Source organism: Drosophila hydei, unplaced genomic scaffold (genome assembly GCF_003285905.1).
Source record: "Drosophila hydei strain 15085-1641.00,03,60 unplaced genomic scaffold, DhydRS2 tig00000063-arrow-pilon, whole genome shotgun sequence".
Classification (NCBI taxonomy): domain Eukaryota; kingdom Metazoa; phylum Arthropoda; class Insecta; order Diptera; family Drosophilidae; genus Drosophila; species Drosophila hydei.
This window is the reverse complement of record NW_022045657.1, coordinates 3957688-4096675: the sequence shown is the minus strand read 5'-3', so window position 1 is coordinate 4096675 and position 138988 is coordinate 3957688. Positions and strand designations below refer to the sequence as shown.

The 138988-nt window shown below is 40.4% G+C and overlaps 22 protein-coding genes across 28 annotated transcripts; 10 read left to right on the top strand and 12 right to left on the bottom strand.

The window, feature by feature from the left end:
• Positions 1-2078: 2078 nt before the first annotated feature.
• Positions 2079-3811, top strand: LOC111600264 (UDP-glucuronosyltransferase 1-8-like). Its single transcript, XM_023316312.2, has 2 exons — positions 2079-2349; positions 2469-3811. The coding sequence occupies exons 1-2, from the start codon at positions 2112-2114 to the stop codon at positions 3785-3787; spliced, it is 1557 nt and encodes a 518-aa protein (XP_023172080.2). The 5' UTR covers positions 2079-2111; the 3' UTR covers positions 3788-3811.
• A 924-nt stretch (positions 3812-4735) lies between these two features.
• On the top strand, positions 4736-7107 carry LOC111600254 (UDP-glucuronosyltransferase 2B15-like). Its single transcript, XM_023316299.2, has 4 exons — positions 4736-5158; positions 5512-5583; positions 5651-5838; positions 5901-7107. The coding sequence occupies exons 1-4, from the start codon at positions 4906-4908 to the stop codon at positions 6966-6968; spliced, it is 1581 nt and encodes a 526-aa protein (XP_023172067.2). The 5' UTR covers positions 4736-4905; the 3' UTR covers positions 6969-7107.
• Positions 7108-9792: 2685 nt separating this feature from the next.
• Positions 9793-11630, top strand: LOC111600275 (venom carboxylesterase-6). Its single transcript, XM_023316323.2, has 4 exons — positions 9793-10844; positions 10896-11219; positions 11271-11403; positions 11459-11630. The coding sequence occupies exons 1-4, from the start codon at positions 9830-9832 to the stop codon at positions 11628-11630; spliced, it is 1644 nt and encodes a 547-aa protein (XP_023172091.2). The 5' UTR covers positions 9793-9829.
• A 1489-nt stretch (positions 11631-13119) lies between these two features.
• LOC111600253 (UDP-glucuronosyltransferase 2B4-like) lies at positions 13120-14815 on the bottom strand. Its single transcript, XM_023316298.2, has 2 exons — positions 14517-14815; positions 13120-14453 (listed from the first exon to the last, which is right to left on the bottom strand). Exons 1-2 carry the CDS (start codon positions 14761-14763, stop codon positions 13135-13137), a joined length of 1566 nt encoding a protein of 521 aa, XP_023172066.2. The 5' UTR covers positions 14764-14815; the 3' UTR covers positions 13120-13134.
• A 1036-nt stretch (positions 14816-15851) lies between these two features.
• LOC111600250 (UDP-glucuronosyltransferase 1-8) lies at positions 15852-17500 on the bottom strand. Its single transcript, XM_023316291.2, has 2 exons — positions 17239-17500; positions 15852-17185 (listed from the first exon to the last, which is right to left on the bottom strand). Exons 1-2 carry the CDS (start codon positions 17483-17485, stop codon positions 15852-15854), a joined length of 1581 nt encoding a protein of 526 aa, XP_023172059.2. The 5' UTR covers positions 17486-17500.
• A 559-nt stretch (positions 17501-18059) lies between these two features.
• On the bottom strand, positions 18060-20815 carry LOC111600251 (UDP-glucuronosyltransferase 2B13). Its single transcript, XM_030222883.1, has 3 exons — positions 19749-20815; positions 18371-19654; positions 18060-18138 (listed from the first exon to the last, which is right to left on the bottom strand). Exons 1-2 carry the CDS (start codon positions 20002-20004, stop codon positions 18381-18383), a joined length of 1530 nt encoding a protein of 509 aa, XP_030078743.1. The 5' UTR covers positions 20005-20815; the 3' UTR covers positions 18060-18138; positions 18371-18380.
• A 1-nt stretch (position 20816) lies between these two features.
• On the top strand, positions 20817-22925 carry LOC111600248 (UDP-glucuronosyltransferase 2B33). Of its 2 annotated transcripts, XM_023316290.2 has the most exons (3): positions 20817-21043; positions 21122-21236; positions 21435-22925. In XM_023316290.2, the coding sequence occupies exons 1-3, from the start codon at positions 20834-20836 to the stop codon at positions 22754-22756; spliced, it is 1647 nt and encodes a 548-aa protein (XP_023172058.2). In that variant the 5' UTR covers positions 20817-20833; the 3' UTR covers positions 22757-22925. The 2 variants fall into 2 exon arrangements, with proteins under 2 accessions (XP_023172058.2, XP_023172057.2); XM_023316289.2 differs by having other exon boundaries at positions 20817-21236; positions 21435-22924.
• A 21578-nt stretch (positions 22926-44503) lies between these two features.
• Positions 44504-45046, top strand: LOC111600291. Its single transcript, XM_023316343.2, has 2 exons — positions 44504-44776; positions 44883-45046. The coding sequence occupies exons 1-2, from the start codon at positions 44523-44525 to the stop codon at positions 44965-44967; spliced, it is 339 nt and encodes a 112-aa protein (XP_023172111.1). The 5' UTR covers positions 44504-44522; the 3' UTR covers positions 44968-45046.
• A 799-nt stretch (positions 45047-45845) lies between these two features.
• Positions 45846-58935, top strand: LOC111600242 (nocturnin). 6 transcript variants are annotated; one of them, XM_030222838.1, is made up of 8 exons: positions 49232-49449; positions 54498-54772; positions 56564-56674; positions 57002-57234; positions 57299-57364; positions 57624-57745; positions 57816-58481; positions 58549-58935. In XM_030222838.1, exons 2-8 carry the CDS (start codon positions 54693-54695, stop codon positions 58708-58710), a joined length of 1440 nt encoding a protein of 479 aa, XP_030078698.1. In that variant the 5' UTR covers positions 49232-49449; positions 54498-54692; the 3' UTR covers positions 58711-58935. The 6 variants fall into 6 exon arrangements, with proteins under 6 accessions (XP_023172047.2, XP_030078698.1, XP_023172048.2 ...); XM_023316280.2 differs by lacking the exon at positions 56564-56674 and having other exon boundaries at positions 49233-49449; XM_023316277.2 differs by lacking the exons at positions 49232-49449; positions 54498-54772 and adding an exon at positions 55295-55804.
• Positions 58936-59870: 935 nt separating this feature from the next.
• LOC111600244 (succinate dehydrogenase cytochrome b560 subunit, mitochondrial) lies at positions 59871-60580 on the bottom strand. Its single transcript, XM_023316283.2, has 2 exons — positions 60525-60580; positions 59871-60466 (listed from the first exon to the last, which is right to left on the bottom strand). Coding segments are annotated over exons 1-2 (516 nt in total). The 5' UTR covers positions 60527-60580; the 3' UTR covers positions 59871-59952.
• A 105-nt stretch (positions 60581-60685) lies between these two features.
• Positions 60686-62338, bottom strand: LOC111600255 (hexokinase type 2-like). Its single transcript, XM_023316300.2, has one exon. The coding sequence runs from the start codon at positions 62210-62212 to the stop codon at positions 60857-60859; it is 1356 nt and encodes a 451-aa protein (XP_023172068.1). The 5' UTR covers positions 62213-62338; the 3' UTR covers positions 60686-60856.
• A 768-nt stretch (positions 62339-63106) lies between these two features.
• Positions 63107-64872, bottom strand: LOC111600284 (hexokinase type 2-like). The gene has a single exon (XM_023316334.2). It carries the CDS (start codon positions 64741-64743, stop codon positions 63253-63255), a length of 1491 nt encoding a protein of 496 aa, XP_023172102.2. The 5' UTR covers positions 64744-64872; the 3' UTR covers positions 63107-63252.
• A 664-nt stretch (positions 64873-65536) lies between these two features.
• Positions 65537-67082, bottom strand: LOC115482804 (hexokinase type 1-like). The gene is made up of 2 exons (XM_030222913.1): positions 67013-67082; positions 65537-66954 (listed from the first exon to the last, which is right to left on the bottom strand). Exon 2 carries the CDS (start codon positions 66952-66954, stop codon positions 65587-65589), a length of 1368 nt encoding a protein of 455 aa, XP_030078773.1. The 5' UTR covers positions 67013-67082; the 3' UTR covers positions 65537-65586.
• A 2005-nt stretch (positions 67083-69087) lies between these two features.
• On the bottom strand, positions 69088-70690 carry LOC111600287 (hexokinase type 1-like). The gene has a single exon (XM_023316339.1). It carries the CDS (start codon positions 70533-70535, stop codon positions 69192-69194), a length of 1344 nt encoding a protein of 447 aa, XP_023172107.1. The 5' UTR covers positions 70536-70690; the 3' UTR covers positions 69088-69191.
• Positions 70691-71459: 769 nt separating this feature from the next.
• LOC111600286 (hexokinase type 1-like) lies at positions 71460-72792 on the bottom strand. The gene is made up of 2 exons (XM_030222777.1): positions 71592-72792; positions 71460-71512 (listed from the first exon to the last, which is right to left on the bottom strand). The coding sequence occupies exons 1-2, from the start codon at positions 72790-72792 to the stop codon at positions 71460-71462; spliced, it is 1254 nt and encodes a 417-aa protein (XP_030078637.1).
• A 256-nt stretch (positions 72793-73048) lies between these two features.
• Positions 73049-82356, bottom strand: LOC111600288 (helix-loop-helix protein delilah). Its single transcript, XM_023316340.2, has 2 exons — positions 82327-82356; positions 73049-74482 (listed from the first exon to the last, which is right to left on the bottom strand). Exon 2 carries the CDS (start codon positions 74480-74482, stop codon positions 73244-73246), a length of 1239 nt encoding a protein of 412 aa, XP_023172108.2. The 5' UTR covers positions 82327-82356; the 3' UTR covers positions 73049-73243.
• LOC111600285 (hexokinase type 2-like) lies at positions 78392-79759 on the bottom strand. The gene has a single exon (XM_023316335.2). The coding sequence runs from the start codon at positions 79757-79759 to the stop codon at positions 78392-78394; it is 1368 nt and encodes a 455-aa protein (XP_023172103.2).
• A 17304-nt stretch (positions 82357-99660) lies between the features above and the next one.
• LOC111600290 lies at positions 99661-100459 on the top strand. The gene is made up of 2 exons (XM_023316342.2): positions 99661-99679; positions 100236-100459. The coding sequence occupies exon 2, from the start codon at positions 100245-100247 to the stop codon at positions 100425-100427; it is 183 nt and encodes a 60-aa protein (XP_023172110.2). The 5' UTR covers positions 99661-99679; positions 100236-100244; the 3' UTR covers positions 100428-100459.
• A 202-nt stretch (positions 100460-100661) lies between these two features.
• On the top strand, positions 100662-101047 carry LOC111600289. The gene has a single exon (XM_023316341.2). It carries the CDS (start codon positions 100759-100761, stop codon positions 100942-100944), a length of 186 nt encoding a protein of 61 aa, XP_023172109.1. The 5' UTR covers positions 100662-100758; the 3' UTR covers positions 100945-101047.
• A 12564-nt stretch (positions 101048-113611) lies between these two features.
• Positions 113612-115119, bottom strand: LOC111600241 (fructose-bisphosphate aldolase). The gene is made up of 3 exons (XM_023316276.2): positions 114223-115119; positions 113960-114159; positions 113612-113825 (listed from the first exon to the last, which is right to left on the bottom strand). Exons 1-3 carry the CDS (start codon positions 115019-115021, stop codon positions 113730-113732), a joined length of 1095 nt encoding a protein of 364 aa, XP_023172044.1. The 5' UTR covers positions 115022-115119; the 3' UTR covers positions 113612-113729.
• A 3700-nt stretch (positions 115120-118819) lies between these two features.
• LOC111600271 (general transcription factor IIH subunit 3-like) lies at positions 118820-120611 on the top strand. The gene is made up of 5 exons (XM_023316319.2): positions 118820-118998; positions 119055-119235; positions 119290-119897; positions 119960-119996; positions 120212-120611. Exons 1-5 carry the CDS (start codon positions 118878-118880, stop codon positions 120312-120314), a joined length of 1050 nt encoding a protein of 349 aa, XP_023172087.2. The 5' UTR covers positions 118820-118877; the 3' UTR covers positions 120315-120611.
• Positions 120612-128135: 7524 nt separating this feature from the next.
• On the top strand, positions 128136-129886 carry LOC111600279 (sodium channel protein Nach). The gene is made up of 5 exons (XM_023316328.2): positions 128136-128281; positions 128333-128557; positions 128611-128782; positions 128839-129518; positions 129577-129886. Exons 1-5 carry the CDS (start codon positions 128157-128159, stop codon positions 129812-129814), a joined length of 1440 nt encoding a protein of 479 aa, XP_023172096.2. The 5' UTR covers positions 128136-128156; the 3' UTR covers positions 129815-129886.
• The last annotated feature ends 9102 nt before the right edge of the window (positions 129887-138988 follow it).

Genomic DNA, 138988 nt, shown 5'->3' with positions numbered 1-138988 from the left:
TGTGTGTTTTAATTGCAACTTATTTGTGCAACTCGCTTTATATATCACGTTATTAATTAAAAATAATTTTTGATATATATGAATTTGCTTATCACGTATTCAATAATTCGATCGAGTTTCATTCAACAGTCACGCAATAATGGCAAATTCCTAAAGCTTATTATTACTGATAAAGGAGTTAATTCTACTTTGCACCTCACATTCTTTTATTATCTTGTAATTGGCGAGAGCTGAAAAATGAATAGGGTATAAATTCAACAAGTACTAAAAAAAAATAAATGAAGAAAACGAACTTAATTTCAACAACAAGCAAAAATAAATGGCTTAAAAAATTTAACAACGGGAAGCAGCAGACGGCTGGGAAAAAACAGATAACAATGAAAACCACAAAGCGCCGGTTTTGTTTGTGAGCGTCGCATACAGGGATGCTATGTATGTATGTCGCACACAGGGATGCTATATATGTCTGCGTGTGTGTGAGTGTGTGTGTGCATATTTCGCCTGCCAATCAACTCAGCAATCGCAATCAATTCGCACGCCACTGCTGCAGTCACAGGGCAGTGTGGCTGAGGTTCCACCCAGTTCGAGGGTATTGTCATAGTGCAGCTGCCACTGTCATTTCAAAGTGAGTGTCTGTGTGCGTGTGTGTGTGAGTGTGTGTATGCGTGTGTTTGTGTATGTGTGATATATCAGCAAAAACCAAAATAAAAAGTGTTGTCGCCGCAATGCCTTTTTTAATTACGTTACTGCGCCATTAAGGACCGCAGTGTCTGGCCATGAATCAACACAATGAATATGAAATGCGCTTAAGATTTGCGGCAAACGTTTCAAATGCGTTGAGGGAAATCAACTCATACTGTTCACTGAGTACAATACCTAAAAGTTGCCCAAATTTATGGCCATTATATTGAAATCATAAGCGGAATACGCATACGCCGCGTTGACGCATGCTTATGTACAAATTGCCAAGTATTGTTATGCTAAATTTATTTGTGCTCACTCATAAGCTCACAGTGAGACATATGTGTGTGGCCGTAAATTTTGCTGGCACTGGTAACTTCATCAGGAGCACGATTGAAACGCAGCTTCCGTTTCCGCCTCAAAATGGCTACCGCTGCCGCTGGTGACTTTGCTTGCAAACAAATCAGCTTGAACTTCCGTTTCATTTCGCATTTTTTGTCATTTCATATTCTTTTTCAAGTTAACCCCTATGCCAGTCCCCCTCAGGAATATCTCAGCATTTTTCACTGTGCATTTTAGAGACTTTTGCGTAAATTTACTTTTCACTTTCAGCGCCTGGCATCAGAAAAGTTTTGTGCATAGCTAACTTTTGGTTCGCTTAATGTATATTTTCATATATTTTTTCTTCACCCAGCTGCTTTTCAATGTCAGTGCACACACACACGACGTGCACTCCTAGGTATGAGGAAACGGAAACTTTGTCTGTTTGGCATTTCATTTCCTTCATTTTGGTTTTTGCACCTCGAAGCATTGAACATGTGTGTAGATTTCAGTGGGACCGTGATTCTGTTTAATTTGATGCTTGGCTGCTTATTTAAATTCTTTCCTTCGCCCATATTTAAATTTTGTTTGTTTTCTCTTGACATTCTATTTCGAAATCAATCAGCGCGGCACGTGTTGTGGTCGAGGCTGATACCTTTCAGCCATAACAATGCCAATACCAATATTTTAGGGCATCAACAGTCGACGTTAGCAAATAGGGCTCCATTACAGCAACTCAAATTTAAATTAGCATCTATTTTTGAGCTGCCAAGTGATGCGTAGCGAAAAAAGAATTACAAATGAATCTCTCAATGAGCCCAAAATACAATTTAAATTACAATTTTTAAGGTCAAAGAGTTTTGCGATTAAGCCATGCAAATAAAAGACAAAATTACAAAAAAAGAGAAACTTTTTAAACTGCCAAAGAGAACCTTTCCAGTCTGACGGCTCTCTCAGTTTGTCTAATTCTATTTTCACTCAAAAGTTTATGATAACAAATTATCAAAAATAAAAAGTGCAATCAGAACTATAAAGTATAGCCGCACATGTCGTAACCGGCTTAGTAATCAATTGGAACTCAATAGCTAACACACAAATCAAATAACAGAATGCAACTGCTTCGCATATTCTTGCTGCTTTTGGCCAGCTTGAGTCAGGTGTGGGCCTACTCCTATTTATTGATATCACATACGGCGGCCAAGTCGCATTTCTATGTGGGTCAGGCGTTGGCTAAGGGTCTGGTTGCCGCAGGACATGAGGTCACGGTGATCTCTCCGTTTCCACAAAAGAAACCCCTCAGGAATTACGTTGATGTATCAACACCGAGCATTATACCAATCATGGAAGGTAAGTGTTAATGCACCACGTTCCCGTTATCAATTGTTACCCGCGCGATAATTGTGGACGTGTAAAGCGTCGGGCAATTTCGTTATTTGTAGAAAATTAATTTTTTTTTACTCTTTCAGTGAACAAAGCCAGAATATTTGACATTGCCAAAATACCTATTGCGTTCCGCCTCCCTTTAATGCATGCCATGGGCCTCAATCTGACACGAGCCTTGATGTCTGAGCCTGCAGTTCAGACACTAATCGCACAGAATCGCACCTTCGACGCGGTCATTTGCGAAGTCTTCATGAACGAAGCGCACTACGGCTTTGCGGAGCACTTCAAGGCGCCACTGATAGCATTTAGCTCCTTCGGCGCCTCCACTTGGAGTACTTCGCTGGTTGGCACGCCATCGCCACCATCCTATGTGCCACATTTTCTACTTCAGTTTAGTGATCACATGAACTTTCTTGAGCGTGCACACAACCTCATCTTCACGGCCTATGATCACATTTTCCACAAGTTTTATTATTTGCCCCAGCAGGAGCAGATCTATAACAAATACTTTCCCAACAACAAGCAGGGCTTCGATGAAATGCGCAAGAACACAGCGCTAGTGCTGCTCAACAATCACATTTCCCTTGGATTTCCACGACCCTATGCACCCAACATGATCGAAGTGGGGGGTATGCATATCAATCGGAAGCGGCAGCCCCTGCCCCAGGACATTGAGGATTTCATCAAGGGTGCTAAGAATGGTGTCATCTACTTCTCAATGGGTTCAAACTTGAAGAGCAAAGATTTGCCCCAGGAGAAACGTCAGGCTATAACCGAAACCTTTGGCAAGCTTAAACAGCGGGTGCTATGGAAATTCGAGGAACCCAATTTGGCCGGAAAGCCAGAAAACGTATTTATCTCCGACTGGTTCCCGCAGGACGATATATTGGCGCATGAGAATGTCGTACTGTTCATCACGCATGGCGGTCTGCTGAGCACCACGGAATCCATTTACCACGGCAAGCCTTTTGTGGGAATTCCTATCTTCGGCGATCAGTTTGTTAACATGGCCCGAGCTGAACAGCTGGGCTATGGAGTCACAGTTACTTATAGCAAGCTGACTGCTGAGACGTTCGAGAATGCAATTAAGAAGATACTCACTGATCCGCAATACGCCCAGCAGGTGCGTGAGATATCTGCCAGGTTTCGGGATCAGCATGAAACGCCCTTGGAACGGGCTGTCTACTGGGTGGAGCATGTGACGAGGCAGAAGGGCGCAAAGTATCTAAGAAGCGCTGCCCAGGATTTGACCTTTATAGAATACCATAATTTAGATGTTTTAGTTATGATCGTCGGCGGATTGGGATTCATTTCGTTTGCTGTTGTTTATATACTGGTAGCTTTCGTAAGACTGATTCATAGAATATTGCGAGGTAAATCTGGAAAATTGAAACTAAATTAATTTTAAAAAATAATAATATTCTTACGGAAAAAAAAACATAAAAAATGTAAATGAGAAAAAAACAAACAGAGCTAAATATTCTTAAAACCAGTTTTTTTTTTATAAACTGGAAGTATATAAATATAGAAGTATATAGAAGTATATATATAAAATATTGTGCTCAAAAGAAAACTTTATTTATTACGAAATATTTTTATCTAGTGAGGAAGTAATAGCTTGGTATAGAATATTCATATATCAATTTACTACATATGTATAAGCACGCTTACATTGATAATGATATACTGTTGGCATATATGTAGTAATGTATATATACACTTGTGTATTCAAAATTCGTATGCATTTGAATACTAACATTACGCTCTTTCTAAAGAGCGAGCTAGCGAGCGAGAGCGAAGAGAAACAGCAATAAACGGATCAACTCTTTAGAGTCCAATATTTGTGTGTATACTTAGAGAGCAATTGGGAAATAGAATTATTTCATAACATAAGCAGGAATTTCGTTTAACTGAATGCATTAGGCACAGACATGTATGTTTATTGATATCGATTAAAATGATAAAAAGCATACAAGTGGTTTGTATTTCGAGTGTTTTTGTTTGGTCTCTCTTACGTTTGTGTTTCTAAAAGCTCAAAATACCGGCGTCGCTCAGAGGTAAAAAGCACAGGGCAAGAAAACTGGCAAAAACTCCCATGCGGGCATGCGAATACGCTACAGTTATTCTTGAGCGTAGACCATAGCCATACCATAACCATACCATATCGACAGTTGCCCCATCATCGTGATTAGACTTTAAAGTGTTTTGATACTATTTGTACTCTGTTCGATGCACGCTGACGAAACAACTTGTTCGCTTCATGTAATTCACAAAACGGAGCGTACTCTGCCTGTCTCCATGGCTTGATGTTGGAACTCGACAGCAAGCCACACGCTTTATTTTCCGAAATTGTGTGAGAGTTTCGTTAGTTTGAATCGAGTTAGCAACGCGTGTGGATCGCGTGTGGAATCGATCGTATAGTCAGCCGGTGCTCAATGCGAATTTCGCAATTACAACTAATCATTATTTGCTACTATTATTAATTTTGTAATATTGTGATTAAGAACATTAGCAATCAGAATGCCCCCCTCGAGCCGAAAAACTAGTTTTATAGGCCTCGCTTTACTCTGCCTGCTGAGCAGTGTCACGGCCTATAATTATCTCCTGGTGCTACCCACTATTGCGCGTTCCCACTACAATGTGGGTTCTGCGCTGGCCAAGGGCTTGGCGGCAGCTGGACATCAGGTGACCCTCGTCTCGCCCTTTCCCCTAAAGAAGCCCATCGAGAATATTAACGATTTGCCAGTTCCGAACGTTTTAAAAGCGATGAGCGGTAAGTAATCTCCCATGGATCGATTAACACTCGTAACGTTGTCTACAGATTGGAAAAGTGTATTTTAACGTTTTGTTAATTAAATAATGAGTGTCATATGCAGTTTCATAAGCAAGGCTATGTCTGACCAATAGAATCAACATTTACTATATATATTTACATATCACTCAAATTCATCATGTACTCTGCATCTAGATTTTAGAAATTTTGTTATATTACTATAAAGATAGCTTGAGCTATTAAAGCTATTATATAGCAGACATAAAAAGGTATTGCATATGGCATATGGCAACCGCAGATATAATATATGTACGTTTATAACAATAACTAATTTCACCTTTGTTACTTTTTAGGCGATTTAGGCAGCCTTCTGAAAAATTCCGAAAAGCCGATAATACAACAAATTATGGGATTCTATTCCATGGGTAAGATGACATGATATAGTTACTGATCGTTTTACAGTTATATTTATTCTCGTTGGCTTGTTCTAAGGCTTGCGCATAACTGAAGCATTGTTAAAGGAACCAAAAATCAATCAGCTACGTCAGTCTAATCAGACCTTCGATGCTGTCATCAACGAGGTGTTTCTGAATGAGGCTCACTTCGGTCTGGCAGAGCATTTTAATGCGCCGCTCATTGGACTTGGCACCTTTGGAGCCATTAGCTGGAACACAGATCTGGTAGGTAGTAAAGTAAAAGTGTGTATGTGAAAAGCGAGCTCACAGTTAATCTGCTTTATCAGGTAGGCTCGCCATCGCCGCCCTCCTATGTGCCGCACGCGCTGCTTAAGTTTTCGGATCATATGTCGCTGGTCGAGCGTGTCATCAATTTGGCCTTCCTTAGCTACGAGTATCTGTTCATGAAACTGTATTATTTGCCGCAGCAGGAGCTGCTCTATATGAAGTACTTTCCCGATAATAATCAGAGTTTCTACGACATGCGCAAGAACACAGCGCTGGTGCTGCTCAATCAACACGTCTCACTAAGTTTTCCCCGTCCCTACTCACCCAACATGATCGAAGTGGGCGGCATGCACATCAATCGGAAGCGCCAGCCTCTGCCCCAGGATATTCAGGATTTCATCAAGGATGCTAAGAATGGTGTCATCTACTTCTCAATGGGCTCAAACTTGAGAAGTAAGGATTTGCCGCTCGAGAAACGTCAGGCTCTAATTGAAACCTTTAGTAAGCTCAAGCAGCGGGTGCTATGGAAATTCGAGGAGCCCAATTTGGTCGGAAAGCCAGAAAACGTATTTATCTCCGACTGGTTTCCGCAAGACGATATATTGGCGCATGAGAATGTCGTACTGTTCATCACGCATGGCGGTCTGCTGAGCACCACGGAATCCATTTACCACGGCAAGCCTTTTGTGGGAATTCCCATCTTCGGCGACCAGTTCTTAAATATGGCGCGTGCTGAGCAGAATGGCTATGGCAGGACTGTGAACTATGAGGAGCTGACTGCTGAGCGACTGTTAACAGCCATTCAACAGCTTTTGCAAGATCCGCAAGCCAAGAATCTGGTCAATGACATGTCAGCACGCTACAAGGATCAGCCGCAACTGCCACTGGAGCGTGCCGTCTATTGGATTGAGCATGTGAGCCGGCATAAGGGTGCTAGATACCTGCGCAGTGCCTCGCAAGATCTTGACTTTGTGCAGTATCACAATCTGGATGCCATACTGATACTCTACGGCGGTATTTTATTTGTGCTTTACTGCCTGATGCTGTTCATACGTCGTATGTGGCGTGCTCTGCAGCAGTTCTTCATGGGTCGTCAGGCGGCACAGCCAAAACAGAAGCGTCAATAAGCTGAAATTAAACTTAAGTCTGAATTGATTCCACTGTAAATTAGAATCAGATCTGCATCGATTTGGGATACGATTTTACGATCCTGTCAGTCCGAAGTGCTGTTTAGTTTGGTTGTAAGTGTCGAAATTGTAAAATAAAATAAAAAACATTTTGTATATAGTCATCAAAGAGTTTTTTACCGACTCTAATACTTGTTATACCCTGAAATCATTGAAAATAGGAATATGGGGTAAAATGGTTTTGTAAAAATGTTTGTAAAATACAGACGAAGGTGTGGCAGATCCGATTAAGTAACGACTTTAGACAAAAGTCTTCATCAAGTATGAATGGAAATATTTCCTAAACTACTAAGTCTCGAAATTTAAAAAATATTAATATATAAAATATGTATTATTATTCCATACTTTTATAGGCAGTGGGTGGGTGCAGTTCAATCAAGCAGACCAGGTGCAGGTTTCAGGGTATCTCCTAGTCGGGCACTCCCACTTAGAGCTCTCTTTTTTTTGTTGTGTTTTTGCTTCCATTTTTCTTTGTTTCTTTCTTTGGCTAGTTGCACATAGTTAACGCTTCAGTTGTAAAAATGCCCATCAGCGCGTTCAAATTTTTAACAGTGAACCCTGAAAATGTAGTGCCAGGGATACGCCCACGCCCCCTTTGCTGAAATGTCCCGTTCCGCGCTGAGCGCTCAACGCTTTTATTTTCTTTGCTGCGCGCTTTTTTCGACAGTTGTTTGCCGGCCGGGCATGGGCGCCGCTGACTGCTTACCCAAAGGGGGTGCTGTGGTGTTTGTGTTTGTGGGAGCGGGGTGCAAAAAGCGTGTAAAAGTTTTGGCGCAACTTATTGAAACTGTTTTGGGCCATGGCCGTGCTGGAAAATCAACGTCCGCGCCGGAAATGTTGGCGGCTGTAATGGCGACGGCTGCATTAAAACTACAAGAAATATATAAAAACAAGTAAGAAAGCTCTAGTCGGGGAGCCCGACTAGGAGATACCCTGATCCCAGTTCTATCTGCGTTTATTAATATTTTCCGTAGTTTGCATTAAGTATTCAAAAAAAAAAAAAGAAACAAATAAAAAACGATATAATGAGACCAGTATTCGAACCCGGATTGTTTGCGCAACGTGCACCAACTCTGCCAATAATTTAAGAAAATAAAAATAATAAAAAAAATGTTCCACCGCCGCGAGGCTCGAACCCGAGACCAGAGACTGCACTGCTTAAGAAAAACGCTGCAAATTTGAGTTGAGTAGCAGTTGATAATTCAAGCAGTATTCAATCGCAATTTTGATTCTTGGAATAGCAAAGAATACACGCATTTGAATGTATGTGTGCACACGCATAGGAAAAATGCGTGCGAGTGGCGCTGCTGACATGTGCTTTTGCAAATTGGCCAAGCGATTTGTTTAATAACTTCTGTTTTACTTAATGGATTTTAATGAAATTTTCAGCATATGATCTACATATCCCATTGGCTTGGTTGAGATGCAAACGCCTTCACATAATGGCCCTAGTTCCAACTAAACTTTATTTTAAGAATTAGGGGAAATTTGGAGCCGGGATCCAAAATCCAACAAAAATCAAAGTTGCATAAAATATACATAAAACTAAATACAAAATTTGGAGGCTCTAGCTCTTAAGACGTGCGAGATTTAATTTATTAACTGCATTTCAATCATGTTTTTATTCGATAACAATTAAATGCGAATAGTTATCGAATATTTGAAACAAACTCGATATGCGCGTGCTGTCAATGTATAGCAAAAAAAATTCAAGTCTCTAGCTCTTATAGATGCTGAGATCCACGCGGACAGACGGACAGGGCTCAATCGACTCAGCCTGTCGTCCTGATCAAGAATATATATTATGGGGTCTGCCACGCCTCCTTCTGCCTGTTACATACATTTGCACAAAACCATTATACCCTGATTTCCCATTTTCAATGGGATTAGGGTATAAAAATTTAGCCAAAAGAAAAAGGAAGAGTAAAACTAAAACTAAAGAAAAAGTGCCAGCCAAAAAGAGGCAACCGTTTTTGTTGTTCTTCTTCATTTTATTATATTTTGTGGTAGATGTTGTTACTGGGCTTCCTGTTGATAAGCTTAAGCGTTGAGAACTCAAAATAAGAATACTTGAAATATTCATCAACTGTTCACGCGAGCGTCTGAATTGTATACTCTATATATTGTGCGCTTAAGCCAACTAGTCTGGAAGATTGATTTAATTTATTTCATTAAATTCAAGAACCAGATTAATTATGATATTTAATATATATTCACGTTCGCTTGATTTTATCATTATCATTAATGTTTGGCTGTGTTTCAATTCTGGGTATTTCCAGTGCGGCATTACCAAGAACAGCTCATCTACTAGTTTTTGTTGATGTAAATCTGAAATGCATTTAAAGCGAAATGCTGTATTTCTGTCATGACCTCATTTGTATTCATTTACTCCAATTGATTACGGATACTGGATTCAATACCTTTTTTCACGAAATATAACTTTTGTTCAGCATTGTTATAAATCCAATTTTTTTAATTAAACCTTTTCATTCAACACTTAAAATTGTTTCGTAAAACAGAGATATGTTTTTATAATCTGTATCAAGCGAAGGAACAATCGAGGTACACTAAAAAAAATTAAATTGATTTTATAGCCACATTGCACAATATAATAACTTAAAATCTGTAAAAATGGTTGTCATGCGTATACAACTGAGACACAGTGTTGGATTTTCGCTTATATTGGATCGCTCATTGAGTAACTGCTGGAAAAAACCCAGACCGGCAAGTTCTATATATGCTTATATATATAAAGCCATGCAGTTTATTCCAAGCTGTATCAGTAGACACTAAGCCTCAAGATGTTTAGTTTCGCGGCGTTCGCTTGGCTGGTTTCCTGTGCTGCTGTTCTGGGCGTTGAGGTTGAGTTGGATCTGGGCCGCATACGTGGAGTCAATCTGACATCAAGACTGGGTGTGCCGTTTCATGCTTTTCGCGGCATACGTTACGCTCAGCCTCCGCTGGCTGAGTTACGGTTCAAAAATCCGCAACCAGTGAAACCTTGGGCACCAGCTACCTTTGATGCCACCCAAGACGGCCCCATGTGCCCACAGCCGTGGGACAACATGACCGACGTGTCCGAGGACTGTTTGCGCTTGAATGTCTATTCGAAAAATCTAAATGCAACTGCTCGTCTGCCAGTGGTTGTGTTTCTGCATCCAGGCGGCTTCTATGTCTTCTCCGGGCAGAGCAAGTACTTGGCCGGTCCGGCGCATTTGATGGATCGTGATTGTGTGCTGGTGACACTGAACTACCGTCTGGGTAGCTTGGGCTTTCTGGCCACTGGCAGCGCAGAAGCCCCCGGCAATGCCGGACTTAAGGATCAGGTGCTGGCACTACGCTGGATTCAGAAGTATATCCATTTGTTTGGCGGCGACCCGCATTCAGTGACGCTCTTGGGTTACAGTGCGGGTAGTCTGAGCATAGGCTTGCACATGTTGTCCCCGATGTCACGGGGTCTGTTTCATCGTGGAATCTGCATGAGTGCCTCGCCGTACGGGCAATGGGAATATCATACATCAGATCTGCAGCTGGCGCAGCGCCAGGCCCGTTTGCTGAAATGCCCGGAGCTTCCGGTCAGAGACTTGGTCGCCTGCTTGCGTGCGAAGCCCATGTTGGACTATGTGAGCTCTTACAATGGCATGTTCGAAATTGGATGGAACCCAGTGCTAAACTGGCTGCCAGTTATCGAGCAGGACTTCGGTCAGGAGCGTTTTCTGCTCGAGCATCCGTACAAAACAGCGCTGAGTGGCAACTTCTACAAAGTGCCTCTCATCGCAGGCATCACTGAGTTTGAGTTTCTCTCGGGCGCATTCTGTGAGTAGACATACAAGAGAACTTATCAATTCTAACGGCTATCGCTTACAGTTGATTTGCGTAATGACAGCATACGTCAGAAGCTAAACGATAACTGGGAACATTATGCGCCTATTGCGTTGCTCTACGAGCGGGGCACGCCCCATTCACGAGAGGCCAGCACTGTCTTACGGAGCAAATTTTTGGGGAACAGCAGCATAGAGAATCCTCAATCCCTCCAAGGCTTGGGCAAGCTCTATAGTGATGCTCTCATTGGCGTCGAGTACCATCGTTTTATGCGTCTGATGGCGCCTCATACACCAATCTTTACGTACTTTTTCCGCTATAAAGGACGCTACAGCTTTCTGAAGCATCCGGATACCAATCAAACCTATGGTAAATGTTGACTGAAACTAAAATATTCGGTTAACACGATGTGTTTTTCAGGCGCCGTGCATCACGATGAGCTCTTGTATCTGTTCCAAGTGCCAATTGTAGCTCCTGCATTTAAAAAGAGCGACCCAGAAAATTTACTAATTGAGCGGCTAACGCGCATGTGGACAGAGTTTGCCAGAAAGGGGTAAGTCTATAGGATATCAAATCAGTGACAATATACTAATGTTTAATTTGTTTAGCGATCCCAACAGTGCGACTGATGAGTATTTAAGCCACCTTCAGTGGCCTCAGTACAATTGCCATGATCAGGCGTATTTGGAAATTGATACGAATCTTACGCCAAAAACTGGCAATATTTATGAAGAGCGTTACAAAATTTGGGATCAGCTCTTTCCCTATCCGAGCTTCTAAGCAAGTTCTTCTATATGTATATATATATATAAATATATATTTTTTTATATATGTAAATAAAGAATAAGCTTCAAGTGCTGAACATAAAAACGCCTGTTTATCTATAAATATTCTGTGTTCATTACGAAACTTCCAGTCCCCATTTGGGTGGTTTGCATATTTGGTGTAAAGGATATATATTGTTAGCATCGTATATATTCAGACATTACAGAACTCTTGATGGTTGAGTTAACTTGATAGACATAGTTCATTGCCCTGGGCCACAATAAATTAAAGAAAAGCATATAAGAGGCAATTGGATTAGAGATTAATTGGAATCAATTTGATTTACCGTCATATTGATTTTCTACCTTCTATAATACGTTTTATACTATTTGTTTAACTCGATGACTGGCAGGTTAACATAGAAATTGCTCTGGTTAGAACTCAGAGTCGGATAAAAGCATCAAGGCTGACAAAGCTATCCAGCGTTGGCAGCATATTTTCCAAATCTCTTATGAAAATTTCTTTCAATTTGCTATGCCAGCAAATAAGGCAGCTTTTCCTCTCAGCTTTACTGTAACATTTGGAAAATTGTTGTAAAAAAACAAACCTGCCACGTCGTGCAAATGGATATGCAAATGGGGCTCTCCATCGACAGGCAAATAACGAGTTGACTGCGAGAAAAATCATGGAATCGACTGAGTTGTTTCTGGCATATATTTTATAGATTTAAAATATGGACACATTTTTGTGACACTTTTGCCAATTGGAAAATGAGAGAATGACGAAAGTTTGTTGCTGTCCGACGGTCAGTTTTTGAGTCTTTGATGCTTAAGATTCGATTACTTTTGCTCTAAAGCAATCATGGGTATTTTTTCTTATTATACTTTGATGATTCTGTGTTTGAGTTGTGATATTTCATTCATTATGAAAAAACGATTTCAGCACACGTCTAGCAATGGCACAATTGATCATAATCAAGGGCTTTGAACTGAGAGGGTCTCACGGGAACTTTAAAGGTATTCAACGGCAGCTTTAATTCGATGAAAACATTTACATTTGCATGCAACAATGGCAGCTGCAGCTTTTTATGCAAAATGCGAGCGCTAATAACAACTACAACTACAACTACGGCCACAACAACAACAGAGACCATAGAGCTCATGAATTTTTGATTACACATTTGGCGCTGCGTTCAAAAATAAGCATCGCACATACAGCGGAAGTTGCGCTGCAATTTAATATTACGCATACGCCGTGTACGCAACTGATTGGACAGCGGTTAATGCATATTTCTGGATTACCCACACCATAATGAACTGCATGGTAATGAACGATATTTATATGCAACCGCGAACAGCAGTTTACAAATTTCACATATATTATATATCCGTATAATCAAATTATTTTTTGGTAACTCCATAATTAAGATACGAAAGAGCAAGAGGAAATGATCTAAATATCTATAAAGTCTATGGCGCATTCTCATAATTACAATTGATTTTAAAAATGTACAGAACTTCTACTGATGCTTCAATTTCTGTTTTTCTGAACTCCGTTGACTGCACAGCAGCTTCCACATGAGGTAGGATATCGACGCCAATATTAACACGCCCACACCAAAGAAGAGACCAAACACATCCAGACTATGATAAGCCACAAAACTCAGGTCCTGAGCTGCTACCCGCATGTGAGGTGCGCCTTTGTGGCGCAGCACGTACTCTGTCCACCAGATAGCTGTCTCCTGTGGAGTCATGGGCTGATCGCGGTACCGAGCTGACATAAGCTTTGCTGTTGTTCCAAATCGTGGTTCATGGATCAAACGCTTAATAGTCTGTACAAACTCTGTGCCTGTCATCGTCTTATGATCAAGACCCAGTCCAAAGCCTGACTGCTTAGCTCGCTCTACATTCAGAAACTGATCGTAGAAGAAGGGCAGCCCAAGTACAGGTTTGCCGTGATGAATGCTCTCTATGGTGCTCAGCAGGCCGCCGTGTGTGATGAATAGTTTTACATTGGGATGCGCTAAGATGTCGGGCTGGGGAAACCATTTGCTGATAAATACATTATGTGGTTTATTTGGCAGCACGTCATCCTCAAATTTCCAGAGAACACGCTGCGGCAGACTTGCAAAAGCCTGCAGCAGCATCTGCTTGCGCTCCTCTGGTAGATCCTTGCTCTTTACATTCGAACCCAATGAGAAATATATAACACCAGTCGAGCCGGCGCCTTGGATGAACTCCTCCACCTCCTTGGGCAAAGGCGCTGGCTTATGAGCGATATGTAGTCCCCCAACTTCGATCATATTGGGTACATACGGCCGGGGAAAGCTCAACGAGAAGTGTTGATTGACCAGCACCAACGAGAAGTTCTTGCCCAACTCCAACAGAGGCTTTTTATGAGCGACATGTGGAAAGTATTGCTCATAGAGTTTCACCTGCAACGGCATGTAGACCAGCTTCCAGTTAAGCCAGGCTATGGCAGTCTCAACAAAGTTATGCACACGTTCCCAGTAGGTCATTCGATCCGTGAGTCCTGCCGTCACGAGTGGAATATAGGAAATTGGGGCAGTGTTGCCCACCAGCTCATCGATATTCCAGTCTGTACCGAATGTGGAGATGCCAATGATCGGCGCATTAAAGTGAGCCGCGAAGCCATAAAGCGCGTCGGTACGCAAAGCCTCTACAATGATTAAGTCATACTGAGCCTTGCCGGGCTGTAGCAGCTCTTGTTGCACCTTCGCATTCTGCAAAACTGTTTTGGTGACGCTGATAAAAAAGTCGTTAATGAAATTGTTCTCTTGCCATGAATTTTTGGGGATGTCAAGATCAGCAATGATATCTATAATATTGAGAAGAACGACTGATTTAAATTTAGTTCGACACGCGTGGAATTTAGACGCACCTTCGTAGGACTGAAAAACTTCAGGCACTGCAATGTCACGAAAGTTTTCAATTGGTTTCTTTTGGGGAAAGGCATTAACTGAGGTCACTTGATGACCGCGTGCCGCGAGGCCCTTCAAATAAGGCTGCACATTGATGTATTGCGAGGGTCCCGGAAAGGGAAATATTGCAAGTATCCGCGCACCATCAAGGAGATCGGGCAGTGCTGAGACTAACAGCGAAAGGAAGCACAGCCTCAAACATAACATTCTGTAGACCGTGTGACTGGGCGCAATTCTAATATTCAACTGAACTACTGAAATAGGCTTGGTTTAATGGAAACATTGTTCGCCTCAGATTAGACTGTTGGATGTGCATGCGATAACAACTTTTACAGAGGCGATTACAGTCATTTGAATGAGCACCACAGCACGCCACCACACCCAACCTCACCTATATCGCAGCGAATGTCAGCATTTTTGTATTAGATTACGAAATTAGGCTCTGTCTCTGTTGCTGCATACGTCTGTTGCTTCTCAGCTCGTTTGAAATCTCATATGCGTGTGAGAAATACCAAATTTGCCAGTCATGATCATCAGCAAAAATGTTTAGAGCTTGTTACAACATGATTTTAAATATTGCGTAATTCAAAGCTAGACGTAATAGTACCCTGTAGACGTTGAATGTTCCTGATTGTATAGGCAATCGCTGGCAACTAGCTTCAGCGTGATAAGCAACTGGAGGAAAACTTTAAGGAAATGTATGAACATCTTTAATTCATGACGAATAAAAGCAGTATTTTATAATTAAAATACAAATTGTACTTTTACCTTTTTATACTTGTTAAGGTTACGTTTCTAACTCTAATAATTTCTGTATAATTCTGAACAACTTTAGAGGGTCACTTAGTTATTTTTAGTCTTTAACTGGGCTATGTGCATTTATAGAATATCTTTAGGTATATCAGAGTGTTAACAAACATAGACTAGCGTCGAGCCCTGAGCTAATAAATTGGTTTCATGATATACAAACGTAAATGTATATCAGAAATACATTTTAAAAATATTCATTAAGTCTTCGATTGGCCACAGTTAAATATATCTTAACAAAAAATTGATCTATTTCGCGAAATTGACGACAATCAAAATCATTATCTTAACAGCAAAACAAACGATGAAATCTTGTGAAATTTTTTCTTTTTAAGTGTTTTAATAACTTTGATGTTCGTGCTATAAAAAATTTTATCATATATGAATAATATATTATTAATCACATGTTAGTATTAAATTATAAAAGCATCGTAAAACGTGCAAAAAATTAGATCATAAGGTGAACTGCATTTAGTTTATTGCAGATACTACTGAGTCTTCTTTTCAGACCCTGTCTTGATGCAACGTTTACCAAAAATATTGCGAACAACTCGCAAGAGTGTCGCGAGGACTAGCAACAACAGCAAACCAATTAGTGAAGCAACAGCGCATAGCAAGCCCCAAGTATCCAAGCCATGAAGCTGAGCCAAGTTTAGGTCTCGCGATGCTGAACGCAGATGCGGTGCGCCGTTATGACGCAGTACATACTCCGTCCACCAGATGGCGCGGTCCAGCGGCGTGTCCTTCTGATCGCCATATAGCTTCGATTTAAGCTGTGCTGCCTGCGTGTAGCTCTCATTGCTGAGCAGCTCCACAATCACATCGTGCAGTTCTGCTGCCGTCATGGTCCACAAATTCAGGGTCAATCCAAAGCCCGCCTGCTTGGCGCGCTGCACATTCAAGTGTTGGTCGTAGAACACAGGCAGACCCAGCACAGGCTTGCCAAAATAGATGCTCTCAATGGTGCTCAGCAGCCCGCCGTGTGTGATGAAGAGTTTCACATTGGGATGCGCTAGTATATCTGGCTGTGGAAACCATTTGCTAATAAGTACATTGGCGGGCTGATCCGTTAACTGTTGCTGCTCAAACTTCCATAGAACGCGCTGCTTGAGCCTGCCAAAAACCTGCATCAGCACCTGGAGCCGTGCCGTGGGCAAATCGGCGCTCTTGATATTTGAACCCATTGAGAAATAAATAACACCATGCTGAGCTTCTGCCACAAACTTGGCCACGTCTACGGGCAGCGGCTGGGGTTCTCTCGAGTGCTGCAGATGTAGGCCGCCCACCTCAATCATATTTGGTAGATACGGACGCGGATAGCTGAGCGTAAAGTGCTGACCAAGCAGCATTAGCGAAAAGCTGTCTAGCACCTGCTCCAGCGTCTGGCTGGCCTTGGGAAAGTATTGCTTATACAGCCGCTCTTGGCTGGGTAAATGAACCACACGCCTGTGCAGCCAGCTAAGGCTGGCCTCCCACACGTTCCACAGCCGTTGCTCGTAGCTCATATGCTCAGTGCGTGAGGATAGCAGCATGGGATTAAAGGACAAAGGCGATATATTGCCCATAAGCTCGTCAATGTGCCGATCTGTGCCGTATGAGGAGATGCCCATAGTCAGTGCTTTGAAGTGCTGCGCCAGCCCAAACAATGCCTCGTTCTGCACAGTTTCAAGCAATACCAAATCGAAAGTCTCGTCGCTTTGGAGCAACTGCTTCACTTTCTCATCCTCCAGCACGCAGGTCGTAAGCATATTCAGGAACTCCGTGGTCATCGTCAGCATTGTCCACTGGCTGGCCTGCTGATTGTAGTCCGCACTGCCGAAAGCTAGTTAAAATAATCTAATCTTGTGCGCTTTGATAAAAATCATAAGATCTTACCAGCCATTAGTTCATGTATTTTAGTCGCACCAATTATTCTGACAGCGGACGACTCTTCGCTGCTGCCGAAGGTGTTGATAACCGTAACATTGTGATCCCTTCTAGCCAGCTCCCTGAGGTACTGCTCGGCGAATATGTACTGCGATTTGCCGGGAAATGGAAACACAGCCAAAATCTTGGCGCCCAGCACGCCAACTGCCAGCTGGTGGAGCAGCCCCACCAGAACTCCCAAGCCAAGCAGCTGCATTTTGGTACGAAAGTCAACCGAATGGATTTGCGATTCGTTCGCCACTGAAAAATCAAGCAACGAAAGTGTTTTAATTATCGCTTTTTTTTGGTGATTACGATTCGTCGATATTGAAGGTCGTTGGTTGGAAAACGTCAAAACTATTGAAGCGTAGCAACGGAGCTTTGTTACCCGATATAAATGTATAGGTATGTCTATTATATGTATCTATTTTTTGTATTTTTTCTTTTTTATAGCACAGCTTAAATCTATGTGGAAGCTCCGCGGCCATTGGCACGCGTCTGACAACAAATTGGTTTGTTTACTAATTCTCTGCTGTTATGCAATAGACGAGTCGTTGTTCTCTCTCTCTCTCTCTTTGTCTCTCTCATACACACTCTCTCTCTGTATACCTCTCTGTCATTTTTTTATTTGTATTTATTGCTCATGCTCTTCCACTATCTCGCTCAGCTAAATAAACATTTTCGCTTGTGTGTTGAATAGTATACAACGCAGTCTAGACCGGTCTGCCCAAGTATTGAGCGTAAGCGCGACTCTTTTCAGTTATTAAAACATTTTTACTCTCTGAGAATTTGAATTTGGTGATGACAATACGTATTATGTTGACTAGGGGCCACTTGATTTATGGGCTTCATTACCCAATTGTGACAAGTCTAAAAATACGAAAAAGAGAATTACTTTTATATTTATGTATTCTTAAACATTAAAAGTTTTGCTTAGTTTATCTATTACTAATTTTATTCTCTTATTAAATTATGTTATCAAGCTGATTAGAATATACCATATAATTTACACAAGTAAACACTATGAAGTGCAAGTTCATATAAACATCGTAGATAAGATAATGGAATATGTGACCGATACCGGGCCGTTAGCAAAACTTACATAGCTGCAATTACCGCGACTTTACAATCACCTTGTATACCACATATAGCAAGAGGCAAACGGGCAACCCAATACGTCCAACAATCACAAGCAGATTGTCCAGGCAATAGTAGTCCATCACCTTGATATTGGAACTGGGGATGCGCATATAGGGCGCACCATTATGTCGCAACACATACTCCGTCCAGTAGACCGCCAGGTCGAGTGGATGCACGGGCTGATCCCGAATGCGTTCCGAGAGTTTCAACGCATTGTATTTATATTGGGGCTGTTCCAGCAGTTGCTTGATGGTATTTTTAAAATCTTGCCTGGTCATTGTGTTAACGTCCAGCAGCTCTGCCACGCCTTTCTCGCGCATGATCTCTACGTTTCGGAACTGATCGAAGAAAAGAGGTAAGCCCAGCACGGGCTTGGCATAGTGCGCTGCCTCTAATATGCTCAGCATGCCACCATGGCTGATGAGCAAGCGCACATTGGGATGCGCGAGGAGGGCTTGAAGTGGCAGCCATTTGCTGAAGTAAATACTGCTGTTTGCCATAGGATGTACATTGTCTTCGTATTTCCAGATGACGCGCTGTGGCAGGGACTGGAAGGCTTCAGTTATCAAGGCCTGGGTCGCCGCCGACAGATGCCTGCTCTGTAAATCTAAGCCCAGGCACATGACAATTACACCATGTGGTGCCTCTTCAATAAACTGCATCAGCTCCGGAGGCAGCTTTGCCAGCTCTTTTGGCACATGCATGCCGCCCACCTCCACCAAGCTGGGCACATTGGAGCGTGCCGGGAACAAGCTGAAGTGCTGGTTTAGTAATATGATCGAGAAGCTGTGGCGTATCTCCATGAAGCTCTGCTCCAGGTGGCCGAAGAAATGTTCGTGTATTGCTCGCAATGATGGTAAAAAGATTAACTTATGGATCAGCCACTCCTCGGAGATTAGTACCCAGTTATTGATACGATCCAGCAGTGTTACGGCGCGCTTAAAGCCACTGGGCATGAGAGGCTCCAGTGTGGAAGAAGGAATGTAGCCCACTAAGGTGTCCAAATTCCAGTCCGAGCCACACGTGGCCAGACCAATTAGAGTGGCATTGAAGTGTGGCGCCAGTCCAAAGAGGGCATCTGTGTGAGTGGTTTCTATGATCACCAGATCGTAAGTCACATTGGAGCGCATTAGCAGCTGCACCTCTGGCGTGTAGACCACATTCAAATTGATCTTGATGAAATATTTTCGCATAAAATCGACTTCGAACCATCTGGACATTAACGGAAGTGATTCGGGATTGAAATCTATTTTGGGACAATAAGTTAGTTGAGCATCAAGTACTGACTTAATGAAGCCAAAGACCCAACAAATTTCATCCAACAATCTGTTTTAACTCACCGTAAGCAGTGTCATATTGATCGTTGATGCGTATGGAATGCAAATGCTTTACAATTTCGCAATTGCGAAAAGCGTGTATCAAGGTCAGCTGATGACCCCGCGCCAATAGCGCCTGCAAGTATGGCGTTAATAGCATGCACTGTGAATGCATCTCGTAGGGGAACACGGCCAGTATCCTGGCAGCCCACGTAGGGCATTCCTGCAGCATGAATGTTAGGAGGGCGAGACTCCCAATCAGCAGCTTCTGCAGCTGCATTGTAACAGACTCGCGTTCACAGTTCTAGCGAAAGGCAAACGCGGAATCCGACTGATGCAGACAGACGCTCGCCATGCTCTCTGCAACCAACTACCTATGGCATACCAGTGATAAGATTAGCTGTACGTTCCGCAACCCATGAACATTACGTAATTCCAGTAATGCATAGAACGAAAAAGAACACTGAAATAAATGGAAGTGGTAGCCCACCTGAACGGCGGTTTGTTGGTAACTGGTTTGTGCTTTGAATTTCCACCTGCCGCCAGCATATTAGCAGTGTTCTTGTACAGTTTTCATCGCTCTTTCTGCCTATATTGAAATGCCGTTCGGTAAAGCCTATTAAAGACATTCTACAACTCATTCAGTTTAAGCTGGCACAGCTTCACCTCTCTAGTAGGCCTTTCTGGCTAAGGTCCATCTGTAATATCGACTATCTTGCACTTTGGCTCTCAGCGCTCACGAGCCCATCTCGTCTGGTGAGTATTCCAGCGATTTTGCCTTGTTGAGGAACTACAACCCCAACAATAGCAATTGAACATTAGTTTCGAGTTGTGCAGTCTCTGGTTTTAAGCGCTGACACATTCGGCTCTCTGTTCTTTCAATTTTGTTTTGAACTGTTATCAATTGATAACGACACTTTAACACGGCGATTAAAATAATTACTTTTTTTGTTTGATACTACATTGATAAGCAAATAATATTGTGAATATATATATTTTGAGTCAAATGTTAAGGAAGTTGCAAATATAAACACATACAATTTTGCTGCTTTCCAAGCAGCCAGTGTCTGACCTGTTCCTGCCAATATCGGAATCCGACTGGCAGGGAAATGGCATTCGCCCTTCGGGCTGTGAATTCCAATATCAGTGATAAGATTAGCAGTCCTCGCAAAAACTGTGCCCAAAGTCAATTCAAGTTTATCGACAATTTCAATAATGTCCAGTACGAAAGAGAGCATTGCAATGCACGGACGCGGCGCCGCAGTATGGTAGGGTACGTGAGTGGCGCTTCACTGGTATTTGCTTTGTGCTTGCAGCAGGTATTTGCCGCCAACATATTAGCCGTAATTTCATTTACTTCTCCGTCGTCTTTTATACTCTTGACGCCATACGTAAAGGCGCTTGTCCTCAAAGGCCATGAGGTAACTATCATTTCAGCTGGAAGTCAACATGTGGCGGACTTTGATGGCGTTCATCATATACGGGTCAATGCCTTAAATCACTTAATAGAAGGTGAGCAATAGATTAACCACCCACAGGGCATTACGATTCGTTCTTATTTTAACGTAGCTTGAGAATGATCATAAGGGCAAACATTCTCGATAAGTGATTAGGCAAATAAAAATTTAGTACTATTATTTTTATTTTATAATTATTAATTTCATTATTTTTTACTTTTAGTAACTTTTTCAAATTTTAAAAAAATTGTAGATTTCAGAGAATCTTGCATGGACTTAAAATTTCCCATGCAGAAGTGGGAAGAGGCCTCGTTCGTCGCAAACTTTTTCTACAATTCGTCCTTCCATGTTCTAAATGACCCCGGAGTCCAGTCATTGCTTCAGGACAAGAGTGCACAATTCGACATGGTCATTGTAGAAACAACCTTTACAGATGCTTTATATGGCTTTGCCCAGCACTTTAACGCCCCACTGGTGGGACTATCGATCTGTGGGGCCTCTTGGAACATTAACTATCTGGCGGGAAATAAGGCCATTAGCGTATACGAGCCAATTGTATCAAGTGGCTATTCCACTGGTTTCAGTGTGCTTAATAAGATTAAAAACTGGATATACATTACAGAGGAGTGGCTACTGGAGCAAATGATATACCTGCCTAAGCAATTGGCGCTGTACAAGCGGTTTTTCAATGAATCTGCCGAAAGTCTGCATAATATTCGGCAAAATTTTGCTTTGATACTGATCAACCAGCACTTCAGTCTGGGGCGAGCCAGATCAAATGTTCCAAATGTCATTGAGGTGGCGGGAATGCACTTGGAACAGCCGATCACAGAGCTCGATCAGGAGCTGCAACAATTTATGGACGAGGCCGAACATGGAGTCATCGTCTTCTCGATGGGAACGGCAATAACTGGCAAGTGGTTCCCTGATAAGCTCATCGAAATGATGCTGCAAAGCTTTGATCAGCTACCACAGCGCATTGTCTTAAAATTTGATCAGCCGTTGCCCATCAAATCGCATAAAATTTACCTAAGATCGACACTGCCACAGCGTGCGTTGTTGGCCCATCCGAAGGTCAAATTGTTTATCACCCACGGTGGTATTTTGAGTATAATTGAGGCTGCCTATTCTAGTGTGCCGATGCTGTGTATGCCGCTGTATTACGATCAGCTCGGCAACTCAAAGCTTATGGAGCAATCAGGATTGGCTCAAATTCTCGACTTTTCCACCATGACAGTTGAGTCCATTACGAATTCAATCAAGGAGATTATCGAAAATCCTCTTTATAAGCAAAATGCGCAGCAAATATCAACAAGGCTTCGGGACTTGCCTATGAGTCCGCTGGAGAACGCCGTCTGGTGGACTGAATATGTTCTCCGTCACAAAGGCGCACCACATATGCGCATTTCGATGGAAGATATGTCCCTCATACAATACTATAATCTGGACTTTATATCCGTATTAATTCTCCGGTCTGGAGTTGCATTATTAATTATTTTCTGTGTGAGCCTTAAGTTGGTAATTTTTCTGTTGCAACGCTCACAATTTCGGTTGACTGTTCCGATTCTCTATTGAGGAGTGCTTATCGAATGAATGAGCTGAAAAAAGAATGATACAGAGAAAGAAAGAGAAAGAGAGAGGGAGAGAGAAGTTGGCTTAGTTGTAGGTATAAAGCATTAAGAGAGAGGGGAGCTTACGTTTTAATGATTTGTAATAACTAAATAATTTATAAATGGAGCATAAAATTATAAAATATTTTCCATATACAAATTAGTTAATAAAACTGAATATTTAATCACTAAGTGCATACATCTAAAGAAGTTAAGAAATTAAAATTTAAACAGCTCCACTTAACGTTCGCTTACAATATAAAACGTGTAAGCTTGTGATAAGACAATTTGTGGAATTATTTATATTTCCTAATTTGAATTAATTAAATATAGATGTCTAGAAAATATAAAACAAAAGCTATTTTTATTTTTCAAATATAAGCTTTTCATAAGAAATTTAAATACGATGTTTACATGGGAGTATAATGAATGGAATTTCTTTTCATTGGCTCATTGAAGAGAAGCCGAAAAAAGGGTCAAATATTCAAAGTACTCTCGGCAACTGCTACGTATATTCTAATTAGAAAACTTTTTATCATAGCGCGGTCATTATCTATCTATACCTTTCACCCCAACTCTCATCAAGACCCTGTCACAAGTGTAACCGCGCTCATTACGCATTTTACATCAATCAGCACGTGCCCAGCATGTCTTAAACTCTTTCTTAACGATTCTTTTTTGTATTTTTTGGCCAAGGGAAAAAATTACATGAAAAAAAGAAAAGTGGAGAAAACATTAAAATGCGCAGTCAAAGCCGGGGAAAGAAGTGCGCACAATTGCGCTCATAATTGCGGGCTAAAATACTCGGAAACGTGCCTGGCAACGGGGAGGGACTCGACAAAGGTACACATTTGGTTATTGAAGCGTTAGGCGACTGTCCCTGGCTGCAAACTACAACCGCAGACGCTCAAAACAACGCGGCGAGCATGAAAACCAAATACAGTAAAAGCTGCTTAACAGGGACAGCAGCACAACAAATATCCGAATCGGGGAAGTGCAAGAAAAAGTGATTGACAAATATTTCAAATTTATTCTTGAAGTGAATTTATTTGCTTATTATTTATATATTATTTCCCATTGGTCTTAAGCATGTTGCACTGTAGTTGCATGAGCATGAATAATAAATGGTCTCACTTTGAAGTTGTGCTGTAATTGATAAGTAAATTGTACAAATTTCGAGTACGAATTAAAGAGAAAAACAATTTTCTTTAAGCCAAAAGTAGGCAAGTGGACGTGAGTCCAACGTTAAACATGCAAATAAGTTAGCTTCGGGATCAGCCCACACCAAAGGCCAGAATTGTCCTCAACGTGTTGTCAATTTGATGTTTATTGCAGATTTTTATTTGATTTTATGTTGGAGCATTTGAATTTATGGGCTGGCCATAAACTCGCGAGTGTCTAATCCAAAAAATTCCTGTGAAATTGCCAACTCCCTGTTGGCATCAGTATCGAGCTAAGCCATTTTTATTGGCCATTTGGTAGGCCAGCGAAAAGTTTTTGGTCAATGCTCAAGTGGGCGGCTTTCATTGGCGCTTAACTAACTGAAATTAAGTAAACTTTCTTTTGACTTTCATAAGCCTTTTAATAAGCCATAATCCCACAGGCCTGATCCGGATTGTGCGCGCACTCACACAAAGACACTCGCACACACAAGCACACACACATGCACATCATAAAAACTAATTAACATTCTAAGGGGAAGGCCATGAAAAACGCATGCAATAAATATCATCAATGGTAGCAAAGGAACTTTATTAAAAGTACTTTTAATCAAATTCCAATGTGACTGCTGCTCCAGATGCGTCTGCTGTTGGCGCAGCTTTAGCTTTTCACTGGGGATACCATTTGAGGCCTGATTAACTTTATAACTCGCATGAAAACTGTGTTGGCTGTTCCTTTGTAACTATTATAGCAGCTGATATTTGCAACCTTTCGACTCAATCAGTGGGCATGCTGACTATGTTAACAAGTCAGTGCATGCATCGTCAGAGATACCCATGGAGAAAGAGATAAGCATGGAGACGTTGAGTTGTTTGCAATGGAATAACGTGAGCTAATTTATAAAGTGTTCATATATTGACTCCATTACGTCTTTATGTATATACATAAAATTGTGAAACGCTAGAGTATTTCAGCTTCGGTCTCATCGCTGATTATTTTCATATCTTGTTTGTTAGAAAAGTTGTGCTGCAGGCTTTTAATTAGCGTCTGCCGCCAAAGTCCCAGCGTGTATTACGCATACGAACCGTTGGCTGACGCACCCACAGCGGCTGCTGCTGCTGTTGCCATTGGGGGCGTTCGTCGCATTGTCGGTGATGCCTCTGGGCGGCTCGGGCACGATTTTAATTAATTAGACTTTTATGAGGCGTGCATGCAGCTAGGCGACGGGTTAAAGCCCAGTTATTGTTTTCGGCTCTATAAGCGACTTTGTCGTGGCCGCGTTTTCAGGATTAGCACCAGTCATATATGCAGCACACACACATACACAAGCTTTAATATAAAAATGGAGCATTATTTGTTGTTGCTGTTGGAGTGATATTTGGCTGGACATATCCAAAAGGCCCCTGTTCACTGTGGTAATGAAAATTGTGGTCACATTATGCTCAGCATTCGGCATAATTGCAGCCAGGCTATGCGATTATGCTCAGAGATTACTTTTTGTGGCCGGCCGTTGACCAAAGGCAACACCAATCAGAACAACAAGAACAACAACAACACCAACAGCAACAACAATGGCGAGGCACTAAATGTAATGCCAGCGAGCGGAGTACCCATAATAAAAGCCAGACAGTGTCGCATTTGTATGAAGAAATAAAAATAATACCCTGCATCTTTATACAAGTGTGCGTGTGTGTATTGTTGATTTTACGCTCTGTTCTTTTTGTTGTCAGGCAAATTAATTTCCACTCCTTTTTTGCTTTACTTCTCTCTGCGAACAGCAAATTTGGAGTTGCTCAGTTTTTAAGAAGTTGGGAGCCAGAGGCCGTGGGGGAGGAGGGGCGTTGGTGGCTTTGCAAGCCACATTTACTGTGGTTGCGCCAGCAATTTGCCAGCTCTGTTCACTTAACTGAGGAATTGCGGTGAAATAGTTGGAGCACAGGTTTCTACACAATGAACTACGATTCACACACAAAAGAGATAAAGAAACGAAGAGTAATGAATCAAAGAAAGCATTTCAAGATTGATTTAAGCTCTTCAACGTATTAAATGCTAATGCTAAAAGAGTTCAAGTATTATACATATACATATTTGGCTTTAAATGGTTTACCTTTGTATTTGTGTAGAAAAAATGTAGATAAAGATTAGCTCTTGAGCGCCTTAATATCAAGAGGATATGTGCTTATTTCAAAGCTCCTTCGCTGCATTGGCAAGCTATTCAAAGAGGAAATATAGAATTAAATGCAAATGCATAAAAATGCTTTTCAAATAATAATTAAAATGCACACAAGAATTATGCGTTGGAGAAATAAAAAAGTTTTGGTCAACATATAAAAGAAAGAAAAGGAATAAAAATAAAAGAAATTATTGTTATGATTATTATGCATTATGCTGGCAGCAACAAAAGAAATGAAAACCCGACCCAAGCTCCGGCTCAGAGCTATTGCATAGAGACAGAATTATACAGGCAGCAACAACAACAGCAATAACGTGGCAAAAACGTAATCCGCTTGTTAAAAATGAACGAAAATAAAACGTAGCTCAACAAGGAGACGACAGGCGAGCCAGAGAATTGGGCAGAGCTGGCTGGAGACGTGGAGACGTGGACCGAGGCAAGTGCGGGTGCTGGCGCGCAAAACATAATCATCATAAACCGGAAATATCCCGACGGCGAAACATCCGCACATAAATTTCTTAAATAGTCTACAATTTTTCGTTGCTGTTCGGCATTTGCCGTTTGCTGTTTTGCTTCTCATTGTTGCTACTTATTGTTTGTGTTGCTGTTGTTGTTCTTGCTGTTGCCGTATCGCTTGTAAATACATTTAAGTATCTGCCGCCCACCCACGGCGTGCAAATACAAACACAAACGCAAACTTGTCCAACTGCAATAAACACACAAATTAACCCCTAATACCAACAGACCAACTGGGCTCGTCCCTGCCTGTCTCCACACAAGCCCTTTCCGCTTCGAATGACAATGTGGCAGGACGAATGTCCTGCCTCAGCAGTTATTGTGGCACAACAACAACAACAATACACAACATAAATAAAATATTACAATTTTAATTTGTCTCTAATCCCAAAGGGCACGGAGTTGAGGCCGTAGTTCATGGCCCTTGCTTCTTAAGGGCATTTTGTGGCTTGGTTTACTCCAATCCCTCTGTTACCTCCCTTCATCATAGCCCCCAAGCTAGGGCCTTCATAAATTGTCCGAATACATACGAAACTGTATTTATTTTCAACACATAAAGAATGCGAGCCAGGCATAAATCAAAAAGATATAAACAATTTCCGAATACGCTGTCAGCGTACGGCACTAGAGGTAAATAAGGTCGAGGTCGTGGCTTAAGCTTTTGATTGAAGACCTGCTCAATCAGGCTTTATTGTCTGCTCGGCTCATATGTGGGCCACACAAATAACCACTCGAGCAAGTCCTAAAGAAGTTAAAAAGTTTCAGTTAGCTAACTATTCTTGACTTCTTAGCTGAACAAAGAAATTGGCAAAATATTGCAAATTTTTTCTTTGACTGTAAAACTCGATTTGCAACTTTGAAGAGAAATATAAAAGACAACTTTAAAATAAAGAACATATATTTGGCAATAATTGAGAAAATTTTAAATCTCTATTAAAGCATAAATAAAATCAGTAAAAAGCAAAAACAATGCAGTTGAATTAGCTCTCGGGCTACTGAAATGAATATCCAAGTGTTAGTAAAGTAATAAACTAGACAAATACCGAGAGATATCTCAATTTAATGCAATTTATAGAGTCTTCAATGCGTTCTGTTTCGCAATTTAAATAAAATTAATTGCTTTCAAATCGAATCATATGAACGCATTGACTTGCTTATTCGAGAATTTGTTAACATAGATAATTTGAATAATAATACTTTAACCATTACTAAGTGATGAGCGCAGTGAGGCTTAGTCAGCAGCTGAGCCAAATTCAAGCGTTCGTCGCTCTTTTCTCAGTTCAAACTTTATTTCTTATTTAATAGCAATCGCAATTTTCAGTCTATTCTCTTTCAACAGTGTACTGAACTACGCAATGCACCTGATTTCATTGCAGTTTGTTGCCTTTGCCCATTTCTCCTTTTTCTATTGGCGATATACGCTGCGTATACGCAATCGGGGCAGCCACTTAATGCACTATGCAAAAATAGATGGGAGGCAGCACTGAAAATCGCGATTTCGCTTAGCACCATCGCAGTGCGATGTTGCCTGCAGCTGGACTACGGCAATATCAAATGCCAGGCAGAACCACCATCCCAGAGCAGCAACAATAGCAATATATACTTGAAAACTAAACGGCCTTTGGGCTCTGTTGCTATAGCTGTTGCTGTTACTGTTGCTTTCGCTGTTACTGTTACTGTTGGTATTGCGATTGCGATTGCCTGGTCGCTATTGCTTTCACGTCGCTTTTATTATTTCACGCCATTTCAACAGCCGTGAGGCAGCAAGATTATTTATGCGCTGCTCACAGCAGACGATGCGAGGCGCCAGTCCCAGGCACGCTTTAAAATGGTCCGGACGCGTTCCCGCACCCGGATCCGGATTGTAGCGGGTCGCGAGTGTGGCCAACGCATTTTGTAGACGCGCGTATTTGGACACAAGTTAGCGTATTGCCAGTATTCATAGCTGGTGTGGGAAATTGGTAGCTGGCACTTTATGTTGCCTACTTCGCGGCGCTGTTACAATAAGCAAAGCGTGACACACCCTCCGCCCGCGCACCCGTCCACATCGTCCCACTTTGCAGCGCAGTTATTGTGATTTTTGGCAATGAATACGAAATACGAAGTGCTCCACGCCGGGTTCGCTCTTTGGGCTGTTGCTGCTTTTGACAAATGGTTTCGATGATGTTTTTTATTGCACAGAGCTATCTGCTCAACTTGTTATATCTGTGTGTTTGTGTATGTGTGAGAGAGTGTCTTTAACTTGTGTCACTTGTACATATACACTCTGAGAAACCATCAATACTGGGACTTACCAATTGGAATTGAATGAGCTTCAGCGTTCTTAATCCCAGTTGTAAATTAACATTTCTTATATGAAACTTAGAATTAACATATTTTAAGAGCCAGAACCATATAGCCATATGCCATGTATATATACATACCATAAATAATTATGGTATGTATAATTATTATTAAGTAATATTTAAATATCTATTAATTATTCTAATTGTTATGCTGATACATTTTAAAACATTAATGAGAAACTAAATTACAACTTTAAGTGCAGTTATTAAAAATCTGGCAAAACTTTGCACGTATTTTGTTCAGTGTACACATACGTTCATACACAAACACACATATATAGTACCTATGTGCACATATATATTTTATATAGAATTCTTATATAGATGTATAAATGTAGAACGCGTTGCGCATACATAAATTGTTGGACTGTTCATCATTTGCGTCTTGTCTGACCAAATATTTGCACTTTGTTTTGCAGTCTGTTTGTCTGTCTGTTGCTTTATTTTTTTTGTTTTGCTTTTCCATTTTGTGTTCTCTGTTTGTTTTTATTGTTGTCATGTTGCTTTGGCCCGTAATGGCAGCTCGTAAAAATGTTTCATTTATGCTAAATTCATTTTTGCGCCAGCGAAATCTGTTGCCGCGCCAAAGTAATAAAATGATTCCCTCTTTTCTTGCCTTTTCCTCATATATATATATATATATATATGAGAGTATTTTCTCTCTTCTGATTCTATTTTGGTCTCGCATTTCTTTTTATCTAGCTGTGAGTTTTGCACCCCTGTTCTGTGGCTTCCGCTCTCTTGGCTCGGCCTATTTGTTAAGGCGGCGGGTTGGCGGCTATAGAGCTATACGACTGAATATACCAAATTTATTGGGCAACAAATTATATTTGCTTTGTTCGCAGTTAATGAGTCTGTTAATGTTATGTGTTTGCATTTTGAGTGTTCATAAAAATTGCCTGGAAGAGGACCGGAAATGGCGATGGCGATGAACAGTATCATGACCAACTAGACAACCGTAATAATAAGTTGGAGCTGGCTGATGGATGGCTTACCTTCTGATGCAGCATAATTACTTAATAATGTGCTGCAAAATCGTAAAAGCTGGCCACTGAAAAGGTGGAAGTACGGAAGTACGTACTGCATCTGCTACTGCGACTCCGACTGCGACGACAACTTGCACTCCGGCAAGCAGTTAAATTAAAATCAGGTGTGCTTTATGAGCGAGTGGATTAAGCACAAAAAGCTGCTTACATCGAACTCAGCAAATAATCAAACGAGAACTGAGACCTGCGAACCATGCAAGCAGCATAGCAACTAGAAAACAAAGCATTAGGTAGCGTTCTAAGTGCAAATAAATATATATAAAATATATATAAATAAATATATATAGAAAGCTGAATTTAGAGATATGAATGACAATCGAGAAAAGATACATTCTATTTGTATACATTGGATGAGAGCAGTGATAATTACCGCAGTCAGATGTGTGAGCTTCAACAACTTATGACGAACTCCACTGTATAAGTTGCATCATGTAATGATGAACAGTTTCTCAAAGTACCCTATCATTATTTGATGATACTGCAGTCCAGAAGTCGCCATCAATACCATGTTCAAAAAAAGATAATTGAATTAACTTTAGAAAATATATTTCAATGCTCATCCATTATATGCTTTCTGCAAATGGACTTTTAATTATGCACATGAGTTAAAAAAAAAGGAAAATAGCTGAGAGAGATAATGTAGCGCAAAACGAAGGACCAAACAACTCTTAATTATGTTAAATTCAATTGAAATATTCGATTATTTCATTTTTCACTCCTCATTTGCTCATTTCGCATTTGGATTAGTCCCGCAAATCTTAATGTAAAAAATTCTATTAGTTTCTGGATGCATTAGCTAAACAAACTTTTTACGGTAATTAGCTGAGTACATTAGAAGCCAACCAAAAATGAATCCAATGCGAATGCCAAGCAAAATATTAATGGCGCACTTTTATGCATAGATTTTGAGATTTTACAATCTCAGCTTTGCTTTGGCTCACCTACCCGCACCTCTGCCCGAGAGAAGTATGCAATTCGCACACAAATCACAAACCCAACAAGCTGTGCAGCAATTTGCACCTCCCCCATGGCCATAGTCATAGCCGTAGCCAGAGCCAAGGAATGGGGCTTGATAATCTTCAGCGAAGCGTTGAGTGGGAGTGAGTGGGAGCGAAGCATTAAAACAGAGCACCGAAAAGGACATTGAAGTAGCAGAAAGGAGCAGCAGCAGGAGCAAGCAAGAGCAGCCGTCATTAAATGCGAGAATCCATTAAAAGCCGAAAATCAAACCAACTTTATTGAATATCAAATTAACATGTTCATAAAAATGCGCACATTAAATTAAAAGCCGGCAGACGGCAGCCGGGCCAAGCACACAGCGCAAAAGACTGGACATTGTCAATTTCATTGGCTGTGGCGCGAAGAGGAAATAATAAAAATTAACTATCTGGCCAAGGCGCTCAGCCAGAACAAGTAAAAGCTACGTTTATGCGAAAAGTTATATCGTGAAAAGTGTTTTCTTTGCAGGCACCAATGATAAGCATGAAACGGCGATTGTCGGCTTTCAAACATTGTTTTCAAGTATAATGCATTTTGGGCTTGGCAATCAAGGCATTTCTGCAATATACTCAATTTATAACAATTAAACAAATTAATTAAAAGAAAAGCAATATATATAATATAATATAAATTATTAATTTACTTGCAGGTTTGTATTTAAGTTTATATTCTAATAAAAGTAACAACAAAAGCAAAGTAAAAAATATTAATTATTTTTCTATTATACATAAATTAAAAAAGTAAAATTTTAATATTTTGTACATTTAAATTAATTTTAAAATTTTTACTTCGACAATTTTATGTAATACTAAATAGTGAATAAGAATTTCTTAAACACTTACCAAATAAAAAGTCAATTTATATAATATTTTGTATATTTATTTAATACGTATTAGAAATATTATATCTTTGCAGTATAATTGCTATAAATAATAAAAAAAATATATAATATAATGTAAAGAATTTATCAAAATTTTTTAATCAAAAATTCAATAAATTTCATGATTTTTAACTTCTATTATTCTTACTTTACTTACTTTTTTATATTTGATATATAATTGAAATTAAATTAGTTTCATAATTTTCCCAGAAGAAAGATCATTAATTTATCCAATCAATATTGAGTTAGAGAAAATATAAAAATTAAACTGAAGTCTCGTGGGTATAAATTAATCAATCAGTGCACATATTCGGGGCACGCATGACTTAAGCCATCGAATGATCCATTTGTTTACGTACTTTCGTTTCAATATGTGCTCTTTGCAGTGCTGGCAACGCATCTCATCAAATAACTGACGCATAAACCAAGTCGATGTCTGTGTCTGCAGCTGTAGACGTCTTTCCGTTGACGCTTTATTTATTTATTTCACTAAGGTGACAAGAGCGTTAAGGATATTGCCACTTTTTCACAGTTGCATGGCGACAAAGATCAACTTTCCCGAATGCTGTATATGTGTGTGTGTTTGTGTTGGTGGCTGTGTAATTAAGTGAGGCATAAATAAAATGCCTTTTTAGTATTCATCACAATTTATGCTAAGCTCTCAAAGCGTTGAGTCATATAGTCCTGGCAGTTGCGGCTGTTTCTTGTTACTGTTGCATAACTAAGTGCGAGACAGCAGCAGGACAGCATCTACAGCCTCGGCGAGGATTACAATAACACCAAGGACCTCGGTGTTGTGCCTAGCCATTCATTTGGCCGCTGCCTCGCAGCTCATCAAATATGCAATTAAATCAGTTTCCGTTTAATTAAACCGGAAGTGCGTTGGTTTGAGTGCACACGCACACGCCGCCCTATTGGCTATGCATTGGTGGTAGACACACACACACATCCCAGAACACACTCACACACACGCTCAGCACGTTACGCATTGCGGTTCGGTTTTTAAGTGCTGTGTCGGGCACAAAATTTTTACATTTTTATGAGCAACTTCACAGCTTTTCTGCTCTCTTTATTTATTTTTTTTTTTTGCTTTCAATATTTTTGCATTTTATTGAATTGGAAATGGCGCGATTTGTGATTGTTTCTGTGTGTGTGGTTGGTTGGTTAATGGAAACGCAAATGACTTGGCAACAGATGAGTGGGCAAACAAATGCTGTCTAACAAACTGGCAATTAGGCAGCCAGGGCCATTACCATTAAGCTGGCAAGCAGCTGCTTTAAGCCAAGCTAATTAAACCACATGAATTGAGCGCGCAAAGTAATGCCACACTCAAAAGCAGTAGCTACAACTACTACAATAAAATTGTCGTCGTAGCTGCCGGTTGTCATGCTTATTTCTTAATTATTAATTAAGAATGAAAACAAGCAAAAGTAACTTGCATGTGCGCACTTTCGCTGCACAAAAGTCTAGAGAAATTGCCACAATTTCCTGAGACGCCTTTAGGCGTGCAATGAATTTATACTCTTCCCTGTGCTAGATAAGACACAAAAGCCAGAAGCAATGGCATTTAAAGATGGATAGTGATATTATATATCAGCTTATAGCATTAGCCCCATCAACGGCTTTTCAGCTGATACACATTCGCTCTGGTCATATTTACTTTCGAAAAAAAAAACACCTAAAATAGGTAAAACTGCCGAATACAGCTGAAGTTACTACGAAAATGCAATAGAACACATTTGCTTTAACTTCGAAAGGTGCAATGAGCCCACCTGGCAGAAACTGTCGATGAGCTGAAAGGAGAGACTGTAGAAGAAAACATGTGCAAAAGCAAATACAAACGCAAAAGGGTCTGTGATTGTGAGGTTTTGTCGCGGAAACACGGATGACAATGATCAGCGAGACTCAATGGAAACTTCGTTTAAGATATTTGAGTTTCTCTTAGTTATTAACAAAGCTTGAAATTTCATATTATTAAATTGAATATTCAACGTTTGGAAAGAGCATTTGAAGACAGTCAATTTCGCAGTTTCCTCCTTATTGTTAGCAACTGCACAACTTGGCTGTGCCGTCAAGACATTTGGATAATAACTATGTCACTTGTACACATCACAAAGCCAGCATATATAGGCGTATTGCCACACACACTTACTTGCACACACACACACACGCACACACGTGTGCTACATACATAGTAGATACCTAGCTATTATCCAGCGTCGTCAACGACAACCAACGACAACAATGAAGACGCCGTACATGATGAGGATGATGAAGTTGTTGATGATGTGGGCGACGCCTGAGAGTCGCATTGTTGCCATAAGTTAATTTGCGTCTCATATATGCATATGTGTCAGCAAATGTGTGTGTGCGTGTGTGGTTTTTGCATTAAAACTTGAAAATTTAAATGCCCCAAGTGAAACATCTTCAACTGGCAAACAGTACGCGCGGCTGCCTGTCTCTAGACGTTCTAATTAGCATTAAATAGCTTTAACAATTTTTACACACGCACACAATCGCACATCTATAAGGTAATTGAAACAAATGCATATTTAATGGATTGCCATAACTATTAATATGCCACATGTCAATAGTGGAATAGTGGCGCATGACGCAATAATTGATTTTACGTATTTATCACGCAAATTAATGTTAATTGTCAACTAATATGCAATGCCATTTATCAGCGCTCAACATAATGCTGGAACTTTGGGACGTAAGTGTTCAAAAGTTGCTTAACTCCTAGTGAACTCTGTCCTGTTAAATTGGCCAAGCAATTATGCTGGGCATGATAGCTGACTATAATTAGAAACGCCAATTGTGGAATGAAGTGCTGCCATTATCAGCATGCATGAGCATGCAGGACATGCCACAGCCACTTCGCATCTGACACATGCTATAAGAAGTGCTGCCCATGCCAATCGCTGCTATTATTAGCAAATGACGTTGAAAAGCTTCAATCATGCGCCAATGGTCAGCAGGGAGCCAGTGCTGCGGCAAACGTTCCCAATATACATTTCTACCCGAAAGCGTTCAATTTAACTGATATCCAGAAAGACGAAGACTGAAATTTTGTTGCAAAATTCGAAGGGCTCTAGCTGCTGAAACATTTAACTATATAAACATATAAAGAGTGAAATTTCTTTATGTTCCTAAACTAGAATCAAGTGTGAACATGATTCCAGGTGAGTGTAGCGGGACTTCCTTCGTCGCCTTTTGCCGGCTTTTTAGAAATAATTCGTAGTTCAATTTAATTATGGAACATATCATAGACCGGAATATGCCTAGAAAATAGTTCCATTAATTCAAATACTTCACTTATTTTTGCAACCTTTACCCGCACGCATTCAACAGTGTAATACGAAACAAGATGTGATAAATCCAAACTTTCGTTATCCAAGCACTAAGCCAACATAGCATATCGATTTGATAAGCCTTTTAAATAAACTTAGTTCGAGATAAATCTCATCAATTATGCACTATTGCCCAGCAGGTAGAAAAATGTTCCCAAAAACCGATTCTATGGAGTAGCGAGCAGCTACAAAGAAATCAATTTGATTTTCGCTTTAGCTCTATGTGGGCGTAGTAAATGTTGTTAAAATTGAATAAATTTGATTTTTCGGAACACCCGTCGATTATCTGCGCACACAGTGAGTGCCAGAAAACATGCTCCACTCCACTCCTTCTCTTTTTCAAATTTTAATTATAAAACTTTTCATTTGCCACGTTGCGCATCAGTTCGGCTTGTTGGATGGGTTCGGCTGGGGTCCCTGCCAGGGGTCTATGCTTGATTACAGGGCGTGCTTATGCGCTGATTGCTTGGCTATGAATTCCACTTCTGCTTTCGCCCTCTCTCTCTCTCTCTCTCTCGCTAGTGCTCTCTCGTTCTGTCTCTCCACTATTTCAGTGCGTCTGCCGCTGACTTTGGCATCATTATTGAGGAATGGCTCTTTACTTTTCGTTTGATTTGGCATTGTTTTTGCTTTGTTTTATATCTGTGTGCTCGCATAGTTGTCCTTTTTGTTGTTATTAATTTCCTTTCGGCCAGAAGTTTCTGCGCTCGAACCTTTTTCATTTAAGCTGAAAACATTTTTGGCAATGTTTTTATTACTTTTTAAATACTTGGCAATGGGTTGGCCACGATTATTTGCACAATGCCACAAGAAATACTTTTTAACAATCATCATAATGGATTTTATGACTGATTGCGCTTAAGGGTAGCATTTACCTTTTTACCTTTTCGGCCCGAACCTATGCGCCAGATCTTTTATTTTTGCCTTAGAGATGACTGGCATTCCATCTGTTTATTGATGCGTTCGGCCTGCCCCTCTCCCTCTCTTTGACTCTCTATCTCTATCTCGAGTTCAATTTGGCAAATTAATTTGACATAAGTAATGACTGCCTCTCGCTCGCACTCGACTCCATTTCTGTTTGTCTCTAGCTGTGCCTAGAAGCATGAAGCTAAATTTGTGTATATCAAAGTTTTAAATTTCTAAAACAAAGCCAGCCTGAAAAAATTTGCATATGTTATAGCGAAATATGCTAAATTTCGTAGTTCGCTTGTTTTTGTTGCGACAGACAGACAGCGAGACAGCTGCCCCTGACTGAGCGAAACTGCAGCAGCAGCAGCCGGCTACGAATTACAATTATGATGACACAAATTGGTTATGTTTTTTGCGTATGTGTTTTTGTTTCTGGGGCTTACGGTATATTGCCTCAGACCCCCAAATCATATACCGCCCTTTTTCGGGTGGAGTGTTTCTTTATTGTTGTTTCTTTTGCTTTTAGCAAGCAACAACCGAAAATGTCAGGCCATCTAGAGTCAGGATACAGGACACATGGCATGTCAGGCTCGTCGTCATTCTCGTTACATTTTGCCCATGTTATTTTATTTGGCTTGCTACAAAAAATGTTATGCAGCCAGACTCCGTATCTGCTGGTCTATATCGAATGCGGGTATATTAGTTCCCAGCTGTACAACATTGGCCACACAACCTTATGCCTTAAATCTACATTTAAATTTAAAGGGCGAATAATAATAATAAAAGAATAATGTCAATCATATACATATCCTGTCGTTAAACAGAGTATCTGCCCAGCCGGAATACCTTGGTTGCGAAATTTTTGGTTTCTTCTTTTTGGGTATGGTCAAAGTAAATAAAAAAACGAAATCATAAAAAATCATAAAGTATAATGCTAAAATATTTATGCAAAATTGCTAGCTAACCTGGTTAGCTGACTGGGCTGGTCCACTGCCTGGATGTCTAGCCGGCCCAATTCCAGTAAAGCCTTCAAACTGTGCCCAAAAAGCATAAAACATCAAATTACATACGATATATGTAATAAAAAACAATCCCGAGTCATAAACTTCTTGCCATTACATGGCGCAATTGTGTCTCAGGTCCTATCAGGTCCTACGCAAGTGGGCAGAGAGAGGGAGGGATCATCTCATGCCCAGCCGAACTATTCTTGAGCAAAGTAATAGATGTCCTTAAATGAACAAAAGAAATTTTATATATATATATATATATATCTATATATATTAAGTTTATCAGTCACTTAGCCTGATTCCTGGTAGTAGCTAATAGCCAAAGGCTATGGCAATAATCCAGCAGCTGCTTAGTAGCCCCCCGTTGGGGAAAACAATTTAAGCAGCAGCAGCAGGCATACAAACGACTATTACCAGCTCCCCTAGACCCCAGTATCTAAAGCTCTGCTTCGCCCTGTTCTGCTCTGCAGCAGCCACCGCAACTTTGCACCTGCTGGCCGCAGAGCCACAACAATAACAACAACGGCAATAGAAACAACAAAGACAACAACAACATCGAGCTGTATACATAAATAACATTGTTGCCACTGAGAAAATTGCTGGTTGCCCTTTACACGCGCGGTACCGAGGGAGCTGCGCGTGAGGCGAAAGTGGGCGTGGCAGCAAATGAAAATTGTTTACGCTGGCAGCGCTCGGCTTTTGCCTTTGGCAACAAAAAATACAAAGAGCGGGCGGCAGCAATGCAGCAGCAGCAAAAAGAAGACATTAACTTATTAAATTATTGTTTCGACCATAATTTCAACGACACTAAAATTAAAAAACCATTACCCAGCCAAGAGCATAGCACGAGAAGTATTTGCTAAAAGCACCAAATGGAGCGAGGCAACAGCAGCAACAACAACAACAGCAACAACAATGACCCCCGGCAGTGGCTGGGAAAATATATTTCCGCTTAATTTATTAACGATTTTTGTTAGCTATAAACTTTGCATGTGTCTGTATGTTAGTGTGTATGCGTGTGTGTGTGTGTGTGTGCGAGTGTGTGCAACGCACACTAAGTGATTTTTATCTAAGGCGCAGAAGGTGGCGTCACTGTCTCTCTTCCTTTTTACGATTTGCACATAATTATAATTGAAATTGCGCCGCGCCGAAGCAGGCGACCTTAACGCCACGCCACTGTCTCGACGGCAGCCCTCTATTCGAGTGTCAATAAATAATAGAATCAAGTCATAAACTGATAAATGATGTGCCAGGACGGGGCGCGTCCTTGCGGCAGCAGCCAGCTTCCTGCAGCTGTGTAATAAACAAAGTTAATCATTTAGGATAATTGAAATTTTTACGAGACACTCGAATGCTGTGCATAAAAAGGAAAAACGCTTTCCTTTTCGTTCATGCCTTTTCGCGGCAGGTAGCTTCGAGCCCTCATTAGCGGGCAAGTCGCGTGGCCTGGGGCAGGGCGGGTCGGGACGCGGTATTGCCGGCCAGCTCCCCTGCTGCTGTTATTTATTGATACAAACTGTTGATTGGAATTATGTTAAACATAACAAAAAGAACAAATGCTCAACCCAACTGCCAGACAGGGCAATAAACAGGACGTGCACACGTGCCACATCAAAGACGCACAAAAGTCTGCTACAAAATGCGCGTCAGCTAAAATGGGCCAAAGCACAGGCAACACGTGTAAGCGTAGGGTATACCAACTGCGTGCCTCAATATGTACAAACATAACTCTCACTTATGAGATATATGTATATAAAACCGAACTGAAGTTGCAAGAGAAACTGTTGACTGTCATTTTTAAGCCGAGATATACATTTGTAATTTCAAATGCTTAGCTCATAGTCCATAAAGTAAAATGCTAAGACTATTTAGAGACACAAATCAAAGCTTTAGTTATGAAATTCATAACGCTTATCTGAATGCATCTCACACATCAGTTGCGTAGAGTATCTGAATAGTCAGCATAAGCTGCACATAAGCTATGCACGAGTTTTGTTTATGCCCAGGGAGCATGTGGAAACTGTGCTGTTGCATCTGCTGTCAGAATACATTAAAATTAAATATTAAATTTAAGTGCATCATAAACAGAAAACAATGAACCCACGTCCAGGCAGACAGGGATCCAAGCACGGCTACCTTCAAAAAGTGTTGACGCCTTGATAAGGTCATATACAACAAAAGCGAAAGGCGTAAGCCAGTAAAATAAAAGGCAAAAGGAAAAACTGCAACGCGATACGGCGGAAGCTGAGGGCGTAAGGGTCTACGCATATGGAATGGCGCTGGCTGCATTGGCGGCACTCACTCGACTCGACGACATCTCGTAATGCCGCGCACTCGCACTTGTCAGCCTAAAAGATGACAGTGATGGCAATGTGTTACACAGGACAGTTGAGTTTGAGGTAGTTAACACACATATTTCAACCCTTAGGTATTGGTGTCGATCAAACCAATTTGTGTGTCTGTGTGTGTTGCCTTTGCAATTGAGGTCATGTCCATGCGGCATTCATTGTCGCTGGTATTGGTGACGTCGTTGTGTCGCTGGCGACGTCAGCCGAAGCATTAACTCGACATTTGTTTCAAGCTGCTGCGGTTCGGAGTAAGAGCAGGAGGAATTGGGGGCCAGATAACCCAGCTCCGGCAGATAGCGCAAGTTGGGACCGAGAGTTGCGACATATTGAAAATCATTGGCAGCGCACTTGCACACAAACACCCCAAAATGTGTGGAGAGGGGCGGCTAGAACAACGAAGAGAAATGTATTGAAAGACAAACGACATTGGCATCAATTTTTATTTCCCCATATGTGTGAGTCTGCGAGTCTGCGAGTGTGTGGACATGAAGAAATTTTTATTACATTGAAAATTTGCATAAAATATTTAAGCCAAATGGTCGGTCGATTGTGTGGGCTGCCATGTGAAAAACATAGAGCTTGAATGGCTTTCTTATACAGGCCCGGACGTAGCCATTGGCTGCTCACGTTGTGATCGACTTGGCAGAGCTGACAGCCTAAGGCTATGCGAAAACGACAGTTCCCACTTTGCCAATGACATGTGCGGTATGGATTTGTTGTCAAACCTAAAAAGTATGAAAGAGGGCAAAACTCTTGGAAATTTAAGTTTACATATTTGTGGCTAAAAGAAATAAGACTACCAAGCATTGGTTACCTTAAAAGGGGGATATACTATAAGCTGCATTGGGAGAGTTTCAGATAGAATTCACAATGAATTTGAGCTCAGTTCTCTCTCATTTGCAGTGCATAGAAATGATTGGAGTTGGTGTTTTGCTTACTGTCGTGTCGTTAATTCTCTGAGTGATGAATAATTATATAAATAAGTGTAGAATTTTAGCTCTATGCGACAGCATCACTTGAAAGACTTCTCTTTAAACACACTCAACTGCAGCAGAGGGCTGATGAGCCGCTGTGCTGCGAGTGTCGGCGCGACATGTTTCAGTCAAGTGGAACATGGGGCAGCTGACTGCTTTGATATCCTTGCCGCATTAAGCAACAACTGGCGGCCTACTTTGGCGAGCGCTGCCAACACACAGTCAGCGAGATAAATGTACGCCCAATGCTGATGTGCATGCAAATGTACATTTTTGGGCGATTTTCAAGCGGCAGGCTTTGGGCCTGGCAGACAGATGTCAAGACAGCAGACGACTTCTTGTGTACTCGTTTATGTATGCCAACATCAGCATGTGTGTGTGGCTTGTAGAGCTGCTGTTGGTGGCCATGGCATATATGGCTACCCATTACAATGCGAGCAACAACACGGACACTACAGCGGCAAAGAAGTGGCGCTAGACGGGCGAAATAAATGAAAGTTTATGTTATAAAATGGCAAAGTGTGGCACACAATCTATTGGCAAAAAGTCAAGCAAAACGGCAGTCACAGCACCAACTACAACAGCAGCACCAAAACTGTTGAGAGCAGAAGCAAAAACTACAACGAGAAGAGTTAAAGTCAAAGTGTCGAGCGCTAAATACTCTCGCAGAAATTATATAAAAATAAAAATAAAAAAAATCATAATATATTTCAAGTTATCTTTAGTGAATAAAATGTAGAAAGTATTGAATTGTTAAATAATAAAGGCGTTAAGCTAATAGTATGTGTGTATCCTGAAAAAGTGAAAATATAATTGAAAAAAAAAAAAAACATAAAGTAATCAATAATAATGAACAAATACAGAAATATTTTTTTTTGAGAATTTCTTATATGAATTGAGCCATAACTAAATTAGTCAAAATAGAAAATATAAAAAAATAAATATCAAATGAACTAAAGTTTTATTAAGAGATTTTCTACATGAAATATATTTCAAATTAATGAAGAAAATTTTATATAAAAACAAACAAATTGTAGAATGAATTAGTTATGGCAGACAACAATTTAAAGTAGCTCACAAATTGAATGACAGAAGTATTAAAACTAATGCTTAGCATGTATATATATACATATATATTTATATATGCATAGATATATATATATATCTACAGTAATATCATGTCTAATTATAAACATTTATTCGCAGACTGCTGGAGCTGTCATTGACACGCTTCAGTGTACTATTCGATCAGCAAATTCGAGCAGTACTTGTATTGAAAGTTGTCTTCAAGCTGATTTTCAAGTGCGTTACAAACTTATTCACAAAATCATGCCACCCCAAGTGCGGGCATGAAGAGGGAAAGAAAGCGTAGGCTAGCGGCGGGCGTTATTGTTGCTGTAGTTGTTGCCAACAGGCATAAAATAGCGCATATAAGATAAAGGATATGTGCGAGCCTCTCCTCTCCCTCTCCCTCCCCTTCGCTCTCTTTCTCCCACTCTCTGTGTCGGCGCAAAAATGTAACAAAAGTCAACATGTGGCGTTAAAGATGCGAACGTGCAGCGAATCCTTGAAGTTTTCTCTACATATTTTTTGCAGCTCTATTTTTTTCACACCCTCTCCAGGCCGTTGGTCTAATTTAGCAGCTGGTCCGGCCTTTAAGTTGCACATTCCGACATTAGTATTGGCAACAGGCTGGCATATTTAATTTTGCTGGCAACTGTTACCTTAATCTGGCCAGAGTCTGGCTGCCCCTTGAAAACTTTATTTGCAATTGCCGCAAATATTTGCCTGGTGTGGCAAATGGAACCGAACTGAAGACGAATAATAATTTAAAATTGATTGATATGTACAATGGTCGATTAAAACATTTTACTGCACTTTATTGCAAAACGGCAAATAGTAATATTTCGATTACAAATTTGAAAAGCAGGATTGATAGCCATGACATGCAAATAAATTATTAATAAATAAAGGCAAAACTACATATGACGATTAGGCTTCAGTAGTTTCGACAGAAAAACAAATCCAAAACAGACCAAAAGTCAAATTTCATATACAAATTTTATTGAAAATTTAATAAATCTGCCAAGAAAAAAGCCACAGTCTAAAGTAAATAAATAAGTTTGAAATTTACTTTTATTATATTTTCGTTGACTATCAAAGCAACAGCCAATGGACATTATTGAGGTCAACATTGTATACCCTGTATTGATTGGTATAAAGCAAAGGCAGTGTGAGACTCTGAAGTATATTCAAATACTAATATTTACAACATTTTAGGCCAAAAGCCAAGTGACTAAGAATAAGTGTCTTAATCATTAGCTATATCAAGATGATAAACAATTTTCGAGTCAATTAAAAAAAGATATAAAAGATATATAAATAAAGACTATGTCCGATAACTATATAGAATAATATATGGGATATGCAATAATATCTGTGTTAAAGAAAAATTTGGCGACTCAGGCATCCCACTGACTGACAGTGGCATGATAAACATATACTAATCTTTAGCTTTTGCTGGATATTTATAAGCCGGACGCACTCAACCAGCTCATTCGTTTCAGTTCACAAAAGATTTTCTCTCCGTTATTGCTATTTGGTATTTAAATGGAATTTTAAATGCATGCTTTGCAGCTACAGATAGCTCTCTCGCTCGCTCTCTTTCTCTCTCTCTCTCTCTCTCTCTCTCTCTCTCTCTCTCTCTCTATCTATCTATCTATCTATCTATCTCCCACTCAGTCTCTGTCTCTGGCTCTGTGCGTCTGTGTGGCTTATTCTACTGAATTTTGAGGTAAGTCACCAACCTGGCATCGACCAGGCACCAGGCACCAGGCAATAACCCCAACCTCCTGTCATCTGCATATTATCAATAAACGTAGCTTGAGGCCAACAGATTGCATCTGACGGCAGACATTCAATTGTCTAGTAGAAGATGCGAGTGGTTGCACTGAGCAGCAAGTGAAGCAAATGATTTTGTCATTTGTTCTGATTCGCATACCCATTTACAGCAGCGGGATAGCATTGGCATGCGCTTTTCTATGCGAATCTCAATTAGAGCACTTCAAGTTGAGATGCTATGCAGAGAAGTTTTGAGTGTAAATATTTGAATAAAGTCTCATGATTTAAGTTATGCCGGTAGGTAAATTCGGAATTACTTTAAGTGGTTTTAATTAAAGCTGCTGTTCTCTGCCAATCTCAATGATGCTGCTAATTAAGGCAGGCGAGAGGCCTGCGGCCGAAATGTGTACATTTTGAAGACAAATTCGAATCCGAGCCAACAATATGGCAATAAGCGAATTTTCGTTTATAACAATGCAAGCTGGCCAAAAACCCAGTCACATTGGGTCACAGTCCGGTTGCCAGTGTAGGCAAACTGCGTGCAACCACATGCAATTTTGTTTGGATTTCTGCTGCAGGCGCTGTGGTGGCATGTGGCAAGGGTCTTTGCCCAATATAGTTGAAGCTGTAGACCAAATGCCACGGCTGGCGAGGGCGGCGAGGGCGGCGAGGGCGGCGAGGGCAGCATGGCAGGCAAAAGTGTTCGCCACTCGGACGCCGGGCAGGCGCTGCTATTTGTATTTTGTGACAGGACATGTTGTCGTTGGGCATATCCTCTAAGCACATAGAAAGCAAAGCGAGGTAGTCTGTTGGGGCGAACAGTCTGATGGCTCGACAATATTATTGAAAATTGTGTGTGCGAAAAATTCATAACTGCACATTTGGGTCCCGAATTTGAGGCTAAATAGCTATCTAATGAATTCCTGGAACTTTGCCCATATTAAAAATGTTCAATTTTTCAACTGAATGTCAAACGATTTTGGGAGAGTTAATTAGCAATTGATATGGTAAAATAGCCAATTCATGCGAGAGCGGGTTAGTATTGCTTCTAAACGCAATTTGTATTGTGTGTGTTAGCCCTCACAGAGAGTTCAGCAAATCTTATCAGCCCCAAGCAAGTGGCCAAGTGCCGTTTCAGTTTACAGTTTTCAGTCTTTGTCTGCACACAGGCAGCTGAACATGTCAGCCTGGGCCGTCTCCAACACGAACCTCTATGACGCCACAGCGAATGCGAGTGGCGCCACAGGATCCAGGCACAGGCGGCTGCTACGTCTGGCCTGGCAGACGCTGGCTGCCAAATGCCAGCAGCTAACTGACTTCATGAGACGGGAAACAAATAAGCCACTGCCAAAAGAATTGCGTCGATCGTTGCGTCTGAATAAGTCGGCCAGGCGGAAGGGCTATCAACATTATGAGACAGAAGCAGATAAACAGTAAGTGGAAGAGATAAGCCAGCTATTATTGTTTATTTTATATTTGAATTGATTTCCACCCATACATATATATATTAAATATCTTACATATATTGATTTTTTCTAGACGCATCAAGGATTATCTGAATCAGCCCATTAATCTATCTGTTCGCATGGGACCTGCCTACGATTACAGACCATCGAATTGTTAGCCATGGCAGACATATAGCCCTTAGATATAGATAAATTAGCTAATTGCATGAGCTTTAAGCATATATTTTGTTTTCACACTAAAACTTATTATAAAGCTTGTGTTACTTTCTTAAGTAACGTAAATTGCATTCAGTGTACTTACTTTTAGAGCTTTAAAGCTTTAGAGCAACTTAAGCTTTAGGGCTTTAGCTTGTGGCAAAACTTGGCAAAACTTTAAAGCATGCGATAAGCTTTCAGCTCGTCTGCAGCTTTTCAAAGCTTCTGTATTTTGCCGGCTGTGCTCTTCGCTTCGCTTAGCTAAACTTAAGTTACATGTACTCTTAAGCTACCCACCGTTAGCTTCTCTTAACTGCGCCCACACAAAAGTTTATTGCCCCGCTCTGAGCAAGTGAACGCCTGTACGTGCGCTACACACTCAAGGCATATTGATTTGTAATAAGGCAGAAACAGGTGTTAGACAGAAGACTACAAATGTTGCAAACAGAAACATCAAGTATATTATTACTACAAATTTATGAACTTCTGTGATATTTTTAATTTACATAAGAATTTGCTTTACAGAGCATTCACGAGCTCATACAGCTGATTCGAGTGCGTCAATTTCTGCGAAAAGCATGGGCTAGGTTTTCCTTTCAACGGCTCCAGCACTTGGTGTTTTACGCGCTCTCCCCCTTTCACGCTAGCTCTCGCTCTTGCTCTCTCGCTCTCTCTTTATCTCTTTCCCACTGTCTCTCAATACACACACATCTCGGTTGCGCTTTGTCCGTAACCATGGCACCACATACACACACATACGTCACAGAAAGCGTAGTCTCCTCTTTTTTATGTCAGCTTAGTGTGAAAAACGTGTTCGACGCGGAAATGACATTGATAGTGAAATTTCATCTAGGTGCATAAAGTTCAAAGGCAAAAAAAAAAATATTAATAAAAATAAATGCAAATTAATCAAAAATTAACAAATTTTAGCAAAAGTTAATACAATTCGTGTTATGTAAAGTTAAAGCAAAGGTTTTGTTAAGTTAACTCTACTGCTTGTGTAACTTATTATTTAACAAACGAGCAAAACTCGCTTTTAAAAACATAAAAGCAAATAAACTACAAAATGAAGATTATTTCAACGCTCGTCTATTTGTTGGTGGCATTCTACAAATTCTTCAAGAAATTTCTGTGAGTTGAATTAGATTGAGGGCTGTCGACTATGGCCAACCTCGGCATGCCAATTAGTTATTGATAAAACTACAAATCACACGACACAGAGACTATGCAACAGTACAACAACAACAAGGGAAACAACAAAGCGCATATCCATTTGCATGCCATTAGATTTTTCCGCATTTACCAAGCCCCAACATATTGTATATATTTTCTTTGTGCACTTATTAAGTCATTTAACAATTACCTTCTTTAATTTTGTTTACTTCTGTGTGTGTGCACATATAAGCTGCAAATGCAGCTCATTTCACAAATCTATATACATCCGTGCTATGTGTGAGTATCAGTGCTTTTGTAATATTTTATCATAAATAATTTTTTACTTTTACTTCAATGCGTCTGAAAGAGCAACTCGGAGCTGGCAAAGAGTGAGAGTGAGTGAGATTGAGAGCAGACTTCACTATCCATCTCTGTTTGGCTCTCCCTCACTCTCACTCTCATTGCGGCTCGTGTTTGTTTGGGTTTGAGGCCCCTAGCGAATTGGCTGCTACTGACCCTCGCGTCAATGGAAAATACTCAAGTGTGCGTGTGTGTGTGTGTGTGTGTGGACAGTCCAAATGAGATTTTAATTAATATAACGGCACTTTGTGTATCCGTGTGCCTGTGTAACAACTCTCCTTTGTTGAGGGCGTTGCCTGTACAATTTAATCAGCTTTTGTTCTCCAAATTGTATCCTTTTGTTTCGCTACGCTCAGAGGTTGAGTGAACTCGACTCTAGACAAGTCAGAAACTGTGTACATATTTAACGCTACGAAGTTGGCGAAGTTCATATAAATAGTATTATATTTAAGTCGAGCATTTTGTAAGTTTTTCAAGGCCGAACTTGTTTCAGTATATTTATAGCAAACCAAATCATATAATACATAATATACTTTACATTTGAGTTATAAAATTTAGCTATGAAATAGTCTTTATTTTTAATTAGTAATAAAAATCACTCCAAGTTGGGATTGTCAACTTTCCGTACGTGTACATGCACTAGAATTATTGTTGTTTGTGTCACGAATGGAACCTCCAGACACGAAGTTGGAACACATCGCAAAGTGAATCATGGATGTTGCCTTTGTTTTGTATTTGTTTAGAGTACAAAATACTCACGTGTTATTAACCAAACATTTGCCTAGCTCGAATAGCAGTTTGTATAAGCGTAGCAACTATGCGAGCTTGGTTCATTTACAATTTATATTTCTGTTATGCTGTCAAGGTCATAGACGTCCATGAACTCTCTTTCCACATTGATTACGTGCCCACTCACATGTCTATCGCCGCCTGACCGAACTCTCGCATGCCTTACCTACCTCAAACCCATTCAAAACTTAATTCAAAATTCCCATTGTGTACAAAACAATTCATCAAAAAACAAAAACAGAAGAAATCTGTTTAAGCCAGAGTTGTAATCCACAGCAGTAAGCAGTCCACACTTGACACGGCACTCGGCATTACTTGAAGTGCTACTAGAAATCACTTTCAGTGATAAGTGCATACAGATCAAATTCCAAAATACAAACATATATATGAAAAGACCGACGAACAGACAGACAGACAAACATATTTATATAGTACACACTTATGGCACGCTTACGTTGCCCAAATTGATAAGCCAGACGGCGGTACAGCGTAAACAAAAAACAAATCACTGCAGTACAATAAATATGTATGTGTATATATGTATATATGATATATGTATAAACATATCATGAATGTATACAAATTGTTACAGAGCATTCGAGATAAATGTGGTCATGTGCCGTATGCCACGTAGGATAAATTGAGTTTGGGCAAGTGAAGTCCAGCAAGGCCGTCAGCTAGGCTAGTCGTTATCTAATCGCCTCTGGCTAGACCACTAACTGTGAGCAATAAAAGAGTGAAATAACAGCTCTTCTAATCAGCTTCACAATTGGGTCTACCAATACTCTTGATAGATTCGCAAAAAGCCCCAAGAGACCGACCGGCCGGCCGGCATACGTTCATATAGTTTGCTGATCTGCGGCGCATATGCAGCCACTTCGAACTAATTCATACCACTTAATACCGGACGTTTAGTTCCAAGCGTCACTTCTACCAATCACCTAGCCCCTGGCCAGCCGTGTGCCTTATCTCATGGATCATCCGCAGGCTTCGTAAATATTAATGTTAGGCCACTTTATGGCCATGTTCCGATAAGGCCGATGACAAATTCCACTTGCAAATTTTAAGTAGCGCAACGCGAAATTAGTCGCTCGTGTGGTCTTTGATAAGATACGGCCTCAGTCATGCCAGACATGGGAGCCTCAGGTGCAGACGCCACAAACCTGAATCGCCGAATCTTATCGAATGCAATTTCATGATTGGGCCGACCCACAGCGACTTCTTAAAGTTATTTATAACATCGTAGTTATAAAGAATATATGGAGCATATTATAACGTAATATAAATGTAAAAAATAATACATTTTTCAACTTAGTAAACAAAATTTAAGAAAATTAATTAATTAATTTATTAAATTAGTATAAATAAAGATTATAAAGACCATATTAGAAATATTACTGTAGAAGTGATAAAATTGATTCAGCAATAATAGCTAATATATTTCTTGTGAACTTCAGTTATTCTAGACTTTGTTTCTAATAGTTGTATCAAGAGGTATTTCGAATTCTATTAGGAACACCTTCAGCAGCTGCAACCCCATTGGAACTTAGGAAAGCATTGCCTCTTACAACACCTGATGGCCTTACGAGCTCTGCGAGAATCAGCCATTGAACTTAAAGCACTTAAGGTGTTAGATAGTCCCATAAAGAGAGAGAATTATAGAGGGAGACAAAGTCACACGGCGAGAGAGAATCGGTCAAGTAAGAGCATTTTGTAAATATTTTGCTCAATGTTGTTGTGAATTGTGCAATACACACAGCATATCGAGGCGCGTAAAGCAATCGCTCCGGTTCGCTCTGCTCTGGGTCTGGGTCTGGCCATGCGCTGTAGAGTGTACTGTATCCTTATCAGCTCAGCTAGCCAGCGGATGGCGAGCGAAGAGCGGCATCGAGCACTCTATAAATGGTGCAAAGCACCAATTGTTGCTTTTAGTTCTTTGCGGTTTGGCGCCGCGTTTGAATCGCAGACAGATCGCCGAAAAAGGCCCTGAAGGAGCCAATTTGCCCCACGTTAAACGCGACTGTGCGAAAACCTTGTGAATCTCGCGAATGAACTGCGCTCGCTTGATCTAAGAAATATCAAGATTCCAATTCGATTCCAATTTGGATAATGTGTTGTGGTGCGGTGCTGGCGTAAAAATGGTGAGTTCAATGTTAGCAAACTCAAGGAAACCACAAAGACCAGCTGCCCCCGGCCCGAACCACTTGCAAATGCGTTACGATTCCCTGGGCAATGCCAATGCAATGCAGTAATCATATAGTTACTATAGCATAGTTATTATAGTTGCGGACTTCGTCAACTTCAGGCGGAGAATTTCAGTCTACGCCGGTACAGAACCAGTTATTTCCAAATCGCGATATGCCCGCCCGACCATGTGCCCCAATGCTGCTGTTGTATAACGAAATCTCTCCGTTAATCGTTTCGTTTCACTCGCAAAACAAAGGGTGCTCATACTTACAATATAAGCGTGTAATAAAGCTGACGATGCTCTACATATGTTTGCATCAACAAAAAGGGCACTAGATTCTGCTACAATCAGGAAAATCTAGCTGAAAATGTGATAAGAGTTTCATAATTTGAGAGATTCCGATTAACTTTTTATAACATATTCCGCGAGGTATTGAAATTTCTTAACACAAATTATTCTGCCACTGCTTTTGTGACTCAACCTCTAGTTTCTAGGGTATATTTTGGCTTAGCTATTTGTTACAAAAGTGTTCCCACAGACCGTCTGCTGATAAGGTTATCAATTAGCCAGACGACGACACGTAATGCGGGATTTGTATTGTGCCGCTTGAACAAATGCGAATGGGTTCGATGGTGTGAAGGACGATTGATCACCCCTCGTTTGGCAGGCGACGCACAGGTGTCCAGCTGGCCCGAGAGTTGATTGCTCACTGCCAAGTTCATGAGACATTTTCAGCATGTTGACGATCACTAGACGTGCTTTATATATACATACAAATATATTTAGCCATATGCAAACAGTATGTGAGATATATAAATAAATCTCAATGACGGACGCTCTGCTTGTTAAGTTTGCTCCGCTTTCCGTGCTGCATTGCCAAAAGCAAAAAAAAAAAAAAATAAATTAAGAACATTAAATCGCAAGAAAATAAGTAATTTTCAATTAGCATCAGGGTGCTAAATGATTTCGGACTGCCTAATGCTAAAAACTAGGATGTTGAGGCTCCAAAGACCAGCTATATAACTAATCAGCAAAAAGCCACCTTGAGATATGTATTGTTAGAAGCAACAGTGTTTCTTACCGTCTATCCATCTCACTTATCAGCTGAGCAAACACTAGTCACAATAATCACCCAAAATATATTTAACGCAATTTTTCGATCCACTGCCAGACGTTATATTTTTGCGGCCAGCCGCAAAGTATGCAACATTTTATTTTATTTCATGCATTATTTGTTCTAGACACTCAGCACTCAACTATCATTTCGAGCAGCGCAGTCCAAAATAATTAGTTAAACTTATTGGCTTTGCAATTGTTTATGCTATAATTAACGAGGTTTCACTGTGCTCACAGTATATACGTATATAAAGTCTTTTTATTAGCGTAGAAATTAAAAATTTGCATATTGCGGAAATAAAGGTTTTTCTATTATTAGATCAATTAAATAACATACAACATACATACATATGAAATGCTATTAATTCGTACTTGAATGAATGCAAATCGTGACGGACAAATAAAAATGTCATGAAAATTTATTAGCTACAATTTGTTGAGAAGGTGAAAGAGCAAGAGCGAGAGAGAGAGAGCGCGCATCAATGAAAGTGATCAAAAAATAGTATTTATAGTATATTATATATTAAATAAATGCAATTAGTATAGATTAAAAACTAAATATACTAACAAGAAATATCTATCAAACTTTGATGTAGATGATTGCTGATAGATTTGTTAAGCTTTTATCAGATTTAAAATGCGATTAGATTAGATTATATTCGTATAGAATAATTTCTTTCTCTTAAAGATCACGCTTATGGCAATCAGCCAGCTCACTTTACTAGTTTTATTCATTATTCATTATTAAAAAAGAGAGCTGAAAATTAAAGATAAAGCACGCTTTATGCCTACGACAAATTGAACAAGTCGGAAAAGTGATCCTAATTTGAGTTACAAGTGCACTTTACAAAGCATACAATGAGCTAATTAATTGCAACATTTATCATTAGCCGAGTGCAGCAAAGTTTAACAACTGCCAATTAGTCGAGCTGCCTTGTTGTGCTTCCACCTAGTAACTATATAGATGGATTAATGATCGGATCAGAGCTGATTGGCAATTCTCTGCGAGGTGATTTGATTGGCACCCACGTCAAAAGAAAGCCAATAAAGTATAATAATCTTTAATATTTATTGTATGTAAAGCAGTTATTGTTTCATTTTGATATTATTCAGCTATATTTTTTGTTGCTAATTGCGTGTTTTGACATTTTGGAAAGTGTGCGAGCAAAATCTCGTTTGCCTTAACTAGAGGAGCGCACAGCCAGAGAGCAACAAAGTCATGTACTTATGACTGTACAGCAGCCGCAACAGCAACAGAAACAACAGCAACAGCAGCAACAATAGCAACAACAGCACAACATAAGCAACAATTAATGAGCAGCGGGCAGCAGGCAGCGGGCAGCGCCTTATAGCGAGACAGCGAGGCAGCGTCCACTTGATTGCCTCGATCTGGCTAGAGCGGTCCAAAGATATATAAATAAGGAAAAGCAACGCACGCGCGTATTAATACATTGGGTGTTCGGTTCTAAACGCGCAACGGTCGTACGAATATTGCGCATACGCCGCGTGGCCAATGATTTAAACTGAATTTTGTGTGTGTGACAGAGTGTGCCAACGGCAAAATATGGACAATAACACTGACAAGCACGAACAGCGGCTGGGCCATCGTCGCCAGCCAGCCCTGGGCAAGGCCATGCCCGTGACTGCCTTGCTGCTAAATCTGAATCTTGCGCACAACAATAAGCCAAGTCATGCAAGGAGCGCAGCAGCTGACTCGCTGGATGACGATGAGCCGCCGCCGCGTTACTTTAACATAGCCCAAGAGGTGGAACAGCCGCCGTCGCCCAGTGACAGCAAGGAAGCCCAGCCAGAGCTACAAGGTGCTGGAAAGCCGGACATGCCCTGCCTCAACTGTTGCCAGCGAGCGCCTTTGGACTTAAGTGGACCCGGTCTGGCCATTAATGAGATGTGCCAGCGCCTGTGCAGCGATGAGTGTCGACGCGGCCTCAGCTTGACTGGCTGCCTGGCCACACAGGATGCAGAGCAGCTGCGGCAGGATTTCCTGAAGCAATATGAAATTGCGGAAGCGCTGGCCAAGACCTCGGCAATGACCTCGACAACACAAATGAAACAACGTCTCGCCGCACGCAAACTGGAAATGGATATCGAGACACAGGCGGCAGCGGCTTCCACTGAGCCAGCCTGGCTAACCACACCCAGCAATAAGGCAGCAGCTGCTGTTGCTGGTGGCGTTGTTGCTGTTACTGCTGCCGCTACTGCTGGAGACACGTTGCCGCCAATCGCTGATTATGAGCAGCCGCCGCCGCGAGATTTGCTGTTGTATCTTGTGAGGTGAGAGATAAATGCGAGCAGGCGTGCTCCATACAAAACTTGTTGCTGTTGCTGCTAGCCAGCGGCTATTGCGTTTATAAATCAAGTTCATGGCCAATACTGACAGACTGTCAAGTGTTCTTAGCCATTGTGAAGCCCCAATCCACTCGGATTCAATCAAAAAATAACATAACTAACCTTGCACAATTCGTGCGAAAAAGTATCTATAAGCTACAATTACAAGAGCTCTGTGGCTCTTATCGATAAATATGCGAACAGAAGCAAACAGCGCTAGATATTGAGCTATTGTATCTCTTACAGCTATAAATATATTAATATATAATCATATATGTATATATATATATATATATATATGTACATAAGTAACGTATCGATTAAAGCAAATAATTTGGCATTTTATAAATACCTTAAAATGTTTTGAGAGATTTGGCGCTTAGAGCTGGCTTCGATTCTCTTTTTGAACTTGAAATTTAAGTTTTAAAATTTGTTTACCAGGCGAAATTATAAACAAAATCAATTGCCCAAATAAAGAGGCAGACACAAGTTGATATGTGAAATAACTTGGTTGAAAGATTAGACAAACCACATCTGTACATGGCTTATATATATACTTGTAGAGTTCAGGGTTCTGTGAGATAGAGGCGCGGCAGACTTTACAAAGTATACGTATCTTGAACAGGACGAGCTTTTTACTATACTTAACAAATTTATAATATTTTTACTCATTTTATTTAATTATTATATATAAAAAACGATAATTGGATTTCGGTTTTTAAGCGTACCTGCATCAAAAGATGGAAAGCTTAAACTTAAATGAATACAAATGAATACGAATGAATGAATATGCAGATTGGGTATACTTTTTTCTTTGCCCCAAAGGCACTTATTTAAATTATGCCATGTTTGTTTTAAAGATTTTAAATGGGGCTTATAAGTAAAAATATCATGAACTATATAATTTTTTAAGTTGTTGCTTACAAATACATCATGATTCATATCTTTATTTATTTATCATTATTATTTATGAGATCAGTTTAACAGCAAATCCATTTTAAATATTTCCATTTCATTTACTTTTAAATAGTATAAATAAATTTATATCTTAAAGTTTAAACTTCTGGTTTATCGCATTTGGTGACAAAGGTTTTTTATGACTAATTAGTAAATTTTCGTATGAAAATATTTAGTTTCCACAGGCAAACCATTTGAATTAGCTTTATGCAAAATAGAACTTATTTAAATATGAAATTTGTGCTAGTCTTGAGAGTCTTAGACAAACTAAAGAAGAAGTTTTCTATCTTAAGTTAGAATTAATAGTTTTGGACAGCTAGAATTTAGAAACTGAAACTGGTTTCGACAGATTATATATGATAATATATTATCTCACAACTGCGTGTCAACACACAAATTGGCCAGTTTGGGAGCTGGTCACGTGGTTAACGATAGCAATGGGTATCTGGTATTTGGCATCATTTATGCATTGCAAGTGGTTCGACATATACAAGTCTCTCCCCCCCCCCCCCCCCCCCCCCTTCCGAAACTAATCGATTAATGCTTTAACTTTTCCCATATTTATAATTCTATTCTTTTTAGGAAATACAGCTTGAACCGCGTCTCTTTGACATTGCCATATTGACACTTAATATAAAACATTTCAAGTTAACCTAGTGCTAAAAGCAGCTAATGCTAAAATCTAAAACAAATCGTAATCAAATCAAACCGATTTACAGTTAAAAGACGGTTACTTAATAACTTAACCAAGAACAAGAGATAAGAGATCCAAGTAAAATGGAGTTCTTAATGAAAACGTCGCGTTTGATTGTCACAGCGAAGACTTTCGCGCGTCGTGTAGCGGTGCCTATACCCAGGTAACAAAACAAAAAAAAGTAACAAAAAAAGATACAGTATTTTTAAGTAGGAGATACTTTGCTCGGATTCATTACGCATGTAACTGCGTTGTTGTATAAATTGCGCCCGTCCGTCTATCCCATATAGGAATATCTCTATCTGTTCTTGTTTCTGTATCTGTATCTGTTCTTGTTTGTGTATATCTCTTGCCTGCTGCATATGGGCGCAGATATGCTGAATATGCGCATTTCTGTGTGCCTGTCTGCGATTTGCATGCGAGCACAAATTTGTTTAGGCATAAATCAGTTTGGCCAATAGACTCATGCTCAGTGTCCGTCCAGGCGTATGCGAAAAAGATACTTTTGTTTTCATTACAATACGAAACGAAAGTGAGACAATGGCGTGCAGCTCCATGTGAATGTATCTACATAAAGAATGCTACGCATAAATATTTACCAAGCTGTCAGTTCGCAGTGTATTTCAAGCAATTGTTCTCGTTCTTGTTGTTGTTGCCATAGTTGTTCTTATCTTTATTGTTACGCTGCTCATTTTTTGCGCAACTGAGCAACGCACGTGAGTAGAACGTATTGATCTTGTTCTGTATCTTGCAGATACATCTCACTTTGTGTGCGCTCAGCTCGATCTATATATGTGTGTATGTGTGTGTGTGTACGTTGAAATACTCGTTTATGCGTGCTTGCTCTCTTTCTCTATCTCTCGATCCCTCGCTCCATCTCCCTCACTCTCTGTCGCCCTGCCTCGCTCACTCTCTTCTGTGTGTCTGTCGGGCTGATCTCTAATAAAACGCCGCATTTCAGTTGCCATTCAGTTTCGCAAATGTCGCTTACAAGCGCACTTCGCTCAATTTTCGGCAAAACCCACAATCCAAACAAAATTCACCCAATTCCCAACCATCGACACCACCAGCTACAGCCACATTTCGCTATCGAGTCTGCTAACCACATGGAGCAAGCGCTGCAATTGAATCGCGCCAACAAGGCGCCCTGCAAGAACGACCGCAAGGCCTTCCTGCAAAGGGTGATGCTGACCAGGTGAGACTGAGAGTCACCAATCAATTGATTGATTGCGTTGCCAAAACGATCCCAACTGGTTTATAATCGCTGGCCCGAAAACCAGCTAAACAGCTGTAAAGCTATTGACCGAGCGACATTTTTTTCTTTCATTATATTTTTGCTGTTGTATTTAAGTATTTTGTAAGCCGCAAGCGGCGCGTCGTCTCGACATGTCCGAAGCGCTTTGCGTGGGTGGGCATGAATCGAGATCTCTAGCTTGTGAAAGCTGGGCTCACGCTCATTTAGTCCGAGCTATATACTTGCTCTGGTTTTTCACAAATAACATTTATTTGCATTTCATATTTTTTAAGCCCGAAAATTATGATGCTCATAAAGTTTACGAACCTCTGAAGCTGCACGCAGCTAAATGTAGAAACAACAACAGCACAAAGAATCAAAACTTTCTGGATAAGAGCAACATAAACATCATATTCAATATGAAACCTCAGTAACAAATCATTTCAGCTGTAACTAATATCTAAATTTCATATTTTCTAAAACTTCCAATTAAAATGGAATTTTAAATAAAAATTCTGAATAAATTGTATTAGATTGGCTTTTTTGTTAATAATATAAATCTAAAAATGAGGTATTCAAAAACACATTTGATTTAAATTAAAATTTTCTCTTGGAAATAACCATAATCCAAAACCCTAAAAAAGCCTTGTGCTCTATACATTGTGCAGTTTTCTATTATAAATATTCGTCTTAAATTTAAATGAAATATTTTTATTGCAGCAGGTTTAAAGGTTCTATGCCAAAGTTCAACGTTAGCCAAAGGCATAGCCATAGCTTATTCATTTTCAGCATAATTCTACGAAAGATTCTCTATAGAAAACCGAAAGAGCTGTGAGTATCGTTGATCAAATTGTTTACGAGCTACAAATGCTGTAAAGATGCCAATTGTTGCTGTTATTGTTGTTCTTCTATTATTATTATTATTATTATTTTGCTGCTGTGGATGTGGTTCTTATTATTGTTGTTGTTGTTACAGGCATTGTTTTTTTGGAAATTTTGCTTAAGCTTCAGTTTTTCAGTAATTTTAAATATTTAATTTAAATGTTCTGCTTCAAGACAAAGAATTTCCGAGAATTGACATTGTTGAAATTCAAATTGGCATAAACAACAAACTATTTCTTCTGTTTATATTGGCAATCTCTTGCATCTTAATCATAGGATGGGCTCGTTCAACTCGGCGCCCAAGATAAACAATGTGGACTCGCAAGACGATGGCCTGGAGCTGCCCAAGGGTCTCAGCACTGCCGCACTACTCGACCACGTGCAACAGCTGCACGGCGCAGGCACCGAGAAGCCATCGTTGTTGAGTCGTTGTTTCTTGAAGCCCTCGCCGAACAGCGCGGATGTGACCGACGGTCTGCGCTGCCTCAAGCTGAACTCTGTCTCACGTGGTAAGTCCACATCATCCGCATATTATGCACTTATTCACATCACTCTACCGCCCACCACCCACAGTATGCAGTGCTCCAGCCGATGGCGCGCAGAACATCCGATTGCTGCAGTGGAACATTCTCTCGCAGAGTAAGTGGATAAAAAAAAAAATTCAAATTGTTATTTGTATTTATATGACATTTAAAAACGAAATTTTCAAGAATCAATAAATCGATTTATTCAAAAATAATTAAAATAATTTAAAAAATTTAATTGTAAAACAATTTTTTTATTTTAATTATGCAATATTTTAATTTAAAAAACATGAATTTTTAAAATTGATAAATTAGCTCATGCATTAATTTTCAGTTAATATTAATTAAATGTTTATTTTTTCACTTTTTATCAGCTCTCGGCCAGCACAACGATGGCTTTGTGCGTTGCCCCGATGAGGCTCTGACTTGGCAGCACCGCAAGTACTTGATCGTCCAGGAGATTCTTCAAAATCAGCCGGATGTTGTTTGTCTGCAAGTATTTATTTATGCCCAGAGTTTAATGTAATGCAGTCGCGCTTTAACATCTCGTTTCTCGCACTGTGCAGGAAGTGGATCATTTCAAATTTCTGCAGACTGTACTGGGCAGCCAGAACTATGCGGGCATCTTCTTTCCCAAGCCGGACTCGCCCTGCTTGTACATCGAGCAGAACAACGGACCCGACGGCTGTGCCATCTTCTACAAGCGCGACAAACTCCACCTCGTGGGCTACGACACACGCATCCTTGAAGTGTGGCGCGTGCAGAGCAACCAAGTGGCCATTGCTGCTCGGCTGCAGCTGAAAGCCAGCGGCAAGGAGTTCTGTGTTTGCACCACACACCTGAAGGCACGTCATGGCGCTCTGTTGGCCAAGCTGCGCAACGAGCAGGGCCGTGATCTGATACGCTTTGTCAAGCAGTTTGCCGGCGAGAGTCCGCTGTTGCTGTGCGGAGACTTCAATGCGGAGCCCGTTGAGCCCATCTATGCAACGATTCTCGGCTGCGATCTCTTCAAGCTGGGCAGCGCCTATGCGGACATGAAGCTGGAACGTGAGCGGGAATGGAAACGGGAACAGCAACAGCCGCTGTCGCACACAGACAGCAGCGAAGATCCCAATGAGCTCATTGCCCAGTCCATCAAGCGCGAACCTCCATACACCACCTGGAAAATACGCGAAGATGGCGAAGAGTGCCATACCATTGACTATGTTTTCTACACGCCACAGCAACTAAAGGTGAGTGGGCGTGGCATCAATTAAAAACAAAAAACAAAATAAAATACATTTTAATATTGCGTTGCAGATCAAGAACTGCCTGGAATTTCCGGCCGGAGAACAGATTGGCAAGAACCGTACGCCCAGCTTTGAGTATCCTTCGGATCATTTTTCGCTCGTGTGCGACTTTGAGCTGGTGGACGAGCCCCTTTCGGAGGGCAACAACAAGTCGCATGGCTCCATACAGTAGAGCTTGTCAGCACACGCACACAGCTACACATAGACAGAAAGACAGAAATACACACAGACATATACACACAGCAATTACATAATAAATTGTGATATTAGCTCTTAGATACAATTTTAGCCATCTATACATTTGTACGTATTATATATACTATATATGAATGTGGCACGGCAAAGCTTACTAAAACGAGAAATTAATCCATTAATAAACGAGTGTAACTTTGTAGGATTCCTTGTCGTTTTTATCATCTCTGTGGAAAAGGTAGGGACATTCGGGAATTCTACAGGATTAATATAAAATAGAACTATCTTGATCAAATATATTTAAAAATGTCTATTCAAATTATTAACAGGTTCAATTACTTCACAATATATAATTTTGTGAGATTTAATTTTAGTTTTTAGGAATTGTCTCAGCTAATACAAAGTTATGTCTGTCCATTGAATGTGAATGCAAAACTATCTCCTTTTAGTAGACTTTACATGTGACGTGTATGTTGAATACGTAGCCGGATGAAGGTTCCAAAATCAGACTGATGCCAGCAGTAATCGTCTGCTGTCTAACTTTGAATGTTTGAATAGATATTAGATTTATTGTATCTTTGTAAGAAAAGCAGTGAAATCCAGGACTATCATAGTAGTGGACTCGGAACCCGTAGAACCGATAACCGTCTTAAATTTTCCCTCATAGCCTTAATAATTGCTATTGCTTTGTATAAACTCTCAATACACGAAGCAAAGGCTCTTTGAGAGGCTTTCAGTATGGCAAGTAATTTAGTCGTAGATATAGAAATACTTGATGGAGGCATTTCTGATGAGTTGAGTCTGATTTGAAACTCTGTTATACATATTAAGCACAAGTATATGATCGGAACTCTAATATGAAAAAACGTATCTAGAGCTAAGCTCAAATAGTTCTAGGTTTCTAATATAGCACAAATTTGTATATATTTTTTTAATTTATTGTGACGTCATTTTTGCACTGCATAGTTAAAGTAGCCAACGTCGAAGGTAGTGTGCTTGAAGATATTCTCGATATCAAGCTTCAATTTCGACACAAATTAAGTAAGCTATTAGCACAAAACACGATATCTGACAAATTGCGTTGACTAAAACGAACTGGTGATAGTTGTTGCATAACAGAGCAAAATGCAGATACAGAAATATAAATAAACTGTACATGTATTATGCATTTAACAAATAATAGACTTGTTCGTACTAAAATTTAATTACACGCAGCCTCTGTTTAGAGAAGGGCCAAGATGGCGGTTAGCACGACGGATGTGGCAACCATTACATAACCGGTGGAATAGACCTCTTTGATCTTGAGGAAACGACCAGTGTCCCAGAGCAGATGGCGAATACCATTGGCGGCGTGGTAGCCAAACGGATAGGCGATTATGAACTTGATAGCGGTCAAGGAGGCGGCGCTCAGTTGGAGACCCTCCACCATGGTGACGTAGTGGCTGATGTCTTGAGAGGCGATTAGTGCGCCAATGCCCAAGCTCCAAACGCCGACGCCCATGGCCATGCCGGTGCCACGATGCATGATGGAGAGCATTGAGGTGAGCTGCGGCTTGTAGATGGTCAAGTGCGGTGACATCTGGCGTCCCAGACGTTCATTTTTCTCAAAGAAACTCTCATCCTTGATGGTTGAGCCGACAGAGACAACTTTCAATGACACCTGACGATTAGCCGCGGCCTTTTGTAGGCCTTGGCGAAGTGCTGGGGAACGCACAAGTGAGCTGCTTAGTGCATACCTAATAGATTTACAATTAATTTTTTTCTAAAAATGCATGCTATTGATAAATTACGTACATTGTTTCTTTTCACTTAAAACTTGCACTCTGTGTGACAGCCTCAGATATATTGAAAAATACCAAAATAATCGAACAGATACACTAAAAAATTTATCGATATCAAGCATAATATTGTCATTTATTCATTAAAAGCAGTTTCATCATTGCCTAATATAAATATCAAATTATTCTTAATAAATGAGTGTGTAGCGCATGAAGTTGCTCTTAATATATCGTTAGCCAGAAAGGTAATAAGACGTGCTCCACACTACGCTAAACTTCTCATATTTGCGTTACTCAATTTTGCGCTTCCGATATTGTGCTGCGTGTTACAGTCTAAGAGCTGCGAAACTAGTCCCGTGCACAAACTGCAGCAATCAGCGCCGCACCGCGGCCTGAACCATCTTCGGAAAGAACCAATTCATATCTTACTGTACCGTTCAGCAGCAAGTTCATATTTTCCATTAATAATCTATGGTAATGCGGATGAAAGCGATATACACTACCATCAATACCCACTGACAAGTCCTTGACATTCATTTTCCGGATCAAACAGACCAGCCCACAGGCAGCCAATTTAGCGGAACGCGTAGATACGGTCTCGCAGATGTAGCGCAGACACATCAAATCCTTCTCATTGCTCGTTCTGATGCCCAGACTATCCATTACCATTGCAGCATTGCGAAACCTTCCCGGCTCATCAGACTCAATCTCCGTTATAAAACGGGTCTCAAATTTACCCCTTTCATGAAGTCCCTTTGACTTTACGCCCTTGAAGAGGACATCCTTATCCATCAGCTCCACTATAATATTGCGCACCAACTCGCCCATATACATGCCAGAGATGCACTTCTCGTACACTTGTTTTTTGGGATTAATGGAAAAGTTGTCCACCTCAATATCGTAGCGAGTGCGTATAAAGTCCAGCACGCCATTGTCCCCAAAGGCACCCCACTCACAGTTGATGATCATATAGGGTTTTTGGCTGGTCTGATATCCCGGAAGCATTTCGACATTTGATGTTTTCTCGACGTAGCAGGCGTTACTGCCCGTACCCACAATCATTCCGATTTTACAATTCGGCTTATGAAAAGCGCAGGACATCAAAGTTCCCGTCGTATCATTTAGAATGGCGACGACTTTAACTTTAAGGTCGCCTCGTCGGGCTATCGCATCTCGAAGCAATTCGACAACGTTCTTGTTAACTACTCCTTCAGACTTGAATCCCTTCGTCCAGGCAACTAGAGTGCCATTATCAATGCCAACCTGCTTGCACGGAAATGAGAATGTGAAGCCAAGGGGTAAATTAGCACTTTCCAATTTATGATCTTTGCAAAAGTCAGATAGACACTGAGCAATAAAGTCAAATAGCTTAATGCCCGGGCCCTCCATTACACTCTTGCTAATGCCGTAGGTCTGGCCATCAATATGTACAGTACTTTCGGATTCTAGGTTTACCAACAAGACCCGGAAATTGGTACCGCCCAGATCTAGCGCTAAGTAATTACCCCTCTCCCTACCAGTTGGTAGGTCCTGCACGTAGGTGACAAAACACTTCATTGTAGCTCTTGGATGTGTGTCCTTTGCAAGACCCATGGTCATTTCCCTGGTCATACGATGAATTATCTCCTCCATTCTGTTTTGATCTATTGCGAACTGTTGACAAATTCTGTAAGCTTCCGGGTAAAGTGTCTGTATTTCATCCATGACCAAGGAAAGCCAACGTAGAGGGCGCTCTGTCAGCTAATTATAATTTGGAATTTTTGCTGGTTTAGCAGTAACAAAATCTAAAATAGGAGTGAGATTTTTTATTTACATCTTATCCGAATGTTGTCAGTGAAATGGTTTCAAAACAACTTGATTATCAATAATGTAGTCAAATATATCATATCGACAATTTATACCTTTGGCTTGAAAATGGTTCAATGAGTGCAACTCTCCTCCCACAGTCATTTTAGAGTTTTGGCATTATGGATACTCTCCTTCTTCTTGAAATACGAGCGGTATATGCCGGCATTAATAGTAATCCCTTTGGGCATATGGAATACTCACTACAGAGGGAGGCCAAATACCGGCAGGTTATTTCATATTGGCGTAGAACTTACCTCTTATTCAGATTTGTTACGGACTATCTCAGGCTCTAAAATGTTGAGCAAATGGCGACTCAATGCATAAAGCTATATATTTTCATCTAAGATCGATATAGACGAGACCCAAGTTGCAACCCATACCTTTGCCAAGAGAGATAAGTTTTAATATATATGATTGCCGATCGTAATGGTCATATCTTAAAAACTGAGCACAGTATAGACGCCACACGATACTCGTGCCTACTTTAAATGGAGGCGAAATGTTTAGCGTATAAACAGTCGCGCGCTTAACAAGGCGGGCATTGCCCAAAGCCAATGTACTCTATTAAATTTGAACAAGTTCAAAAATGATGCTTAATCGACAGCGCTCACGACATACGAGCATACGGACAAGGGCTGCCTGCTATAGGATAGCATCTGCAGCTGCCTGACTGCTATGCAACGATGAATGCCGCGAATACTGCTTAAGTAACGATACGTTCCCGGGTAACACTTAAACACAAGCACATAGTAATACTGTAGATATATGATTGATTTAATGCGAACATCGAAAGGACCAAATGGTTATGTTATAAAACTATCTGCAAATTCTTAAAAAATATCAGTATGAGTAATATCAAAAGCGTATGATACAAATTCGACAAGGTAAGTGCTTCTTCAGTGTCTGAATATCCAACAAGCTGTGTGGATAATTCTACGCAATGCCGGCAAACCAGCTGATGGTGGAGTTTTACGAGAAGCCTGTGTGCACGGATGTGGATGCTTTTCCTGCTGCACAGTCGGTGAAGCCGGTGGACGTCGAGTGTAGACCGCAGCAGCTAACGCCGCGCCGCGGCCCGAACCATCTTTAGAACGCAACAGCTCAAATTTTGTGGAACCCTTTAGCAGTAATCCCATATTTTCCATTAGCAACGTATGATAATGCGGATGGAAGCAATAGACACTTCCATCAATGCCCACTGTTATGTCTTTGACGTTTATTTTCTTGATCAAAGCGACTAGTCCACAAGCTGCCAGCTTAGCTGAACGTGTGGATATAGCTCTGCATATGTACCGCAGGCAGAGCAAATCTTCCTCCTCACATCCTTTGACGCCTAACTCATCCATTAATTTGCAAGCATTGCCGAATTCGCCCGGTTTGTCGGACTCAATCACACTTAAAAAGCGAGTAAGAAAAGTCTTTCTCTTACGAAGAGTCTGCCACGTTGCATCTTTGAAAAGCACGCCCTGGTCCATTAGATCCACAACAATGCGCCGGACCAACTCTCCCATATACTTACCTGAGATGCACTTCTCGAAAGTCTGTTTTTTGGGATAAACGGAGCGTTTGTCGACAGCATTATCGTAGGAATTGCGTACAAAGTCTAGCTCGCCATTATCACCAAAGGCACCCCACTCGCAGTTGATGATCATAAAGGGTTTACGGCTGGTTTGATATCCCGGTAGCATTTCGACATTTGATGTTTTTTCCATGTAGCAGGCGTTAGTGCCCGTACCTAAAATCATTCCGATTTTGCAATTCGGATTATGGAAAGCGCAGGACATCAAAGTTCCCGTCGTGTCGTTAAGAATAGCAACAATATTGACTTTGAAGTCGCCTCGACGATCGATAGCTTCCCGAAGCAACTCAACAACGTCCCTATTTACTACTCCCTCAGACTTGAAGCCTTTCGTCCAGGAAACCAGAATACCCTTGTCAATAGCAACATGCTTGCACGGAAAAGAAAATGTGAAACCAAGTGGTAAATTGTCATTTTCTATTTTATGCTCTTTGCAAAATTGAGATATGCTTTCGGCAATAAAGTCAAATAATTTGGTGCCCGGCCCCTTCATCATATCCTTGCTAATGGCATACGACTTGCTAATAACGTCAACATTCGTTTCGCTAATTACATTAGCCAACAAGACACGAAAGTTGGTTCCGCCTAGATCCAGTGCTAGATACTTGCCCCTTTCGCTACCGGTAGGAAGGTCTTGCACGTAAGTCACATAACATTTAATCGAAGAACTTGCATGGGTCTCTCTTGCAAGACCCATATAGATTTCGTTGGTCATAATTTGAACAATCTTTCCCATTGTATCTTCATCAAGCTCGAATTGCTGACAGATTTTAAAAACGTCTGGGAACTGCTGTTCTAATTTATCCATTTCTTAGATGATTGCCTAAAGCTCATTTCAAAGGCTTGTTTAAACGTATAATTTGTTGCCGCTTCCAAATAATAATCACATCCATTTTTATCGTGTACTGAGATCGGCATTTAAATTTAAAAAAAAAATTCATTTGGGAGACTAGGTAAAAATGGGAAAGCCCTGTCTTTGTCTGTTTAAAATAGATTAATTTCCCTGCCAATCAAAGACAAGTTAACGAAAAAGTAGACACGCAAAAAATAAGATATATATATATATATATAAATATATATATAATATTAAATATTCATGCACTTAAATAGTTAAATTATTATAGCGGACTCATAAGGAGACATAATCTACGCAACGTGTATATATATGTGGTTTAGTGTTCATGCTATACTAGCAGCATGCACTCCTGGATTGAAAAATTGTTTGGAATTTATTTAGAATCAACATATTACGAAAATATATTCAGAAACAAGTAAGACAATGCTTTTAGTATAGGGGGTTAACAGTAACTTAGTAGTTCAAGTTTCTGTTTCTTGCTGTAAAGTTTTGGAATATAGTTAGCCACGTCCCAAATAGCTGTTGTTCAATCCCAATACGGAGTCTACAGTAACTGTCATAGATTATTCTACATGGAAATAATGAGGTTATCTGACGGGAGACCTGGTGGTTAGTGGGTTACCCCCTTTAATAAGTATAAGTTCCAATTGTTTTACACAGAGGCAGTCAATGACCCAACTCACTTCACTCAAATAGCTGAAGTCAAAAAGTCAAATGTGAAATTAATATGAAATATATTTTATGCAGATATCATGTAATGCCATGTGTTGATATAATTAAATAATTATAATTGACTCATATTCGTTTTAACCTTTTCGCTTCGATCGCAGCTACGATAGCAGCACCCACTCCTGGACTATCTTCTGCTATGATGAACTCGAATTTGTTTTGGGGATTGGTCAGCAATAAAGCATACTTATTAAGGTTATTTAGGAAAGTGGGATACAAGCGGCATACCCCACCATCAACAGCAATCGAAATGTTCGCGTAGCTCATCCGATCGATCAGGCAGGCGACACCGACAGCTACCAACTGGGCGGATCGGAGGCTAACGGTTGCGCATATAAAGCGAAACGTTGCCAAGTCTTGTTCAGTACAGTTATTAATGCCAAATTTGTCCATGGCCTTCTGAGCTGCCGTATAAACATTCGGCGGATCCGATTCGACAGCCACAATTGACTTCATTTCCATGTTCCATGAAATGCCTATTTTATCCATGCTCGCATCCTTAAAAAGAACCCCCATTTTCATTAGACGCACGACTATAAGTCGCACCAGTTCACTTATGTTAACTGTGCTGATGCACTTCTCATAATACATCATGCCCGGATTGTTAGAATTCGCATCGATTAACTTGTCGAACTCGTTGCGTATAATGTCCAAATGTCCGTTGGAACCAAATTTTCCCCAATTAGTGTTTATAATCATAAACGGGTGGTTCCTATCCCCTTCATACATTTCACATGCTTCAAGCTGCTCTACATAAGCGGATTTTGTGAGCAATCCAACAATAATACCCATTTTACAATGGGGATACGACCAATTAATTGCCATCAGAGATCCAATGGAAATGTCGACAATTGAATTTAGATTTATGCGTATGTCCGTGAACTCATTCAAAGCATTGCGCAGCAGCTGAACCACGTTTTTGCCCACCGCACTTTGAGCCCCAAAATCTTCGGTCCATCGGGTCAAAATTCCTACGTCCAGAGCCAACTTGCTAAGTTCAAAAGCAAATGCAATTCCCATAGGAAGGTTATCCTTCTCAACCTTTTTTTTTCTGACAAACGCCGCAATATTGTAGGCCAGAAAGTTGAAAAGCGTAGTGCCTCGCGATGCGGCTATCGTATGTGGCACAATGAGACTCCTGGAGCTCATGTATACGTCCTTATCACAACTGAATTTGACTAGCATAATACGGCAGTTAGAGGGCCACATCTCTAAAGCAAGGAAACGACCTCGCTCGTTTCCCGTCGGCAACTGTTGTACATAACTCAGCAAACAGGGTACAGAGGATCGTTCATGGGTATCCCTGGCCAGACCTTTAAGTAATTCACCGGTCATTGAATTGCGGATGGTTACCAGAGTCTCGTCGCTGAGCATAAAGGGCTTCAATAATTTCCATGCCTGTGGAGAGTCGATTTCAGGATCGTAATTCTGCATCTTAGAGGAAAAGCGTTAAATATGTATACGTGTACTATTTGATTTGTATACTATTTACTTCTTTTCGTAGTGTTTAATCGAATACAATATTTTGGAATGAATAACAGTTTGTAAATTACTCAGTTTGAAAATTATTTGTAAGTAACAAGGCTTTATTCGAGATGCCCGACTAGGAGATACCCTGAACCCAGTCCATTCTGCATTTTTTAATATTTTCCATAACTTGTAGAGCATTAAAAACAAAAAAATAAAAACCGACCTTATGAGACCAAAATTAGAACCATCATCGCCTACACATCAAAAAACTAAAAAAAAAAGTTCTTTCTCCGCCCGGTCTCGAATCCAGTAATTGTCGTCAACGAGCACCGCTGCTACCAATACCGCCACTGCAGTGCTTGTACAGGAAGGTGCAAATCTCAGGTTAAGTAGCAGCTGACAATTCAATTGAAGACAATTCAAGCACAATTCAGTAACAATTCTGATTCTTCGAATAGAAAAGAATATATGCATTTGAATGTATGTGTTCACATGTATAGCAAATACAAAATACGTATGCGTGGCACTGCTTTACATGTGATTTAATAACTTCTGTTTTACTAAGTGGATTCTAATGAAATTTTCAGAATATGATCTACATATTCTACTGGCTTGGCGGAAATTCAGACTCCTTCAAGCGGAAAAGATATCGATTATTGAAACAAAAAATCGACTCTAGCTTTTATATGCTCTGAGATAGATATGTATATTTATGCATACCAACAGACAGACAAATATACAGAGGAGCAGCCCTAAGTCGACTTAGCTCGTCGTCCTGATCAATAACATATGTATATACTTCTTACAAATACATTACCAAAAATGCTTAAAAATGCCTTAGAGAACTAACTTAGTTAACTAATTTGGCTACAAGAAAAACAACTGGATACGAGTTGGGTGTTGTGCTATGTACATAAATGGGGAATTGCCTACATAGAATGATAAGGCTGTAGGCGAAGATAGGATTGAGAATAGTGTAACTTTCCACTTTTTATACTCTAATCGCATTGAAAATGGGAAATCAGGGTATAATGGGTTTGTGCAAATGTATCTAACAGGCAGGAGGCGTGGCAGACCCCACAAAGTATATATATATGCTTGATCAGGACGACAAGACGAGGGGATTGAGCCCTGTCCGTCAGTCTGCCCGTCCGTCTGTCCGCCTGTCCGTCTGTCCGTATGTGTGAACGCGTGGATCTCAGCATCTATAAGAGCTAGAGACTTGAAATTTTTTGTAGGTCCGCGTATAGCACGCGAATATCGAGTTTGTTTCAAATATTCGATAACTATTCGCATTTAATTGTTATCGAATAAAAACATGATTGAAATGCAGGGCCATTATGTGAAGGCGTTTGCATCGCAACCAAGCCAATAGGATATGTAGATCATATGCTGAAAATTTCATTAAAATCCATTAAGTAAAACAGAAGTTATTAAACAAAACGTTTGGCCAATTTGCAAAAGCACATGTCACGCATTTTCCACGCATTTTCTATTCCAAGAATCGAAATTGCGATTATTGAATTATCAGCTGCTACTCAACTTCAAATTTGCAACTTTTGCAAGTGGTGCAGTGGCTGCGTTGGTAGAGGCGGCGCTCGTATGCAGCTAGTCGCAGGGTTCGAGACCGGCGGAGATGATATATTTTTTGTTTTATTTATTTTTTTTTTTCAATTATGAAGTGGCGGTGTTAGTAGAGTTGGTGCACGTTGTCCAAACAATCCGGGTTCGAACCCTGGTCTCGTAATGTCGTTTTTTATTTGTTTTTTTTTTTTTTTGAATTCTCGATACAAACTACGGAAAATATTAATAAACGCTGATAGGACCGGGGTCAGGGTATCTCCTAGACTAGAGTTTTCTTACTTGCTTAATATAATTGTAATTTGTTGCAAAAGCTCAGGTATTTCAGTGGTTAAATGATATTTATGAGTTGAGCACCCTTCGGCAGTTCAAATGTGTATTGATCACCTCATCACTCAAGATAGAGGATAGCAAACCAAACAAAGACTGTTCGTTCTACACAAAGGAACATTATTTGTATCATTTTCCACACAAATAATGTGGGTTAAATTTTAAAATAAAATGTAAGGCTTGCATTTAATATACACATAGTCTAGACGTATATGCTAAGACCATTAAATAATTTAATCTATATTATTTCTACGCTACTACACTTGCTCACTATTTTCGGTTTTTATTGCTTATGCTAGACCAGCTACGATGGCAGCACCAACTCCTGGACTATCTTCTGCGATGATGAACTCAAACTTGTTTTGAGGATTGGTCAGCATTAAGGCGTACTTATTGAGGTTCATTTGATAACTGGGATACAAACGATATACCCCACCTTCAACAGCAATCGAAATGTTTGGGGAGTTCATCCGATTGATTAAGCAGGCTACACCAACAGCTACCAGCTGAGCAGAACGCAGACTGACCGTTTTGCATATGAATCGCAACGTTGCCAAGTCACGTTGACTACAATTTCGGATACGAAATTTTTCCATTACTGCCTGGGCGCTTGTGTAAACATTCGGCGGATCGGATTCGATTGCCATAATTGACTTCATTTCCATTTTCCATTGAATGCCGAAGTAGTCCATGCTCGCTCCCTTAAAAATCACTCCCATATTCATTAGACGCACAACAATAAGTCGCACTAACTCGCCCATATATAAGGTGCTTATGCATTTCTCATAAAACTTTGTGCCCGGTACGCTAGACACAGAATCGACTAATTTGTCGAACTCGTTGCGTATAAGCTCTAAATGTCCATTGCCGCCAAAGTTACCCCACCCAGTATTGATTATCATTATTGGGATGGACGGATCGCCATCATATAATTCGCACGATTCAGTCTTCTCCACATAAGCAGCATTTGTGTTTGTGCCCACAATTAAGCCCATTCTACAATTGGGGTGCGACCAGCTTACTGCCATTAGTGCGCCGATAGCAATGTTGACAATTGAATTCAGGTTTATGTGTATATCCTTGTACTCATCCAGAGCATTCCGGAGCAGCTGCACCACGTCCTTACCCACCGCTCCTTGAGCGCCATAGCCCTTGGTCCACCTGAGCAAAATCCCCACATCAAGAGACAATTTATTAAGTTCAAAAGCAAATGCAATTCCCATGGGAAGGTTATCCTTCTCAACTTTTTTATCTCTGACAAACACCGCAATATTGTAGGCCAGAAAGTTGAAAAGCGTAGTGCCTCGCGATGCGGCTACCGTATGTGGCACAATGACGCACTTGGAGCTCATGTATATGTCCTTCTCGCTACCGAACTTGACTAGCATAATACGGCAATTGGTAGGCCACATCTCTAAAGCAAGGAAACGACCTCGCTCGTGGCTCGTCGGCAACTGTTGTACATAACTCAGCAAACAGGGTACAGAGGATTGGTCATGGGTATCCCTGGCCAGACCTTTAAGTAATTCACGCGACATTGAATTGCGGAGGGTTACCAGAGTCTCGTCGCTGAGCATGAAAGGCTTTAACAATTTCCATGCCTCTGGAAAGTCCTCCTCGGGATCAAATTGCATCTTATTGCATGAAATATAAACGAATAATTTTGACTGTGCGGAAAGTCATGTAGTATTCGGCTAATCGTGTAGTGTTCAATGAAACATTTTATTATGATAAAAAATGGAAGAAATCTCTGTCATATTTACTTATTACCGAGTGCTTTGATTGTCATATAAATTGGACATCGGTATACGTGCAAGGCATCTTTCCAAGTCTTATGAAAAGTTCGATATGGATTGGCTTTGGTGGGAACTGTCGGATTGATCTTTCTATCTTGAAAAATTAATAGTTATGTGAATGACTCCAGACTTATCTTGTATTAACTTGACTGCACTGAAAATGAGAACGTTTTCTATCTTTCTATCAAACTTATGTATCATATAGAAAACATCATGTCGACGCAATCTTACAAAATAAATATACGGATAAAGGATGGGCAGTCGGATAAATAGATACATGGACACGGCTAACTCAATTAGGCAGTTTCAAAAATGTTAGTATAAATATGATAGTCCCAATCCTTTTATTTTATACCCTGCACCTATTGAATGGAGAGTATAATGGTTTTTTGAAAATGTTGTTAGCAAGTTGAAGGATGCTCGGCAGATCATATAAACTATACTTATGTATTGCCTGTTCGTCTGTCTGTCCATATTAACGTAGTGATCGTAGTAGTGAGCATTCCCATTTCAAGATTATCATAGATTATTCTACATGGAAATAATGAGGTTATCTGACGGGAGACCTGGTGGTTAGTGGGTTACCCCTTTTAATTAGAATAAGTCAATGACCCAACTCACTTCACTCAAATAGCTGAATTCAAAAAGACCAATGTGAAGTTATTATAAGATATAGTTTATGTGAATGTAATGTTTTGTCATGTATTAAAATAGTTCAATAATTGAGTCAAGATCGTTTTAACTTTTTCGATGCTATGGCAGCTACGATAGCAGCACCCACTCCTGGACTATCTTCTGCGTTGATGAATTCGAATCTGATTTGGGGATTGGTCAGTAATAAGGTATACTTATTAACGTTATTTAGGAAAGTGGGATACAAGCGGCATACCCCACCTTCAACAGCAATCGAAATGTTCGTATAGCTCATCCGATCGATCAGGCAGGCGACACCGACAGCTACCAACTGGGCGGATCGGAGGCTAACGGTTGCGCATATAAAGCGAAACGTAGCCAAGTCTTGTTCAGTACAGTTATTAATGCCAAATTTGTCCATGGCCTTCTGAGCTGCCGTATAAACATTCGGCGGATCCGATTCGACAGCCACAATTGACTTCATTTCCATGTTCCATGAAATGCCTATTTTATCCATGCTCGCATCCTTAAAAAGAACCCCCATTTTCATTAGACGCACGACTATAAGTCGCACCAGTTCACTTATGTTAACTGTGCTGATGCACTTCTCATAATACATCATGCCCGGATTGTTAGAATTCGCATCGATTAACTTGTCGAACTCGTTGCGTATAATGTCCAAATGTCCGTTGGAACCAAATTTTCCCCAATTAGTGTTTATAATCATAAACGGGTGGTTCCTATCCCCTTCATACATTTCACATGCTTCAAGCTGCTCTACATAAGCGGATTTTGTGAGCAATCCAACAATAATAGCCATTTTACAATGGGGATTCGACCAATTAATTGCCATCAGAGATCCAATGGAAATGTCGACAATTGAATTTAGATTTATGCGTATGTCCGTGAACTCATTCAAAGCATTGCGCAGCAGCTGAACCACGTTTTTGCCCACCGCACTTTGAACACCATAACCCGGGGCCCATCGGATCAAAATGCCTACATCCAGGGCTAGCTTGTTAAGCTCAAAAGCAAATGCAATTCCCATGGGAAGGTTATCCTTCTCAACCTTTTTATTTCTGACAAACACCGCAATATTGTAGGCCAGAAAATTGAAAAATGTAGTGCTCCGCGATGCGGCTATCTTATGTGGCACAATGACGCACTTGGAGCTCATGTATATGTCCTTCTCGCTATTGAACTTGACTAGCATAATACGGCAATTGGTGGGCCACATCTCTAAAGCAAGGAAATGACCTCGCTCGTGGCCCGTCGGCAACTGTTGTACATAACTCAGCAAACAGGGTACAGAGGATCGTTCATGCGTATCCCTGGCCAGACCTTTAAGTAATTCACGCGACATTGAATTGCGGATGGTTACCAGAGTCTCGTCGCTGAGCATGAAAGGCTTTAACAATTTCCATGCCTCTGGAAAGTTCTTCTCGGGATCATATTTCTGCATCTTATATGAGGAACCAATATGTAACAAACAGGAAATTTGTTCAGTGGTTTTGTGAAGTTATGGATTTGTGTGCAGTATCTGTGTGCTGTAGTTGTGTGATCTGTTTATAATAGTAGGAGCTTGCTCGGTATATATGTATTGAATGTAATATACAATTTTGAGTGAACAACATTTTGTGATTTATTTACAGAAAAAATATTGAGTAAAAGTAGAGTATAAAAATGCTTTACAGAAATGCCTTATTGACTAATTTGGTTATTAGAGAAACATATGGACATGGGCTGTCTGCTGTGAGCATGAATGTGCAGTTACCTGCTTGCTATGACACGATGAATTCCGCGGTTATTGCTTGAGTGAGGTTAGGTTAACACGCTGTTTTAGAACTAGGTTAAACTTAAACGCAGAAAGTAACAATTTAAATAATAATCTAAGCAACTGCCTGCTGTGTTTGTCACCTTAGAAATATATCGGAGAACTCGCCATGCAGCAGATCAGCAAACGGATGGAAACTGTCCAGCGTAGCCAGCGGGCTGATGCACGCCGATGGCTGCTGATCGCTGGCAAAGTCAAATGAGTCTGTCGAGTGGTCCAGCATTCGTAAGCTCAGCTCTACATCAGGCTTATCCAGAGTCAAGTTTATCGATATGGGTAGGTCTCCACGCGAGGGAAGCGCTGAGCTTGCAGACACCAGCAATTCTGGATGATAGCTGTTGAGGCAGTGCAGCGAGTCGCTGTCCGACTCCAGCAGTAATGTGTTCAGCTCATCCAGCGCTTGCATGCCCAACAGACTGTCCGTATCTAGCACTGCGCTGTCGTGCACACTGCCGCTGCTACTGCTGCCGCTAGATGCCGCTGAGGAGAGCGACGCATAGGCCGAACTTGGCGAGGAGGCGGCTGGGCAAAAGGCGGGTGAGCCCACGGAAGAGGAAGCATAACACGATTCTGGCGAGCTAATGGGCACATTTGTTGTATTTGTCATTATGGGTGTCGCTGGTACTACAGTTGCCTTAGATTGCTTGCACTGTCGCTTGGCTGGTGACTTTTTGTTGGCCTTAACTGGTTTTTTGGGCTTGGCAGGCGGCGTTGGCTCCAGCTCTACGTCCAAGTCCAGATCTGGTTCGGTGTCCACGCTAACATGCGCCTCTCTGTTGGCACTCTCGCGCAGACACTCGACTAGGAACTCGCTTTCATAGCTGGGGTCTTGCAGGGACTCACTTAACATGCCAATATACTTCATGGCCAGGCGCAGTGTTGTTATTTTGGTCAGCTTCTCATTAGTGGTGGCGGCATCCTCGCCCGTTATGGACTGCGGCACACAGTGTCGCAGGTGCTCGAAAGCCATATTGATCTCCCGCATGCGCGTGCGCTCCCTTGCGTTGGCTGTCTTCCGGCGATACTTGCTCAGCGGCGGAGCTTTCGTCTTGGCCGTAGTCTTGGCCTTGGCCTTGCTGCAGACTGTCGCTGCAGGCTGCAGCTCTTCTGTGGCTGGTGCGGTCATAGGGGCAGGCAGATCGCCAGGTACGCGCTTCTGTCTCTTCTGACGTAGCGAGTACTTCTCACCGCGCCGACTACCTGTAGCAGCGCTTGCCTTACGCTTACGTGAATCCTCGCTCACTGTCTTGGCTTGACCTTTTTCCAGCTCCATGTCTGAGTCGACGTAGTTGTGCAGCTCGTATGTGTTGGATTTCATCTGCAATGAGGTTCAAGAGTGAAAGTTCGATTCAGTTATGATATTTCATTGATTCGTTAAGTTATTTTGGGCGGCTGTGTGCTTCTTGAACACAGGCGTGGGCTGTGCCGCCCCAGCAATCAAAAGCAATTAACAATTTGTTTGAATTGCCCAAAAATGTTGTTCCATCGCAATCGACTACTGAACGGGGCAAACCAATGAACCGTAACTTGTCTAACCCACCCGCCAAATTTCCGTCTATGTGCTATGTGATGGCGTCTGCTGTGGTGTGGTGTGGGCGCTTCCTTCATGTCACCGTCGTTAAAACCCAGTGAAGCCGAAAAACGCATCGACCAAAAAGTCATAAACAAATTTATTCTTAGGCAGGGCTCAGCTTTTCCAATTTGGACTTCATTAAAACCAACTATTTTCCAATTCCACAATCAAGCGCTGAATTGTGCAATCGCAAATGCCGCAGATCGAAAAACTACTACGTCTCAGTATGTCTGATTCAGTGGCTCACATATTCAATCTCAAGCCTGACTCATGCCCGGGCTCCTAGAAACGGACAATGCGCACAATTCGATTCGTCAGCGGATCGCGTTGCTAATCCCAAAAAGGTTGCCTCAAGGCGGCAGCTGTGGCACTTGCAACGCGACTGCAAAAATCTCACATTGCCTGGCGTACGATTTTAATCGTAGCACAATTGACGTTTGCCTATCAAATTTAAAGCTTTAATCGATCTCTGGCCAACACACATAGGCGTGGCCAATTGAGAATAGAGAACGGAACAAATTTAAATAAGTTCGGTTAAAGCTTCCCAAGTGCAGACTGCGTGATACATTTTTTATATTTTGTATTCAAATTTGCGCTTACAAAATTTAATTTGAATTTCCTTTACTAAAGCTAGACGTCTTTTAAAGCTTTTTGCTATAGATTCCTTTGGAACTCTTGCAACAAAGTACTTAAAAACAAATATATTTAATTTAAAAAATAATTTCAGTCGTTGTTTTTGCTTTCACCACAGACAAAATCAATTAATCTTGCATTATTAATAGCACAGGCTTCTGTGGCCTTTATCTGTGCTTTTATTTGCGAGCTATAAAGCTTCCAAGTCACTTAAACAGCAGCAATTCAAAGATGACGTAAGAAAGTATTTATTGAAATGAAAAAAAAGTTTAATTTATTATTTTATACACATATTTTTTGTTAGTGTACAAAGTATTTAATTTATTTCATTTTATCAAAATGTTTCAAAAGTTGCAGTTTTTAGTGGCAAAAGTTGTCTTTAAATGTTTGCCCCACAAACAACTTGCACAACAATGTTGTTGAGAAAGTTTTTCACTGTTTTGCGGTAGGTCAACTGTACTAAATATTTTCCATGACTTTTCCACAAGCTTTTCATTTTCTATATATTTCTTTGCCTCATTTTTTTGCGGTTGCGGCTAATGTAAACACAACAGCAACAAACAACGAGAGGTAAGCAAATGGCCGCTATTAATGAATGCATTTAATGCAAGAATTAAGTTACATGAAGTGTAACTTGAGGCACGTCACAGCGTCATCAACAGCAATAACTGAAACAACAACAACAACAACAACATGTGCTACCGCCTAAACAATATGTCGAATGTTTCTGCACTGATGCTAACGCCCTTGTCTGTTGCTTGAATTGCGCCTTGGCCTCAAAAGCAGTCAGCTTAGAGTCGTCTGTGCAGAGGTGTAAATCTGACCAGATTGATTGCAATCAACGTCTCTCAGAGAGAGAGAGACAAATATAGAGAGGGAGATGGAGATAGAGAGATCGTGTCAGGTTCACTTAAATGGACAATTTAGTGCAGATTGCCAAAATTGGCAACAGATATTCTTGTACGACCCGGCCCAGTCGCAGTTGGACTTGGCTTAGCCAGTTGCTGACACTTGTTGCATAGCTTTGACCATTCCAAGTGAAACAAGTTGTTGCTGTTGCTGTTGTCCGTCTAACAGCGTTGCACTTTTTATCATTTACCGTTAAGCGCGCTATAAGGCCTGAACTGTAAGATAGAGATCTCTCCTTTAGTCTATCCGCCAGACGAATTGACCACCAACTAATGCTAATGCCAATGCTAATGCTTTAGCTCCTCGCTTCCTATGCAATCTTCGTGTTTGACTTCCAACAGTGCCTCGAAGTCCACAACTTTCAACACGTTGCAAAAAAAAAAATATAAAAAAAGAATTCACTTTGCATTGTTCGTGTCAGCTTTGATTTCTGTTTGTTGCCCTCCTGATTTACATGGCAATTAATTCTTGCCACGCGACGCCAGTTGCATGAAAGCCGCTCGGCTTTCGGATGCCAACGACTGCTGAATGATCTTTATATTTCGATTTAATATTGGTATATATTTATTCTAAAATTAGTAAGAATGTCACTAGCGATGAGACATTCGTCAAAATTTCGATGACGCATAACAATTTGGCCGGGAATCACGAAATATGGACATGTACAACAAATGAGTCGTGCGAGTCAAAGCGAAAAACATTTGAACGTAGAGCAATAAATTATAAAAGTAAATTAACAATTTGAATATGAAATGTATATGTATCTTAGTAAATATTGGGGTTCAATAAAAACTTATTTTAGGCAGATACAACTTAACTATCACGAGATCGAATTCAAGCATTCATTTGGTAGTTTAAATATTTTGAATAATACATAAAATATATATTAATCTTGCATTTTTAAGCATTTTAAATATTTAGCAAATAAATTTAATTTTTTTCTAAATAAATTCAGAGATCGAAATTTGACTATAATCTCAGCTCTTATAACTAATATGCCCATGCTCTTATAGTTCATGAGGCGCTCGTTATTGTAAGTAGGTGCACAAAAAGTTTACGCGACATGCAAGAAACAAGGTGCAATTAAGAGCACTGCGAGCTCTCGGAGCCCGCTTTCTACCTGCAACGTCACCTGGAAGCATTCGCCCTGTCGTTTCATGCGGCTGCTTTTGGCGCCAAAATGACGTGAAAATTAGCAAGTTCCGTGTGTTGGCTCTACAAATTGCATGCGATTAAAGATATTCGCGGCTAATAAACGCTGTTCAACAAACTGCAGCAGGCGCAAAGCTGGCCGGCAAGGGCGTGTCTGGTCGGCAGGATGTGTAGGAAGCACACACAGGATGTTCGGCTCTGGCTTTTGCACTTACTCGCTTGTTGATTGGCGCATTCGAAGCGCACGCCGCTTAAGTTTTCAATTACACGGCAGCACAATGCGAAACCAATTGAAATGCGCAGACAACAAGCACAACTAACATTTCCCTCTTAGAGCAATTTCACCCACTCCGCCAACAAAGCAGACAAAAGGCCCGTCGTGCGTGCGCCCATCCGTGAAGGGGCTGGGTTGGGCTCGTTTTCAAATTGTTCAATGTTTGTTTTTAATTTTTTTCGGCATTTTTTATTCTTTTGCTGTGCACTGCAGGGAGTAGCTGTCTATTCGAAGTGAACTTGAACATACTCTCCGGGGAAGGGATAGCCATTACAGTTAGAACTACATTTTGCATGCTTCTCGGCACGCCACAAAGGGCGAACCGAGGGCGCCGGCAGCAGCTGATGGAAAATGGAAAATGAATTGTGCTGAGCAAATTGAAAGTTAAAAACGCAACTAAAGCAGATTAATTTTGATATCGATTTGATAATCGATCATCAAACAAGCGATAGCGTTGTTAGAGGAAAGTGTTATGAATGCTTGCAATCTTTAATTTTTTTTGTAATTTTTTTTATTGTTTTAAAATATTTTTCAGTTTAAAAAAAAATTGATTTAATTCATGGGTGACACATCAACTAGATAATTTAGCAAATATATGATGTGGACGATCGGTCGCAGTATAAACGCTCGAAATAAGTAAGCCCAGCTAATGCAACACAATGAAATTGATTGGTTCCTATAGACAGTCATTCCCCCCTGCATTTACATATGGAGCTAGCAGCTACGAACGCTGCACCAAGAGCCGTACCTTTTTCAGATAGAACTAGTTCCACTGTAGCCGAGTCCTTTAGTAGGAGATTCACATTCGCCATGATCATGTCGTGGTAGGTGGGATGAAAACGATAGATCCCACCATCTACAGCCACTGATATCTCGGAGACATCCATCTTCTTAATTAGACTAACGAGGCCACAGGCCATCAGCATGGCTGAACGCTTTGCGATTATGTTGCATACATAGCGCACACAGGCTAGATCCTTTTGGTTGTTGGTCGTGATGCCCAGGCGATGCAAGACCATATCAGTAGCGCGATACTGGCCTGGCATCTCTGCCTCTATCTGCAGCATGTAGCGAGTATCGAATGTCCATGGTTCCCTAATAGCGTTTGACTTCTGGCCCTTGAAAATGAGCTGTTTGTCCATTAGATCCAATAATATTTGGCGCACAATTTCGCCTAGATAGATGCCAGAGACGCACTTTTCAAAGATATTTCTCATCTGATCGGACGTCAATTTATCCACGGCGATATCATAGTCAGTCCGTATAAAGTCCAATTCGCCATTCTCCCCAAAGGTTCCCCACTCAGTGTTTATTATCATATTATCCTTGAGGCTCGTCTCATATCCTTGCAACATTTGTGTATTAAGCGTTTTCTCCACATAACTTGCATTAGTAGTACTACCCACAATTATGCCAATGAAACAATTCTGCTTACTGAAGGCAAGGGACAAAAGGCTTCCTGTCGTGCCAGTAAGCATTGCAACTACATTGACTCTGATATCGGTACGTCGGTTTATTGCATTCTGCAACAGTTTGGTAACATTCTTACCCTCAACGTCTGAAGAATTAAAGCCACTTTTCCAATTGAGCAACACGCCGATGTCAACGGCCTCCTGTTCGCAGGGAAATGAGAAGACGAAGCTCAGCGGTAGATTCTCCATTGCAATATTTAATTCGTGGCAAAATTCGGCGAGGCACTTTGCAAAAAATTGAAATAATCTATTGCCCGAGCCGTGCTTTAGATTTTTGCTCAGCTCAAAGGTTTTGGATGTCATCTCAATATCTGTTTCACTTTTAATATAAACCAACAGAACACTAACAGTGGCATCGCCTAACTCAAGCACCAGATATTTGCCCCGCTCCTTGCCTGTCGGTAGATTCTGTACGTGGGTAACAAAACTTTTCACTGTGGACCTTGAATGCGTATCTCTCGCCAGACCCAGCTCTATTTCAGCCGTGAGGCGATCAACAATCTGGAACATTTGCTCTTCTGATAACCTGAATATCTGGCAAATCTTATGGGCTTCCGGAAAATCATCCTGTGGTGAAGACATGCCTAGGTATCTGCAGAGGAGCGGGGCGTAGTGCTAACAAAATACTTGAATTTTTATTGCTCTACGCAGTTTTGAGTTGCTTGAAAAACTGATTAGAAATTCGAATATTTTTTTTCATTACATAATCAAATCGATGTTTCCCTTTGTTTAGCTGGCTCTGGCTCTGACTGGTACCTTTTTGGTCAATTGAAACTCTTTAAGTCAGCTTACTCTGCGGGAATATCATAAAATTAGCTTCTGATTGAGCTTGAGCCTCTTCATTGGCATAGTTCTTGCCGTATGTATGCGGACATGCAACATACAACAAATGCCTTTGCCATCTCTTTTTTGTTTTCAAATAAATTTCTTTTTACCCCGACCAGCCGGACCAACGACAACAACAACTAAGCAGACAAAAGGCGCGTCGTGCGTGCGCCCAGGCGTGAAGGGGCAACAAGCAAGGGGCGCATGGCGTGGTATGCTTCGATTTTTTTATAAGGTTGTTTTTGGGCGCTGCAGGGAGCTACTGTCTATCCAAAGTGCACTTGAAATTGCTGACGAGTGATGTCTCCCAACCCCGCCTCAGTTGCAGCCGCTGCATTTTTAGGTGTAGCCATTAAATTTAGAACTTTTTTCTGTACGCTTGTCTGCACGCGAAGAGGTGGGGCGGTTTAGTGGGCTGGTGCTGTAAGGGAGCAGTCGGAGGAAACGTTGGAAAATGAAGCAGAATGCATCAAATATACGAAAAAAGCTGCAATTGTTACTAACCTACAGAAGCAACGAGCAGCGAGATGAGACCGAGAATTTCTCGGCGCTTTCTTTTAGAAACTGTTCCTTCCCGTAATTAAATACCTGTGCAAGAAAGCCAATGCAATGAGACAAAGGCAGTCATAAAAGAATTAAATGTTAGTCAGGCTAACAAACAAGAATAGCTTAAATATTTGAAAGCTGGCCTGACTATTATTTATAAAATAAACAAATATATATTCTTTGCACCTTAAGCAAATGCGAGTTGTTGAAATGCGCCCACCGATCTATCACAACGGATTTTTCTTTCTTTATTCCATTTTTTCTAAAAGCATTTTAACTGCGAATATTGAAAGATAAGTCCAAGTAAATCAGAATTTTTTTATTGTACTTCTTGAGCAGCTCTAAAATGATTTTTTATTTTATGCAAGTTCTTTTTTCGCTTCTCTTGTTTTTTTTTTAATTATAATTCCTTATTTGCTTTTTGCGAAAAGCGTCCCAAATCTGCGTCTTTGTTGTTGCCGTTGATGTTGTTGTTTTTGTCTCGTGCTGTTGCCAGCTGCATGTGGCCGCCTTTATTGTTCTCCTACAGTTTTCCGCCTGCATCTCAGTTTCCATTTGCGTTGGGCTGAATTTTATTTTTAGTCAGCTTGCGGCGGGTTTCCGATTTTAATTCTTTCATTTCTATTTTCTATTTATTTTGTATTTATTTTCGCATCTTCCGATTTTTGTTTTATGGCTCCTGTGGTTGTTGTGCACGTTGATTTGTTGCCGTTTTTCATGTGTGCGTTTTTTCTCTTGTTGGCTCACTTTGCTTGAATCTGTTTGATTTTCCATTTAAGTTCAGTTTGTTTATTAAAATTGGCACACGTCGCGTATGGGTGATGTACGTGCATTTACTTTAGAGCTAGCAGTACCTCTCTGTCTCCCAACCCATAAATATGTGCACATGTTTTTTTTTAGCACTGTCGGGTTTAGTATTACCAACTAAGTTTGTTTATTGGTATGCTTTCTGACAGGTTTTGTGGCATTTATTTTATACAATATTTTATTGTCTAGCATTTGGATAACAACACATGGGGTCAAAAGGTAATGAATTGTATTTATACAATTTTTTAAATATTTCACGTTACTTCCACAAGCTATTTGAAACTAAATTGAGAAATATCTATAAGTAATTTAACTAATAATAGAAAGTCTTAAATAAATTATTTATAAAGTAAACTATACAAATTATTCCTGCATATGGTTGCTAAATCTTCTTCATTTAGATATATTTATGAAAATATGTTTAAATGTTTTTTCAAATTAAAAGTCTTTTATAAATCACGAGGAACTGAATGAATGCTGGAGCAAATCAAATAAAATTTCGTTATACAAATAATGATTGATAGGGCCAATTGGCAAAGGTGATGTGCAGCGAATAATTATTTAAATAGCTTAACAAATATTGAGATTGCGTTGACTCGCAGCTGAGGCATTAATTGAAATTGATTGTCTTTGGGCAACTTCTTGCCAAAATTTTATTCAATTGAGTTTAAAGTTTTCTCTGTTAAGTTCATGAAGGGCAAGTCAGACAAGCGGTCTGCTGGCGGGCCCACAAAAAGGGGAGCTGGCACATGAAAACTGTTGACAAGCTGACTGGCCCCCAACCTAAAATCCAACCCCAATGGACTAAAACTTTTCAACACCTTGGGCAAATAAATGCGTCGCCTGCCTCGACGTGCAGCTCCCCTTCTCATATCTCTGCTTCTCATATCTTCTGTCTTGTCTATTTTTATTGATACAACAACGACAACAACAATAATAACAACATATGAGTTATGTCCACATTTATTTACCTTTTTGATTTCATGAATCCAAAAAAAGCGTGAGCCTCCGCCGTTTGCAGTTGTTTTTTGAGTTTTTCTTCTTTGTTTTTAAATTGTGAAATATTTAATGTAGTTTTTGTTATTTTTAACACTTTTAAGCACTTTGTTGGAGATTTGTTGTTATTTTATGGAAATTCTTGCTTCATTAAGCTTAGCCCGCGCACATTGCACGAATTCTAAAACGAATCTGAATCAATTTAAATTCCACAGCATCAGCTAATTAGTCATAGAATTTTTTTTTAATTTTTTTGAGACTCTATTTTAAATTATCGTTTGCCTCATGCACACATTTTGGTCAGATTAACACAATAAAGATTTTGTTTTGATTTTTGTTTTATCTTGAAATGAATTCTTTTTATTTCCTCGAATTCGCTTAGCGAAACTTGTTCGATATCATTTTTTATATATTTGTATTTCTTTTATGTTTGTTTGCTGTTTTCTTATTTTTATTTTTGACGACAGTTCGACGAGAATCTGTTAGCTACGCGCGATGCAGCCGTGTATGTGGGAAAAGCCTCGAAGAACAGTTTTTCCAAAACGTGCGAGCCGCGTGTGTCAGCAGCGTGCCTGTGCAACGGTGTGTGCGAGTATACGTGTGTGTCAGTCAGTGTGTATATGTGTGTGTGTGCCGGCTGCTAAAAATATCCGTGAGTACTCGCGCTGCCGCTGTGTATCTATGTATCTGTATCCAATAACCCGAGATGGCGCACAAAAATACACGGCCCGTTGCTGCGGCTGATGCTGCTGATGCTCTTGCTACTTGGAGAAAGGTGCGTTTGCGTCTCCGTTTTCGTTTTCGACGAGCTGCGTCCGCTCGCTGCGCTAGTTGGCTATGCACTGAGCAGAGATTGTCAGCGACGCCGTCAGCCGTCAATGTCGTCCACTCGGCTATACGCTTTGGCTTTGACTCCGTTAGCCAAGCCAACGCGTTGTCTGAGTAGGCTTATTGTGGTATTTGTTGTTGCTGCTGCTGACTTGGTTACCCACACAGAACATGCGGCGGGAACCCGGGTACCGGCACTTGTCTGTTCCGCTGAGCGTGCGGCGCGCTATTGAAACGATCAATGAATGAAATGCGGCATTAAAAAGCAGCACTTTACGTTTGTATCTTACAGATACGACTACAAGCCACAGCTTGCCAGCTCGCCAGCTCGATAGCTCGTCAGCCGACCAATAAACCGCTAAACCCACTGCCAGAGCTGAGATCGTTCCTCGCCAACGCCAAAACACAGCGTCTTCGAAGCCCCAATCCCGCTGAGCAACGACAAACCAGTTCTTGTTGCTCTCCACTCGTTCCACTCGCACTCACCCACTCAATTCGCTCGGCTTGTGTGGGTGTCTCTGCGTTGGCAGGCCGGTTGGGCGGTTGGTCGGTTAGATCGGTCGAACGTATATGCTGCTCTTGAGTGAATTTTGTGTGATTCGTGCTAAGTTTTCGTTTTCATTTCGAGTTGAGTTCGTTTCGTTGGATCGCTCTCAGAGATTTGTTTGTCGAATTTGCGCTCTGGGTATGATCTAATATTGCCAGGCAGTTATTTATTTAAATTTATTACAAATTTTTTATTTATGTCGCTGCGCTGCTTGACATTCATTTGTATATCAGTCAAACATTGTTATGGCCCACAAATACAATTGCATTATGTTAATTTCTGACTACCTTTAACTATTTGCCATACAATTCTTGAGCTTTATTCCGACTGCCGACTTCTTTCAAAACATAGCCTGCAGCTATTCGGATTGATGATCGCATAGATCTATGTTTGTTCATCTCAAATTATATTAATGGCATATCTTAATTAAGTTAAGCATTTTGAGTGCACAATGGATCGGACGTTAACAGTAAGAGTAAATAATATGCATAGAAATTTGTTTTTTTTTTGTTTTGGAAATCTGTAGTCGTATAATATATTCTGTATATTAACTATATTGATGTTTAATCAATTTATTTATAGCTTAGCTAATGAGAAGATGGCCTGATAGGGACTTACACAATATAAAATGTTAATTGCATAATGTTGCTAAACATATAAATAGTACATCCAATATTTTTTATCCTATATTGATTTTGTGCACTATCCATCTAGCTATTCGCCCAGTAGTGGCAAACCGTGAACTACTACAGAGATGCTTTTATACAAGGTGCTAGAGTCTTCAAATATGTGATATATGGTGTTGATAACCCAAAACCGGAATGTATAGTATCCATTTCCATTAGGGTCGTAGAAAATCAAAATTAGCCAAATAAATATTATATTTCGACAATGCTAAATAGACAAAAGATATATTTTCCATAACTTCTTTTCTCTATTGAGTTTCTTTTTATTGAGTCTAAAATGTGTTGTTAGCTTTAGAAGTATTAAATGAAAATATATTAAAAGTTAAGCTGCCGTTAAGGTTACAACTTGCTGCTGCATTCGCTGATTTTCTTATAAGAAAATTGTGTTTTGATCATTGTTTAAGCAAATAATTATAATAAGTGCCAACAGGCAATCGGTAATTGCAAAATGGATTTGCTCCTGCGGGCAAAACAAGTTGAATGACGACATACCCATGCGAGATACTATATTCTGTATATGAATGGCTGTTGATAAATTGCTGCCTGACAAGTCGAATCGACTGATCGACTGACTGATCGCCTGATCGACTCGACCAATCGACCCAGCAGCAGCAACAGCAGCTGACTTGCCAGCAGGCTCATTTGTCTGTCGATCAGTTCGTCATTGTTGTCTTTGGGTTTTTTGTGTTCTGGCTAGCACACAGAGAAACAAATAAATCATGATGATAACAATTAAATTTGATTATAATTTTTCAACAGCTCTGTCAGCTGTTCGGCTGTTTTGCTTTTCGGCAATAAGCTGCATAAATTTGTTCATGTCGCAAGGTCAGCCAGTGAAAAATTAAGGCATGCAACATTAATTTGATTTGCGTGCGAATCATGACGCTTTTGGGGAGTGACTGTGCCGTGGAGCTGCAAAAGACACACAGCAAGCATACTTAAAATGCTTATATAAGTCCACAAATTGGCCAATAGCATTCGGCCATAATATGCTGACAACTTAATCTATAGCCAAGTCCAAAGACAGGAACATGACCAAACGCGCCATAATTAAAAAAACAAACGTCACATTTTTATTTTTTTATGCTTGTCTGTCTATTTTTTATTTTTATTTTTTTTTATGCTAAAGTCTAGAAGGTCAGGGGCTTAGCTGAGAGAGGGTTTGCAAGAATTTGATAGAATTAATTATGTACATTAATAGATTCTGTAATACAATTGTTTTTGCTTCGCAGGCTGTATCATAGCTTACTTTAGATTTGAGGGTAGATCATAAGAAACTTCGACTCTAGCTTAAGCTCTGTTTATAATTATATTTTGTATGCCGTTCCTTTGCATTTTTATTTATATTAAGCTAATTAATATACATAAATCAGCTGATTTTGTATAACTCTTTATTAATGCATCCCCCATATCGCCGCCTCTGGCCGCCAATTGCTCATGCAAATGTTCTAAAGGCGGCTGACTATACACGCATTTGAATTTTCTACTCGCTTTGGCTTTTAATTACCAGCCTGCAAATCGCATTTGCCTGAATATGGTAACAAAACGCGAGTCTCAGTCTATGAGTCGTTTGGGGGTACTGAACGGCGATGATTCGTAGCGCTCTCTGGGCTGGTAATGGAGCCCGCTTAGGAAGTAGGAGACGTGACGCGAGCCTTTTATGGTCCGCTTTGGGAAAGCGATGAGAAAGCCAAGTATCTTAGCCGAGTTCGGCTAATTGTGAGCATCGCTTTGGGCCAGCTTCTTGACAAGTTGTTGGCGTTGCTGTTAACTGCGCTTTGCGTTGGCGCTGGGTCGACGTCTGTGTGCGGGGGCGTTGCGACGTTGATTTTATTTATATTTTACGTAAATTTATTATTACAAATATTGTTATTGCCGCTTTCAAGCGGAAATACACTCGAAAGCAACCAAGTCAAGCAGCCGCCCACGCGCCCAATCCTAAGTTGAAACAACAACCACCTGCAGTCTGAGCCACTGCGCCGACTCATTCATTCATTCATTCATACACTTTGGGAAGTGGAAGCTGGCGACCGAGAATGATCTTTGTCTATGGCTAAGATAAGCTCTTGAGTGGAATCGACGGCTTGACTGTCGAGCGGAAATGCCGCGCGATTAACTTGTTGTTTCTAATTAATTTTATACGCATTTTCATTCAGTTTTGTTTTTTTTATTCAGAAATAATTTGCATAAGTGACGGCCGCCTAGAAAGTCTGCCTGGCTTTGAGTGTTCGGACGTGGGTGACTTTAATTAAATCGTATATCAGCTGATGAATGGCATTGTACCAGCTCTCTTAGAAACATATTTTCGGGCAGCTAGACAATGCTTATTTGGCTAATTTCTCAAATTTTATAAGAATTATTTGTATTTAACTGAAAGTTTAATTAAAATTGTATCCATGTAACAGGCAAACATACAAATAAGACTCTATACATATCAGAAGTTTTTATTAGTTTTTAATTCGACTTAGTTCAGTTGTGGAAGCCTTCGACATATTCAGAATAAAGGTAGCTATCAGGCTTACTCGTTCTCTATGAAAAGTCTAGATTGCTCTCTGGACCCCTGCTTACATGTCGAGAGCCACAAGTTATCCTTTTATCGATATTTAAAAACTTTTCGGCTTTCGAAAGAAAATAATCAATGCATACAATTACACCTCGTTTGAGCTCTTGATGTATTAACTTGAAGAAAATTCATTTATTTCTGTTTTATAATACTTCTCCATTCTTGCAGTCAATTTAATGCCTGTTTTATCACACTGAATGACATAATTTGCTGGCTCAAACATGTAAATTCCTAAACTTATATGAAAACGAGGTGAGAAGAAGGTGGGCGCGTTTTTCCTATGTTGGGCAACATAGAAATTTGATTGTCTTAATATTACAGTCAACACGGCGATTGCTCAATGCGTCGGTGTAGCGTACATATGGCCGAATTAATAAGTTGTAAAATCTCACAGATTACCTAATGACAGCAAAATTGTCAGACAATCCGAGAATTAATTTCTGTCTAGATTAATTTCTGTCTACATGTATAAATAAATACAATCATATGAGAACTATTATAAACTAAAGCTAATCGTGTGTTAAAATTAATACGCATTCACTGGCTGGCTGACAAAGCATAACAAATCATGCCTAGGCACGGGCAAGAGCCAAATCTTGGCCAAGTTAATCGTGAGCGATGGATGTGGCTGTGTGAGTCAGTGCGTGTGTTATGTCTGCTGTTCATTGAAACGTGATTTTGACTGGTGATTGCCCATTTATTGTTGTTGCTCTTCGGATGGCCGTCAACATTTAAGTCATTTAACATTATATGTCAGATGTACGCTGCCAGCTGTAATCCCCCAGCAGCGCTGTCGTCATCGACTCGGTCGCTGTTTATGCTGTTGCTTTTATTAATTTTCTTTCAATTAATTACGCTACAAATTGTCAACAAAACGCAATCGCCGTACAGTCCCACCAGTTAATGGTCAATGCAAATCTCTATGGGCCACAAACTGGAATTGGACAGCGAACATGACATTGGATTGGATTGGTTTAGGATGCGGTGTGAGTGTGCGTGTGCAAGTCCATTGGCCCGGCAAATGTCTGCTGGCGGCATTAACTCATCAGCGCCAGCAACAATAATCAAAATCAAGCCCAAACTAGACGCAAACAGGGTAAGCAAATATTGATTGGCTCACTCTCGAAAACCGTGCCTGCTGCCAATTCTAATTGCTGCTGCACTGTGATTGAGCCATGGAAATGAGCTGCTGCAGGCTGCTGACCCACTGATGAGTGAATAAATGCGTATGCAAACTGACAGGCGGCAATAATTTCAACAACTTGTCAATGCTGATGTTCATCAGACTGACTTCTCATTGGTCTGCATGGGGATAATATTGCCTCACCTCTTCACTGAAAATGTTGACAAAACGCCAACGCCAACAACACTGCCAACGCCCACAACAACCGATGGCCGAGATTCTATATAGGCTGTATTTTTGATAGGTGCGTGTCTGCTTTATAAATAAAGTGCCTGAAATAAAGAGAGCTAAGTGCTTATGTTGGCAGGTGAGTTGGGGACACCTTGGGGACAGCCACTGATCGAAGGTGTTGCTGTTGAATGGGGCTAAGTCCGTAAATAAATTTGAGAATAACAACATGTATCATCAGTCTATATATAATATGATACAAAGCGAAATCAAAATTCTTAATCTGTGTCAAAAGAGATCAAAGGACGAGCAGTTCACAAGCAGTGTGGTGATATAAATATAGATTTATTAACATCAATGTGTCTTATAACAAGAGTGATCTGAAACGTCCGCCTAGCTGAGTTCATGGTCTAAACGTTTCTGGGCATACGCATACACTCGTAACAAAAGTCATTCACATTTGATGGCAATTGGGGAGGTAGCCAACATCGGGATATATATTTATATTCCTTTAGAAGTTAAATTGCAATCGGCTAACTTGTTTATAACGACAAATTTGAGATTGGAGGGTAGAAAACAATTGTAGAACAGGTCGTGGTCAATAAAGCCGATTAATATATATATACATATAAGTTGATGCTTTTTTCACTTGTCTGCTATTGGCCATAAGTCCCTTCTCAGAACTGACACATGATGGACTACAGGCGATGCGCTTTAAAATGCTTTTAATTGTGGACAAATTGCTGAGTCTTTGATGTTGCGATGCCTGCAATTCATGTGCGGTTACGCATATCAAAACGCAATCAGATGGGGCGAATGCGCGGCTTTCGAAAAGCAAAATCAAAATCAAAAATGAAATGCTAAATATGAAATATGAAGAAATATGGCAAAGTGTTAAGAGGGCTATTAAATTATGACAGCATCTATTTTTATGCGACTGAAGTCAGTTATTTAAAGATCATCAAGCTGCCAGCGACGGGAGCGTCGGTGTATGTCACATCACGAATGTCGCCTTGGGTTTCGGCCTGTAATTGCAAATAATCAGCGTCAATTGGCGTGGCCAAAACGCTGCGGCGCTGGCGTCGAGGTTCACAGCCAAAAGCCAGTCGAGCGATCAAAAAAAAAAAAAATATATAAATAAATAAACAAGAAAACCAAAAAGGAATAACTACATTCGTAATGCTGAATATTATATACACTTTTTGATATTTATTATAATGATTATTATTGAAAAAAAATGAAAGTTGGATAGTGCAGATATTTATTTATAATTTTGTAGTTGCCATTACATCTGGACTCGATATTTTTGTATAATGTATACATAGGGTGAGTAAATTTAAATTTAGGTCAAGATAGGGATCCATGCTTAGGTGACAATAATCCAGAGAGAGACTGTCGGAAGGCTTTCGTGTCATCGAAGCTCGTGTTGCTGCTGATTGAAAGCATCTCCCGCCATAGGTAACATACTAAATGACAATATAATAGTACCTTCTAGAAGGGTATTTAAAAAAGAAAAGAAAACGCCAAATCAAGTGGCCTACGCACGGGTCCATAAAATAAAAGACACCTACCCAGGGCAATAAAAACGCGTTTCAATTTCAAATTGATTGCCAGTCGCTTATTATTATTGTTATTATTTGTTTTTGTTGTTGTGCTTTTTCTTTATTGTTATTTCGCATTTAATGATTGTTGCTGTTGTTTTTTTACAGACAGTTGGCTGGACGCTAAATACTCGTGCGAATTATTTTGTTACTGGAGGCCACCAGTGTTTGGACTTCGTTTGTTAGGCGCCACCCCCATAAAGCTCACATATTTTGGCACGTTTTTCTATTTGCTTTTCTTGCTTTCTCACCCAAATAATAAACCAGAAATATATTGCCATTGGCGAGGTGAGAGATGGACCACAAGACGCAGGCGGAGCCCACAAAAAAAAGAAGCTCATTAGATAAACAAGCATTCGTGATCGTGGGTCAGCTCAAAAATTTGCTCAAATCAATTATAATTTGCGTTAAGTAAATATAAATACATTAATTATAATAATTGACCAACTTGGTTAGCATGTTTGGCATTTTATAGCGACCGCTATCAGATAATCTCACCTTCATTAAATGCATTTTTAGCACAGGAAATTATTAATAGTCATTATGAGACCTTAAACATGAATATCTTATATAAATATTTACTTTCCATTTCCTGGAATTTATTTTGCTATTAAGATTTAATGACTTTTATTAAGGTAATATATATATATATAAATTTTATATTTGCTTAGAGTAATTGATTTGAATAAGGTGAAAGTTTGTATTTCGAATTTCGGATTGAGGAAGATGCTTATTTACTCTGTTTTGATATTTAGTCTTCAAATATATATATATATGTATATATATATATATATATATATATATATATATATATATATATATATATATATATATATATATATATATATATATATATATATATATATATATATATATATAATATATATAAATAATATATATATGTCTGTATGCTTTTTTGAACGTAACATATTTTCTATAATTTCATATGAATTAGAAAAATAGTAAACGATTATATTTTGTAAATCCGACGAGCCATTAGAGTTAGAAAATAGCTAAGTTTAGACTTAGTTCTTAGGGAGCATTTTGTTAGTAATTTCGCAAGCTTAACCAATTCTGCTTGGTTTGGTATTCGTCAGTTGCATCTAAATATAAATGTGTATCCTTACCAGATTCTTTCCTCGTGGTTTTAATATCCTGTGTAGCTGGCAGCAGCTTCTCTTTGTATATCTTTTTTTTGTGAAGTGACCAATTGGCTACCCTGATTGCAGCGTTTTCCCACAAGCTGAGCATTTAAAATGAATCAAAAGCTATTGCCTGTTGGTTATTGGACACACTGGCCAGTTCTTGTTGCCTTGTAGTTACATATATGACGAGTAGTGGTAGTACACTCATAGTCAATGTTTGTTTTGAGCTGTGAGCTGTACCCTTTCCTAATATGGGCAGGCCGCCAGCATACACTTGTAAGCGAGATTGTGTGTGTCGCTTGCACTGGCTTGTGCAACATATCCAATTGGAAATGAAAAACTCTGACCTACTAATCACCGAGCCAAAAAGCCAATAAGAGTCAACAACAGCAGCGGCGGCTGCACACCAACAAGTGCCACAAAGCAGACAACGACTACAACGTCGACAGCTCAAGAAATCAAAAGATGGACAATAACTTTAAACCAGTTTCGAGCTGTTCGAGCCTTGTTGCAAGTTGGCCGAAACGCTTTTCGCTTGTACTGAGAATTGTTTGCAGCACCACAAATTTGTTTTGAATTTGATTATATATATATATATATATATATATATGTATATATATATATATATATATATATATGTATATTTATTTATTTATAAAATTATTGGGCGCACAGGTTGCCCCACCGTTAGCCATAGACTAAGCCAGTCCCAATTGACATTTTATGCCGCATTAAACGACAACTCGTACATGGGACAGACAAACAGATAGACAGTCAGACAGCAACTGAGGCCAATCGCAAATTGCGGCGTTTCACAAAAATTATTATGTTAAATTTAACTGGAAATAGCACACAAGGACATTTGCGCATGCGCCCCCAGACGGCGCCAACCCGTCGACGACGGCGACTCTGACGCCGATTGTTGGCTAAATTGATGATGACGACGATGACGATGACAGTGTAGATGAGGGGGCACGGAACATGCAGTAGGAGACTGGAGAGGTTTGGAAGACAACGACACGAAGTTGCTGAGATTATCGTAGTTTTGTTGTTGGTTATTTGCTTTGGCATAAATTTCAATTGCTCGCATTTAACAACAATTTAAAGCAAATTAAATTTTGTGCAGCCGCCGATGATTGGCTGCTGATAGGCGTGTGTGCGCCACCAAGCGCCATCTATTGTCGGTTAGCGGCGACCGCGACTGTGGCCGCGGCGCTGCCATGTGCATATAAAGTAATTTTCTGCTACATTAGGTTTGCGGTTGGCGTTTACAAGATGGCAAATCGGCCTAGTAAACTGTTAAAATGTAGCAGAACGACTTTTCAATACGCTGCCTTAAGCTGCATTTAAAAAGTGGGCGTCACAGTGTGATATATGAGCTATTTATAACATTCCAATTTGATCAATTGATGCTTTGACAAAACCTTTTTCGTCATATTTACGGGCCATAATCTTAAAATCAGTTTCGATTAGCATTTTGAGTACGTTGACCATAGTAGAAAACTTTATGAGTTACGACTTTGGCTAGAATTTTATGTAAAAAATGATCTATTTCATTAGAAATAATTCCAATTTAAATATGAACATCTACCTCCGTGAAGCATTCTTATAAATTAATACCAACAGAAATATTCATATAATAAAACTCTGTTGTATTAAAGTAATAATTAAAAAATCAGTTCAAGCTCAAGTAAATACGTTACATAAAGTATAGTGTATGTAAAAGGTTTCAAATCTGAATATTATTTAACAAATTTGTTTTATTTGGCAAACTCTTTCATCTGCATTCCTTTCATATTTTAATAAACTCTCGTCAATCGCATTTCTTTTTGTATTTTAATTAATATAAGTCGTACCAAACCCCTATGAAAGCATGGCAAGAGCTTTGTTAGCCATAGTGTGGACCAACTAGGTCGCAGTAAACAAGCCAATCTACCCACTCGCCTGTTTCTCGATACTCGGCTAATGTGCTATGCCCCAGTTTGTGTAGCGCAGCAATTAAAAGAAATTATTATAGATTTGTTTTGGAGTAGTGCTTCTGCTGTTGGTTCGTTGGCTTCTTGGCTGCGCTCCGCGCTGCCATTTGCCAACTAAATCGCCCACCAGACCAAAGCATCGCCATCGGCACCCACATCAAATGCTCCACTTAGACGCGCTCCATTGTTTCCGCATTCGATTAAAAATGATAAAAACCTGACTGCGCTCAAGTTAAAGACAAAAAAATAAGAAAGAAACCAACACACACACATATACACACTGTAAGCACACAAATGCTGCAGAGGCAGTCGGTGACTGGGCCCAGTTAGTTACTTGGCTGTGGCAATTGGCTGCCTTTCTTGACCATTCTTAATGTCTCGTTTATGGATGCTGATAAGTGCGAGCATTTCTTTTATTTTCTTCGATCTCTGTTCTAATTATTTGATTAATTTTATTGCCTGTGCTCAGTTCAGTGCTTGTGAGTGTGTTTTCGCTTAAGGGCCTTCCTAGTTAAATATATCGTTTATGCTTTTATCAAATTGCAAGCATTAATTAACTGCCAGCAATAGGCAAAACCAAAGTCAAACCACACGCTGTAACAGATGCTGATGCTCCTTGCCCTCACAGCTGCTTCTTTTTGTCAATATTAATTGCTTACAGCGTTGAAATTAGTGTTTTCACATGATTATTGCAATTATTGATTATGCGAAGCATCAGACATAAATTGTTGCCACATGAATGCCCATCAGCTATGTCCCTTATCTGGTCCACACCAATCAGTCGATGATGCAACCAAAGTAACGTACACACAATGTAATGTGACGCATGTGATTGACATATTTCTGTCCTATGGAAACATTTAACCTGACCACAAATTCAATTTGGTCAAATATTAACATTTTGCGTACGTTAAATCTAACATTAGCCAGCAAGCATCTGCACAAAGCTAACCACTAATTGACCAAATGAACTTTAAAACTCATTATGAAACTAATTTTGGGGAAAGTTATGTAGTTATATGTTGCTACAGCCTCTTGGTTTACGCTTTCCAATATAGCCATCAATATATTCACTTTTCGAATTACTTACTCAAGATAAGTTATTTACTTACTTGAGGTCTTAATCTTTGTTAAATTATATTTAAGTTCTATTGCTTTATAATTAGGCGAGTGAACTTAATTTAAGTCCCAATTAAAATATTTTTTCTTTTGCTACACAAATCAACCCTAACCGCAAAACACTGTAAGAAAGTCGTTTATTTAGTTGACAAAACTTGGCAAGTGTGTATCGTCTGGTTACAGTTGGCAGCTGCTTTTAATGGTTGTGACTGCACAATTTATCCTCATTGTAACTAATTTGCCACACTTATGGCAGAAAAAATGACTTTATTTTGCGTGAAGCTGCAGCAGACGCCAATTCCTCTTGTTGTTGTTATTGTTGCTGTTGCAGTTGGCAACGTTGGCGGCTCTTGCTCATTTGGCCAGTGGGCGCAGTCTGTCCAACTAATAAACATAAGGAGTAAACAAGTCCATATAGGGCTATGTCGGTCAGCAACAGTATTAAGTATTGCTCGCAGTGCCATCATTGTTTGGTTTTATTTAAGTTCAGTTTTTCTCATATATTTCTTTTATACATATATATTTTTTCATGCATTTTTCATGGATCCATCCTTCGGTTTTGTTTTCGGACGCTGGCATTGCAAATTGTCAAACCGTTATGCAGTGGGTGAAAGTGGCCGGAGCCTGGGGCCTGGGGCTTGAAGCTTTAGTTGAACTCCAATTGAATGCGTTGGCGTTGCCATTTATTGTGAAATATTAAAATTATACAAGCAGCTCCTTAACAAGACGCGGCCAACATTGCGAAGATCGCGGCGAGAAATGGATCTGCATTTTATGCAAAAAAAACTGCAGCCCAAATCCCAACTCTCAGTTCGCAGTTCGAGTCCCACTGCGGTTATCGCCATGACAGCTGTCAATCAGTTGCCAGCTGAGCAAAAAAATAAATAAAATAAGAAGAAATACACTTATTTATATATATATATAAAAGCAAAGACTGGTGCATCACTGTTTCGAGAAAGTTGGCAGCTTTAATTGCGACGGTCATTCAATTAGTGGTACAAGTGATTTTATAGCGCCCGCTGCCAATTTATTAACAAAAATTCACCAACTCAAGCTGCTCTTCTTCTTGGGCACTCCGAATGTGGCCAAAATGCTTGGTTACCTGGCTCGGCTGGGTGTTGCCCCAGAAATTAACGGCCTTAAAAGGACAGCTGCAAGTGCTGTGGCATAAATATGAGGCACATTTGGACAATTACTTTATTTACGCACTGTATTTACGTTGATTTATACAGTCACCCGTGCACAGTCAAGAGTCGAATTGTTAATTGCACCAAAATGCAGATATTTTTTATTGTTGTTTGTTGTTTATGCTGCTGCTCTTGCGAATTCCCGTTCCAGTTTCAGTTTTGGTTTTTGGCTGCTGCCAAAATAAAAAGATAAACAGCTACAGTTTGGGTTTTTTCTCTTCTTTTTTCGGGCTGGCATCAATAAAGTGGGCGAGAGTTTTGGGCTGTGAGACCTTGTTGGCCGACTGTCCTGCGTTACCTGCACTGCCAAACTCATTAAAACGAATCCTTTTAATGGCCAAAAGTTTGCCGCTCCTGATGCCGCTGCTGCTGCTGTTACTGCCATAATCAGTAAAATTAAGGCCGTGGCAGCTGAAGGCTGAAAGCTGCTCGTTGCCAATGTCGTTAGCATTGGGCCAGAACATTTTACAAAAAGCTATAAGCACTAGTTGGCTATGTTTATACTTCTTTTTTAGCAACCATTTTTTGTGACCTTCAGCTTACATTTTAAATACTATTTTTCATTAAAAGCTGATGACCAAAGATAATGCTTTATACATGATTTATTACCTCGAATTATGTATTCACTTTTTTCGTTTACAAATTTCTTTAACATATATCGCTTATAAGTATATTTCTCTTATATAACTGAATAAGTTCTTATGCATTGCATTACAGAGCTTGATTTTATATAAATATTTTAAAATAGTATTCATAAGGGCTCAGCTATGAACCGCTCTGTAAACTGTTGGTAAGATTTCATAATACAAAAATTGTCCCCTAACATACACCCATACACCCACACTCCCGCTCACCCACACACTTGGTTTAACAGAGTTATGTGCTTGGATTTAATATTGGCAACAAGTACTCAGAGGAGCAGCTTAAAGGCGACAACTTGTGTGTTATACGCGACGCAACTAACAACTTACTTAAACCAACAAACGAGCTGCAGAGAGAACACACAGCCAGACTACAGCACACAGACACACATACACTGTCATGTGACACTCAAAAGGCCCAAAGCAGCAGCTGAGCGACATAAACGTGCAGTTGGCAGTCAGCTAAATAGGTTGAAGGATAGGTTGGGGGTGCCAGAGCTTGGGGTGGGGGCTGGGTGTTACACTAGCTGGCTGCTTCTTCGCCAATGTGGGGAGCCCAAGCTGCACTCTGGCGCACTAATTACGAAAACTCAGCACGTTTTGCCATGCTGTGTGCTTGGCTGCCCCAGTGCCCCACCGCTGCGGTGGCAAGGCGAAGCGGGTGATCGCCTCGCTGCCTGAGTGGTTAAATGCTGCAGTAATAGCGGCAACATGCAACGCGACAGTTGGCTGGCGGTGGCACAAAAGTTAAAACATTGCGGCGGCAATAAAAACAACATTCGCTTTGGCTTTAGCTTTAGCCCAGCACAGCTGGGGGATTTGTTGGGCTGCTGGGCTGCGCTGGCCGTGGCTTTGGCTGTGTTACTGTATAACGGATGGCACCCAGATCTGTGCCACATGGCCTGCCACAGTTTCACCAAAGTCAATGTCTGAGGTAAGCGGTAACCGCGTCCAGCGCCAACATAAGCAACGCAATGCGAAATGCATCAGCGGCACAAAATAGTTTGGTTTTGCGGTTGCAGCAGGAAGTAGCAAGGACTCCTCCAGTCTGCAGTCAATAATAATTACTGCTGCAATCGCTAACAACGTGCAACATGTGTATTAACTGAGTTAAGTAATTACAACGGTAAATTAAAATAACAGCAGGTCCCAACTGGGGCAGTTGAATTCAGGACACTTCATATCTATACCTATAATTAAAGATGGTAAACTATAAAAATTAAACAGACTCAGCTAAACTATAACAAAAGAGCAGAAAATTAGTCGAAGAGCAAAGCAAAAGGTCAGAAGATGCAAGCTAAAAGTTAAGCGCAAAGCGTAAAGTGGGAAGTTTATTACAGAAAAATGCAAGAAATAAAAGGGCAAGGAAAGTGAAGTTGGCTCATAATATAGAAGCTGCAAGACAGAACTGTTATTAGAAAGCCAAGGGACATTCAGCTTGATCACTGGAATTTTATTTCTCATTTGTTTTTACAGTTTAAAGTTACTCGCGTTGATTCACTCAATCCGAAAAAAGTCATATAACTATTAAAAATATTCAATGATGTGTTCGACTTAAAGCTTCTCGCTTTAAGCTTCCCCGATCAATTGTAATAGAACTAGTATAACACTGACTTTATTTTACTTACTTACTTTTACGTATTTTTAGTTTATTTATTTCTAGTTTACTTCCAGCTGTCTTAGTGCTATTGAGGGATACTTAATTCATAGTAAACAGTTATTATTTGCTAGAAGATTTTGTATACTGCTAAACCATTATAGAATTCTGTTTATGTCTTTAAATTATATAGCATATGCTTTGCTTTTGCAGTCGTCTGCATTGATTGTCCTTCATGTGGGTTCATTTGACTGTGGCAGAATAGCAAATTCACAGCTAGCAGTCATGCAATTGCTTCCAAAGGGCCACGAATGGGGTAGCTGGAAAAGGTGCTGCCCCATATCCGTGACAAGCATTTGATTTGCAACTAACGACACGACGTTCTTTTATATATATATATATATATACAAACGCCAACTACATATTTGCAATCTTTACGTCGACTGCATGGCTATAAAAATAAATTACACAAAGCTTAAAACTTATGTGCATCGGGAAGAAAAATTGCTTATGGACGCGCAACGAAACAAACGAGTGAAGCGAATGAATTGAACGGCTGGGGGATGCGACGAGAGGCGACCAAATGACCAATCGACCCGACCCTCGAATGCTAACGTTGATGAACGTTATAGCCGCGATTGCTGTTGTTGCCGTGCAATTGGAGCGATCCGAAAATAACTCACATATACTCATACACACGTACAGAAAGAGACTAGGAGAGGGAGGTGGCAGCCGAGAGCTAACGGTAAAGGTAAAGCTTTAAGCCGACAATGAAGACATTAACATGACCAACGACAACGACAGCGTCGACATCGACAAAACTCTATGCCATGGCTCATCACATTAATCTTCTTAATACGCCCATCAATAATTCAAAGCCAAGGCATGACCAGTCCGCAGCAGACCCAACCGAAGACTAAGTGTTTGGCCCAAAAGCTGTTCAAAGTTGTTGCCTCTGTGTCCATATTGTTGTCCACTGTTCGGACACGCAACCATTTACCGACCATTCAACGTTGGCCAAGTGTTGAGTGAATTATGACGCACTGTTCGATTTCAGCTTCGAGTGCCCACCTTCGAGACGAGGCACCGGTCAGGAGGGACAGAGAACTGTTTGTCGTACATCAAAATCAAACTATAACATACAAATATTGAACTCACCCGCATGGCACTTCAAATGGCAACCGACAATGAAACTTTATGGCTCGTTAGCATTTGATTTATGCGCAGCAGCCGAAAAAGCTGCTAGTGTTTTTGACTTGACTAGAAGATACCCTACAACTACTAAGATATACAGTCCAACTCAGAAATTGACTGTGAATATTTGTATACGATTATAATGAAAACAATCGAGTCAGATTATACTTTCTTCTATGTTCGACAGCTTGAATAATACAATATTTAAGTCTTATTATATTCCTTATCATTCCCTACCGCAAGCATAATATGTTCACAGGGTAAAGAAGAGTACTGAAAGAGATTTTAAATCGCGGTTCCGTTGTCCGCTTCTTGCCCGCGTGAATACCTCTGAATGTAATTCTATTTGAATGACATATGCATGACCCATACGCTGGGGCAGACGTGGACTTGGGCTCTGTGGAGGCGCATGTCCATTGTCAATATGACAGCTGCAGGCCACCGGTGCTGAAAAGGCGCCTATGCCCGAACCGCAATCTCCAACCTGCCCATTGTTTCACCTGGACAATGTGGCAGGCAGCATTTCACCTGTGCCGCTTACCCACGACAATTTGGATGGCGTCCATTGGAATTTCTGGTGCAGATTTCGCAGATTCTGACGCCTACTTCGGCGCTCAAGTGCCCCACGTTGAGACCATGCAAATGGCCTTTTGTCCGATTCGACAATTGTTGCCACCATTCAACGTGTTCTCGCAACGTTTCACATGTGTCAAGCCTTCGTTTAACGTTTGGCATTCTGAACTTTTCAGAAGTCTTATCAATTTGGCGCTTAAACGATTCTGATTGTGTCACAGGTCCCAGCCACGAGATAAGCTCTGCATGGCCAGCCCCTATAAATGAGCCCAGCAGCAGTCCGCGTATTTTAGTTTCAATAATTCTTAGGTGAAGACAGAGTAAGTGATAATTGAAATGGAGCAGAAACTTAAGAAACGAAAGAAAAATTTGTGAACCGAAAACAAATAGAAATTAGAAGTGAAAAATAACAATTAATGTGATTCTGTAAACTAATTTGAAGCAGTTTGTTGAGATATATTTCAATAATTAGAACTTATAAGTAATATATATATATGTGTGTGTATAAAAATACATGTACATATGTATATGTGTATATTATTATCAGTGTGTCAACTTTACAAATTTTCTATATACGGTGCCTCTTTGTAACTAACTTCTCAGTTAGCTAGGTCAGCATGCGATTTCGATTAGAAATTGAATACATTATATAGTTTCAATATATATATATATATATATATATGTTTTTTTTGCTTTGTGTAAAAAATTGTACATATATAAGATGTTATATTCTAATTTTTATAGCATATAACTAATAATTTGAAAATATATGAAAATATTGAACTTAAATATATAATTTAAATATTTTTTATATTTTCTATAATCACCTTTTCTTTAAACATGCAATGCTAATCATTTCTTTTTAAATATTTTCAGCAAAACACAATGAACTTTACGTGGTTTGCCGTGCTCATCTTTGCCCTGTTCGCTGTCGTATCGGCTGGCAAATGCCCTGCCAACTTCAAGGCCCAGGGCGGAAACTGTGTTGCCGAACGTCCCATTCACGGCGAGTGCCCCGTTGGCTCCACCTACAAGCTCAATGTTAATGCCTGTGTTTATGGTGCCTAGTTTTGAGCTGAGCTTGATTAAATAAAATGTAATTAAAAGCCAGATGGACGTTGTTTTGATTCAATTAAATTAATCGCTGAATTGCCTTGTTTTCCACAAATTTGATTATCAACTAACCTAATGATCGGCTGATCCCGATTTAAAATAGGGTTGCTATTTTGCAAGGCAGAATTGTAAACAGTAGCCGCTGATAAGTCGGGTGTCGGCTCTATAAAAGCGGATCGTTGACTGGAGATCTGTAAATTGTTGTATTTTACACTTGCTACAGGTGAGAACGGGAGACAGGTGTTTGACTTACGGTAATTGGAATTACTTCACTTAGACAACGACTATGAAATACAACTGTGCTTGGCTTGTGATGATGTTGTTGGCGCTGCTTAGCGGAGCCTGGGGCTCCAGCTGCCCCACCGGCTTCAGCACCGAGAAGAATATCTGCGTCAAGGAGCGACCAGTGCATGGCACCTGTCCGCCTGGGTCCAACTACCAGCTAAATATCAACAAGTGCGTGCATGCCTAAGCTATCTGATATGTGTACATGTTTTATAAATACGAAAACGTTTGCGGCTGATTAAATCTTTGGTGAACAAATCGAATCGAGTCAGGTACAAATCAAAACCCAACTCACACGTCTTTCAGAATTTGGGAATTATGTATAACAGTTCATGACAAGGTTCATAATGCTCGAGCCAATTATTATTGTTGTTGTTGGTCAAAAAGTTCAACAATTGCCGCAAATTAACGAATATGTCATGCAGTTGCTGCTGCTGCTACTGATGGCCAAGAGACGTGCAGATGGACGGACGTGCAGTCGTTGGCCATTAGTTTATTACCATGTAATTGACTCAACGCTTGTCAGACAACGTTGCCGTCAACATCAGCTCCTGCGGCTTTAATGTGCTGCATTTAATGACCAGACACAGACCAATATCCAACACCAACATACACGTCAACAGCGACACCAGCAGCAGTAGCACCAGCTGCTACAACAGCCACGTTGACAGCGCATCAAAGTCAAAGCGGTTTGTCTCTTTGTTCGTCCGTCCATCTGTCTGTCAGACTGGCGTGATTAGCGTGATTGGCTGCCTGCACTCTGAACCCCGCTTATCAACGTGCAATAGAAGCGCCTTAACTTACGTAATCGAACGCCTCAAAGCTTTAGCTGCACATAGCTTGGCTCGGCTTAGTTGAGATGTGTGCGGTTCAGTGGTTCAGCGGCTGCTATAAAATTCATTAAAAACTTTTCCCCACCTCTCTGGCCACTGCGAATGCCTAAAAAGCGGCTGCAACATTTAACAGCAACAGCAGTAGAAAAAGTTTGTCCAAGTCCAAGCTGTCGGCAGGATGTGCAGCAAACCCAATTGCATATGCCAATGTTGCAAAACTTTCCCCGAGCAAAAATGTCCATCCCACTCAACAGTGCTAAAAAACAAGCCAACAAAAAATAAAACGATAGATAAAATCAAATGTAGCTAATTTTCAAGCTATTTCAATATTCTATTAAATGATAATCATATTTTATTTAGAGTTGATAAATTTGATAAAAATTAAATTCTCTTAAATATTTTAGATAGTCAAAAATAATATATTTTTTAAAAATATTTTAAACATAGTTTTATTTAAAGTTTTAGCATTAAAATTTTCCTTTTTTTTAATAAAATATAACAATACTTAATTTTGATACTTTTAAACAATTAATGTAAGCAATAAATTTAGTTAGATATCTGTATTAGCCTGAATGGCAAAATAAAATTTTTTTTCAGAACCATCTAAATCTAGCCGTTAAAAGGCTAGAGCACATTCTATGCCATTGCTGACACCATAAACTCAGATTCTTGTCACTGGGGCTTGTAAATTTCTATGACTTGCATAAAAATGGTCCCCGAATGTTTCCGCCGCTCGGGGTTTCCTTTGGCCTAAAAGTTTTCCGTGCCATGTTGGCAGGCAGGCAGGCAGGCCGGCAGGAAATAAGGAAATGTTTTCAGCAGTAGTATTTGCTGCCTGGCCAGCGACATTTATCAGTCAGTTGTTGCGGCGCTGTCCATGGTGGCTTGTTGGACAATTTTAAAACTGTCACAAGTGGCTAGCACGGTGCTGCCACTGCACCGACCGCATCTTGCCACGTGCATTGCCTTGTGGCGGGCGACAACTGTCAGGCGCTGTTGTTGCCTCAATAGCCACATGCTTCAGTATGCGTTGGTTGAGATAGGAGCAGCGCCTTGCACACTCTACCTTGTCCCTGTTGTTCCTGCAAGTTACGCGCAAATATGACGAACGTAAGCAGTAAAGTTTTGGCCAACTGATAGCCAACACCCACAGAGCTCATGCTGGCCGAAACTTTTGCAAGACGTTGTCGCAAGTTTATGGGCCACATTGCGCTTCCCTCGACTCTACTTGCTTGCTTCTTGGCCGTTGTTACTTTTGTTGTTGGCTGCAGTTCAAGAATGTTGCAATGGTGGGCTTCTTATCGTGCTCGGCTTTGTCCTCAGGCCGGCAGCAAAAAACGAAAGTGTGGCCATAATTTCTGGTTGTTCTACTCTGTTGCTGCTGATGTTGTTGTGGCTGCTCCTTGGACTGCTGCAGCATTACGGCCGGCGTCAAAGTTTATTGATGCTGACGTTGCGAACCTCTTTGCAAACTGCCCTTAAAGCATTCACCATTATAATGATGCTTTGCATTTCCGCTAATGGCTTTTCAGTACAAATCTCAAGTTTTATTTTCTAATTACACTGTGCTACAAATGAGGCGAAGATACGTCCAATACACTTAGCCCCAAATAATATAAAAATTATTTATTATTTATTTAAGAAAATTTAAATAAGTTTCATAATGCAAAACCTAAATTTTTAAATATTTATATATATATATTTTTTTTCTAGTCATTAATAAAACATTTCTGAAATATTTAAAAGCTGCGATTGATAATGATTCAAGCAAATTTCTATAATTTATGTTTGTTTCGTTAAGCTGAGCTAATTTGTTTTTTAAACTTTATTCCATTTTTATACCCTGATCCCATTAAAAATGGGAAATCAGGGTATAATGGTTTTGTGCAAATGTATGTAACAGGCAGAAGGAGGCGTGGCAGACCCCATAAAGTATATATATTCTTGATCAGGACGACAAGCCGAGTCGATTGAGCCCTGTCCGTCTGTCTGTCTGTCCGTCTGTCCGTCTGTCCGTCTGTCCGTATGTGTGAACGCGTGGATCTCAGCATCTATAAGAGCTAGAGATTTGAAATTTTTTTTGTAGGTCCGTGTATAGCACGCGCAGGTCAAGTTTGTTTCAAATATTCGATAACTATTCGCATTTAATTGTTATCGAATAAAAACATTATTGAAATGCAGCAAATAAATTATATCTCGAACGTCTTAAGAGCTAGAGCTTCCAAATTTTGTATTTAGTCTTATGTATATTTTATGCAATTTTGATTTTTGTTGGATTTTGGATACCGGCTCCAAATTCCCCCAAATTCTTAGAATTTAAGTTTAGTTGGAACTAGGGCCATTATGTGAAATGGTCCCCGAATGTTTCCGCCGCTCGGGGTTTCCTTTGGCCTAAAAGTTTTCCGTGCCATGTTGGCAGGCAGGCAGGCAGGCCGGCAGGAAATAAGGAAATGTTTTCAGCAGTAGTATTTGCTGCCTGGCCAGCGACATTTATCAGTCAGTTGTTGCGGCGCTGTCCATGGTGGCTTGTTGGACAATTTTAAAACTGTCACAAGTGGCTAGCACGGTGCTGCCACTGCACCGACCGCATCTTGCCACGTGCATTGCCTTGTGGCGGGCGACAACTGTCAGGCGCTGTTGTTGCCTCAATAGCCACATGCTTCAGTATGCGTTGGTTGAGATAGGAGCAGCGCCTTGCACACTCTACCTTGTCCCTGTTGTTCCTGCAAGTTACGCGCAAATATGACGAACGTAAGCAGTAAAGTTTTGGCCAACTGATAGCCAACACCCACAGAGCTCATGCTGGCCGAAACTTTTGCAAGACGTTGTCGCAAGTTTATGGGCCACATTGCGCTTCCCTCGACTCTACTTGCTTGCTTCTTGGCCGTTGTTACTTTTGTTGTTGGCTGCAGTTCAAGAATGTTGCAATGGTGGGCTTCTTATCGTGCTCGGCTTTGTCCTCAGGCCGGCAGCAAAAAACGAAAGTGTGGCCATAATTTCTGGTTGTTCTACTCTGTTGCTGCTGATGTTGTTGTGGCTGCTCCTTGGACTGCTGCAGCATTACGGCCGGCGTCAAAGTTTATTGATGCTGACGTTGCGAACCTCTTTGCAAACTGCCCTTAAAGCATTCACCATTATAATGATGCTTTGCATTTCCGCTAATGGCTTTTCAGTACAAATCTCAAGTTTTATTTTCTAATTACACTATGCTACAAATGAGGCGAAGATACGTCCAATACACTTAGCCCCAAATAATATAAAAATTATTTATTATTTATTTAAGAAAATTTAAATAAGTTTCATAATGCAAAACCTAAATTTTTAAATATTTATATATATATATTTTTTTTCTAGTCATTAATAAAACATTTCTGAAATATTTAAAAGCTGCGATTGATAATGATTCAAGCAAATTTCTATAATTTATGTTTGTTTCGTTAAGCTGAGCTAATTTGTTTTTTAAACTTTATTCCATTTTTATACCCTGATCCCATTAAAAATGGGAAATCAGGGTATAATGGTTTTGTGCAAATGTATGTAACAGGCAGAAGGAGGCGTGGCAGACCCCATAAAGTATATATATTCTTGATCAGGACGACAAGCCGAGTCGATTGAGCCCTGTCCGTCTGTCTGTCTGTCCGTCTGTCCGTCTGTCCGTCTGTCCGTATGTGTGAACGCGTGGATCTCAGCATCTATAAGAGCTAGAGATTTGAAATTTTTTTTGTAGGTCCGTGTATAGCACGCGCAGGTCAAGTTTGTTTCAAATATTCGATAACTATTCGCATTTAATTGTTATCGAATAAAAACATTATTGAAATGCAGCAAATAAATTATATTTCGAACGTCTTAAGAGCTAGAGCTTCCAAATTTTGTATTTAGTCTTATGTATATTTTATGCAATTTTGATTTTTGTTGGATTTTGGATACCGGCTCCAAATTCCCCCAAATTCTTAGAATTTAAGTTTAGTTGGAACTAGGGCCATTATGTGAAGGCGTTTGCATCTCAACCAAGCCAATAGGATATGTAGATCATATGCTGAAAATTTCATTAAAATCTATTAAGTAAAACAGAAGTTATTAAACAAAACGTTTGGCCACTTTGCAAAAGCACATGTCAGCAGCGCCACGCGCACGCATTTTTCCTATGCGTGTGCACACATACATTCAAATGCGTGCATTCTTTTCTATTCCAAGAATTGAAATTGCGATTGAATTGTGCTGAATTATTAGCTGCTACTTATGTTCAAATTTGCAACATCTCGCATAAGAAGGGAAGTGGCTGCGTTGGTAGAGGCGCCGCTCGTATGCAGCTTGGGCCGGGTTCGAGACCAGTGGAGATGAAATGTTTTTTATTGTTCTATTTTTTTTTTTAGTTATGAAGTGGCGGTGTTGGTAGAGTTTGTGCACGTTGCGCAAATAATCCGGGTTCGAATCCTGGTCTCGCAATGTCGATTTTTATTTGTTTTCTTTTTTTTTTTGAATACTCGATACAAACTACGGAAAATTTAAAAAAAACTCAGAGGACTGGGATCAGGGTATCTCCTAGTCGGGCACCCCGACTAGAGCTTTCTTACTTGTTTGATTGTGGAAAACTTCTGGAGCCCAAGCTGGCTGGCTGACGGGTATACGTGTGTGTGAGTGAGAGTTTTGAGCGTGCATTTAACATTTTCAAAAGCTACAAACAAGAGTGAGTTTTTCCTCTGTGTTCATGTGCATGCATTTGTGTGAGTGTATGTGTGTTTGTCTTTGCCCCGCAGGCACACAAACTTTAATTTGAGTTATTTGCACCAGTAGTAGTTGAAATTATATTATAATTTTAATGCTAGAGCAAAAGCAGAAATGATAACATGAGTAACACCTAGGGGGATTTCATATGTCTACTACTCTCGGTCTCTCCCTTTCCCTCTTCATTCTGTGTCTACTTTTCTCATTTACATATTACTCTAGCTGTCTCGCATATCTATCGTAAATGTTTTTAATGTGATATGCAATGGGTGAATCTGTGGCAAAACTTCGCTCAAAAGCGACAACTAAATCCGCAGCGAACATGTGTTCCCTGAATGCAAAAACGATGTATCACAATTTACACTAGGCTGTGTGCGTGTGCGAGTATGTGTATTTACATGTGTGTGCAGGACCGTGTGTTTTTGTGCATGAGGTTTTGTGCGTTCAAAAGTTTACGTTGGTAAAATTATCGGTAGTCGCGACATATCAGCAAAATGGACGCTTTGTTGTTGGCGGCTGCTGATGAATATTGAATTATTTAGCACAACCAACGCAAAGTGGAAAATATTAAATTCAAGGCACCTGGGTACTCTCCTTTCATTAGCACTCTGTTTAAATATTGTTTGCAGCCTGGTAAATGTGTATAGTTCGATTGGGGTTTGGTTAAATCAACTGCGGATTACAATAATGAGAATGTGTTGAGTTTCTGATAGTAAAGCTAACAAACTATAAAGTAAAGTTTAACTGCAAATGAATAAATATATAAAAATATTTATATATAAATGAATAATATTATCAATTGCAATTTACCCATGGCTCAATGGCTTTCATAGTTAAGTAAATCAAATTAGTGAAAGAGAGCGGAAGAATTATAAAATGAGTCCTTAAGGTGATTGCTAATCAGATTAGCCTTTAATCATATAATTTAAATATATGTGAACATACATACATAATATGCATTCGCTGTTTATTATGAGAGTCCATACTTAGTTTTCCTTAAATTGATTTTTTATAATTTAAGCTATTCCCTTGAGTTTCTCCACTGTCTCGGTGCAGAGCTCACATGTAAAAAGCGTTTGACACAAGCAATTACGTAACTTCGTAAAAGGTTGATATTAACGTTAACGCAATTTGGCAACGTTGTTTTATAGTCCTTAGCCACTTGAAGTTTTTACGCGTTCGCTGGCCCCAAGGTTATCGCGACATTCAGTACCTTTTGGCCTTGTGTGTGTTTTAGTGTCTCTGTCTGTATGTGTGTGTGTTGTACCTTAATCCAGCGAATCAGCAGCAGCTGCCTTTTAATTGCATTGCTGTTATTTCATTATTTCTGCAGTTGTGCTGCACTTCAAATTTGTTGTTGGCTCTGCTCGCTTTTCACCTCGTTTTTTTGCACGCTGTTAAGAAACTTATTTTAGCTTAAGTTTTATCTTTATTTCTTGCTCTGCGGATTAAAAACCAAATGGTACAAAAAAGAAGGAAAAATAAAAAAAAACTGTGACAGCAACGGTAAGGCAAACGTTGGAGCGTAAAATGGAAAAGCAAAACTTTTTATTTGCTGTGACAAATTTTGAGCAGATAAAACTCAAAAACTTGTGCACGGGTTTGTGGCCAAAATAAATTCGGCATGCAGACCCACAAAACCTGCACCCCAACACACAGCCACCCAGCAGCCCAGCCACCAAGCCACCAAGCAGGCAGTTCGCAGTGCTTTCTTGTCGGGAAACGTGTACCGTTGCAGCAATGGGAATAGCAAAGCTAAATTAAGAAATTTTTGGCAGAACTAATGCGGCGCATTAGTCAAATGTCAAAATTATTTGGGGTAGAAAACAATTTCTAAAGAAGTTAAACTTCCAAAAATTACACTGACAAGCAGGCATTCTGTACAATTGAAGTCGAAATAGAGAAAATTTAAACACAAAGAGAAATTGAGAGAGTGAATGAGAGAGTTCATTTCATTTGAGGGGCAGAAAGCAAACTTGAAGTTTATAAATTGAATTACTAATTTTAGAAATTATATAAATTTATTGCTTGAAGAAATGAGGATAGCTAAAGAATATCATTTGTGGCAGCTAATCATTAAAGCATGTTGAGCAGTGTTGCTGATAAACTTTAGATTGGATTGTAAGCTCAAGCTCTTCAAGAGCAGTGCAGTTGACCTCCAGGCCACGACGCAGTCATTTGCCATAAACTTTGCGTGCGTTTTGGCTCATTTGCTGGCGTTTTGCATACGCCCCGTTGCACACGCAGCCGCTACGCTGGCAATGCGTTTGGCGGATTCTGCAAAGGAAGCGCTGAATTTATGACCATCGAGGCAAAAATGTTCACTGCTGCGCAGCTGACAACAGCGAAAGAGTGAGAGGTGGCCACATTTGACATAGACGATGTGTGGCATGAGTTATGGGCCGTTGCGTTGCGTCGTGTTGGCTTTGTCATTTGGCTAATTGTGTCCGTTGGCCACGTTTTTTGACAGGCCAACATAAATTTGTTGCAATTAATTAAAGCCGCAGAAATAGAAACATCACAGTGTCACATTGGCTGCCCTCCAGTGACCACTTCTTTATATCCACGCTTTTGATTTATATTACACTAATTGATTTATTGACAGATTCTGCCGGCCAATTGTGGCGACAGCGTCTGCCGTTTGGCGCTTCACGGCGGCCTTTTAAGGCGCCACGGACGAGGCTTTTGATTTCTCTCACACCTTATTTGATTAACGTTCGATTCTCGCAATTTATGAAACTTCATTAAAAGCGTAAAATACGCGGCCCACGTTGTCAATGCGCACGTGCAGCATGCGAAAAATGTTAATAAAGTTTTTCCCGCACCTGTTCCCAGTGCCAGGCCTCGCCATCTTCATCATCGCTGCCATTTTTCATTGTAAATTGAATTTATTTGCTGCGGGTGTATATGACTGGCTGAACGTGTGTGTATGTCTGTGTGTGTATGTGTGTATGAGGGATCTTATAGCCTCCACCAGTCGCGACCTGTGTTTCATTTATGTGTACGTGCAGACTTTTCTTTTATTTATATTTTAATTTTCAACATTTTTGTGTCCTGCCCGCTGAGAGAATCTTTGAATCAGAGCATATGCAAATACTTCTTGAATTGACAAGACGTACTGAAAAATACAGTAACACATGAAAAATATCTATATAAATTATTTAACAATTTTTTAATTTATATATTCTATTTTAAATATTAAATAATATGAAAATATATCTTCTTACTCTGTTTTTTATGCATTAGGTTGTCTATATATATCGCTTTTATTTCACTTATTTCATACATATTGCTTTTCTTAAATATAAAGCTTTGATGACTAAGAATAGTTGATGTATTTGAATATCCAGATCATTTGTTTTGCCATCGGCATTAAGTATACGTCACTCTGGCTGTTTGGATAATTATGCAGACTTCTCCCCATTAGGGGCTGTGATGCAACTGCGCCAGCTGTCCAAAATGTTTGATTTAAAGAAAAATTTACATTGAATAATGCCCGTTAACATTATTTAAAATGCAAATATTTCATTGAATTTGTCGTAAAGCTGTGCGACTATAATTTATTTAATTTTTTTTTTTTTTCAATTTTTTATATGTTTATATAGTAGTTGTTGTTCTTTTTTGTTGTTGGTATTTTTGGCTACAGCACACACAATGCTGCTGTAAAAAATTGCATAAAATTGCAACATGTCAACATGCTTTGCCTATGCAATGTCTGAATGGGCGTCTTGTCAACCAAAAATAAAATAAAAATAGGAATACATTTTAAAAGAAGTTTTTGTCAGCAGCATTTGTCAGAAATGTCGTGCGATTGTCAAGTAGACGCATCTTGAGGCAATCGCTACGGGTGAGGTCTTTCCGCAAACTGCCCCCATGACAGCTGCAGCTTGGCTGCACAGAGATGAGATATTCGAGCTGCTAGTTATTAAGGCCTATCTACCTTTCTGCCAATGGCGCGCCCCACTTTCTGCGCATTGCACAACCTATTTACCAAAGCAAAAGTAAAAAAGTTGGAATTGGCATTTGCATAAAGGAAAAGTAAGCGAATGTAACGAGTGACAGACAAACGAGCCTACACCTGACCAAACAAACCGGGACTACGACAGAGCCACGCCCCCACCTGCCTCAACAACAGACTGACTGAGTGACTGCCTGCTGGACCGAGGCACGCCAGCCTATTCCTAGCCGTAGTCAATAGCCACAGTTATTTTTTGTGCTTTGTTTCTTTTATTTCTCAAGCCAACAAAAAAGCAGTTGGCTGACAGTCAGGCGGGGCAGCCAAACGATTTTTCCTAAACGTTTTCGAATTGACATTTTGACATTTTTGGTAGTTGTGCCGGGCCTGGCCAGGAAGCTGCTGTGGCGACAGCTGACCAAGCGCGTTGATGGAATGGCAGCAGCTGGCAATCAAAATTATTTACATACGTCCAACTTCAGTTGGCATATTAAAAAAGATTTTTAAAAATTTCACTCAGCGAGTTTTTTATGGCTACTATAGAATAGAGTAGGTTTAAGCTGCTGTGACAGAAATGTGATATATCTGAAAGGTGTGAAAAATAAATGAACACGTCAATGATAATGTTGCTTGTAAGGACTGGGAAATAGACAAGTAAAGAGTAAGTTTAAGGAAATGGTATTTAAAATAAATACTAGAATTTATATATGGGAAGTCGAGTTACCAGGGATTCAATTATTAAGGAAAAGAGAGCCGAAATCAAAATCTCACCATTTACTTATTATATATTATACTTATATTATTATATTATATTTTCATTAAATTCCTCTTAAGGTTTGGAAAATGATTTAGTTGTGATTCTGAAAGTTGTTCAATTGTTAAAGCTTTACAGAAGACATCAATGAAATCTTATAAAATTATGTTGACTTCAGTATCAAAATATCTTTCAGTCTAGGTGTAAGCTATATTTAAAGGTCTCTGTCAGTACTTTATTACGTCAGACTATGACAAAAATGAAACTTGGCTTGCCTCGGCGACAGCTGAACTACGTTTAGTTGGTGGCCTGCCATTTGCTATTGTCCAAATTAGCATTTTAAACACCTCTTACTTTGGGCAAATGATATGGCACATGGAAAGCGCCGCAGTTGGCGTCAGCTGCTGATGTTGCCTCTGCTGCTGCCGCCGTTGCTGCTTCTGCTGCTACTGCTGCTGTTGGCAGTTTCCCAGGCAGGTAAGTTGGCGACGCGTGTGTGGCCTTTTATGGCCGTTGGAAGCAAGTTTTTTGGCTATCAGCCGACAACCAAATTGAACTCATGTCTGTGCGTGTGTCTGTGTATGTCTGTGTGGCGGGAGTCAGTTTTGGCTACCTCGCTTATATGGTCAGTCGAACTTTCAATTAACACAAGGCGCATCCTCAGCTGCCGCAAAACGTTTTCACGCTCTATGACCAAGTTTGGCCCGGCAGTTGGTCTCGGCATTTTGGCCAATGCGCAATGGTACATTAATTGGTGGACGTGGCTAGGCTGTGGGATAGCGTCTGGTACAGGATTTGTGGCCAAGCGTTTATTAACACCGAATTAATCAACAAGCGTTTGACAGCTGACTGATTTGTGCCGCCCAATTGCCGCGACTCTGCGTCAGAACTGTGGCGCCATGGTCCAGCCGGAAATTTCTAATTATGCTCAAGTCACAATTTAAGAGTAGAGGCAGGGCTGCACGCCCACTTGTCGCTCGATTTGTTTGTATTTAAAACATGAACACTTATGGCTGGCAGCCAAGCGGCCAAGCTCGTTAACCAGGTCCAAGTCGCAGTTGACGGCATTTTTGCTTTGATCTACTCGCAACTTTGTCTTTAAACGCGTGCCGGCAGCCGAGCTGCGGGCTGCCTTGATCAGTACGCTGGAGTTGGGCTTTGTGTGTTCGACACATTAGCAGGCGGCACGCCCATAAATCTTAAAAGCTACATTGAAAGTACTGACGAGCTCTATGTCAAAAGCTAGATCAGTGCGGGGGTGTATGGGGGTAATTCAAAGCGCTGCATATCATTAAAAACGGCTGCTTTAATTTGCCTTTAATTGGCTTGACGCGTTGCGTGCTGCTTACTGCTCAGTTGACTATGTGCTACATATTAAGGAAACATGAGCATAATGGCAATTTACACTCTCATACATACGCACACAGACACAGTTACACACTTGTATATAGGGCGACGCAATTAACATGACATGCTGCTCACGTCTGCCTGATTGGGAACGGCGATTGGATTAACCACAAAACTCAGTTGTCGCACAGGTTGCAAGTAGCAGGTGAAAGAGCAAGAACGTGAGCGTTTAACGTCGACTATGCGATGTCCTTTATATATTATATATATATCATTATATATTTATAATGAATATTAAAATATAATCGTAGGAAATGATGGCTAAAAGAAAAATTTATTGTAAGAGATGATATAATGTATATATACATATCTATATATATATGCATATATAATACAATATACCAGAATATATACCGCTATGTACCTTTATTAATGAGCATATTTGATTTCGACTACATTTTAATTTTCCTCAAACAGTTTGAAACATTTATTCATAATTTTATTAAAGAAAATTATTGATTTTTATTTTTATTAATAATTTACGTGTATATATTAATATTGTAGTATAATGTCGTTGATACCCTGCCCGAGGAGCAGTGTATGAATAAAATTGTGCGTGTCTGTTATGAGGCAGTGGTGGAAGGACGAAGCGGGGCGTAGTACGAGTTGGCTATAACTTAGTCAGTGCTTTAATTTTAATTATTGCTAACCCCCCACTCAGGCCAGAGGGGGCATGTGGGTCTGACTAATTTGCCAGCAACATGACACTGCCGCCAGAGCCATAGCCAGAGGCAGTGCCAGAGCGCAAAGCCAAGCTGCCAAACACACACTCTCAAATACACACGCTTTCGGATGCGTGAAGCGGCTGATTAAGCTGAATACTTGACCAGCTGGTTCACATGCTCACAGCCACTCACGGTTTGGCGGGTCGGCCCGACTCGGCTTGGCTTTTGGCATGCTTTTGCGTTAATTAAGCTACAGTGCAGCAACGCCGCACGACGCTGGCTGCGTGTTGGCCATGTGGCTGCGTCTGGTAATCTCCGCGGATTAATGCGACACTTTGCAGTTAACAGAAGTCGTGTTGCGCTGCTGGTGCTGCCACAACTACTCTTTGCTCTTTTGCACGCTTGTTAACAATATTTCGAGTTGTTGCCCGCTGACGTCGAGCATCGAGTATCGAACATGTGGCCTGCGGCCAAGTGGCAGTCATCGATGCCACAGTGGGGCAGTTGCATTGAAATGCTGTTGAATGCACATATATATTTGTACATATTTACTTTGTCAATTATAAATGGTAACGTCATGACTAGAGGGGATGCTGCTAGCAGCGCGTGCCTCTGTATTATCCTTGCAGGAGCTCATGTTTCATATGCATCGACCAACAATCTTTCGCCACCCGCTGCGCCTTCAGTGGATCCAGGTATATACTTGCCAATGCTGGCCAAGCTGTGAGCCTGTTGAATAATTAAAAATGTTAAGCAAATTATTGTAGCATGTGCCTGCCTAAGTGATTGTATTTATACTAATTTGCTCTGATAGCGAATGATACTGGATTAAGTTGTAAAGTAAAGAGCTGATTAAGCCTTACCTTGGCGCGTTTAATAAGTTCATTTTGGGCTGCGAGAACGTTATCCTTTCTGCCGCCCCAGGAGCGCAAGGCCGAGGCCTGCAAAGCGCGTCCAAAGGCAAAGCTCAGCGCCCATGGCTTGCACAGAGGCACATTGTTGACGGCATTCAGGTTAATGGAGGCTTCCTCCTCGGACATGCCGCCCGATAAGAACATTATACCTGCAGGTTAAAACTAATATTGAACGAGAGTTTATTTCATTCAGATACCTAGTGAGCTCTTACCGGGCACGGCAGGTGGAACAGTTCGTCGCATAGCCAATATGGTAGCCATTCCGATTTCGCCGGGCGTATTGTTCTTATTGCTGTTCTGGCCGGCAGTCACCATGCTGGGGCTGAGTATTGAGCCCTCTAAATAGACGTGATGATCACTCATAGCCTTGTAGACGGCAGCCAGCACGACTTCTGTGACCTTTTGACAACGATCCAAGTCGTGGTCTCCAACCATTAGCACCTCGGGCTCCACAATGGGCACGATACGCTGCGACTGGCAGATGGTCGCATACCGGGCCAGGACGTTGGCATTCTCCATGATGGCCTGATAGGACGGCGTATTCTTATCAATCTTAATTACACAACGCCATTTGGCAAAGTCGCAGCCATCCTTTTTATACTGAGCACAGCGCAAGTGTAGGTCATCTAGTCCCTGGGTGGTGTACTCGTCCATGGAGCAGAAAAGTGGCACTGAATTCTTGTCTACCTTAATGCCTGGAATGATGCCTTTCTTGCGCAGAACATCGGCAAAGGAAAGCCCGTTGTCGGTCTTCTGGTAAAGGGTCTCGTGAAACATGAGGACACCAGAAACATTCTCTGATATCTTTGGGTCCGTTGTGAAGAGCAGCTGCCGATACAGTCGACGATTCTCTTCAGTATTCTCAACACCAACCGTTTGGAATCGCTTGGACATTGTCGATATTGATTCGTCTGCGGAAATAATTCCCTTGCCGGGTGCAACAAGAGCCTTTGCCGTGCAGGCCAATTCCTCCTGCACTTCCCTATTCGGATAGAAGAAGAATGTTGTCATTCCGTTACGCAAAATTTAGGTTCCTATGAATACTAGTCAACAAACAACAAATTTTATAATCTGAACCTAGCCACTAGGTTAAGCTGCAGTTAAACTGACAGCTACACCTAAGGCATGTGGATTCGACGAATAGAAATATAAATTTTGCAAAATATTTTATGGAAAAAGTTTATTTACCAGCAACAAATACTAAGTGTCTTGAAGAAAAGTTTCAGTTCCCTTTTTAAATGGTTCAAATTAAAATCATTCAGTAATATCTTGCATTTATACCTGGAACTCAGTGAAAGCGAATTTAGGGTAAATTGTATGAAACAGGCAGAAGCAGACGGCGATCTTAGTCGATCTAGCCATGTCCGCCATTCTGTACGTATAAGGACAGACAACATCTAATTCACAAAAGCTTTAGACTAGAAATTTATATATATTCTCACTACAATGGGAGGAGTCTGTCATCGTTAACTGCCTTGTTATATTGTTCAAGAGTATCTATTATTAATTATACATATGTTTACAATTACTAAACAAGTAAGTTTGCCAACATATATATATTACGAGAAGCACTTTAAAATTAACCCTAGATCAAATTTACTTTTGATTTATATACAGCTTTGTGGGGATTTATGAGTTCATTAATTTGCCATTGTTAATCTTTGTGTTATTTAGAAAACTTCTTCTTAATTTATGTTTCTTATATTGGCTGCACCTTTGGCGTTTATCACTTCTTAATTGTTGACCGCAGCTTAATGATATTATAATTGGAGTTTTAATTGCTTTCTTTGCGGCGGAGGCTGAGCAGGCTTTTCATTTAAAATACTTACTTTTCGATAGCTGCAGATTAGAGCGCAATCTGGACAGGGTCATAAGGAGAAAAGAAAAGCGCTGGATAAACTTGCCGCACATTAATTATATTTTAGCCGCAGTGAAGAGCGCTGTAGAGCTCGGCCAGCTTCTCTTTTTTATGGCTTTCACACGCACATTTTATGGCAAAAGTTTTGTTAGCACAAATTATACGCAGCAGCGTTGCCAATCTATGTGTATTCGTGCTATCTGCTAGCTTGGCCAACTTTTGTGATGAAAATTATAAGCGAATAGCTTTGCGGGGGCAATTTGCAGAGCATAAATTGAATTTTAAAAACACAATTTTCAAAATGTTTCGCCCGCTTTTTTTTTTTTTTTGTTTTTCCTGCGGCACTGTCCAATTATTTTGCGCTTGCAAAGAAAATATCACTCATACGTTGATAATTCTAATTGGCGTGGGAAACGCAACGAGTGATCCGTTTTTTACTATCTGCTCTTTTGTTGTTTGTTTTTTATTGAAACTGAATTTTTCTGAACTGTTGTGGCGAATGCTTTAAAAGGATCGCTGGCGAGACACTTGCCTAATTTTGTGTAAATTATCGCACGAATTATGAGTCTCGAATTTGAAAAATTTACCAAAAATAGTCAGCATCGTTAAGTTCGATAAATATCAGACAGCGCCAATGTGCAGTCTCTATGTCGATTGGATCAGAGTGGCTTCAATGTGACTGCTCTGGATGTTCATGTGAGTGTGACTCAAGCGGCCGCTCAGTCCAGCTCAGCAGTATCAATATTCAAGCGCCAATTAGGCCAGACACTGCTAACCACTTGCTGCTCGCACTGGCCCAAGCGTCTGGCCAATAAATCTACTGTAAATCTTCGCAACAACTCGGTGGCGGCTCAAAATGTCTTTGCACCTAATTGAGCATGGCTCTGAGTCAGCAGAGCCGACTGTAGCGTGGCAGTAGCAGCAGCAGCAGCAACAGAGACAACGTTGTCACAGTAGCTTAAAAATTATTAATTGATTATCTTTAAACGTTTTAATTGAAATGAGCGTGTGCGCACAAGATTGTATATATTTCCCCAGCTAGCTAGTTGACTAACCAATACTCTAAGATCACTCTTTCTTTCATCATTTCATGATGAAGAATGAAAAATCTGATGGTTAAAGTCAAGTTGAAAGCCGCAAAGAGATCCAGAAATTTCAAAGTTAGTTAAAAATATATTTAAAAGCAACGATCAATGTTCAGTTTTCTTATCATCTGAGTCACTTAGATAACACAATGTCAACTGTAACGCTATAGTAAATGCATATATTTAAACTATGATTCCGTTCTCTTTATTCTTATAGTCAGAAGTCTAATTCAATTTTCCTACATCTACAATCAATTAAAACTATCCGAATAGTCTAAGTCTAGACCATATTAGAAAATTGTTAATTTATAGCGGATTAGCTACTTGAGGACCCTTCACACTTGCCTTGCTGCCAAAACTCTGAGCATTCATTGAACCGTCAATTGGCTGCTCTTAACGGCAATATCAAATTGTCGCTCTTTTTTTCTTAGTAAAGCTTAAGCTGGTCTTGGCTAGACGGGCAATGATGCTGCTGGTCAGCGTTTAGTCAGTCAGGCGTAATTATTGTTATTACCAAATTAAGTAGCCAATTTTTTGTCATCGTTAACGTTGTTATTGCTGCTGCTGTTGTAGTCGACTGTAGTCAGCCTGTCCGCCTGTCCGCCTGCCCGTTGACTACTTCCAGCTGTGGCTCCGTGGCAACTCGTAATCCGCCAACTACTAGCAGCAGCCGCCTGAAGAGCGAGTGCGAATGCGAGTGCGAGTGCGAGTGCGAGTATCAGAAAAGTGGGTGTCTGTCTGACTTACTCACGCTGTTGCTGCGTGGCATTTTTTTACGATTTTGGTTTCCAATTTTGAGCACAAAGTCGTTTTGACCAAAATAATACACATACACACACACACACAAGAACACATGTATGGTGGCATAATTTTCAAGGAAAATCTCTTCATTTTTAATGTGCTTGGCAGCCACAGCAACTGGTCACATATGTTGGCTGACTGGGCTATTGCGTTGTCGTTTGTAAAAATCAATAAAAAATTATCAAAAAAAAAGTGGAAAAAAGCCGCAGTTAGTCGACGTGTATGGCAACGTCTTGCGCCTGGGTTGGGGGTGGGTGGCGGTGCTTATAAATCGACTGAGATTAAATCGAGCGCACATAATCATATTTAGCTTTTGGCTAGAGTTCAGTTGGTGGATGTCAACCTCAGGCCAGCTCGACATGGTTGGCCCCTCGTGGTTGGCTGGACCCCGCATCGTGGATCGTGCAGTGCATTTAACATGGCCAAAAACAATGGCTAAGCGCCACCATCTATGAATTAATCACGTTCATAATTTTGCGTCGTGTTGTCTTGTCTTGTGTTTCTATTTTTGTTTCAACTGTTCATAACTTCTTTTTTTCTCTCGCGGTTAATTTGCCTAAAAAAGGATTTGAGCCAATCGAGTAAAAAAGCCAAATCAGCCGTTAAATCGCCAAAAATCGACGCCACTAACCACAGCTTGGACTGCCTGCCTAGCCGCCTGACTGGCTGCTGGCCAAAGCAACTCATAACCAAATTGCATAATTATGCAACGCTGTTTCTTTGTCGTTTGTTTTGTTGTTTCGGGTGTTTGTTGTGCCATGCCCAGGCGCGAAAATGCTTGTGTGTGGTCATGTTGTAACAATGCATTGTTCAATTGTGATTATAGGCACATGCAGATGAGGTGTTCATGCGACGATCCACAGCATATGCTAATAAACCAGCACGCCGTGGTTAAGTGCTTATCATTTAAAACGATGAAATCTAACAACAAGAACTTTCCATAAATAGTGAAGCATCTTAATTGAATATGTGTAATATAATGAGCATGAATATAAAATTGAATCGAGAGAAGTACTTAGCCTACATTGATTTGTGGGTATTACCCAACACTCACACAACTGATTAAGTCTGTCAACTGAGAAAGCAAGTTATTATTTGAGTCGGTCAAAGTCTGTTTTGTAAAATGAGTTCCAGTCAGTTTAAGCTGCCGAATTTACCCTTGAAAAAAAGGAAACATCAAAGTTCTGTTGAGCCGGAGGGGGTTGAGCTGCAGCCATGTCAACAATGCTTGGGTAAAAAGACAGGTGAGCTACACATATATTGCTGCACTGTGCAGCTAAGAAGTACTACAGCTAAACAGGATTGTCGGAGAAGGATGTTCTGGTAATAATCATCGATCATGATGCCAATCAGAACTATGTGAGACGTGATGTTGAGTTGTTCGGCAAAGTAGTTTGCTTTCTCATCGTTTTGGGCAATGCGCATCTGCTGCAACGCAATGATAATGATTTGGTCATACTTGCCTGTTCTAGCCATGCCGTGTAAGTCGAAGAGATCGAGTGAGGTTGGACGGTCTAATGGCCAATCGTTTACAGTAATTTAATTTATCCCGAAGAGTCGTTCGACAAACTGAACTGCTGTGACTCGCAGATGGAGCAGTTTGCCATTGTGGAGAGTCTCACCAAGTTGAGGCTGTGTAATCTACTGACCCAGGATATGCACCGGATGGCTCGCGAAGCTAGACAGGCAAACAAACAGATGGTGACTGCTCTACTTCCTGGCACCGTGGGCATGGCCCTAAGCTATTTGAGTCGCTGTAAGCGTGAGGCTTCCAAAGTCATGCAGCTCAACGGACGCATACTGATTGTCAGCGGCTCCATGGAGCCGTCGATTCAGTTGGCTAATAAGCACATGAATGTCTTTCAGGCCGCTGCCAAAACAGGCGTGGTCATCGATGTGTGCGCCCTGGAGCTGGATTCGTCGTACATGTTGCGGCATGCAGCGGACATAACCGGCGGCTTTTACTTTGGCACTAGCGACTTTGAGGCTCTCGGCATGAACCTGCTCTGCCTGTTCCTAATGTCGCCTAAGGCACGTCACCATATAAATTACCCGAAGCAGCCCCAAGCGGATCTACGCGCTGTTTGCTTCTGCCACAACAAGCTCATCGAAATTGGATTTGCCTGCAGCAGCTGCATGGCGAGTGAGTAGTCTTCCTTGAAGCTAAATCTTTGCTGTTACTCATGACTCATTTATCCCCTGCAGTCTTTTGCAAGTACATTCCGATTTGCGGCAATTGCGAGTGAGTATAAGCATACATATATTGCTGACATTATCCTGGCAGAGAGCATTAAGTTGTTTCGATGTTCTTATGTCCGTCGATCCGTTTTAATTTATGCCGACCGTAACATATTATTTTTGACAACAAAACATAATGTAGAATATATGAAAAGGGTATTTATTCTTCGGCTTCCGAAGTGTGCCATTTTATCTTTAATATAATATTCCATTTTACAGCACTATCTTCAAGCCGCCCGAGAAGTTGCAGCTGTACATTGATAGGAAAGCTGCACACCGACGAAATAAGCAATTTTCAAAATCTATGCAACTGGAGCTTTAGATATAGTTTATTTAGCTATGCATTTCGTTTATTCTTATGGTAGTTTTACAATTCATTTCACTTGACTTTGACTTCAACTTCTCAACAGAATCAGTCAATTAAAGCAACGCTGGATGGCGCAGCCGCATGAATAGACCGCAACGCACGTGCGTGCCACATAAATTCGCAGATTTCCTCATGTCAGACACTTGACGGCGACGCCATTTTGTGAAATCTTCATTAAATCAACTTTCAGGCGATTGCGCACAGACGCGCTAAGGATGTCCCTGCTCGAGCGCCAGCATACTTTACGGGCCGCAAAGCAAATATTTTTCTTTTTTCCTTTTGCCTTCATTTTTTGCTTTTCATTAAAATTTACGCATTATCGCATAAATACTTATGTACATGCCAGAGAGAAGTTGCCCGGTCGCCCCCTTTCTCTGTCTCCTATCTCCTGTTTCCTGTGCTCGGCTTGGCGAAGTTTGGCCAATTTTTACCAATTAACAGAGGCGCAATCTCACGTACATCGGCCATGCGTTTGTCGCATTTTCATTTCGCCAGCGGTTGGCGGCGTCGTCTGATGCTCCTGCTGATGCTTCGTTGTTTGGGTTTCAATTTCGCGTTGGTTTTTATAGGCTTACGGGCAGCCGCGGCGCTACCATATCGCCCAGCCCACAGGCTCGTATCAGTGGCAGTCGTTAAAATGCTTGTCATAATTCCACTTATATGCATGTGACATTTAGCGGCGATGGCCATTCAAGATTCCCATCGGGGCGCACTGGAGTACAACATTTATGGGCTGATACGAGGCTGGGTGTGTGGCCACCCAAAGGCAATTATTTTAAACTGTGGGGTGGTTGTATGCAAAATATTTACGCCACCTATGCACAGTGGGCTGTGAATATTGTATTTTAACATATATTAATAATTTCAATGAGAACTATTTTTATTTAAAAAAGGTTTAATGTAAAGAGGTAAAGAGGTTTATGGTCATCATAATTTTAGTTAATATGTGATGAATGATTTATTATAATATAATTAAATTTATTATTGCAAGCTGCCCAATCAATATTATTTATATTTTAGGAAGTTTAGGAAAATCGTAAGTTGCATATTTATATTTGATAACTACTGTGCGTTATGGATTCGTCATAAGTAAGCCGCTTGGTCTGCATATTTCAATTTATTTTTTCACACTCGTTAATTTCCTTTGTTTAAATTTGCCTGGGCGTACATTGCGTATGCTTAATGCAATGATATTTTTTGCCATTTGGCATGCCAAATATTTGCGTGGCTCTGGGCCATAACCTTGCCAAAGAGGCAGTCAGGTAGTCAGGAGGCCAGCAGCTGGTAATTGTCAATGGCGTTGGCGTTAACTTTGACGTTGACGTCGTTCTCGCAGTTGGCGTCGCAGCTACACCGTTACAGTTGGCTCTTTGGCGTTGGCGTGGCCGGCGCACGTTTCGATTTACAGTCAATGAATGCGCTCGTAAGTCGTGAAACACTTTTTTGCACTTGCGTTTGGCTTTGGCTTTGGCTTTTTAATTTGCATTTTCAGTTGGCGACCACCCACACTGTCTTCGATTGCTGCCTGCTGGCTGCTGACTGCTGGTTGCCGCCTGCTGCTGACTCAGTTCCCATTCATAAACTCAAAAAGTTGTTCAGGTGGTGACTGCCGCATTTGGTTTGCAAAGTGCAAGCGGATCGAACTTTTTCCTTTTTGGCAAAAGTTCAAGCAAAAGACGTGCGCACAAGCTTCCTGCCCTCTCTATCAATCAGTCTGAAGTTAAATTCAATTGGGCATTGCGAAATCTATTTTTCTTAATTGCATGCCTGGCACTTTTGTTAAGCGACAAAACATTTATCAACGCTACCTGCTGCTTGCTTTTATTGCATGTTAATTGCCCAGCAGAAACACAAACACCACGCCTATTGTTCGAAAGCCACGCCTATGGCATGCAGTGCACCTGACCAAGGACATGGTCTCGGTCCCTTTGGGAGTTTTGTTTAACTTTGCTGGAAATGCAATCAGAGTGGAAAACGCTTGGTGGTCAGCTCAGCGAAAGGACCGACTACAGCAGCTGCTCGTGCCGAACAGAGATGCAAACTGGAGAAGTGAACGAGCTCGCGACACCTTCTCAAGTACTGCTTTTATTAGCAATTGAGCTGCTCGCGTGACTTTCATGCTCACGAGCTATTCACGCGCGCATCTCCAGTGTAAACATTTGCTGGCAGACGCTGTTATTACCTGTCCAGCCTGCAGTGTGGGCGGCAGCCGGTACACTTTGCTATAAGCTGTAGGCGTGGCAAATATCGTTGTAAGTACAACACATTGCACATTTCCTCGGCCTGTGTGTGCAGCCCCAAAATGGTGACAAATAACTGGAATGGCTAAGTGGGCGTGTGCGTGTGGGCGTGTGTGCTTGTGCGTGTGCGCCCTTGACTGCATTGCTAATTGTATCTCGAGCTGTTGTCTGCTACAGTTGCAGCACTTTGTGCGCCATGAGATTTATGCGCTCTGACAGGAAGCTCTTGATTAATTGAACTTTAATGAAAAGATTTATGTGGCTGCAATATTAAAACGCACAACAGACCCACATTTTGGTATCAAGTTAATTGCTTTAATTGTTTTGACGACTTTACCAAAATAACTGTGGCATAATATAATTCTATATTCCTCAAGGCTGACAAACAATTGTATGAACTTTTCTATTTGAATTAACTACCACAAAAACATCTTTCCTGAGCTAGACCGGGTAAAACTAGGAAATAAATCTTTGACTCATTGTATGTCCAGTTAAGCATTAACATTAGGGTTTCAGTAGTTTCAGCAGCTGATTTTTTCGAAACTCTGCTTAAATTTGAATGCGATTACGTCTCCGAATGAACAATGTGCATCTGTTCTTCCCCAGAATATGATCATGCTGCAATAGTGCGACAATCGCACCAAAGCAAATCTGTCATCTAAAGGCTTCAATATGACATTCATTTTCAAATGCTACCATGATTTACATACTCGCTTGTGAACTAAATGTGTTCAAAAAAAGCTTAAATTCTGACTAGAAAATCAACTGGAAGTCAAATTCAAATAACCTGGACTTAATGCTTACGATAAGCACTTCAGCATGGTATCAAATTGTTGATAATGAGCAATGTAATAACATAACCTTATTAATCCGGATCAATCTATGCATAACTTCAAGAGTTAGCTTAATAAATTCTTAGCTTCAGTTGTTTCTTAGCTTTCTTTTCATGGAACCACTTCGCATCCATCACTAGGCAATCGAATGCGCTAATGCGTATTTGTTATTCAAGCCGCAACGCTAAAATGCATCGTTGGCTTAGCCATAATTCATTCAATATAATCGCATGTGAATGACAATTCTATAACTCATTATGTGCGCCTGCTCCACATTAGACAATGGCTTGGAGCAGCCATACAAATGCGCGCAGCTAATTGATATTCTTCAGCGATAATCATGGAAATTTATGCCACAATATGTAAAATATTTCTTCAACGGCGGCGTCATCCTCATTGTTTCTTCAAGCGCTTACAACAAATTGCAATTGCAGCAGTTTCTGCATATTAATTTTCACAGTGCTGACGTAGACAAGTTGTTGTTATTGTTGTTGTGGCTGTTGCCGGCACGAGCTGCTGTTGCTGTCGTGTCTCGCATTGTTTCAGCTGCTGCTGCTGGCTACTGCTAGTAATGTTGCTGCCGTAGCAGCCACTTGAGCGCCGCTTCTGACAACTGTAACAATGCACTTTCAAATGATAATTGTTACAACTTTTATCGTTGATATCGTTGATGCTGGCAACTGTTGCCACTGCTGCCGCCGTTTGCTGTTGCTGCAGCAACATTGTGGCCAGCCTTTGGTTTGCAGTTGTTATTGTTATGATTATTGCATTGTTACTGCCATTTTATTGCATCTGCGTTGCTTTCTTGTCTTTAATACCTTCAACTACACAAGCCCAATTGGGCGCAGCAGCATGCAAACAAGTTGTCCGTTGCTGGCAGTAGTTGGTAGTAGTAGTTCTGAGTTCGAACCCTACTCCAGCATTTGGGCTGGCAATTATTTTACGTGTCGTTGATAGCAGCAGGCCCTAACAAATATTCATCGCTGGAGCTTTTTTCATGGTGTAAGGGCGGCATTTGTTTGTTGTTCTTTCACGTTGCAATATTGTCAAAGCCTGTAAAAACACGAGCGACAACCACATTTTGTTTGCATAAGCCTGGCAGACAGTTGGGCCGAGGTGGGCTGGTTAAGTGGCAAGGGGCATGGCCCTAGCCGAACGACAGTTGGCAGCCAACGCTGCTGCCTCGTCGATCAGACGACCAAACGTGCTGCTAGAACACGATTTTTCCTGTTTTTACTTTTTTGTTGTTGTCATTTTTGTTAGCCACGTTTATTGTTTGTGGCTGCGACATATATTTGGGCATTCATGTTTTACCTAATTCATTTTGATTTTTATTGATTCTCGATTTTGTTTATACCGGCTACCCCGTTTTGGTTAGTGCGGCTGGGCAAAATCAATTTCATTTATTAGACGAAATGTTGGCAAACTTTAGTTTTTCAGTTTTGTGAAACTATTTTGAATACGCTGCTGGCACATGTGAATGTTAAATATTTGCTAAAGTTGCGGCTTAAGGCCTTGAACTTCTAGCTAATAACTATTTCAATCCATGCTGGGCTTGATACTTTATCCCAAACTCTCTGAAAATAATCAAATATCTCGCGTTGTTGTGTAAAATGTAAATAATATTTCTTGATTACATTTTGGTTAATTTTTTATGCATGGCGCTTAGCTGATGCCAACTAATTGACACTTAACATGGCTTGGAGTATTTTCAAGTTAATTGTGTGTCGACATCAGCAACCGCAGCCCCTCGACTACTACTCCAGCTCACCACTCATTCCATTTAGTTTCACTTGCCCGTTGGCTGACTCCGTTTGAACACATGTTAGTATTTAAATTGCCTTGTCGTCTGTTGTTGTCGCTGTTGGTTGCGGCTTGACATTTTATCGATACACCTGCGAAATTGCTGCTGCCACGCATCGGGCTTCCATATGCAAATAAACGACATAGAAACTGATTTAAAAACAAAAGCCAAAAATGTGTCCCCATCAGGCCAGCAAATATGTACAGCCAAACTCTCAGCTCTCAACTCTTCTCTGGCAGCATTTGCGGTCACAACAACAAAGAGACCAACAATCGAACTAACTCGTTTCCATAGCCAACAAATTCAGAAAACTCAAAATACTTTTGCCCATCAAATTGTTAAGCGAATAACTGAAATTGTGAACAATTTTTTAGGGGTATTCTCGGCTTTTGTAATGTTATAGGACGCGTATTAAAATTGTTATAAATGTAAAAATATTTATTTATAGAAAAATTCAGACATGTTTCAGCTTCAAATATCAACAGTACAAAAAAAGCCAGTTTTAAATAGATTTTTTTAAGTAACAATCGAATTTAATTACTTTCAAGCAAACCTTTCATATTTCGATAGAGAAATTTTATAAATAATTAAATACATTTTGTTCAATTAAAAGTATACACTATTCAAAATTCAATATTTTATAAGAGTATATATTTACTCCAGGCAACTCGAGGTATTTAATGTTTGCTTTTGTGATGCTCAATTTGCATTTGAAAAAAAATAAAAAATACATCTTAATTTGTTGCATTTTATTTATTTTAGTTTTATTTATTGTTATATGAATATTTGGACTTTTGCTTTTATTTAAATGTCTCGTTTTCCATTTTTGGCACTTGGAACAATATGCAAAAACAAAACCTCAGCAAAGTAAGCAAATGAAAAAATATTTAACAGCTTTATTCGCATTCAACGCGACTTTTGTCGCACTCCCAGAAAAATAAACCTGTTACTTCGAGTGCGCAAATAAAATAAAAAAATGATCTTTGGCTATATAGGGAGGGTCGCATGAGTGATAAGTGTTTTGGTTTCATTGAGTGCGGGTACAACCCATTTTTCGTTTATGTGATATGATTAAGTGTGAATGTTTTATTGCGTAGACTGTCAGATGTCGATTTTTATGCAGACAAATAAATGATTTTAAAGGCTGAGGCTATTAACGTGGCTTAAATGCAACAGTTAATATATAAATAAAACTCAATTTAAGATGCAAGCTTAAAATAAGTTAAATAATAATTTTAAATAAATTTAAATAAGACTTATAAAGCCTTACCTTTTCATCAATTCGAAATATGTTTACAATTTTCTGCACGCAACGCCGATATTTTTATAAATACTCTTGGCTCGTAGGGCAATAAATTAAAAGTCTGCCAATTACCACTGAATTGCAATGAATTCCTTTAAACGTTTTTTGTTTCTCATTGAGGCAAAGGTGAAAATGGTCTGTCGCTGTTGGCTGAATTCTATTGCATCAGTGTGATTATCAAAAACAATTTAACGTCATGTTTGGGCGCATAAATAATTAAAGCGTTTGCATTAGTTTTGCATGGGACACGTTGCATGTTGCGTGTGGCGTGCGGCACGCTGTCAGAGAGGCAGTGCTGCAATGTTTCAAATTTCAATAAGCACTCTAATTGTTTTTAAGTGTTTTCCACCAGGCTGCAAACAACGTAAATGAGTCGTAATTGCATAATTCAAATTTAGCGTCGAGTTCTAAGCACCAAAAACATGTTGACTACATTTAATGCATGCGCCACGTTGAGTGTTTGAGTTTCAAGTTTGTGTCCCAGTGGGTGTGTGGGCCTGGGTATTTGTGGCGAATGGGTCGCTTATTCACTCGTTTTGTCTAATAACTTGGTGCATTCGGTGGCGCAGCTACTGCGCTACCTGATTGCCAACCCACCTGGCTGGCGGCTGTAATCGAGCAGGAGTTTTCAGTCGCTGCTGGCGTTAAAAACTTTACGAATTATGGCCCAAAGCCTGGCACAGGTGGCAGCAAATTCACATACACTTTAACCTAGTATGTGCCTGAAAATATGCACGTGTTTGTGAGGAATTTTAATAGTAATAATAAATGCAGGTAACGATGTGTAAGACGTGTGTATTAGCTTGATTAGTTGTACTTGAATTGCCTTCGTGTTGGTTAAAAGAGGTTGACCATTATTTAATTTTTTTTTAAGTTAGAAATGTTTATTTTAAAAGTGAATTTTATAATATTTATTTTTTAATATTTTGTTATATAATTAATATTGATATTTTGAAATATTTCAATGAAACCTACAAGTATACATAACTGCATATTTATTCATTTATTATTTAAGTATTTAAATTATAAAATTGATATTAAGTATAAATATTTTTTAATTATCTACTTTTGAATTGTGATTTATTGCGAATTGTGATTTAAATTAGTATTTTGTTTTAAATTTAAATTAATTTTGTAATTCGCATTGCTAAATTAATAGTTGACGCATGTGCCGCCTGACTGTAGCCCACTTAGCCGCTTTAAATTAACAATTTTACGTGCTTTGAGTGCTTGCATATATACATATGCAGTCATATATATTTACGCAAGTGTGCTTGTTGTGTGGGCGTAGACTTAAGTCCTTATTGCGACACCTGCACAAAGCAAATACCAATTAAGAGCTTTTCCCGTGCAGCGAACCCAACCGACTCCGTTCAAAGTGAGCGCCATCGAGACAGGGTGAGAGCGATAGCCGGAGCTAGAGTCAGAGGCAGAGAAGGAGGCGGAGACGGAAACCAAGGCCAATGGCTGAAACAAGCAGCCGTACATGCAATTAAGCCACCGCAACACAAACAGAGGCCCAGCAAAATGGAGGAAAATTAAAATGTATATAAAAGCCACAACATGACTGCGCCAGTCAGTTAGCTGGCGATCGACGCTTGGTACTATTGTTTGGCGATGAAGCAGGAAAAGCCCCAAATTAAACGCGATTGGAGGGCGGCTGGCTGGAGATTCGTGGATGTATTGACGGAATACTGTCAGACTTGCAGTCTGGCGGGTTTTTCCTATATAGCAAATCATAAGTAGGTCATGGTTGGTGCAACACTTATATATATTGTTTAATTTGGTTACAGCTTACACTTTACCGAACGCATTTTTTGGCTGCTTTGCATAATCGTCTCGACCGCAGGGGTATACTATCTGATCAATCAATATCAGCGTGACTTCACTTCACGCGCTGTGAGCATTGTTCACGAAAGTCTTTCGCCATTTGCCAAGGTAAAGTTTCCATCGATCAGCGTTTGCGAATTGCGCTTCAAAACCGATTTTCCACGAAATGTCGAGGAATATGTAGAAAGGTAATCCAATTAACAACAAACAGGCGAAAGCGTATATCTCAAATTTCTTTCAGCCTGGGCACAGATCTGAACAGTCCCTACAACTGGGAGGTGGAGTCGTATTTGTCCTTTGTACTGTTTCCGTATCAGTATACCACAGGTATGTTTATTCGCTGTAAACCGTACGAAGATTGTGAGCAATGTGCCAAGTGCCCCAAGTCGAACTACCGGGAATTATCGTTAAAGGTACATTGAAAAATTTGTTGAATCTTTAGAGAATATTTCAGACAGTTTTCTTACAGTTCGGTTTCAATTGCTCGGATCTGTTTCTAAATTGTAAATTGGCGGATGAGGTTTTCGATTGCTGCAACTACTTTCTGCCGATGATCACACCTTTTGGTCGATGCTTCCTGTTCAACTCGTTGCAGAACAACCATCCCGGTTCGAATCATTGGTTTCCGGCTATTTTGGATCGAAGCAGTCATCCGGAAATGAACCTGCATCTGTCACGCGCCGCTCTGGTAAGTGTGCTTAACGAGGAGGACGTTCCGAATATACCGCTGCCAACGGTGGACGTGATTGTGCTGGAGGGACAGCATAAGACTCTGCAGTTCCACAAGGAGGCCATGGTGAATGATCCCAGCATGAAGGATATCCCGATAGCAGCACGGGACTGCTACTTTCCCGACGAGGTGATGCAATGGAGCATGTACAAGGCATACAGCTTTAGTGCCTGCATCAGCGACTGCACCAGGCTCTACCAAATGGAGCTGTGCAACTGCTCCGTCTACAATATGAGTCCATATAAAACTGATCGCTACCCGGATTGTGACTTCAACGGCTACTTATGCTTGGAAAGTGCTTCTATGGTCAAGCAGGATGTGAAAAGGCTGTTTCGCATCGATTCGCCGACGTTGCATTGCCATTGCTTGCCCTCCTGCACCGAGGGAGACCTAAAGTCAATTTATGAAGATCAAATTAGGTGAGTTCTTTATTTTTTCCCTGCATAAACATAACGTTTATGTTTTTTAATCTCTTAGCACAAAGAGAAAAGCCAGGGACACTAATGTAACCCTTGTGATGCCTGTGTGGCCCACGGATCAATATCGTCGTCAAGTACTGCGATCCAAGCTCGACGTGGTCGTCTCCATTGGTGGCATTCTGGGCCTCTTTCTCGGCGCCAGCATCCTGAGCGCCATTGAGTTTGTCTACCACTTTACCCTACGTGCCGCCAACACGGCGCTGATGGAACGCAGAGCATTGGCGAAATTCAAATAGTTGGCAACGGTTTTTAGGACATCAATTTGTTGCTTCTATTTATTGATCAGCTTGGAATATATCTAAAATTAATTGTACTACCCTTGCTCGTTTCCGTATTAATATATCGGAGAAACAACGGAGAGATATTTTAAACAGTAATTTAATCACAGCTTTAATCCATAGGTCAGTTGCATGTGGTGCAGGTGCATTTACAATAAAATTTTATTAAATATTTGCCCGAGGCGGGCAGACTGCAATGCGCATTAAAAATGCAGCCATGGCCTGCTCTCGTGCCAAGGATACGGATAAAGAAGCCCCACAGTCCAAGTGTGTGACGAAAATCAATGAAACTTACAATTTGCGCAGTCAGCGGGCAGAGGCCAACGCCTGCAGTGACTTCATCTCGCAATTTTAACAGAGTTCCTCCTCCTCAGCTGCGCCCTGAACACTCGGCTATCGCCTTGTTTGCAGGCATCATAAGAATTTCATTTGCTGTGTTTTAAATATTTAAAATGCCGTAGCAACACGAAAAGGCGCAGACGACACAACAAAAAAAATTAAACATAAAATGTGAGCACATTAATTCTGTTGCTTCGAGTCCTTTTTGTGACCAAAAACAATGGTTAATTAATTATGCACTACGACAATTAAAGTGTCACGAAATGGGCCTTTGCGCTCCAGCTGACGGTCTAAGCCACTTCAGAGTATATCGAATATTACAGTAATTTGCCGAAGAGTCAATTCCGGTAAGCTCGAAACTATCGAACTATCCTCAGCAAAGTTGGCAACATTCTTATGATAGTTACTACTTTGATTTCATTTGAACTGATACATGTCAACTTTCTCTCTCAGATGAATTAGGGTCCTGAATATATCTGAGTTTTTCTATTCAACCTTTTAGTGTTGATCTTCACAGAAGTCTAGTGTGGCCAGTAAGTTATCAATACAATTTATTGTGAGTTGAAGAACTAATAAGATATGTAAATATAATATCTAACAAGTAGGAGAATAGTGAAGGATTTTTAAACTGAACTAATTATAATAACAGAATTTGAAAGAATTTATATTCTTATGGTAAATCTGACTAGAATTATAATGATATATATAGTAATTTAAACTTCATCGCAATTTATTCCCTTTCATATATCTGAACTCTTACTAGTAAGAGCAGAGTATTCAGCCAGGTCACTCACCAATTTTTATTCAAAAGTTACGGGCAAAAACATCATGTTCAACCTCAAAAATTTCCCTTGCCACAAAGTCATAAATAATAATCTCGCCATTTCATACAAGGTTTGTTATTTTATTTAGCTATTATTTTTTCTTCTTTTTTCCTGCCCTTTTCCACTCTGTTGAGGCATTCTATTTTATTTCATTCAGCGCTTAGCTGCGTCGTCGGGGCTTTCCCTTTTCTGTTTTCGCTTTTCGGCTGGCCTTTTGCCTTTGCACATTCATAGTCTTATTCGTATTCATTGTGCATTTGTGCTTCGAGGTGTTGGCATATTTATGCCGGAAATCCCTTTTATTCACTCAAATGTTTGTCCACAAAGCAGGGCGAAAAAAAGAAAACAAAAATAAAGTGAACCGCAGTGAAAGTGTCGCCGAGAGAGCAGCAAAAACTATGCCCAGCTACGCAGTGGTCGTCCAGTCCAACTTTTTGGGGACACGCTGTCAACTTTGTAGTTGTTGCTTGTGCCGCTTCTCCCTCATCTGTTCGCTGCTGTTGTTGCTGTTGTATGTTTCGCGCGTATCATTTATCAAGCTCAGCAAAAAAGGGAACATTTTTGTCATGTTAAACTGTCAGAGTGCGCATTTAGTCATTACTTACATTTTGCTAGCTCTGCTGCACGCAGCCCCCTTTAGTCGGCTTGTCAGTCTCTTTCTGCTTGTCATACACATGCAAATGCAACACACACACGTGCACACTCAGAGAGTCACACACCTACGCACCAGCAAAATGTAATTAAAAGTTGCCATGCAAGTCTGCGGTTGAGTTTTTATTTTCATTTTCATGTTCGTTTCCGCTTCCGCCTTCGTTTCGGCTCCCACGCGTCTCGCTTTCTCTGGGCCATTAGCATAACGCTCGAGAGTATGCAACACTTTAATGAAACGCCCCATTTGCCATTTATCAAACTCGGACGGTCGTCGCAAATGTTAATTATTATGTTTTATTGCCGCAGATGGGGCAAGATTTGTATTTCAGTTCCCTGTGATTTGGCCGACACTGAAATATGGCCTACACTCAGCATGTGGCCAAGTGAAAGCAGCAAACTCGTGACCAATTTAAGGCCAGCTGAGCCAAAACTATTATTAAAATTGAATTTAATTGAATAAAGACTTGAATTAATAAAGTTCCAACCACACAATTGCTTGTAATTGAGATCGATTTCCTTAACTGGCAATAGTTTAATAGTAAAATGGCATACAGAATTTGGACAGTTGCGGCTGCCTTAAATTGCATTCCAATTGCAATTGGAGATGGCACTGTAAGCAATTGAATTTGCAGGAGAAGTGCCGGGGAAATGAGATTGGCAAAGGCAATAGCAATGGCACGGGCAATGGGAAACGGAAACTATTTTTCAATTACCTTTTTCGCACGCACGTTTGCTTAGCATTTTACCTTTGTGCGAGACTTGCCGTTGCCAGCCCAGTAACTTTCGTCATTCTACACGCTTTTCAAGAGAAACGCTTAAGTTGCAAACAAGGAACAGTGGCCGGAAATGGAGCTTATCGTGGCAGAGTTTGAAAAGATTTCAAAAGTCTTAAGCTTCCGCTTAATTATTTCAGTATTGCTAACGAGCTTCAGCTGCATTTGACGCATTTATATTATTTGAATCTAATGATTTTCTGGATGTTATACAGATAGTTCAGTGAAACTTAATATATATTAAATTGAAGAGAAAATAGTGAATGCCTTCATTCAGCAGCTATTGATTGAGTTGCGAGCACACTAGCCAGCTGCCTATCAAGATACCATTGTAAGGGAATCTATATTTCGTCTTCATAAAGCAAATGTAAGACAGCTCTTTCTTTTCCGACGTTTCCGGTCTCCTCTCATTTCAATGCATGACTGTTGCAATGCCTTTACGTACACTTGGCCCATGTGATAGTGTGTGACTGTGAGAGTACAGTCTAAGTGTATGTAGTTAGCAGTTTTTCAATCAACGTGGCACACACTCACTCACAGACAGTCAGTGCTAAGAAGAGCTGCTTCAGTTTGCGTTAACAATTGCCTTTTGCTGCACTTTTAAATTTCCTCTAAGCGGAAATCTATTTAAATTGAATTCTATTCTTTGGCTGGCAATTCATGCTGCAGAGATGCATTCTTGTCTGCTACTGCTGCTTCTTCTTCTTTACCTGCATCTGGTTCTTCTTCTACTACTGTTGGTGCAGTAAGAAAAGTTTTCACAGCGCACTTTACGCATTGGGAATTATATTAAATCCTTGGCTGGCATTTCCATTTCAATGGATAATCATTATGAGTGTAGCTGCAGACGGCACTTGCTGCAGCCATTGTTGTAGTTGTTGTGTTGCCATGGCAGCAGCCATTTTGTTGCAGACTGTACAGGCGAGCAGACGCACACACACATATTTATGCATATTATGCATTTTTTACACATTTATGTAACATTTGATTGTGTTGACTGTGGCATGCTGCATTGTAGGTGTAAATACTTGCCTTTGGCGTCCCAGAACGTTGCACAACAGCTCGTATGAGTAATATTTATTCACGCTCCGCTTTTGTCCGCTTTGTTACCCACACAAGCACACACACACACGGACACACACTCAGACTCCAACACAGACATGTGCGAAGTGCAAGCAAGTCGAAAGAAGCATTCAACATATGCCAAGCATAAACATAAGCAGGAAATTCATTTTTCATTTGTTTGTTAAAACTTCTGTGCGGAGCTGGCAGAAAGACGCTGCTGCTGTGACGCTTGAATTATGAATATTCATCATACGCTAACGTGGCCGAGCAGCTGCACTTATTATGCTCAAATTAAGGAACCGTTTTTGGAGCATATATGAATACGAATATCCTTGCCAAGGTCCTGCACGACGGCCGCGCAAGAAAATAGTTCTAGTGCCAAAGGAAAATTTGAAATTCCAACAAAAGTTGAGTGGGCAAAAGAGAAAATAGAAAAGAAAGGAATGCAATTTAGTCTAGCCGGCAGCTCGGCGACCTTTCCAGCACGCCATAAAACATCAGCTGTTTAACGCACAGCATTTTTGAGATTTATGTCCTGAAAATTGTTGCCGAGATGAAGTTCCAGTTTTTAAGGCATATCAAAAGTGCTGCACAAGTTGTTTTGCCAACTATTTCGAAGAGGTCGTTTGTCTTTTCGTGAGGTCACGGGGTTAAATGGTTTCGGACAGTAAAATGAGTAACTTAGCTAAACTATGAATTAGCTTTAACATGCTCAGATCCTTCAAATCGATATAAACTATATGACAAGAATGCAAAGGGAATGTGAACTATGCATTCACTGAATCTTTGGCACCGATCTAATGCTATTAGTCGGCTCAAGTTAACTATGAATCCAAAAATAAGATCTATCTTATCTGTATACATATATACTGAGAGAATTTAGTTAAGTGTGAAATATGTTCATATATTTTTTTTTATAAAATTCAGAGCTCCATAAAATAACTATCATTTCCTGTGCCAGCAAGAAATAGCACAATCTGCACAGAAAGTGGACATTATGTTACGGGCAGCATCTGCAGCTTACATCTATTCCAATAAAGAGGGCAGTCAGTCAGTGTGAAGCGTATCTTATCGGAGGGACTATTAACGCAACAATCCGAAAAGCCAACTTAAGGCCAAGCGAACAGACGCGTGGCCAATGCTGTTGACTGTCGGGTGTTATCAGCGACAGACCGGGCCCATCAGCAGGTTGTAAACTACGAGGGCGAGGAGCGATTCAAATCCAAACGAAATAACCACGACAAATGTTTGCACGTGCTTACCTGGCGCCATAAACCAGAGCCGAAGCAGAGACAACACGAGTCGCAGCAGCAGCACAAATCCCCAGCAGCACTGAAGTCAGGCCAATGTCCTGTCATTTAAGCTGAGCGCACCAGAAATAAAAAAGTTCACGCGCATGAATATAAACGGTAAAAGTGGTTTTTAGGCCTTAAATTGGTTGTCCAATTTATGCGTTTCCCCCGCCCAGCCGCGGCCGAAACTCAAAATGAAAGAGTGTGCGAAATGTTGGTAGTGAGTGAGATTGGTAACAAGTAAGCAACATTTCTCATGGCCTCTCAGCCTGCTGATAGCTGCCGTGGACGACGATGTCTGGGCAGCGCTTACAAAACTTTTGGGATTAGAAATGATTTCTTATGGTTTCTCTGCTTGCTCCAGCTCTCGCTCCAGTTTTTGGCTGCCATTGCCATTTGATTTATGCTGACATCCTGTGGCTGCTCCTGCTGTTGCTCGACGCTCGACTCCCGTTCGATTGGCACGCCCTAGTGCACGCCTCAATGGTCAGGTGGTTGGCCGGCAAAAAGCAAACCAAACATTTCTTGGCAAACACTTGGCCATTTTTCATGGGGTTCATTTGATTTCAGTTGCTTTTTATAGCCAGCCACAGCAGTCGCACTAAGCTAAACGCTACAGTGGAGCAAGATACTGAGGAAAACAGGTGAAAAACGCATTTCAAATAGTTGAAATTCAAGTTTTATCAATATTACAGATTCTAGTAATGTAACAGACAGTTTAATTAAACGACTGACAACTTTGCCCAACGAACACATATTATATACAACAAGTATGGCATCGAGCCAATATCTGCACTCCAGCTCTCTAGAACTATATACATTGATTGATAACTCCTTTTTATAATACAGATACAAAAGATTACAGAAATGTTATTAGACCAAATATTTACTATTTTTATTTTAATATATTTTGCTTAGGGCTATTCACATCAGTATTTTCTATACTACATCAATTTACAGACAACATTTCACTGTTCGCTCAATCTCAAGCTCTGTCGGCTCTTATGTTCCTTTGCAGTGCGAATGTCTGGGAATTTGTCACACTGCAACAGTGGCGCAAGGGCAAATCAAAATGGCGACCGGATGTGGGCAACATTGTTGCAAGTCACAAGTCGCAGGTCCAAGCTGACGTTGTTTCTGCTGTTGTTGTCAATCGTAACCGCATTACATGTCAATTACCGTATACTAAACTGAAAGAGCGCTTACGCCAAGTGCGTCCTGGCAACGGCGCCTGCCCTTTCGATTCGATATAATAGTCTCTTTTCACTTTGAAGTTTGCGGTACACACACACACACTCACACTCAGAGAAAGAGAGAGCGTGACACACACGTTGGCTGAAATAAATTTGTGGCACATGAGTTTAATTTATGGCGCTCGCAGCTATTTTGGCTGCCAAAGCGGAAGTGCTGCTGTCAATAAGGATTGGCAGGCAGCGTGCGGGTTGTGGAGGACTGGGTTCATGCTGAGGCTCAGGCTCAGGCTCAGGATCAGCTTTTGGGTTTTGGGTTTTCATTCCTTATTTTTCCTTTTGGCTTTTGCCTTAGCCGCAATCCCCTTTTCATAGAGATTGACAAATGCGTGAGTGTTGGTGACTTTTAAAAAATGTTTAAGCTGCACAAAAACTCAAATGAAACTCTTAGTGAGGCTTGGATAAATGGGTGACTATATATATGAGTGTGTGTGTGGCTTGTGTGCGCCGGCAAAAAAGCCGTAAATAATGCGCAAAATTTGTTAAAAGGACAAGCGTAATAAATCCTCGCAATGGCACACAATTTCTTGATAACTTTTTAGTGTCTGATATTTTGCAGTTGTACGCTCGAGGGTTTTAGGAAAAATTAAAATTTATATCACTTGTTATTTGCTGCCTTCCGCCTTCTTTTAACCAAACCCAACCCACTCCATAGCCTAGCCCTTACAAATTCATACCGGTTATGATGTGTGATTTGACTGATGGCTGCAAACATTGCAATTTCCGCTTGACAGACGCAATCGCACCACTCTCGCTCTAACTGACGGAGTGGCATAAAGACGAGTTGAGAGCCATCAAATATTTTATGAGCTCTTCCAGAATGTTTATATCTACAAGTTTTTCGGCGTTCACTGAGCTTCAGCAAGGCAGCGAAGTAAATATGCTCAACTGCATTAGTTGAATTTAATGATGGCATATTTAGATTTCAATTTGATGTTACCATTTCGCAGAGCAGCTGCTTTCTGTATGAGATAGATATGTAATCGTATGTATGTGCTAAGATGCGAGCAAAGACTCTTTTCTACCAATTCATTTTATTTGTTTACAAATCAAAATTCTAATCCTTTCTCTATGGCATGTCTGCTAACAAAGCATCAATCGCTTTCACATCTGCCTGGCTTCCTTCATTGTGTGTTGCAACTAGAAAATTTGTATCAGTTCTTAGGTTTCACAGATGCACGAAATTTCACAAAACAATGGCAATTAGTAATTATGACCACGCTCATTGAAACTAAGTTATGTAATTTCTTTATGCACATAATCAAAGGCAACTGAAACTTTATAGTTGCAGCTCAGCTCTGCCGAAATAACTTTGTTTGCTTTGCACTTTAAAATTAATAAGATTATTTAGTATATATATTACCTTTTGAAACTAATCGAACCTAATCTCATGTAAAAAGATACAGTAATTGGCCCATGCAACTTCGAGCCTAATTGAGTTTAGCGTCAAAGGCGATACAAAGGCACTTTCATAGCCACATATGTTAGCATATGTTTTCATAAATTTGCTGGAAAAACATTTGCACAACTTTATATAGACACGACACACACGTACCCAAGCGAACACACACACACACACACCTACACTCACACTCACACAGGCACACCCAGTTGTCAGTCAGTAGATGAAGCAGCTAGCTGGTAGCTGGCAAATTCACTCAAACCCCGACACTTATGCACTCGGATAATGTGAGTCCTTCAACGTCAATTTCATCCACATCGACTTCAATCTGTAGGCAGTCAAGCCCAGATTCAGATCCTGGCCCAGGTAGCCTGCAAGTTGGGCACTTGGGCAAAAATATGAGGGTTTTATGTCGCAGCCACAAAATTTGAGAGTCAACCTGGCCCGCCCCAACTAACTAACTAACTAACTGTCTAATGCATAATTTGTCTGAACTTTTATGCGAGTAAGTCGAGCAGCTTAGCACCCGAGACATAGGCAAGAACCCTGCGATTGCTGCTGCGGCTTTATTCAGGTGTTGTAACATGTCCCGGCACCAGTGGCCTCTCCGGCCCTCTGTCCCTGACCCACCTTTAAAAGTTCTGCATTGAATTCATTGCATTTTGTGGCTGGAGTCGTGAATGTGTTCATTTGATTTGAATGCGAATGAGGCAGCCAGAGGCCACTGCCAAAGCCACAGAACGGCATACGAAACTTTGCACATGAACCTTACTTGCCCAGTGGGCGTCCAGCTGTCGTAGTGGTTGAGTGGTTGGATGCTCGCCTGCTCGGCTGCTTGTACTAAATCCCACTGTAAATCCAGGTATTGAAGCAGAAGATGTGCCTTAATTTATGCGTATTTAATAGAGTTTTTATTGTTGTTTGCAGTTTGCCGACAACGAACGCAGAGGCAGAGACTGAGCCCAACTTTTATATCCGTGCTTCTCTAGCTTTGATTGAATATTTATACGATGTTGTCTGTGTGTGCCTTCGGATTGAGAGAGTTTTCTTCTCTGGGCGTAAGAAAGTTTTTGTCAACATTTCATTTGACTGGTAAGTGAAGCAATGCCAATTGCCAAAGTGCCATGGAAACTTAAGAAACATATTTAAAAGTTCCTGACTAAAATATTGCCTCTGTATATATCTATAGACACGACTCAACTACGAGAGATAAGAAAACAATAACAGAAACGATTTTCGTATAGAGATGTCTCTCGTATCATAAGAAATCAGTTTGCTTATCTAAATCTTTTCTAAAAATAAATACATTTTTCAGTTTTATTGGCCATGAACGTTGCTGTCTTTCAGTTATAGAACGATGCATTTTGTTCACTTCACAGTCGAATTGTCTGTTCGGCTTTTCATGAACAATATATTCCATTATGCTGTTCATGAACCATAAAGATTGAGGCTTAATAGTTCCGCTATTGATTCGTGGTGCACATAGTAAATGATTCAAGTGGTCCGCTTTTTACTTTTGCATAGATAATAAATAAA

What these genes read in the sequence shown, in the direction of transcription:
- LOC111600255 (XM_023316300.2), bottom strand. Translation starts at nt 62,212, where the DNA reads ATGGATGAAATACAGACACTTTACCCGGAAGCTTACAGAATTTGTCAA.
- LOC111600254 (XM_023316299.2), top strand. Translation starts at nt 4,906, where the DNA reads ATGCCCCCCTCGAGCCGAAAAACTAGTTTTATAGGCCTCGCTTTACTC. An exon ending in TATGGGATTCTATTCCATGG is followed by an intron (nt 5,584 to 5,650) that starts GTAAGATGACAT and finishes GCTTGTTCTAAG; the next exon opens with GCTTGCGCATAACTGAAGCA. An exon ending in TTAGCTGGAACACAGATCTG is followed by an intron (nt 5,839 to 5,900) that starts GTAGGTAGTAAA and finishes CTGCTTTATCAG; the next exon opens with GTAGGCTCGCCATCGCCGCC.
- LOC111600286 (XM_030222777.1), bottom strand. Translation starts at nt 72,792, where the DNA reads ATGCAGAAATATGATCCCGAGAAGAACTTTCCAGAGGCATGGAAATTG. An exon ending in CATTTCGATTGCTGTTGAAG is followed by an intron (nt 71,513 to 71,591) that starts GTGGGGTATGCC and finishes TCCCCAAATCAG; the next exon opens with ATTCGAATTCATCAACGCAG.
- LOC111600275 (XM_023316323.2), top strand. Translation starts at nt 9,830, where the DNA reads ATGTTTAGTTTCGCGGCGTTCGCTTGGCTGGTTTCCTGTGCTGCTGTT. An exon ending in GTTTCTCTCGGGCGCATTCT is followed by an intron (nt 10,845 to 10,895) that starts GTGAGTAGACAT and finishes TATCGCTTACAG; the next exon opens with TTGATTTGCGTAATGACAGC. An exon ending in GGATACCAATCAAACCTATG is followed by an intron (nt 11,220 to 11,270) that starts GTAAATGTTGAC and finishes TGTGTTTTTCAG; the next exon opens with GCGCCGTGCATCACGATGAG.
- LOC111600248 (XM_023316289.2), top strand. Translation starts at nt 20,834, where the DNA reads ATGGCATTCGCCCTTCGGGCTGTGAATTCCAATATCAGTGATAAGATT. An exon ending in CTTAAATCACTTAATAGAAG is followed by an intron (nt 21,237 to 21,434) that starts GTGAGCAATAGA and finishes AAAAAATTGTAG; the next exon opens with ATTTCAGAGAATCTTGCATG.
- LOC111600250 (XM_023316291.2), bottom strand. Translation starts at nt 17,485, where the DNA reads ATGCAGCTGCTTGGCTTGGGAGTTCTGGTGGGGCTGCTCCACCAGCTG. An exon ending in AATACATGAACTAATGGCTG is followed by an intron (nt 17,186 to 17,238) that starts GTAAGATCTTAT and finishes TATTTTAACTAG; the next exon opens with CTTTCGGCAGTGCGGACTAC.
- LOC111600287 (XM_023316339.1), bottom strand. Translation starts at nt 70,535, where the DNA reads ATGCAATTTGATCCCGAGGAGGACTTTCCAGAGGCATGGAAATTGTTA.
- LOC115482804 (XM_030222913.1), bottom strand. Translation starts at nt 66,954, where the DNA reads ATGCAGAATTACGATCCTGAAATCGACTCTCCACAGGCATGGAAATTA.
- LOC111600285 (XM_023316335.2), bottom strand. Translation starts at nt 79,759, where the DNA reads ATGTCTTCACCACAGGATGATTTTCCGGAAGCCCATAAGATTTGCCAG.
- LOC111600290 (XM_023316342.2), top strand. Translation starts at nt 100,245, where the DNA reads ATGAACTTTACGTGGTTTGCCGTGCTCATCTTTGCCCTGTTCGCTGTC.
- LOC111600271 (XM_023316319.2), top strand. Translation starts at nt 118,878, where the DNA reads ATGAGTTCCAGTCAGTTTAAGCTGCCGAATTTACCCTTGAAAAAAAGG. An exon ending in ATGCTTGGGTAAAAAGACAG is followed by an intron (nt 118,999 to 119,054) that starts GTGAGCTACACA and finishes ACAGCTAAACAG; the next exon opens with GATTGTCGGAGAAGGATGTT. An exon ending in CCGATTTGCGGCAATTGCGA is followed by an intron (nt 119,997 to 120,211) that starts GTGAGTATAAGC and finishes TCCATTTTACAG; the next exon opens with CACTATCTTCAAGCCGCCCG.
- LOC111600288 (XM_023316340.2), bottom strand. Translation starts at nt 74,482, where the DNA reads ATGAAATCCAACACATACGAGCTGCACAACTACGTCGACTCAGACATG.
- LOC111600279 (XM_023316328.2), top strand. Translation starts at nt 128,157, where the DNA reads ATGAAGCAGGAAAAGCCCCAAATTAAACGCGATTGGAGGGCGGCTGGC. An exon ending in ACCGGGAATTATCGTTAAAG is followed by an intron (nt 128,783 to 128,838) that starts GTACATTGAAAA and finishes GTTTTCTTACAG; the next exon opens with TTCGGTTTCAATTGCTCGGA. An exon ending in ATTTATGAAGATCAAATTAG is followed by an intron (nt 129,519 to 129,576) that starts GTGAGTTCTTTA and finishes TTAATCTCTTAG; the next exon opens with CACAAAGAGAAAAGCCAGGG.
- LOC111600291 (XM_023316343.2), top strand. Translation starts at nt 44,523, where the DNA reads ATGTCAGCCTGGGCCGTCTCCAACACGAACCTCTATGACGCCACAGCG. An exon ending in GAGACAGAAGCAGATAAACA is followed by an intron (nt 44,777 to 44,882) that starts GTAAGTGGAAGA and finishes GATTTTTTCTAG; the next exon opens with ACGCATCAAGGATTATCTGA.
- LOC111600251 (XM_030222883.1), bottom strand. Translation starts at nt 20,004, where the DNA reads ATGCAGCTGCAGAAGCTGCTGATTGGGAGTCTCGCCCTCCTAACATTC. An exon ending in TCAATATGACACTGCTTACG is followed by an intron (nt 19,655 to 19,748) that starts GTGAGTTAAAAC and finishes GTCCCAAAATAG; the next exon opens with ATTTCAATCCCGAATCACTT.
- LOC111600241 (XM_023316276.2), bottom strand. Translation starts at nt 115,021, where the DNA reads ATGACAACATTCTTCTTCTATCCGAATAGGGAAGTGCAGGAGGAATTG. An exon ending in TGTTCCACCTGCCGTGCCCG is followed by an intron (nt 114,160 to 114,222) that starts GTAAGAGCTCAC and finishes TTTAACCTGCAG; the next exon opens with GTATAATGTTCTTATCGGGC. An exon ending in AACTTATTAAACGCGCCAAG is followed by an intron (nt 113,826 to 113,959) that starts GTAAGGCTTAAT and finishes ATTATTCAACAG; the next exon opens with GCTCACAGCTTGGCCAGCAT.
- LOC111600284 (XM_023316334.2), bottom strand. Translation starts at nt 64,743, where the DNA reads ATGGATAAATTAGAACAGCAGTTCCCAGACGTTTTTAAAATCTGTCAG.
- LOC111600253 (XM_023316298.2), bottom strand. Translation starts at nt 14,763, where the DNA reads ATGTTATGTTTGAGGCTGTGCTTCCTTTCGCTGTTAGTCTCAGCACTG. An exon ending in AGTTTTTCAGTCCTACGAAG is followed by an intron (nt 14,454 to 14,516) that starts GTGCGTCTAAAT and finishes TCAATATTATAG; the next exon opens with ATATCATTGCTGATCTTGAC.
- LOC111600264 (XM_023316312.2), top strand. Translation starts at nt 2,112, where the DNA reads ATGCAACTGCTTCGCATATTCTTGCTGCTTTTGGCCAGCTTGAGTCAG. An exon ending in CATTATACCAATCATGGAAG is followed by an intron (nt 2,350 to 2,468) that starts GTAAGTGTTAAT and finishes TTACTCTTTCAG; the next exon opens with TGAACAAAGCCAGAATATTT.
- LOC111600242 (XM_023316282.2), top strand. Translation starts at nt 52,177, where the DNA reads ATGGACAATAACACTGACAAGCACGAACAGCGGCTGGGCCATCGTCGC. An exon ending in TTGCTGTTGTATCTTGTGAG is followed by an intron (nt 52,905 to 57,001) that starts GTGAGAGATAAA and finishes TCTTAATCATAG; the next exon opens with GATGGGCTCGTTCAACTCGG. An exon ending in GTGGAACATTCTCTCGCAGA is followed by an intron (nt 57,365 to 57,623) that starts GTAAGTGGATAA and finishes ACTTTTTATCAG; the next exon opens with CTCTCGGCCAGCACAACGAT.
- LOC111600289 (XM_023316341.2), top strand. Translation starts at nt 100,759, where the DNA reads ATGAAATACAACTGTGCTTGGCTTGTGATGATGTTGTTGGCGCTGCTT.